The sequence below is a fragment of the Phodopus roborovskii genome, unplaced genomic scaffold, assembly GCF_943737965.1.
Source record: "Phodopus roborovskii unplaced genomic scaffold, PHOROB, whole genome shotgun sequence".
Lineage (NCBI taxonomy): Eukaryota > Metazoa > Chordata > Mammalia > Rodentia > Cricetidae > Phodopus > Phodopus roborovskii.
In genome coordinates, this window is record NW_026126480.1 from 11,080,746 (window position 1) to 11,210,913 (window position 130,168).

The window sequence follows — 130,168 nt, forward strand, 5'->3', positions numbered from 1 at the left end:
CTCTGGCCACATCTTCTCCATCAGCCATCCCTCTGCTTATTTAACACAGAAAGGCTGTGTTCAGGGCCTTTCCATCTCCCTCCCAGTGTAGATCATCTTCACACTTCACACATCAAAATTCCACAAAAATGCCTATCAGCAGCCTCGGTCTCCTTGGGTCATCTCACTTCGCTGAAGCCACTCTGGTTTTGCTGCCAGATTCCAAGCTACTGTTTCATGGACTCCTTTGTTTGCCTCCTCCTTCCTCCTCCTCCTCCTTCTCCTTCTCATCCTCTTCAGTTTGAGACATGATCTCTGGCTGGCCTGGAACTTGCTATCTAGACCAGGCTGGCCTCTAGTCTCTGCTTCCCCAGTGCTGGGATTAGAGGTGCAGGTACCACTATGCCTGGCCCGATTCTTCATGCCCCATGAAGACTGCCTTAGGGCTGGTGACTTGTTTTCTGTCTACACAGAAAGGACTTCCAGAACTGGAGCTTCCAGCTCTGAACTCTTCCCCAACCTCTAGACTTGAAGACCTAGATGATCACTTAATACCTTCATGGAAATGCTTGGTAGGGACCATCCATCATCTTACATATCATGGCAAAGAGTAATTTTACTTCCCCAATTGCTGAGGTTATAGTCAGAGTCACATGAGATTCTTTTTTTTTTTTTTTTTTTCCAACCACATCTATCCATTACCATGTCTGCTCGGCTGCTTGTTTTTCTAAATGTTTTTCTGTGGGGGAAGAGATGGCTCCCCGCTGTTAAGATTGCTTTTTGATTTTGCAGAGGACACCAGTTCTATTCCCAGTACCCATGTAGCCAAGTTCACAACCACCTGCAACTCCAGCTTCAGGGGATCTGACACCTCTGCCCTCTGCAGGCACCAGCATTCATGTGCATGTACATTCGTACACATGCGTGCACACACACACCCCAAGAAAAGAATCTCTGCCTCTGTAGAGGTAGAAGTTGATTTAAAATGTATCACACATGTGCTGTTTTATGTTCTGAGATGTGTCTGTGAGTAGGAGTGCTTGTAGTGCTTGCCTTTAACGCCTCACTCAGGGCTGTGAGTTTGAGACCACAGTCTGGTTTACATAGCAAGTTCCAGGCCAGCTGGGACTACATAGAAAGACTCTGTCTCAAAAACAAACAAAAACAACAACAAAACAAAAGCAAAAACTGAGACAAAAGGTTTAAAAAGAAAAGGCTTTTCTCTCCAATTATCTGTCTCCCACTAAGCTTACACCCCTCTAAGAGAACCACTCCATTACACAAGGAGCTTGGGGAGTAGTACATTAACCAACCACAACTCCATCAGTCAGAGAAAAAAAAAAAGTAGCATATTTTCATAAAATAAAATCAGTCCTGCTATTGTCACTAAGTGACCAATAAAACAAAGGCAGAAAGAGCATAGCCAATGTCCCTCCCATCCTTGGCCATCACATCTTCTTCCCTTCTCACAGCTTTCTGTCATCCTCATCTCTGCTTCTTTTTAATTCTAGATTGATTCTTTTTTATGTGTGGCCCAGGCTAGCCTTAAACTTACTATCTAGCCAAGGCTGACCTTGAGTTTCTAATCCTCGGGTTTCCCTCCTCAAGGCTGGGATACAGGCATACATAACCACATTTGGTCCATGCAGGTATCAGATGGAGCCCAGGGCTTCGTGCTCTATAGATGAGCAGAGCACTCTGCCAACTGAGGCACACCCCAGGACCATCACTTGTTTTGCTTGTTTGTTTGGTTGGTTTTTCAAGACAGGATTTCTTTGTGTATAGACCTGGCTGTCCTGGAACTCCCTCTATAGACCAGGCCTCTAACTCAGAGATCCACCTGCCTCTGCTTCCTGAGTGCCAGAATTAAAGGTGTGTGCCACCACAACCCAACCATGCTTAATTTTTAATTGAAAAAAAAAACATAATATATTCTGATCACAATTTTCCTTTTCCCCTACTCCTCCCAGATCATCCTCCCTACCCACTCAACTATACACCTTTTCTTTCTTGCTCTTGGAAAAACAAACAAACAAACAAACAAACAAGAAACATACACACCAAAAATCTGAAACCAAAGTAAACAAGCAAAAGGCCAATAAAAAAGTTCCCAAACAAAGCAACGTGAGACAAAAAGTCTACCAAAATACCATTTAGCTCATTTTGTGTTGGTCATCCATTCCTGGGCATGGAGACTGCCCTGAAGTGTGGTAAATATGTCCAATAAGACTCCATTGGGAAATACTAATATTTCCTTTGTAATTGGGAACCAATTGCAGATAGGCTCTTGGTTAGGAGTATGGCCTGCGTCCACACCCAATCTCATTGCTCCAATCCCAACATCAGTGTCATTAAATTTAATTTCTGACCTTTTTGTTGTTGTTGTTGTTTTTGTTTTGGGGGCTGGGTTTTTGTTGTTGTTTGGGTTTGGGGAGGGTTGTTTTTTGTTTTCCAAAACAAGGTTTCTCTGTGTGAAGAGCCCTGACTTGTAGACCAGGCTGGCCTGGAATTCATAGAGATACTCCTACCTCTGCCTCCTGAATGCTGGGATAAAAGTTGTGCGCCACAACCAATGGCTAACTTTTCTTTATTTTTTAAGGCTGTATCTCATGGGCCCAGAGATCTTAAACACATAGCTAATGATAACTCTGCTCTCCCTGCCTCTGCCTCCCAAGCACTAGGACCATGGCTCTCACCACCCCTCCCAGCCTTGTCTCAGTTTAAAACTTTGTAAAAAAGGAATCAAACAGTATTTACTCTTTGGAGACTGGATTGCTTGGCTCAAAAACTGTACATTTGAGTCATTGGCATTGTATGTTGGTAAGGTACTTCTTGCTGTGTAGTATTCTTCGTGTGACTATTTTGGTTTATTCCTGCTGATGGGTTTCTGCCTACTGTGGGTTGTGTTACTATGAACACTCTTGCACATATTGTAAATTTATTACATTATTTATTTTGCGTGGGTGCTGTTTTGGGACATATATGCTACAGCACATGTATGGAGGCCAGAGGACAACTCTATAGAGTCAATCTTCTCCTTCCACCTTTACGTGGGTTCTGGGGTTGAATTCAGGTCCAAGCTCAGCAACAAGCTCCTCTATCTGCTAAGTCATCTTGCTGGCCTCTTATACACCTTCTTGTTCACTTCTGTGTGGTGTATGCCTGGGAGTGAAGTTGGTGGATCACAGTACCAAGTTATGTGGTTTTCTGAAGTGGGGACACAGCTACTGGTCTGGTCTTTCTCAATGCTGTGACTCTTTTGTTTTTATGTTGCCAGGATGGAACCCAGGATCTTCCCCAATGCCCTGTAACCATGTTGATGAGTGTTATTCTCTGTGTTTATAGTTACATTTCCCTACCATCTAATAAGGTTTAGCTCATTGCAGTATGCTTCCTGGCCATTTGGGTATCATTTTTGGGGATTTCTTGTTAAAGCCATTTTCTGCACAGCTAGCTTCTCCTACAGAAGATGCCTACCACTCCCTGGTGGCTTCAGCCCTCTCTTTTCCATCCCCTTTCTGCGGTCTCAGAATGTCCAACTCTACTGCTGAATCTAAGAGGCTGTGAGTATTTGAGTTGAAGATTGGGGCCAAACTGTTTTCGACGGACACACACTTGAGAGTTCCTGTGCATGCGTAGCCCTGGCTGTTCCTGGCCAGGCCTTCTCTTTCGCCAAGTTGTAAAATGCTGTCATATTGCATTTCCACATCACTGAAGTTAAGTAATTCTATTTCTAGGTAGTCCTCTTCTCTGATAAGATTGTTCTTAATTTTCTGCATTTCTTTGCTATGTTTCAGAGCTTTCAAAGCTGTGTAGTTGATGACACTGTTGCTTGATTGATTGACAGGGTGTTGTTAGGTAGCCCTGGCTGGCCAAGAGCTCATTAAATAGTCCAGGCTGGCCTTGACTCATGGTTGTCTCTTACCTCAGTTTCCAGAGTACTAGGGTTACAAGTGTGCGCTTGTGTGTGCCTGTGAGTGTTTTCACATGCTCTCCTCTCTCTCTTCTCTCTCCTCTCTCTCCTCTCTCTCTTCTGTCTCTTCGCTCCCTTCTTTCCCCTCTCCCCTGCCTCTGTCTCTCTCTGTCTCTCTGTCTCTGTCTCTCTTCCCCCTCTCTCTTTCATATTAGGCATGTGCCACCACCGCAGCCTTTGAAACTGATTTTTATAAGAGAATGAAGGTTCCCTTTGACTTCTTATGACTCATTAAAATCCAGCATTTCCCTTGTCCTTTATCGCACTTTCCACGTCCCCAAGCACCCGAAAATTCCATAAAATCCCCAGGCTCAGAAACCAAATTTCAGAAGGAGAGGGCAGGTAGAGGGGAAATTGCAAGCCGGAAGTCAGCTTTTAACAGTGACAGCTACTCCCTCTGGTGGTCATCATGAGACTCTGCAGGCAGAAGGACTCCGAATGCAGGGCTGATGATGGATAGCTCAGAAGCAGAAGCGAGGGTTCGGGTTGGATGTGGGTTGACTGGTCCCACGTTACTAGCTTTGCCTGAAGAAGAGCGGTCTGTTCTTCTGTCAGGATGGAGGATTCTGCGCTTTGGTCCAGAGTGTCAGTACTATGAGGATGAGATGTTGCCTCATCTTCAGAGGGAGAAGCAAACTCAGAGGTGTAAATCACTTCAGCTCACCACAGTAATGGCACCTTTCTCTGCTTTTGTTCGTTATGAGATCATTGTGAACCCACTAAGTCCTGGCATTTTTTTTTCTGTTCCTCACACAGGTTACCTACCTCCTTGTGTGGATGACAACTCCAAGATCATAATTCCAGACCGGCAGTCCTGTCCTTTACTTGGACATTACACGGAATTTCAAACCAGCATGGCCAATGCGAACTCTGCCCTCTCTCCCGGATTGATACAAACTCCACCATCCTCTCTCCCGATTAATGTGAACTCCGCCCCCTCTCCCCATTGAACCAGGACTGTGTCACTTCTCACTTTTACCCTGTGAGGTGAACTTCTCTGAGGCAGCAAACAGGAATCTCTAACCCAGGGACCTCTATTCACCTCCCTCTGGAAGATGTGTTCACTAAATGAGGAAATGCGAAGCCAGCGCCCCCCCCCCCCCCCCCGTTTCAACCTTTCTGAGAGCTGAAGGAAGTAGCCACTCTTCTGAGGTTCAGTTTTTGCAGGCTGGCCTGCGCAGCAGTGTCTACACTGTAATATATGATGCTGTCAGTAAGCCACTGTGATGAATTGCGTTTAAAGCTGGCGAGCACGGCATGGTGGGGGCTTTAAGAAGTCTATCTGTGATTAGCCTTCAGCGCAGCTCAACCTTGCTGTTTCTAATCTTGCTTGACTGTTAGATCATAAACAGTGGGCCCAAGAGTCACAGCTATAGGGCTGGATCTCAGCAATGAACACAGTTCTTTCTGCCCTGATAATGATGTATTTGCTGGACATATATGGAAGGATAAACACCCCCCACCTCCACCCAAGACATCCATATCTTAACCTTCCAAACTGTGAACAAGGCTTTTCTATATAGCAAGATGAATGTGGCAGGTATGACTTAAGGAAAGAGTCTGAAATCACCTCACATGACCTATAGTTGGTTGTTGAATGTAATCACAGCGATCCTTTTAAGATGGCAACAGAGGACCAGAGTCACAGAAGGAACCTACACAGAGATGGACAAGAGACCCTTGGGAAGATGCTCTTTGAATACAAGAGAGGGACCACACCAAGTGATGGAACAAGGCAAGATGATAGGGCCTCTCACAGAGTATCCAGGGGAACCCACCTTGCTGACATACAGTTAAGCTTGGTGTGACGCTGTGATAGGGAATGTTCTTCTTAGTGTTTGATTAATAGGGAATGTTTCTATTACTGGTTGATTAATAAAACACTGGCCAATAGAGGCAGGAAGATAGGTGGGATTAGGAGACCAGGAGAATTCTGGGAAAGGTAGGCAGAGAGAGACCACAAAGAAACATCATGTAGCAGAGAAAGGAGTTAACAGGTCCGGACCCTTCTCTGGTAAGATAAGATCACATAGAAATATATAAATTTACACAAATGGGTTAATAATTAAGACAGCTAGCCAATAAGGACTCTAGCCATTGGCCAATAGTTATAATTAATATAATATCTGTGTGCTTATTTGGGGCAAGGAAGTGGCAGGACAAGAAACTCCAGCAACAACACTGTATTTTCTCAGTGCTATGACAGAATATCAAGCAAAAGCAACTTCAGTATGGAAGGGTTTGTGTTAATTCAGGGCTAGGGGTATATTCCGCCATGGAGGGGAAGATATGGTGTGGGAACACCAGGCAGTTGGCCACATTATGTCCACAGTCAGGAAGCAGAGACACACACCGGCTTCTGCTTAGCTGGTTTTCTCCTTTGTCCTTTCTGTGCAGCCTGTAATCTCAGTTCATGGAGGACAGTACCATCTATGCTCCAGGGGAGGTTTCCTTCTCAGTGAAACCCCTTTGGAAATGCTTCGCAGACACACCCAGAGGTGTCCATCCTAATTGATTCTAAATGCAGTCAGGTTCACAGTCATCACTACCCATCACAGACTTCCAGACTCTGTAAGTATCCTCTGTCTAGCATTCTGACCCCAAAGCCAAAGCACATGACCTTAACCCTCAATCTTCTGTTAGAGCAGCCAAGGATTGCCCACCAAACTCAGAGTCTGGACTATCCAGGGCAGCCTATGGTAAAATGCCCAACCACAAGTGTGTGTGCTGGCCTCCCTAGGCTCTCAGAAGTGGGGGAGGGGTTGGGGGTGGTAAGATGTGGGCACATGTCTTGGGCATGGGACAAGCAGGCCCTTTCTATATACCCAGTCTTCAAAGGCCTTGTATGACTTCAATTAATGTCCCAAACTTGGTTAAATACACTTCCTCTTGCCTTGACACAGAAGCCCATGACCATTACAGCCCCTCCCCAGGTCACACTATGGCTCAATTTCCTATCATTTTTCTCTTCCTTCCCTGCAACAAAATCTTCAGCTAGTGGTCAGCTCTTTGTACCAACCCACTTCTTTAGTTGGTTGGTTGGTTGGTTTTGTTTGTTTGTTTGAAACAATGTCTACTACGTAGCCCTGCTGTCCTGGAACTCACTATGTAGACCTGGCTGGCCTCAAACTCACACAGATGCACCTGTCTCTGCCTCCCAAGTGCTGGGATTAAAGGTGTGCAAGTGCACTACCATGCCCACCTGGCTGTCCTGGCTGCCTTTGAGAACCAAACATCACTTTCTTCTGAAGCCTGCTGCAACCATCCAGTGGGAGGGGAAAGGTGTCTTAAAGCGGGGAGCTCTCTGACCTCCGTGGAACTGCCTCACCACCAATAGGCCATGAGCATCCTCAGAAGAGTCGTGGGTGGGATAACTGAGTGGTGTATACATGAGGGTGTGCCCTGTAGGCCTCCAGGGAAAGAAATCTGTGCTGGTCCTGATTGATGATGCCCTTCTTGTGCCCTGAATCTTGTGCTCATCTTCTGACACAGAAAGGTCACTTTGAACCTTGGGCAGGTTTCTCCAGATACCCTATGAGCCCTCCTAAGCTTCAATGCCCCAAACTGACATTTTCTGTCTCTGTACTCCCTGGCTCTAAGTGGCCCCACCACCCACCTGCCCTTCTACCCAGGGCTCTGGGGCAGGGGACCCAAACTCTTCTTCCTTCCTTCCTTACCTCACATTCTGTTCTTTTTTAGGGGGTGCACATGTTCACACATATGCTCATGCGTGTGCCCGTGCAGAGGCTACAGGTTGCCTCTGCCTCGCCAACACTGGAATTGCACGGGTGCACTGCTGTGGCCGCTTTGTATCTGAGTGCAGGCGTCTGAACTCAGGTAAGCATGCTTGCACAGCAAGCATTTTACTCACTTAGGCATCTCCTCATCCCCCACCCCCACTTTTAGAAAGTCAACTTGTTTCTACCAGAAGTACAGCTCTCAAATCTACCTTCCCCCTTCAGTCTTCCCAATCCATACTGCCATCACCTGGCCGCTTCCTTCCTGGCCTCAGTCACATCCCACCCATCCCTTCCTCCACAGAGCAGAAATTAGTGGCGTTTCTGGGACCTATTCTAACAGGGGTCCTTGTTCAGGCAGGGGAGGGCACAGACAGGGTTTGTTCCTGTGTGCAGTCCACGGGGCCCCTTACCTTTGGACTTCACCAATGTTTCTTAAGAAACCACAGCTACTAATGGAAATGGCCCCAGTGTTACTGCCCCTGCTCAATTGTGACAGCCAGCTCCATTTCCCTCTATAGCCAACTGCCATGACCCTAAGGGACCTTGCTCTGCCAGGCTAATAGAGTTCTCTTAAGGCCTTCTTGGACCCAAGGTCCACCTTCATCTTAATGAGCATCATAAATTGTCCCTGCATTAAATCCTATTTACTGCAGTAAATGTTTTAAAAGGATTTTTATCATCTCCAGTTTGGAGAAGAGGGCATTACTCATTCTGTTTTTTGAAACTTGAACTTGCATGTATAACAATTGAGTTGAAATTGACCTGGGTTCCTCTTGATTAATTGGCAGAAAACTGCACTTATAGAGGCTGGGGAGATGACTCAGATGTTCACAGTACTTGCTGTTCCTGCATGGGACTTAGGTTCAGTTCCCAGCACTCACATGGTGGCTGACAGCTGTCTGTAACTGTAATTCCAGGGTCCAGTGCTCCCTTATGGCTGCTGAGGATATTAGACACTCATATAGTACACATACATGCATGCTGGCATTCACATGTACATAAAATAAGACTAAATGAGTCTTTTTAAGAATTTATTTTTATTTCATATGCATTGATGCTTTGTCTACATGTGTGTTTGTGTGAGGGTGTTGGGTCACCTGGAACTGGAGTTACAAACAGTTGTGAGCTGCCACGTGGGCGCTTGGAATTGAACTGGGATCCTCTGGAAGAGCATCCAGTGCTCTTAACTGCTAAGCCCCATAAACAAATCTTGTTTTTTAAAAAGCCCTGTACTTGTAGACATCTATTTAAACATTTAATTATTTTTGGGGGGTATGGGTATATATTATACGTGTTTACATGTTTGTATGTGTTCATGTGTGTGCACATGCATGTGGAGACCAGAAGTCATTGTTAAGTATCTTGTTTCTTGTGGATTTCACTTAGCCTGTGTCCTCATCTCTGGGATTACTGCTGTGCCTGGCTTTTATGTTTGTTTGTTTGTTTGTTTGAAGACAGGGTTTCTCTGTGTAACAAATCTGGCTGTCCTGGAACTCACTCTGTAGATCAGGCTGGCCTTGAACCCACAGACAACTGCCTGCTTCTGCCTCTGCAGTGCTAGGATTAAAGGTGTGTGACACCACAGGCTGGCTTGTTGATGCTATTTTCTGATTTAGAACCAATACAGTCTTCTCAGGGATTCAATAATTTAAGTAGAAGCTTTCTTTTGTTTTGTTTGTTTGTTGTTTTGTTTTGTTTTTGTTTTTTGTTTTTTCAAGACAGAGTTTCTCTGTGGCTTTGGAGGCTGTCCTGGAACTAGCTCTTGTAGACCAGAATGGTCTCAAACTCACAGAGATCCATCTTCCTCTGCCTGCCTCCCAAGCGCTGGCATTAAAGGCCTACTCCAGCACCACCCGGCTTATTTTTTTTTTTTTTTGTTTTTTTTAAAGACAAGGTCTCTATGTAGCTCTAGCTGCCCTGCAACGCTAGGTAGACCAGGCTGACCTCCAACACAGGGGTGTATCTGCCTGCCTCTGTCTCCTGGACCATTACTCTCTGTGTAAGTTATTGCAAACCTTCCAAGTTTGAAGCTTTAAAATAATTAAAGTGTCTTGAGTCTCTTTGATGAAGCCTGGCCCTCAAAGATGTTCAGGCTTCCTCATAGTAGGGCTGGTGGCTGGAGGGAGGAGGGGTCCTGGCTTCTTACTTCCTTGGTCATCAAGGTCACTCTTGCTGTGCCCCAACGGTCCTGGGGAGGAGAACAAAGGGGGCAGAGGTTTGATCCCTACTCTGGGGACATCTGGGAAATTTTCAGCTTCTCCAGCATGTTCCACCTGTTTCCTTTTCATGCCACTCTGAAGGTACCTCTCCATGACTGCATGATGCTGGCTCACTTCCAGCTTGTTTCACGTTTGTCTCCTTTAGGAACTCCAAGCTAAGTGGAGAGAGTCCAGAGGCACAGGCTCTTGCCATTTTCAGTGTCCCCAACTCACAGAACTGTGGGATGTGGTGAGTGACATCGGTGGAGTCTGAAGGCGTGGGCTCGTGTGATATGCAATGGTTTCCTCTCCTCCACCTATTTTTAGTCCACAGTCTGTTCCATCACCAAGACTGTTAGTCTGGCCAGCCTCCTTTCCCACTTCCCTGGTTCTTGGCATGAGGACACCCGGGTGTCTGATCCTGTGTGAGGAAGATGAGGAGGCCTGTTTTCTTCACTGCTGATGGATGCTGGGCCCCTGCACAGGTCCTGTTCTCACTTTGCCTCCTGGCAGAGGTGTTTCTCTATCCCAACAGCCCCTGCTCTCCCTTCACTATCTCAGTGTCTCTAGTCTAGTGTCTCCTGTCTTTCTGTAGAGGTACAAAGGCTAAATGTATATCCTCTGGGCTGGGTTCAAGGCCTCAATCTCTTATAGTCACCAAATGTAAATTGACAAATGAAAAACTCCTTTCCCAGGCCATTGTACTTGGCCTTACTATTTAAGCCCAAAGAGAAGGCTTATATTTTAAAAGATTAAAAAAAATACTTACTTTGTATATCCATCATGAAACAGTCTCTGTCAGCAAACCAGGTTGATGGATTGCCAAAGATATATTTTCCTTACAGGAAGTGGATGGCTGGTGTCCAGTTTCTGTTCAAACTGTAGTCATCCTGCAAAGACAGCAGCACAAATTTGATCTGGCTTCTGTCCATCAATTTTTATGTGCAGCTCACATAACAATGGACAGTGCTTCCCTGCTTGACAAGCAGGGAGCAGGATCTGTAAGGAACGATCCAGATACCACCGCCATAATCAGTGTCACCACCATCACTACCACCACTATCATTATCATCATCTGCATCGCCACCATCATCAGCATCAGCAGTACCCTCATCACCACCATCACCACTACCACCATCAACATCACTACCACCAAAACTATGACCATCACCAACATGGAAGCCCTGCCATATCATCTCCATCATCACTACCACCATCACCACCACTACTATCATCTTTACCACCACCATTACCACACGTGGTAGTTGAAATAGGTATGACTCCCATAGACTCATGTGTTTGATGCTTGGCCCATAGGGGGTGGCACTATTAGGAGGTGTGGCCTTTTTGGAGGAAGTGTGCCACTGTGGGAGCAGGCTTTGAAGTCTCATATGCTCAAGCTACACCCAGTGTGGTGCACAGTCTCCTTCTGCTGCCTGCAAATCAAGATGTAGAACTCTCGGTTCCTTCTCCAGCACCATGTCTGCTTGCATGCCACCATGCTTCTCACTATGATGATAAAGGATTAAACCTCTGTAACTGTATGCCAGCCCCAATTAAATGTTTTTCTTTGTAAGAGTTGCTGTGGTCATGGTGTCTCTTCACAGCAATAAAAGCCTAACTAAGACACCACCATCTCCATCACCATCACCACCATCATTATCACCACCACTACCAGAAAATTATTACCATCACTACCATTCCTATCCTTGCCATCATCAGCTCCATCATCTGCCACCACTACCCCATCTCTTTAATCACCATCATCACCATTCCGTCTCATCACCACCACTACCACTATTCCCACTATAGCAGGTGGGTGAAGACGTGCATCAAGCAAAGTGTAAGAGTAACTTTCACATCCACACAGCCAGACCTCATTCCCTTCATCCTGTCTCCAAAGTTCTACCTGGATGTGTCACTTGGCTTCTTTGCGGTTGTTCAACTTGTTATATCTGAACTCTGTCCTGGATATCACCTTCCTATCTTTCTCTGACAATGGTCCCAGTTTTCTTTCAGAGTGTCCCTTTTACTGAACCTCTGATTGATTCATTCAGTGAACTTCTTTTTCCCTATCTGTCTTGCAATAAATATATTTTTTAAGATGTGAATAGGATAAATAAAGCAAGAAAGATCCCAGGGAACTCAAAGAGCTTGACAGCTAATAGCAGGGTGGTTGAGAGGGCATTACACACAAATAGATTTTTGTTTTGTTTGTTTGTAGTTTTCATTTTTTTTAACAGATTCTTTTTGTAACATTAAGGCTGTCCTGGAATTCACTCTGTAGACCAGGCTGACCTGGAACTCAGATATCTGCCTGCCTCTGCTTCCCAAGTGCTGGGATTAAAGGCCTGTACCATGTACCACCAACATCTAACAACTAGGTTTTCTAAGTGAGCAGGGTGATTCCAGAATAAAAAGGCTATGTATTAAGGAAGCAGGGTAACATAAAAGGACTGAGGGACCTCATATTAGGCTCTTTCCAATGTGTGTTTCGGCCACAGACAGGCAGCAAGGTGCCTGGAGCACAGGCTGCAACAGGAGACTGGATGAGGGCAAGGTGCCCACAGACCTGAGCAAGCTCATGCATGGTCTTGAAAGCTATGGTTGGGGTTTTATTCCAGGGGCAGTGGGATGCTGAGAACGGGTGCTCAAGAGGAAATGACAGGTACGTGGAGGTCCCCAGAGTGCAGGGGAGCCACAGAGGAGTTATGGCAGGCCATCTGGAAAATTGCAGCTGGAATTCCATTTGCTCTTCGAAGAGCACGGGAGAGAAGGCATTGCCATACCTCAGAAAGCCCACCACCCTGCTGAAAAGCCCAGCTCACTCATGAGCATTAATTAATACAATAATCCCTAACAACTTAGTAGGGGTATCCTGAAGTACATTTAAAAGAACAACACATCACCATGAAATTGATGTTCTAGCAGAAAAGCAAGCAAGGCTGAATGGGAATGACTTATTATAATTAAATATGTTGACAAATCAAAGTGGAAAAGATATGGTTGTCTATAAAGAGACTGGAAAAACATTTTTATAAGTTCATCATATCTCCTTGAGTTTTTTGTTTTTGTTTTGTTTGTTTGTTTTTAACAAGGCATTCTGAGTCAAATAGAAGTTGATGGATAGTTTCTAAATATTTTATGTTAAAATTCACCATCATGCTTAATGGGGAGTTACTGGGAACATACTTATTTAAGTCCAGGAAAATAAGCTAGGTGGTAGTGGCACATGCCTTTGATCCCAGCACTTGGGAGGCAGACTGGGAGGCAGAGGCAGGAGGATCTCTGTGAGTTTGAGACCAGCCTGGTCTACTAAGTGAGTTCCAGGACAGTCAGAGCTACACAGAGAAACCCTGCCTTGAAAAACTGGGGGGGGGGATCCAGAAAATTCTAGAGATACATTAAGGATGATTGGCTAAGAGAAAGACGGGAGAGATATAAAAATGAGAAAGGAGGAAATTGTCATTTATGTAAATAATAAATCCAAGGCAATTTACAGATGGTGAATAGTGGGGAGCTTTGAATGGTTTCTGGGAAGAGAAGGGTATGAGACAAATATTTGACAACCATGTTGCTTATTATGTCAGTCACTCTTCTCACAACTGTGACAAAATCCCTGATAACAGCAAGTTAAGAAAGAAATTTGGGCTGGAGAGATGGCTCAGCAGGTAAGAGCCTGTGCTGAGTCTGGTTCCCAGCACCCATATCAGACAGCTCACAACTGCCTGTGACGCCAGGTCCTGCACTCACATGCATACACTCATACACACACACACACACACACACACATACACACATCATACCACATGCACATACAACATACACACACATCATACCACATGCACATACAACATACACACACATCATACCACATGCACATACAACATACACACACATCATACCACATGCACATACAACATACACACACACACACACACACACACGATTAAAAATAAAAATGAATCTATTTTTAAAAGAAGAAAGGGTTTATTTCAGCTCACTGTTTTAGTGCATAGTCATGGGTGGGAAGGCATGGTGGCTGTCACCTCACGGCCAGAGTTAGGGTGCAGAGAGAAATGAATGCTGGCACTCAATTTCTTTCTCCTTCTTTTCTTCCTTCCTTCTTTCCTTCCTTCGTTTCTCTTTTTCTTTTAACTTTAAAAAGTAAAATTTTATTTTGTTTTTATGTATGTGTATAACATGTGTGAGGTGCTTTTAGAGGTCAGGAGTGGGTGTTGGATTCCCTGGGGTTACAGAGGACTGTGAGCCACCTGATGTGAATGCTAGGAACAGAACTCAGGTCTTCTGGAAGAGCAGCCATCTCTCTAGCCTCCTCCTTTTCATTTTTTGAGGTAGGGTCTGGCCTGGAATTCACTATGTAGACCAAGCAGACCTTGAACTCACAGAGACCCACCTGCCTCTGCCTCTGCCTCTTGAGTGATGAGACAAAAGGTGAGTCAACAGTTTCCATCCTGTTCATCTTTTTTCAGTCCTGACCCCCACAGGGATGGTGTTGCCCATATTCACAGCATGTTTTCCTTCCCCAGTGTAACCTCTCTAGAAATAGCCTCACAGATACTCAGCACTGTTTCCTGAGCAGTCCTGACTCTGGTCCAGCTAACAATAATGGTTCACTTATAATCACAATTAAAACTGATGCTGCATGTTTAAAGTACATTCTTCCAAGGAAGCCATGGTAAAATGTTTCACATCACAGATATAGGGAAATGCGTAGAAAACCTGTAATGTGTTGTGGTTTAAATCTTGACTGGCTTTTAAAAAAAAATGTGTCTGAAGGTCTGATTCCCAGTTGTGGCTCTGTGGGGAGCTGGTGCGACCTTTGACATTGGGGCTCTCTGCAAAGAAGTTAGGATATTGGGGGCCTGCCTTGGAGATGCTGGAACCTTCTTGTTCCCTGTCTTTGTTTACCAGTGGCTCCCACGTGAGAGATCTTCTGCCATGGGGCTCCGTGTCACATTGGGCTGCCTCACAACTGCCTTAAAGGCAAGTGCCTTGCTTTAAATAAGAATGGCCCCTCAGACCAGGCATGTGAATACTTGGTCCCATTTGGTGGCTGTTTGGGGACTTGGAAGGTATGGTTTTGCTGAGGGATATGTCATTGGTGTGTGTGGGGGGGCTTTGGGACATCAAAAGACTGTGTTTATGAGTTAGTTCTCTTGGTTTCCTGTCTGTAGTTGGAGATGGGAGCTCAGCTATTCCTGCTGCCAATGCCTGGTGCTTGCTGCTGTGTTTCCCTGCTGTGATGGTGATGCACTCTTATTCCTCTAGAACTGTAAGCCACAAACAAACCTTTCTATACGTTTCCTTAATCATGGTATTTTGTCACAACAATAGAAAAAGAACTAAGATAACATGGGTGCCAAATGATCATAGACTGATGCCTGTAATACTGTGAACCAAAGCAGACCTTTCCTTTAGTCACAGTGACGGAAAGCTGACAAATATAATATTGTGTATCTATTGGAATGGCCAAAATAAAAATCACTGGTGTGCTGGGCATGATGGTGCACACCTTTCAGCCCAGCACTAGGGAGGCAAAGGCAGGCAAATCTTGGTGAGTTCAAGGTCAGCCTTGTCTACAAAGTGAGTTATAGCCAGGACTGTTACACAGAGAAAACCCTGTGTTGAAAAATCACACACACACACACACACACACACACACACACACACACACACAGAGAAAGAGAGAGAGAGAGAGAGAGAGAGAGAGAGAGAGAGATCACTGGTGCTTTTCAAGTGTATAGGGAAACTTGATCTGTCATTCATTGCTGATAGGAAGTGTAAAAGAGTAGAGTCACTGGAAGTCAGTCTGGCTATGTCTCTAAAACTTAAACATGCATACTGTAGAACCCAGCGTCTATGCTCACGAGAAGCAAATCGAGAAATAAATAGAATACTTGTACATGGAATTCATAAAAGTATAGTGCTTTAACGTTCCCAAATAGAAGCAGCTCAAATTTCTTTTACAAAAAAAGAAAATAGCATATCTAGACAATGGAATACTACTTGCCCACAAAAGGGAATGTGCAACAGCTTGGATACATTTTCAAGAATTAAGTGAATGAAAACAGACAACCTCCAAGGAACTCTATGCCATAATTGCATCTATGTAAAATTCTCAAATGCCAAGGCTCCAGAGATGATGACTAGATCAGTGGTTGCTGGAGAAACCAAGGTGATCTGGGTGTGATGGAGAGGGGGCAGCATGGGGATGGAACAGCTCCAAGACATCTGTGATGTCAATCTTAGATGGAACAAAGTGTCATAGGACAGTACCAAAGACACAGGAACAAAATGCATGGAAAGTCCAGTGACACCCAAATCAATCTGAATTGTAGTTAGCTGTGTGATGCCAAGGTCAATGTCTTTGTTTTGATAGTGTGCTGTAAGTAAGACCTTACCATTGGAAAGCCTGAGTGATCAGCACCAGGGACCTCCCTGTGCTGTTTTTGCAACTGCAAGTCTGTAACTATTTAAAAACAAAAAGTTACAAAGTCATCCCATCTCTCTCTGGGGTGGGGCCAGGGAGCATCACAGAAGAATCACATGCACAGAGTGCTGTCCTCAAGAGCAGAAAGCCTCAAAATTCAGAGTATAGAACATCTTAAAATATTCAACAAGTTGACTGCAATCCCATGAAACATTTCATAAAACCTTTTTTTCTATTAAAGTTTTCAAGAATTGGACAGATTCCAAAATTAATACGGAATGAGGAAGCTTGCAATGGACCAGAGCCACACAGGGGCATGCGGCTTTGCTTGTTTTGTTCAGTGTTGCATCATACAGTGTGGAATGGGACCTAGTAGTTAGTAAGAACTTAGAAACACAGAAAACGAGGAGGAGGAAGGAACAGAAAAAGAGAGGTTCATCCTGTTATTTATTAATATCCACAATAATTTCTATCATTTGGCCAGGAATAGTTAAATGAAGCAATAAAACAGAATGAGTTGTTTATACGCAGATCCTCATGAGTTTAACAAATTACTGTATGCTAGAGGAGGCATTGTCTGCCAGTGAGGAAAAGGCATACTGCTCCCCCCATCTGTTTCTCTCTGTCTCTCTTTGTCTCTGACTCCGTCTCTCTCTCTCTGAGACAGGGTCTCACCATGTAGCTCGCCTTGAACTCACAGTGATCTACCTGCCTCTGGTTCTCGAGTGCTGGGATTAAAGACCTGCATCACTCAAAGAACATTCTTGAAGAAACATGGAAAAATTAAAATCATTGCTGTTTCCAATAAGGTTTGTCTACAAGCCACAGGAGGCTGACCTGCCAAAAATGTGATTATTTTTCTCATTAAAAAATTCTAAAGATGAACAACAACAACAAAAGCCTAGACACTAAAGGCAAGCAGAATTCAAGAAGGCCAGTGTAGCCCCTCACGGGTCCAGGTTCCTTCTATCTGCGCCTCCACAATCCTTAGGTTGTAATTTGTGTTCTCAACCTTGTCTACTCATGCAGACAAACAGGGATCTGACTCTAGCTCTTGTCCAGTTTTCACAAATGAAGATGCCCAGAGAAGGAAAGCCAGTATTTTCTCAGAAATCCATAAGGGAAAACACATGGCACATGACTGCCTTTAGCTGTAAGGAAGTCTAGAAAGGAAAGAACACCTTAGCCCAAATTGAAATAACCAAGGGGCAGGACCTTAGGCAAGGAAAGTGTTCTGCTATATGACTTCATATCATAGACAAAACGGAGAGGATTCTGAAACAAGCCACTTTAACAGAGGGGCTGGAGAGATGACTCAGAGCACAGAGCACATACAGCCTTTGCAGAGGGCCCCAGCACTTCCCAGCACCATGTCAGGCAGCTCACAAGCACCTTTAGTTCCAGTTCCAGGAGATCGCACGCCCTCTTCTGGCTTCTATAAGCACCTGCATTCATGTGCACACACACACACACCAAAACATACTTTTTTTTTTATGGTTTTAATCTTAGCACTTGAGAAGCACAGATAGGAGGATCTCTGTGAGTTTGAGGCCAGCCTAGTCTATATAGTGAGTTCCAGATCACCCAGGACTATGTAGAGAAACCCTATCTATAAATAAATCAATCAATCATACGAGAATGTCAGTAGAGGGACAGTTCCTTAATGAGCCACTTGTTAGAGCTGAAGAAATGGTTCACTGTCTAATAGTACTTGCTGCCCTTGCAGAGAACCCAGGTTCAGTTCCAAGTACCTATATGTGGTTCACAACCATCTGTAACTCCAGTTCCAGGGAAACCAATAATACATGAACATACATGTAGGCAAAACACGCATACTCATAAACTAAAATAAGTAACTCAATTTTTTTCTCTAGTTCATCTGTGTCCACCCCCAGTGTTAGGGTAATAGACACAGACAGCCATACCCAACTTTGATGTGAGTTCTGGGGACCTGAATTCAGGTCTTCATACTGGTCCAGCAAGCACTTTACCCACTGAGCCATCTCCTTAGCCTTGAGAAAGCTTCTTAAGAAATGATATCATAAACCAGGTTGTGGTGGCACATGCCTTTAATCCCAGCACGCTGGAGGCAGAGGCAAGCAGCCTGGTCTACTTAAGTGGGTTCCAAGACAGCCAGGGCTACACAGAGAAACCCCAACTTGGGTAGGGAAGGGGAGAGAAAGAAAAAGGGGATATATCACTCAGAAAAAAATGGTAAATAAACATTTGTCAATTTTGTATATTGTATAAAAACACACAAAGCACACATTTATATTTTCTTTCACATAATGGCAACATCAGAGGAAGGCAGGCAAGGAATATGTTTAGTATGAAATTTAAAATGTATCTGGCCCATGTTTTTAAAGGTATCTCAGAGCCATCATCAAGGACTCCCAAAATCTGGACAATTTAAGCCTCAAAGTAAAAAGTAAAATGATGTATTAAACCCATGCGAAAAATATTCATGAATCCATAGTGTTGTAAGTGAAGACTCCAGCTAGTAAATGTAGAAGGAATAATGGGTTCAGGAAAAAAAAAAACATCATTTGACAAACATTTTTGTAATATATATTCTAGACATGAGACATCAAGAGTTATTAAAATTTAACAGATGAAAATTCCATGAGTAACAAAAGAGTCACAGAGTGTCAAGTGATCTCACTTAGTGTAATATTTGTACCTGATGATGAGTGACAGAATAGTTAGAAACCTGAGGACTTTATACTTTTCATAAAATATATCCTCAAAATGTGACCCAAAGGAACTTTTTCAGTATAAAGAAGATGTGTTTGCTGTATATATTAGCCTCTTTGGGTTTTATGTTGAACCATAGACCCAGAGCCAAAACAACTTGTGTTCATTTCCCACAGTTCCAGGGCCTGAGAAGTACAAGATCAAAGCATGTTAGAAGTGGTGTCTGGTGAGGGCCCATTTCCTGCTTTCCAGATGCTGTGAACACATAACTCTGGCCTCTTCCTTTTCTTATAAGGGCATTTATCTGACGGAATGGGGGTCGGTCCTCATGACTTCTCTATATTTCCCCTAATGTTAGCTCCTTAGTGTTAGGGTTTTAGCAACACATGTGTTTGGTGGACACATACATTCAGTCTATGATAGCCTATAGCAACACCCAGTGGAGAATTGTGTATGTATATTTATTATGTACATATGTGTATGAGTCTGTGAATTTTAGTGTCTCATATTTGACTTTCATTACTTTGAGATTCTAGAACTCCAAACAAATGTTTTACAACCCTATTATTTTTTAATTCTGATTTCAGAATCCACACATGACATTATCCTGCTATCTTTTCATTCCTATTTCTGATTTCAATGCAGCCTCAGCAGAAGTCCTGTGAGTCCTCCAAGGTGTACATAGCTTCATGACTGAAATCTTGTGACTGCACCCTGTGTTGGTAGTGTTAGAAGGAAAGAACCCAGTATTTCATGATAAAGCAGGGTAGGCCTCTTTGATGTATTAGGGAAAGTCTATTCTCCGGCATATTTTAAGACCTGATTATTGGGTGTCAAATATGATCATGCTTTTGAGATGATTTTTGCTCTTTCATTTTATTCTGTTGCGGGTGGAATTATATGTACACATTTCTGCTATTAAAGCTAGTGCTCAGTCCTAGGATAAACACTACTATTAGGGTGTGTGTGTGTGTGTGTGTGTGTGTGTGTGTGTGTACATGCCATAGCATACATGTGGAGGTTGGAAGACATTCCCTTGAACAGAACCCTCACCAAAGAAGTTGTTCGTGGGCAAACTGAAAAGTGCTCAATACAATATGTTGCTACAGTCTTGCAAATTAAAGCAACAATGAAACAAAAATTCAGAAAGCACCAGACACCAGCAAGGAGCGGAGAGACAGGGGCTCTCATTTTTTAATGCTTAGAACTCAAAACTGGTACAACCACAGTGGAAGATAGTTTGCTTTGTTACAAAACTAACCCTCCTTTGGCCATGTGCTCACAATTCTGCTACTTAATAATTACCCAAAGGAGTCCAAAGCTTATGTCAGTAGAAAAACATATACACTGTTTTAGCAACTTTATTTATAATTCCCCCAACACTGAAGCAACCAGTAAGCTATTCAGTAGGTGAGTGGATAAATAAACTATAGTATGCCCATATTAAAAATATTAGCACAGAAAAAAAGAAATGAGATACCAAGCTATGGAAATATAGGAAGTGTCCTTAGGGATTATTACTATGTCAGAGCTAACCTGAAACACTGCTTACTGTTTGACCTTACTTGTATCAAAAAGGATGGAATCTTGACAACATGATCTTGTCTCCTTAAGGGTTAATACAGTGGCACAGGTCAGAGGACTGACTAGGGGACCACCCCAAGATGGAGTGTTCACCTTATGACAATATGCTCTTTCCTCCTAGAATGCTGGTCTCCTGGTACAGTTTCCTAGCTGTGCAAGCAGGAGGACATGAGTTCAAATCCTGTGCAGTGAAGTAAAAATCAGAGTGTGTCCAGGTACCTGGGACCCTGGCACTGTGAGGGACAGAGCTAGGAGTATTGAAGGGGTTTGCTGGCCAGCCAGACTAGCTCCAGTTCAGTGGGAAACCTTTTCTCAAGAGAAAAAGGCAGCAATTGATAGCACAGAATGTCCAAATGTCCTCCCTTGGACATGTGCATACATACACAAATTAATTTAATTAGAAGTAAAGAAAGTTTTAAAAGATAACTTTTTTTTTTAAAGGAGGAAGCAAGGAGTGTCTTGAAGCAGGCTTCTGAGTGGCCCTTCCTCCAGGCTTTGCCTGTGGATCTTCTGGACTGGCCATTTGAGTATAAACATTAACGGCTGAAGGAGCCATTATCATATGCCAGGTGCTGCAGCTAAATATCTCCAGTGTATTGGGTCATTTTAGTTTTTAGAATAACTTTACAAGTTCAGAATTTGTACCTTCATTCAGAGATGACATTAAGGGTCAGAAGGTTGCCACGATTTGTCCATGCCTTGCAGTCAGAAGCCCAGAAGCCAGGTTCTGAATCCCTGAATATCTGATCGGACTGCTTACAGGCATATGCTGGGAGCACTTAACTATCCTTCCTCTCTAGGTGACTACAGCAGGAAATAACCCATGCCACAAAGAGAGTATCAGAGCCAAACCAGGCCCTTATATCCCCAATCTGTTCAGCTCCAAAGTAGAAAGTAAGGCTGGAACCCAACAGAGGATCCCTTTAGACAAGGTCTTGCCCTTTGCTAGGGAACTGTCTCCTGCTGAACCAATTCCCTCCCTTTTTAGGTCCCTTTCCAGAATCTTCCTTCCCCTCTCCCCCCATTCTTCTGGACTGAAGAAGAACGAGTTTTTCCCTGAGAGGACAGAGAGCACAGCTTCCCAAGGATTGCTTGGAGAAGGAACAGCCAGAGTACCACTAGGCCTGCATCTCCCAATCTATGTGCCCCGGGAAGCCCTGTATAGAGACAGGCGTGGTTTAGATCAAGAGCCAGCCACACTGAGTGTAAGTACAGCCTAGTGACTGACCACTAACAGCAGCTTCCTTTTTAAAAGTATCAGATCAGGGGCTGAAGAAATAGCTGAGTGGTTAAAAACTTTGATGTTTCAGAGGACCGGAGTTTGGGTCCCACTACTCACACGGGGTGGCATGGGAGCTCATAACCGTAACTCCATGAGGCTTCTGGCCTCAACAGGCACCCACGCCCATGAACATATACACATACACAGACACAGCACATAATTCAAAGTAAAATAAAGTTTTAAAAACGAACAAAGCATCTATTTGGACACAAGCATTTCAATGGGAGGGTCATTCGTATACTTTTTAATTTAATACCCGCACTCTTCCAGGGGTTGAACCTATTTTACCAAAGAGGAGCCTTGAATCCAGGATGTGAAGCCAGCAACCCAAGGACAGCAAGGCCTCCAGAGCTTGGGACTTGAACCTACCAAGGACCCAGTTCTGCTGTTGCCTGGGAACAGAGGGAGGAGCTGCCAGAGAGAAGGGAGGAGGGGACAGAGAGAGGGCAACCTCCCAGCAGCGCGCGCTGACGACAGCAGGTGATTTTTTTCTGCAGCGCGCACACTCTCAGCATCTTTTCTTGATCACCCGCCCTGCTGAGCTGCAAAAAAGGGTGGGGCCGCCTCTCTGCAGCAGAGACGGCGACGGCGGCTGCGGCATCACCAGGGGTATCCGTACGGTAGAAGCAGGGTGCTCTCTGCTCTGTCTGGGTTGGAGGTGACCGCTGCCAAGCCCTACTAGGCAGCCGACTAGAACCTGACGGAAAGGGGAACACGAGCCTGTTTGCCGATCCTGCCCAGTCCTCTTTCTGCGCCATGGCTTAAGCCCACAAGCCTTCTTGCCAAACATCTCGCTCGGCCGGGGTCTGCCGTAGCCGCAGGGAGGGCGCGCCCAGACGCCCTAGGCCTGGACTCTGGAACGCCGCCGAGCCTTGCTCCTATTCGTCACTGGCCACCGCAGGTTCCGCTGAAGGCGTTTGCAGCCGGTAATCGAGGGACTTCAAGGACTTTATCTCACCTGTACCTCGTCCCCGGGTGCTCTTCGAGGGAGGAGAACCAGGCAAACGGCTGCTAGGGGGAGAAAGCGGTAGGAACCACATTGGCGGGTCCGGGTTGGGGGTTAAAGGGAGATTGGAGGTTTGATTTAGGACCACCAAAAGAAAGAGTTTTGCACCTAGCATCATGGCGTGGCCATGCATCACAAGGGCCTGCTGCATCGCTCGCTTCTGGAACCAGCTGGACAAGGCGGACATTGCTGTGCCGCTGGTTTTCACCAAGTACTCAGAGGCCACCGAGCATCCAGGAGCCCCGCCGCAGCCGCCAGCGCCGCTGCAGTCAGCGATAGCGCCCCCCTCGCGCGCTGTCGCCATAGAGACGCAGCCGGCCCAGGGCGAGTCGGATGTAGTTGCCCGGGCAACAGGGCCAGCTCCCGGGCCTAGCGGCGACCGCGAGACTGCAACCGCCCCCGGCCGGAGCGGGCTGGGTCTGGGCGCGGCCTCGGGCTCCACTTCCGGCTCAGGTCCCGCGGACTCGGTGATGCGACAGGACTACCGAGCTTGGAAGGTGCAGCGGCCAGAGCCCAGCTGCCGGCCACGCAGCGAGTACCAGCCGTCCGACGCTCCCTTTGAGCGCGAGACCCAGTACCAGAAGGACTTCCGCGCCTGGCCACTCCCCCGCCGCGGGGACCACCCCTGGATCCCCAAGCCGGTGCAGATCCCTTCGACTTCGCAACCTTCCCCATCTGTTCTTGGGGTGCCCAAGAGACGGCCACAGAGCCAAGAGCGCGGGATCATGCAGACCTCTGCCGAAGCCCGGGACCCGGAAGGCGCCGGAGGAGCCGGGGTGCCTGCGGCGGGAAAGGCGTCCGGAGCAGACCTGCGCGACACACGCAGGAAGGCCGGGCCCGCGTGGATGGTCACACGCACCGAAGGGCACGAGGAGAAGCCTCTGCCCCCGGCCCAGTCCCTGACCCAGGAGGGCGGCCCTGCAGCTGGAAAGGCGTCCGGAGCAGACCTGCGCGACACACGCAGGAAGGCTGGGCCCGCGTGGATGGTGACTCGCACCGAAGGGCACGAGGAGAAGCCTCTGCCCCCGGCCCAGTCCCTGACCCAGGAGGGCGGCCCAGCAGCTGGCAAAGCCTCTGGTGCAGACCAGCGTGACACACGCAGGAAGGCGGGACCGGCATGGATGGTGACTCGCACCGAAGGGCACGAGGAGACGCCTCTGCCCCCGGCCCAGTCCCTGACCCAGGAGGGCGGCCCTGCAGCTGGCAAGGCTTCTGGTGCAGACCAACGTGACACACGCAGGAAGGCAGGACCGGCATGGATGGTGACTCGCACCGAAGGGCACGAGGAGAAGCCTCTGCCCCCGGCCCAGTCCCTGACCCAGGAGGGCGGTCCTGCAGCTGGCAAAGCCTCTGGTGCAGATGAGCGTGACACACGCAGGAAGGCAGGGCCGGCATGGATGGTGCGTCGCTCTGAGGGGCACGAGCAAACAACCACCGCCAATGCCCAAGCCGCAGGGCCCGAAGGTGGCAAAGGGCGCGCCGTGGCAGATGCCCTCAATAGGCAAATCCGAGAGGAGGTGACGAGTACAGTGAGCAGCTCCTACAGGTGAGACGGGGGCAGCAGGTGATGCTGGTCGCCCTCATCCCCTTGAGAGGACTACCTAGGGTTCGTTTCCCCTCTGAAAGCTTCCCCTTCAGCCTCCTCTCTGATGCCAGACCACGCCCTCTCCCTAGCCACATTCCAGAATCCCCACAGCCCAGACTTCTCTGCCCTGCCCTGCCCTGCCCTATGGGGAAGCCCTTAACATTTTCCACCCTGGTCTTCCCAGCTTGTTCTTTGTGCTGCCCCTAAACCACACTGTTCTCCTTGCTGCCTAGCTCAGCACCCTACCTGCCCCACAGAGACCTTGTTGGTTTGCTCCCAGCTAACGTGTGCTTTCCTCCTGCCCCACCCAATTCACCTGCTGCCTTAGCCTGGATATCCTGGATACCCCATCTCCAGTTGGCTCCACTGTCACCCAAGCAATCCTCCCTCCTCCCTAGTCCATTTCTTTCTCCTGGCCTCTTACTCGATTCTTCTCCCAGCCCCTGGCCGACACTCAAGCGCCACACCCATTTCTACATTCCCCACACATCCTTTAAAAAACGAAGTCATTTTCCTCCTGCTTCTTCGGAAGCTTTGGCACATTCGGCCAGCTTCTTAATCTTCCTGGACTTCAAGATCTTATCTGTAAGATGTAATCAATAGTAGTTACCTTAGGGCTGTCCACACAAGCATTGATGTAAAGTGACATTTTTCTGTAGTTTTGAGTGTTGACTATATGCCTGCTACTCATTGTGCTAGCCGTTGGGAGGATTGGGAGAGGTGACTCATGAGGACTGGCCATGTCTGGGACATAGTGGAAGCTTTTTGTTTCCATTATAATTTTCGACACGATGCTGCCTTATTCTAGCTTCTACTTCCTAGATCTCCCCAGCCCTCTTCCCTAGTAAGGCAGCTCTGTCTGTGTTCTTAGATGTGTTTCTTATCCTCTCAGGCACATCCCTCGTAAATGAGTGTGTTTAAGGGTGGAAACATCCCCCATTTTACACACACACACACACACACACCGCTCTTCTAGAATTCTGTGCTGCAGTTGCGGCCATCCAGCCGGCTCTCTCGCCCTTCATCCATCCAATGTGTATTTCTGAATGTTTAGCTTTCAGGCCTTCCTTTTTGTTTCAGCCAGCATCGATTGCCTGACAGATCCTGGTTGACTTGGACATATAGCACCAAACTTGGGGTTCTGAGGAAGCAGGTGTGAGGGATGAGTGAGTGAGCTAGAGTTACCCAGGTGTGGCCCTGGGACCCTTCATCCATGCCAGTCAGTTAGGTGCCTTTTCTCTGCAGGTGTGGTAGTAAGGGCTATGGAGTTAGTGTCTTCTGCCAACACTGTTATGTGGCCTCAGGTCAGAATGATGGCTTTCTTCAGTGGACATGACAAGCACTCCTTCACACACAGCAGAAGACTGGCAGAGACAGAAACTCTCTTGTTAAGGCAAAATTAGACCCCTGCCTCAGAATTCCATGTCTTCCTGAGTTCTGCCTCCCACTAGCTATCCCTCTCTGGGTTAACTGGTGTCACAACTATACTGGTCTCCCAGAAGTGGTATATCATACCCCTTCAAAGCTCTGGGTCAAGCAAGGATGAAGCTCCCACTCCTTGGAAAGCCCCAGGAAAGTGAGATTTTTCACAATTATGTTTATAGTAATGGAGGACCAAAGGAGAGAAGGGAATAAACAAGCAGGGACATTAAAACAAGCAAAAAAAAAAAAAAAAAAAAAAAAAAAAAAAACTACAAAGAAAGACATGCTTTTCCAGTTCTGCCATGGCTTTCTTGTTCACAAGTCCTGGCTCATTATCCAAAAAGCCTGTGGGTAGCTAGCCTGACATCGGATCCCTGCCCCTTTCATCTTCCTGTTTGAATTCTGCCCTCCCACGGCAGGTGGAACTTTACCAACCACCCGGTAGGATCTTCCTCACCTTCGTAGAGATCATGCCAGTCCAAGGTTCTCACACCTGCCTGGGGCGATCGTGTTCAGCTTAGATTTCTAAGCTGGCTGGAGTTGTTCTGTTTGTAGAAGCTGAGCCACACAATCAGAAAATGAGCTGTCAGATGCCCCTCACTTCAAATGATGGGCTGTGCCTTTGTTCCATATATATCAATCTTCCCTGCAACAACCTTACCTGAAATAGCCACACCCTGCTACATGATTCTGATGACATAGATACTGGATGGTTAGACTGAGTCGGAGACACAGTTCTCTTGATGCTGGTGAGAATGAGCACCTTTACCAGCTACCAGAAGTCTATCAACCTATCAGGGATAATCTTTGAACATTTCAATTTAAAACAAACAAACCACTTTTTCTGTGAAATGCATACATATGACTTTGTGGTCATCAATGCCATTTTGCTGTATTTTGAAACATTAAGAAAATGAGCCTTGCTAAAAGGCAGACATTTCTTTGATGAGCAATTTGAATTTATGACAAATTTGTTATGAAATTTATTTCGTTGCTGCTGCTGCTGTTGCAGAAGAAACATTAATCAATTCTAGAAAAATGGACTTGGAGTGAAAGTAGATGTGAGGAAGAAATATATTCTATAAATTAACATAAATATACTGTAGAGAAAAAAATGTTTGGGATGCACAGGCCCATCTGGAACTTGCTTTTTTTTTTTTTTTTAACCTGCCTATTGTCTGACATTCCTTTTCTTGCTATGATTCTGAATAGATCCTTAATGTAAGTATGCTCCATGTTACAGAATATCACTACAGAAGCCAAATTAGGCCCCATGTCAATGATGATTTGATTTCTAAAACCTTTTCTTCTGCCACTCTCCATAAATCATGATGTGTTTACTCCACGGCGGCTGGTTTCTCTCATGGGCTTTACAAGCGACACCCATCACGTGACAGCAATGTGAGCAGCTTGCATTAGTAGAGAAAAAAAGACAAGTGATCCATCATCATCATGTACTGGTCTGTAATGTGATGTACATTTGATGTGTAGAATCATATGAATGCTAAATAACAGTCAGTAAATAACAACCACTTTCCTGGCTGACTCTGGCTTTTGAGACATTGTCCTGTTTAAGCAGCTCATCTGATTCATAACCCATCACACTTGCCTGGGATTTCTGCACTCAAGTGGTATCCAAGGTATCTTAGTTTTTCATAACCATGAAGTTGATATAATTTTAATAATTTTTTTACACAGATGATACTATAAAATTGAAAGCCATGTCTTAAAGGTAGATTTTATTGGGAAGTCATTTTTGTGACATTCAACCCGGCATACTCAATTAGGAAATAGATGAGTCACAGGGAAGGGATTAAAATTCCCCTCCCAGTCAACCCCATTGCCCTGGCTGTCAGCTAATAGGGATGGATGTGGTAGCAGGTGCTCCCTGCAGAAAGGCTAATGACAAACTCTTCCTAGATGAAATCAGAGGCTGTGGGAGGTGGAATTAATAAACCAGAGGCAAAATACTTGAAAAATGAAAGCAATAACAGGAAGTCAGAAAGAAAAAGAGCCTTTGGTGTCTGCCTTCCAGCCTTGCATGAAGGTTGGAGAAGGTTCACCTGACTTGTCTCCCTATGCACCAACTACACAATTCCCTAATTTTCTACTTCCCAAGTCCTAGCAATATCTCAAGACAACCTGAGATACTGACACTTCAACACCTTCCTTGGTCCTGCCTTTCAGAAGGATCCCTTCCTTTCCAATCGCAGTGTACTACTATGTGGACTCTTTTGTCTTTGCTTACTTGTCAAATATGTTTGCCCACACCTCCCCAGCTCATGAGCACTCAAAGAGAAGGGCTTTGTTCCTTCCTGTTTGTGGTTTCACAGCCTAATTCTGTGCCCAGGTTTATTGATTGTATGGGATTTTTAGGGCTTAGTGAAAAGTTTATTCACATACCTATTGATAAGTTCCATTTAATTTCATATGGTTGAACTTACAGCATAAAATGATCACCAAGTGCTGCTATTTGCCAACCAGGAGTCTGGGGGTACCAATGAGTAAGATTTAATACTACCTAAGGAAGAAGATCATGTCTTCTTTAACTGGAATAAAGCCTGAATTCTACTGAGGTACACCAGAGGGAAACGCTCACCCGGGGATGGCCAGCAGGACCCATGGGCCTCTCTGCACAGGCTTCACCTAGGTCAAGTGTCTCATCCTCAATGCATGGTACAGTCTTTTAAAATGCTGATGCAGGGCCTGGAGAGATGGCTCAGTTAGTAAAGTGATGCTGTGTAAGCGTGAGATCCTGAGTCCATATAAAATGTCAGGTGGGCAGCATGCCCCTGTAACACCAGCTCTGGAGTGAACAGTGACAGATCCCTGGAGCCTAAGATCCAGCTAGACTAGCTGAATCAGTGAGCTCTAGGCTCAGTGAGAGACCGGTGTCAAAAAAATAAGGTGGAGCAAGACCAAGGAAACACCTGACTTTAACCTCTGGTTTCCACACGCACACAGGAACAGATGTGCCTGTGCGCACAAATGGGTACGTGTTTTCTTTTTTTAATGCTGATGTGTAGGCTTCCCACCCAGAAATTCTGATGCAGTTCATCTAGGGTACAGCCTGGACATCTGAATATTCTAAAATTCTCTGCCAGCCCAGGTCAGGGGTTCTCAAACTTCAGGATGTGGAAGAACCACCTAGAGAATTTTCCAAACTTCATATCACTGGGCCATGTCCTCAGACTCTACTGGGCAGGTTTAACCTATTTTTTGTTGCTAAATTAGACTTAAGGCTTTCTCTGGTAAAACACTACTGTCTGTTTTTAAGGGATAAATTGCCCTTATGCAGACATGCTAAACATGCTTTTTATTCAAGTCTGTTACATCCTTTACTTATATAATTTTCCTCCATAAGATCTTATATAGATATATAATCATATATATATGTATATATACATATATATGTATATATATAGTTTTTTTTAAAGTTTTATGTTATGTTTTTACAGTTTAGTCTGTAGTAACATCATTGGATTTTTGTTGTTGTTTTGAGACAGGGTTTCTCTGTATAGCCCTAGCTTTCCTAGAACTAGCTCTTGTAGATTAGGCTGGCTTCAAACTCACAGAGGTCTCCCTGCTTCTGCCTCCCAGTGCTGGGATTAAAGGAGTGCGTCACCAACACCCTCGCTGGATTTTTATATTCGTTTATAGAATGACTTAGGGTTAAAATCCTTTAGGGCTGGAGATAGGCTTAGCTGGAGAGATGGCTTAGCAATTAAGAGCAATTGCTGCTCTTGCTGTGAATCTGAGTTCTCAGCACTCATGTTAGGCAACATAAGCACCCGTAATCCAGATCCATGTGATCTCTCTCTCTCTCCCTCTCTCTCTCTCTCTCTCTCTCTCTCACACACACACACACACACACACACACACACACACACAAAAGCTCTCCCCTCCCCCATCACATGTCATTTGTCCCACAGCCTTTGCAAAGGGTTACCTTTCCCCCATTAATAGCTGATGTGTCTTCTAGAGTAGAAGCCTCACGTATACTTGGGTATTATTTCTGGGTCCCTTGTTCTGTTCCATTAGCCTGAGCTAATGCCACACTCTCATTTTCTCTTATTTTATGCTGTCCTTCAATTATTGTTCCTTTTATGCGGAGCAGATTGGTTACATTTACTATTATTATTGCTCTGATATATTTATTTTTCAAAGTTAACCTTGTGTTTTGTAACCGTATCACACTGTAATTACTTTTGTCTAGAGGATGATTATATATGTCTAGCAAGTAGTAATCTGTTGACATGCTTCCAATATGTCTATGCCTTGTTTGTGTTGTGCTTTGCATTCATTAGAATAACCAGTGTTCTTTTGAGGAATAATGGATGTCTGTCTGGAGACACAGGACTGCTTCTAACATTTTATAATTAAGGATAATAAAAGGTTAGGAGACTCCTCATTCTTCTACTTTAAAAAACTAGAAAATTTTTAAAGATATGTGTGGCTGTTGAATAATTTTTCTATATCAACTGATGTATGGTTTTACTTTTTAAATGTTAATAGATTTCTTCCTGATACTAAGACATATCTATTGTCCTGGGATAAAACTTGCTTAGATAAAAAAAGAAATGTTTTTTATTATGCTGAGCTTGGCTTGCTGCTTTTAACTTAAAATATTGGCATGCATATTTGTAAGTGAAATTAGTCTGCAATTTTCATTTTTTTACATTGGATTCATATGATATTGGGATGAGGTTATAAAGTTAGATGAGTAGGCTCCCCTCCTTTAAGTTGTGTGGAACACGTTGTGTAAGAGGGGGTGCTCCTTAATATTGGATCGGCTTCTCCTGTACACCCTCTGGGTCTGCTTTTTTTCATGAATATATTTTACTACAATTTAGACATTGTCAATGGGATTCATTTGTTCAGGTTTTCTGTTTCTCCTTGAACCAGTTCTAGAAGTTGATATTGATATTTTGTGGTTTCTAATTTTAAATTTTATTGGCATAAACTTAATAGCATTCTTTCAAATTTTTAACTATCTCTATTTACATAATACTCAATATTAATTTGGCCTTCTCCCTTTTTTCAAGGTTAGTATTGTTGAGATCAATTTTGCTTCTTTGTCTTCCCAAAGAATGAAATTTTGGTTCTGTTGAACACCACCCAGCAGGAATAGAACTGTCACTTCCGTGATGGCCCCTGACCGGTCAGACTTTTGTGTCCTTAGGTTTCCAGACCATTGAAAGCACAGACTTTGTATATGTTAGTCTTTCCCTCCATTTGTCGTTCCTCTTCGCAGGTCTCATTAGCATGTATGTTTTCGAGCCATTAAATGCTTGCATCTACTCTATGTCAGGCCCTGAACTAAATCCTGGAATGAAAGAGCTTGTGTTTAGTAGGCCCTTACTATGCAGGGTAGGGCAGGGCACAGAGAGAAGAGTTCATTACCCCCCTGTTGGAGTGTTACCCAGAAAGCCCTCGGGTAGAGAATGTGAGTAGTGTGCTGAGGCTTGCATGAGGTGAGTGGGCTCTAAGTAAGGAACGGGTAGAGGAGGAACCAAGACAGGCTCAGACCAGCTCTTCATCCTATAAACAAAGGGAAGGTCATAGTCAGGTAGGAACTCAGGAAAGGTGACTTTGCCAGCGCTGGGAAGAATGGACCCAAGGGATAAGTCTGAGACTGTCAGGGACCAGGAAAAAAGGGGGTTGTCCAGTCGAGAGACGATAAGGCCTTCAGCAAGGGAAGAGTGCAAACATATGTTGATGGCACAGGGTAAGATACCATTGGTAAAACCAGAAAGGGCAGGTAGCATCTAGGACATCCCCTCCTTGCCTGCCTGCTCCATATAGCCGGGAAACAGTGAATCGTCGCGGGAGCTGAACAGTGCCGTTTGGACAAGTTGAGTTGGCATTGTCTTCAGAAGATTTACAAAGATTCTCAGTAGAAAATGAAAAACGGAAATGCTGCTGGCACAATCACTTTATAGCATTCTTTTGTTGCCCCTGTGACTCAACAACTCCTTCCTTAGAACACACCTAACACAGGAGATGTCTGCAAGAATGCATTTAGCATCTTCCCTGGAGAAATGAGCACAATGCAAGTGTGTGAGAGTACACAGGTGATGGAGAATATTATAGCAGGGTCGAGTGGGAGGGATGCCCTGTTCTAATTGCTGGAGCATGTGGGTACATAGGCCAAAGGGGGCTAAGTAGATGACCTCTGATGGAAAGAATAGCCTGGATCACCCAGGGTGGAGTGGGCACATAAGAAAAATGGGAAGACAGCTGTCAGTGTTAGAGTGATGCAGGGCCATGGTCTTTCTGCCTGTTTTGGGGTTTAAAGATGGAAAAAAAAGTCTGTGTCAAAAAAGCAAGCAAGCCTGGAAGCTGGGGAAGGAGGAAATGTGTTCTGTTCCTCACAGTCCACAGGGAGACCCATTATAGATGACTGAACAGCAGAGTTTCTGTCTAAGTTTGTATAGGCTCTCTTCTCTCCTCCTCCATTTTCTTCTATCTCTTCCCCTGGGATTGTGCCTAGGGTCTCATGCATACAAGGCAAGCACTCTACCACTGAGCTACATCATCAGCCCTATTTTTTTTTTCAGACCAGGTCACAGTAAATTACCCTAGTTGGTCTTGAATCCACTGAAGAAGGTTTTGACTTGAGATCTTCCATCCTACCTCAGCTTATTAAGTAGCTGGGATTATAGGTCCATTTGGATGGAGGTTTTAGTCCTGCCTGGTCCTGTAGCCTTTCAGTCCCAAATAAACAAACAGATGCTTCTACTAATTATAAACTGTTTAACCAGTGGCTCAGGCTTCTTATTGGCTAGCTTTCTCTTAATTATCAACCCATTTCTATTAAACTATGTATTGCCACAAGGCTGTGGCTCTGGCTACATAGCATCTCTCTCTCTCTCTCTCTCTCTCTCTCTCTCTCTCTCTCTCTCTCTCTCTCTCTCTCTCTCTCTCTCTCAAAACTCACTCTCTGAGTTCCTCCTCCCAGCCTTCTCCTGGTCTGATAGCCCACCTATACATCCTGCCTGGCTACATCCTGCCAGTCCATTGGCCAAAACAGCTTTTTGCATTAACCAATAAGACAAACATATATTGTCAGCATACAGAAGGATATCCCCCATCAGGTCCATCCTCATGCTCCAGGCCCAGCTTTGTGTTCTTCCAACCATTCCATTCTGACAGTTGGTTGTAGCTGCTATGGAAGACTGATATACAGAGATTTTCCATCTCAGCACTGAGTCATTTTCAACTTTATTTTTACTAAGAGCTGCCTTTTGCACTGTAAGGTATTTGGCAACACCCCTGGCCTCTACCAACATCATGCCAGGTATTTCCTATCCTTCCCTGCCCTGAGTTGTAGCAATAAGAGTATCTCCATAAAACATCCCTGTGGTGGCAAGGATTTATTCCTGAGAACCACTGCTACATAGCAATGAAAAAGACTGTGACACACAATAATTTAGATAGATCACAGACATAATGGTGAGTGAAAGAAAATAAATATACCTGCACTTACTGCATGACTCCTTTTATATGGAGTTCAAAAGCAGGAATCAATGACGGTGGTTAGAAAAGTGGTGCTGTCGGTGAGTGGGTGGGGTAGCTGGCTGAGAAGGAGCCTGAGGAACTTTCCCAGGTGTTGGAAAAGTCATGTCTTCTGTATGTCCATCTGAGTGAGAATGGCCTTGGTCTCCATAAGGCAATGGTCAGGGCATGTACTTTGTTCTAGGTGTGTGTGTGTGTGTGTGTGTGTGTGTGTGTGTGTGTGTGTGTAACTAAATGAAGTTATGGTTTGGTGGACAGAGCATCAACCTTTTGGTGAGAACCAAGCCCAGAGATGCTACTCTGGGTGTGGGGAGAAAAGATAAGAGAGGGAGAAGGGAAGGGGGGGGTAGGAGATGGGAGGGGCTCTGAGATCAGAGTTCTATATGCATTGATCTCTGGGGACTGGGGGCAGGTGGCCGTCAGTAAATGACAGGCTGTTGGTTTCCATGCTTGCCTTCCCCACCCAAGAGGAGAGTAAGTCACTATCTCTGCCTCCTAGCTTCCCCCACACTGGCAAGACACATTGAATACTGTGTAGTAAATGACAGTTCTCCTCACTTACTCCACATCAATGCATACTTATTTGCACATGAATGGAAGGCTTTTGCAGTGTCAAACCTAATGTGGGGTGGGAAATTGTGCTTAGACCTCAAGCCACAAAACCCTTAAGAGCCAGGGAAACACTACTTCATTCACTCTGCTGTGCCCTGTGGTCACTGTCCGTTTCCTACAGTGACTTCAAAAACCTTGGTGACATTTCCTACAGTGCATTTTCTCATCTGTACACCTCCGCATGTGCACATGTGCATGTGCTTGTGCCAAAGGACAAGGCAGGACCTGGGGACTGCTAATCAAGTTGCTGTGTCTTTCCAGAAAACTCTAAGACTCCTCCTGCTGCTCGCTGCCTTTCCAGCATGTGCCACATGCCTGGCATGCTATATGCTTGCTGTGCATTGAACTCGAGGCCTCGTGCTGTGTACCTTACTGACCGAGTTGAAGTTGTCTTCCCAGCTTCTATCTAGGCTTTTCTATGATCTTTTAAAGTAAGTTCCTGGCTGGCCTGTAACTTGCTATGTAGACCAGAATCTCTCACTCACAGAAATCCACTTGTCTCTGTCTCTTGAGTTAGCCAGGCTACTACACCATGTAAGGATGTAGAGTAGAGTTAGGGAAGGATGGAGATGGAGTCCTCATAGCCAGTCAATAGCCAGACAGGCCCAGAAATTCACTTCTCATTTCAGAGCAGAGTCCTGTCTACCTTGTGCATGTCTCTTTTGTCCTCAGCTCTCTAGTTCAACACATTGTTCTAGAAAGGGCTGCCCCCCCTCTCCTAAAGCCACACAATCACCCTCTATCAACATTGTGTGTTGCAGTGGGATAGAGGGCCCCCCCCACTCATTGCCCTAAGCTCTCTGTGGACCCCTCTCCCTCCAGGGTGAGACCTAGCACTTTGACTTGAGGTCCGCGCTTTCCAGGTTCAGGCCTAGCTTGTGCATCCAGACTGCTCCCACACCTAATGCTTTTCCTGGTGGGTTCTCAGCCCTGGTTACACATTGAAATCACAGGGACCCCAGCAGGTGCTCTGGCCAGATCCCATCCTGAGCCGAGTCATGAGCCCCACACTTAGCTAGTGTGCAATTTCACTCGGTTTTTCCTCCCAGTTCTTCCATCTTTTTTGTAAAACCTTCCTCTCCAGTGGGGCTTTTAGTCTGTTGTGAAAGAGGCTTACACTGTGAAAGCAGGGAATTAGGTTGGATTTATGGGGTCTTAGTTCCATAATAATAACACAGGGAGATTAATAGTCTATTCCAAGTTCAATGCAGCCATCTTAAAAGCATGAAAAGCTGGGACACTGGGCCTCTCTGTTCCCCACGACAAGCACATGATCCTGTTTGTGGGGGACTGCTATCATGAGGGAGCAATGAATCCATTATCTGAGTTGCAGGCAGGCCACCAGAAGGTGAAAATCAGGGGTGAGAGCTGTGCAGGGGTCCTGCAGGGGCTGGGTGACTGTTGGGAGGCAGGAAGAGTTGCTTGTATCAGAGAGGTGTCCTGGAGTTTTGAGAAGGGGTTGGTGGCCATCACAACTAGTGTATGAATCCTGCACTTTACCTTAAAATCCGTGTGGCCCTGGGGAGGTCAGTTCAATGGGGACAGTAACAAGTAGTGCCCTCACGGAGTCACAAGGCCCTGGAGGAAGTTAATCCTTGTACAGTACGAAGCCACAGCTAGTGTCCGCTGCTTTTGTTGTTACTGTTTTGAGAGAGTGGAACCAGAGTAGGTTAGGAGGAAGTCTTCATTTATGCATTCGGGAGACACCATGGCCTTGAATTACAGCTACCTGCCAGCGAGGGTGCCTGGCCTGTGAGAGACGCTTGGGCATGCCTGGAAAATCACAGCAATGGGAGCCAGTCAGCAGCAGGAGTGTGTGGGAAGTGTCCTCCAGGAAGGCACGTCCTGGAGAAGGTGTGCCTGTGTGGGGTCAGGGCGCAGAATCTGGCTTCACGTGGAAGGAAGGAACCAGGAGAAAGCACCTGACAGGCAGGCGAGGGGGCAGGCAGCCATGTAAGGGCAAGGCACTATGTGCATCCAGTTCCTGTAAGGCGTCTAGCTTTGTCTGGGGCTTTGGATTCTTTGCTGTCTAACAGGTTAACTGTAAGATGCTGGACATATGATGTGACCCCTTTCCTCATTGGTGACACAGAACCAGTGACACCACCTTGTAAGTTGTTGAAAGGACCTAACAGTCCACGCCTCTCTCACCCTCCCCACTCAGCACTGCGCTCCAGCACCTAGCTTGGTACTTAGTAGATTTTGTTTTTTTGGTTGGTTGGCTTTGGTTTTTTAAGACAGGTTTCTCTGTGTAGCCATGGCTGTCCTAGGCCTCACTCTCTAGACCAGGCTGGCCTTGAACTCTCAGAGATCCACCTGTCTCTGCCTCCTGAATGCTGGGATTAAAGGGGTGCATCACTACCGCCCGATTTACTAGACTCATAATAGATTATTTTTGAGACAGGGTCTTGCTATGTAGTCAAGGTTGGCCCTTAACACTCAGTCCTTTCAAGTGCTGGAATTACAGGCATCTGTCACCATGTGATTGCTGCTGGGTTTTTTTTTTTTTTTTTTTTTTTTTTTTTTTTTTAGTTTTAATTTTTTATTCTTTAATTATGTGAATATGTGTGTGTGTGTGTGTGTGTGTGTAGAGGAGGGAGAAATATATGTGTGTGAGTTCTGAAGCCTGTGGAGGCCAAAAAGAGAGCATCAGATCCTCTGGCACTAGAGTTTTTAATTATTTATTTTATATGCACTGGTGTTTTGTCTGTATGAGGGCTCGGGTCCCTAAGAACTGAAGTTATAGACAGTTGTGAGCTGCCATGTGAGTTCTGGGAATTGAACCTAGGTTGTTTGGAAGAGTGGTGCTCTTAACCACTGAGCCATCTCTCCAGCCCCTCTGGCACTGGAGTTACATGTGGTTGTGAACCGCACATAGTGGGTGCTGGGAACTGAACTCAGGAGCTCTGGGAGAACATCTGAGCCACCTCACAGCACTCCAACTAGACTATTAATTGAACAAGTAATGTGTGCAGTACTTAACACAGTGTGTATGTGACAGTAAGCAATAAATGGGCCCCATCCTCAATCCTGTTACTCTGGGCTTGAGTGTTTGCTTTTCTGCTTGATCGAGTTCTTGGATTTCTAGGAAAGAACCATGAAATGCTTCAGTGAGATTCTCTGTGGGTGTGTATAGTTCACCAGTCACTGATCTATATATTGTCTTTGCAAATATAAATTAAACAGGGGAGTGAGGCTGTTGCTACTCTGTATTCATGAAAACATTGCATACCTAAAACAGAAAATATAAAATCTGAATCTTAATGACAGCAATTAGAAATGAATGATTGTTAACAAGCTTAAATTTTTCTGAAAATAGATTTACAGCTGTTTCTGTAATGCGTAAAGCTCTATGTTCTCATTTGTACTGAAATCTGATTCTTAATGTTTATCATTAGCATATATTAATTAGACATTAAATGGTTTTCTTCATAACACTTTCCTACACGAATCTGCTGCATCCTGACTCTATTCTCTTCCCATTACCACTCCTGTCCTTCCCACCCCACCCCTACTGCTCCCCTTCCTCTAGTCGAAGTTCAGGCTTTTAACTTCTTAGGTGCCACCAGAGGAGTGTGAGTCAGTTTCGTACAGGCTGGATCAGAGCTTCCTCTGGGACTGTAATGATACCCAGCTAAGCATCCATTTGTACTTTTCTGACAACTTTATCCCTGTATCTCCCCAAGAGTCTGGAGGAGCTTCCTAGGCATGTGGCATCTATCTCATGATTCTGAAGGGTTGTAAAAGAAAGTCTTTAGGTGACAGAGAGATGGCTCATGGTTATGAGCACTAGCTCTTTCAGAGGATCTGGGTTTGATTTCCAGCACCCACATGATGGTTTACAACCATCAATTACTCCAGTTACCTGGGGTCCCAGAGGTTTGTATGTGATGCACATACAGGTAAAACACTCTTACACATAAAGTAAAATAATAAATATATATTTCCAAAAATCCATTTAGCTTAAATTTCTTGTAGATAGAACCTGCGTCTTTTTGGAGGTCTCTGGTCCTGCACAGAAGACGGCTTGCTAGAGTTTGGAGAAAGTCTCTAGTGTGTGGTGTCTATTACCATTGTTCTCAGAGTTTCCTGGTGACCAGTCTCTGCCTGGTGGATTTCGTGGGCTCCCCTGGGTTGAAAGCTCAAGTCGATGCTGAGTGTCCATTCAGAGGGCACAGGGAGCGGGTAAATCAAGACTCATGGGTGTGATATAAGTGAGAGGAGCCTGGGGGAAGGCAGGGATTAGAGGTGGTGTTACCTATCAGCCCTGGGTCCCCACTGCCTGGGTGTGTGGGAGGGCGGTACTGGGCTTTGAGGATGGATTCAAAGGTCATTTCTAAATCATAACACTGTGGCGTGTGGTGTGGTCCATGCACAATTCTCCATCCTTGTCGCTTAAAAGCCTTGCTGGGCACAGTCTACTCTTTCCTGAGAGCAGGCAAAGACCCACGACACTGGCAGAAATAAAATCCAGACAGTTCCTGTAGAGACTAGGCTACTCTTCCAATAAGAGTCAGGTTAGCTTTTCATTCATCCCTTCATTCCACACAGAGCACCATACATTACACATCTGCTGGCAGACACGTATGTGTGGGACACTGCCTGAGAGCTTCCTGCCCAGGATTGTTGCACTTCAGGAGTGGAAACAGCTATAATGTACGCCCCATAACAAAGCAAGTTACATGCTCCAGGGTGTCGTGTGCTTTTTCAGCAGGTGAGTATTAACAGTTCTGACTTGACACATCAGGGAATGCGTTTGTGGGGGTAATGTCTGAGCTGGACCTTGACGTGTCAGGCTTAGCGAACAAAACAACATGACCAGTGGTAGGGAAGGGACACATTTTAGGAAGAAGGAACGCTGGGCCACAGAGAGGTAGCTATGTTTGTGGGGAACAACAAACATTCATATATGACAGATGCGGTGTCAATGGGAAAGTGGCTGCAGCTGAACTAAGAGTCAGCCAACGTTCTATAAAAGGAAAGCCTAAATATTTTAGGATTTGTGGGCCAGAGGGTCAAACTAATGATACTGTGTAGGAATTCACTTGCTTAGGATAGGGACTAGAAAAGATGGTTTGACAGTTAAAAGCCCTAGCTGCCCTTCCCAAGGACCAGGGTTCAGTTCCCAGCACCACATGGTGGCTCACATTTGCCTGTACCTCTAGCTACAGGGGATCCAGCATCTTCTGGCCTCCACAGGCCACACACAGATACAGTCACATAAATGAAAATGAAACATATCATTCCAAAATAGAGATAGAAAATAAATTTCCCCAAATATTTTGCCAAAATTTAAAACATTATGGTAACATTGATGATTAAATACAATCTTAAGTAATACAAGACTATTAACGAGAAGAGTGCATTTTTAGCTGGGTGTGGAGTACATGCCTTTAGATCCCAGTGCCCAGGAGGCAGAGGTAGTTGGAGCTCCGTGAGTTTGAAAGCCATCTCGCACATATAGCTTGTTCCAAGCCATTCAGAGTTGTATGGTGAGACCCCGCCTTTAAAAAAAAAAGTAAAGAAAGATAAGCCTGCCTCCCAACACTCAGGAGGCAGAGGCAGGCAGATCTCTGTGAATTCAAGGCTACAGAGCAAGTTCCAGGACAGCCAGATCTGTTACACAAAGAAACCCTGTATCAAAAAAAAAAAAAAAAAAAAAAAAAAAGGATGAAAAGGTATTTAGGGAGATAAATGGGAATGATGTTCTCTTTCATCAGATCAAATATCCATCTACAAAATCATCATTAGGACTGAGAGTGTATTTCAGTGGTAGAGCACTAACTTGTGGGAAGCCCTGAGTTCCAGCCACAGTACCACAAAATAAACCAACTACAAAAACATTCTTAGTTTGTGGATGAACAAGACTTGTATTAGGCCCCTGGGCTGTGCACAGCCTCCCAGTGTCTAACTTGTGCTATTGAGTTTATTACTGCTACCCATGCTCAGCCTGTGTGTGTAACCAACCAATCACGCCCTGAAGGGAGTGCCTGAGAATGCGGGGTTGACCTGCTTCACAAAGTGCGCTGTTTACTCTTCCCAAGTGACATGCACTGTCACTGTCTCCCACCAGCTGGAGGCTGGTGCACATGAGGACCTCTTTGTCTTTATATTCAACAGTAACCATGCCATCTCTCCTAGTGACTGAGGGAGAAAGGTACAGTCCTCACCATTGTAGAGTATTAGCCTTAAGCTGGTATGGCCATTCCATGTGCATTTCTTCCTGGAAATTGGAACACGTAATTGAAACAAGAAATAAGTGGCATTATACTACATTTGGGAAAGTAACTAGTAATTCTGCCTAGAATAGTGGGAGCACTCCAGCATGAGGAGGGACTGGGTTTCATATCCTCACAGAAGCTCTTCTATTATCCTGAAGCAGACTTGGAGTCAATCAGGATTTTAATCTGAGGGTGTAACTCAATAGTAAGAGTGCTTTTCTAGCATGTACACAATCCCGGGTTCAAACCCGTAATATATATTTTTTTTAATTCTTAAGCCAGGTATGCCCCAAACAGGCAGGTAAACTTCAATCAGGTACATCACCCCTGTAAGCTCCAGCCAGGTATGTTCCCACCCTAAGACACAGCCGGGTAGGTCCCAGCACTTGAGAGGCTAAGGCAGAAAGATTGATGCAAGTTCCAGACTAGCTGTGCTAGAGTGAGACCCTGTCTCAAGAAACCAAAAAGAGTGCCAGGCATAGTGATACATGTCAACAAACACAGCACTCACAAGGCTGAGACAGAAGGTTTGTGAGTTCAAGGCCAACTTGGTCTACATAGTGAGTTCCTGGACAGCCAGGGCTAATATAATGAAACCCGGTCTTAGAAAAACCAACCCTCCCCACCCTCTAAGAAAATCAAGAACAAAACCAGGATCCATCTGACATGACCCCTCGCTGGCAGCTTTTAGCACAGGGAGTTGTCCCGGTCCAGGTCTCATTTCTGAGGTGGTACTTTGCACGCTCCACCATAACCTCTTCTAGGTGGCAGAGACTGTTACTATAGTCTCTTGTTCAGTTCATCCTGGTTCAGCTCTTCTATGAATAAGGCACCACATTAGGCTTCAGTCATATGACTGAGATCTGTGTTTTCAGATGTCCCTGTTGACTTGGTGCGAGTTCCTGCTCCAGAAGTCAGGGGAGATGTAATGATGGTGATGGTGTTGTTGTTGTTGTTGTTGGTGGTGGTGGTGGTGGTGATAACGGTGGTATTGGTGGTCCTGATGATAATAGTGCTGTTGGTAATGGTGGTATTGGTGTTGATGATAGTGTTGGTGATGATACAGTGTTGTTGGTGATGGTGGTGGTGTTAGTAGTGATGGTCCTGAACCCAGAAAGGACAAAGCAGAAGAAGCATTAATATATTCCATTAACAAACATTTTTAATACTGGCACTATGGATAGAAGAGGGGAAAGTTCTGAAGAAAAAGTGGGGATCACAAGAAACTTAATAACAGCCTTCCTCTTTTCATGATTTCAGTTACTTACGGTTAGTGTTGGCCCAAAAGCATCAAACAGAAAATTCCAGAAATAAATAACATGCAATTAAAATTAGATGTCATTGTGAGTAGTATGATGAAGCCCATGCCACCCCTCTTTGTCTCAAGTGGGAAGTGAGTCTTCTCTTTGCCCAGTATAGCCAATCTGTATATGCTACCTTCCCATTAGTCTCTTGGAAGTAGCATAGTTACCAGACTGTCAATATCACAGAGCCTTATTTTACTTTTTGAAGACTCAGAGAACAGGAGTAGTGATGCTAGCAGTTTTATTACATTATACTATACTTGCTTGATTTTATTAGTAGTTATTGTTGTTACTCTCTTACCATGCCTACTTTATAAATGAAAATTTGTCACAGGTACACACACACACACACACACACACACCATTTAGATAGTAGATATCCACCCTCAGTTTTTGTCATACAGTAACTCCAAAAAGTCTTGGTTCAAACAGCCATTTGTGAAAGGGGTTAGGAAGAAAGTGAACTCCATACACTGTCATGGGAAGGTGTTATCTTCTTTTGTGTGCAGTACACAGTTCATGGTCAAGCAGATTTGTGGATGCTGTGCCAATGTTTGAAACAACAGCTCCTTGTAAAGGCCAGAATCAAGCATGGCTGTGTGTATGTATAAGTGTGTGCATGTGTGTATATATGTCCAAGTGTATGTGTGTGTATTCATGAGTATGTGGGTAAGTATATGTGTATACGTATGTATAGGAGTGTGAGTGTGTATATATTTATTTGTGTGTCTGTGTATTCATGAGTGGTGTGTGGTGTGTGTGTATGTGTGTGTAAGGGGATAAACAGAATAATCAGAGTGCTGGATAACTCAGAGTTCCTACAGTCTGGTCCTCACCCAATGTAGGCAGCCATCTGCTCTGAGCCCTGACTGTCTGAGAGTGGAGGGTATCCATGGAAACCAATGTGGAAGTTACCAAGAGGACACTGTGGCAGCTGGCCATGAGGAAAAAAGAAAATCGAGTGGAATTGAGAACGCCAGACTCATGCTGCTGAGTGAATGAGAAGTGGTCAGCTGTGAGGGCCAGGGCAGGGTCTCAGCAGAGCCGTGCCAGCTTTGGGGCATGCAGAAGAAGCCTGCAGTCAGGCGGAGGGGCTGTGCACAGCTGTGCCCAGGAGGGTCACCAGAAATCTCTTCAGATTTGCCACTGTTGTCTTTTCTCTCCCTCTCATCCCTTCTTGCTTATTCATCTGTTTGTTTGAGACAGTCTCTCTGTGTAGCCCTGGCTGTCCTGGAACTTGCTTGTAGACTAATTTGGCCATGAACTCTCAGAGAACCTCCTACCCCTCCCTCCTGAATGCTAGGATTTTTTGTGCCACTATGCTCAAACCCTCTTCCTTTAGTAGGAAGTGTAGTGTGTATAGTACAGAAAAGTTAAGGAAAAAACCTTATTGACTTTTCTTTTCAAAAATAGTTTTAGGGCCAGTGAGATGTCTCAGGGGTAAAGTGCTGGCTATGCAAACTTGATGACCTGAGTCTAACCCTTACAAGTGATGTAAGGATGGACCCAGGGCCACCAGCCAGGGGCAGCACCACTCATAGTGATCTGGAACTCCCACATCAATCAGTAATCAAGAAAATCCCACCACAGGCCAATATGGGGCTGCACTTTCTCAACTGATATTCCCTCTTCCAAAATGAGCCCAATTTGTGTCAAGTTGATGCAAAACTAGTCCACACATCCAAACATAGGGGGGTGTGTGCATGTACAGTCCACACACACTCATATACATGCACACATACACACACACCACTACACACACACACACCACTATACACATATATCACATTATACACACACACACACCATACTACACACACACCATTATACACACAAACCACTACACACATATACCATACTACACACACACACACACACACACACTATTTTAAAGATGGGAGCTGGGGGAGTAAGTTCTAAAACAAATACACTGGTGGGATCCACAGGTAGGAGGGTCCCAGCAAAGAAAGGACAATGTGCTCTAAGTTTCAGACACTCCCTAACAGCACTCTTAGTTTCTGGGTTGATGCAAGCCAAGGGTCAGCTGAGGATGCGTGTGTCCTCAGAAGCTGACACAAGTTTGGAGTGAGGTATACAAACCCATGGTATTGTCTTCAGAAGTTCCTCTCCCGGGAGGTGATAAGAAGTGCCTGATGGGATTCCAGCACCCAGCCCAAAGGAAGTCCTCAATGTACTGTCTTCTTTAATTGATAAAACCACCTGTTTGGGATTTTGCTTGTTTAGTTTCTCTTCTCCTAAGTCCCACTTTTAAGTTGGTATTTATCATTTTAAGTGTGTGGTTCTTTTTTAGTGTAGATGCCTCGTATAATCCTTTTCCCATTCTCATGGAGTGCCCCATAATTCTTTTATAAGGAGATAATTAATTTTTAAAAAAGAGTTTAGGTTTTAGATTTAGGAGAACCAGTAGTGGTGCCATTGGCTTGGAAAGCTGAAAGTTTTAGTCAAATTTGATTTAAGGAATTTAGACAAAGTTTATATATTTTAGGGAAGGGAAGGGCTTTATTGTGTAAATATATCCCAGAGCACATATCTAAAGGAAGCATACACAAACACTTCCACCAATAAACAAAGGTGATGTAATCTTTATGCTAGAACTTAGTCATAAGACAAAGCAATAATTATGGTGTAGGTAGTCAGTCAGAGATATGAGCAGCAAGACAAGAAAGGGTTAAAACTGGGAGCCCTGGGTTAGCTTTTAGTAGGCATGGCTGCCAGGATAAGGGTGTTAAGCTATCTGAGCAGGAGCTGCCCAACTGTCCTGCACTCAAGCCCCCAAGCTGCATCAAAACTAGAAAGTGTGTGACGTGAGAATTTTAAAAATCCACAGGTCTATACCTTAGCTGAGATGGATTTGAGATCCAAATCTGGAATAACCTGGTGCTTTGTTTTTTATTTTCATAACTTTTTCTAAAATTCTATTTATTTATTTATTTGTAAACACACAGTTCCATCTTTTTTTTTTCGTAGATGTTTTTAGATTTTAAAGTGCACTGCCCATTTATTTTGGGGAGGGGGGAATCCTAAGATTCCTATTTTAGCATGCAAAAAAAAGAAGTTTGGGAATATCAAATATTCTCCATAATTATCAACCTTAAAACCTGTTGGAGTACCACATTTTTTTTTTTTTTTTTTTTTTTACTCTTCATCTTTCCTTGAATTTTTATTCCTCATTTTAGTGTTTTGTTTCCTTCCTTGAAAAGCTGTATGTTGCCCTCTATGCTAGCAGGGGGGACCCATGTTGGACTCAGACTCAAGAAGGGCTTTTTGGAGTAGCCACCTCAGGTCTCGTGTCACATGTTTATGGAAACATGAGGGACCGAGACACTATCTGATCACCCCTAATATGCTGAGCCAGTGAGATCCCTTCTCCCAAGGCCTGTTGCCTTGGGCTTCCTTTGAGATTGCTGTCCACATAGGGGGAGTGTCTCCCTACCCCCCAACCCCCCCCCCCCGCCCTGTTGGGCCGAAGGAAACAAGAGCATCTTAGTTTTGGTGCCTTGACTGATGCCCATAGAATTTCCAGACTAAAAGAGGCAAGATTACAATGAGTAAGAGGAGACACAGAAAGAAGTCTGAATTCCATGTTAGAGGGACCGTGGCGGGAGGGGCAGATCTAGTGACAAGCTGCACCGACCAAATGCTCTAAAATCAAACAAATCTCCAAAAACAAACAAATGTACCCAGAAAACAAACAAATGCATCCAACAGACGGTCCAGAATAAACCAGCAGCTGTGGATTAAAACAAAGGGGAGGCCCAGGCTCAGAAAATCTCCCCAGTATCTGCCAAGGAGGCCACAAGGGTAGTTGGGAAATGAGAGTCTATGCTGGTACCTGGCTTCCTTCCAGATGACCCCTTCAGTGAAAGTGGATGGTCCTTGGGGCCCCACACTGGATTCCAAAGCTGTCAACACAAAACACAGCTGTCACCACAAAGGGAATAAAAGACGGTTTATTCCCAAGCCAAATATTAAGTGGCCATGGCCTGGGAACAAAGATTCGGTTTTCCTTGATTAGCGTGCTTCACCATGGAAGTGGTGATGTGGGCTTTAGTTAGTCACGAGACAGAAGGAGATGATAGATCAGTGTACTGATCAAACACACTGGTGGGGACCACAGGCGAGGGCTCCCAGCAAGCAGGTAAAACTAAACTGTAGGCTTCAGATGTTATTGACTGTGGAAGACTGCCTGGAATACATCCCAAAGGCCTTACCAGACAGTCGAAAGGATCCCAGGCCAGACAGAGGTAACAGTGACTGTCTGTTAAGGGGACTGAAGATGGCCCCAGATGATTTGATTATGGATTAGTAACATTCCAATTCCCTCCCTACAAAGGTTCTAGTCAGTCAATGAGCTCTGGAGTGTTGCTAACACAGGTGTGACTTTTTCTGGAAACTTCTATTTATAGAAAACAGCTTCAAAATGATGAAGGGCCTGGAATAGGGCAACAGCCCATGCCCCTATTATAGTTGTTACTGGCAGTACCTGGGGAAGAGTGGAAGCAGCCGGGGAAGCACCCTCGCCCCATGAGTACTAGCTCTGTCCCCACAGTGACCCCATGGCCCACCACTGTGGGGACAATGAGAATTGTCTGCAGGGAGACCAGGACACCATTTCAGTTGTACCTCGGCTGGAGTCCTGACTGCTTGCTTTGATCCTCCAATTCTGTGGGACTCAGTGGGGAGCACACTGGGTAGGGATGGCAGCCCTTCTGAGATAGGGTGGCCTAGTTCTGGGAGGGAGGGGAAGTAGCAAAGACAGTACAAATCAGGCTCAGACACGGCCTCCTTGAATTTTCCCCAGGGTGGTAAAACTATTCATTTAGGGTTGGCAACATGGTTTAACCAATAAAGGAACCTGAGTTCGGTCCCTGAGACCCACTCCCCCTAGTTGACTTCTGGCATCCCCCACCCCCTAAATAAATACGTTAAAACTTTTAAAACTTTTTTGTTTATATCAGTTAGCTTGTTAAAAATTACTAGTGTATATTATTGTATAAAACATTGGGTTTTGTCACAGTGTTGTCATACACGTGTAACACATTTACATCCTTTAGATTGTACACCATTCTGTCATATGGCTCTGAAATGTATTCAAACTTTCTTCTAGTTACTGGGTGCTTCACTTACATTTAGCTTTTTAATCACTGTTACTTCAAAACTAGCATCATTCTTCTCTCTCCTTCCCTCCCTCTTTCCTCTTTCCTTCTTCTCTCCTCCCTCCCTCCTCCCTTTCTTCTTTCTTTATGAATCAGCTCTGCTTTTAAAGCCACTGTTTAGGACCTCTGGCAGTCTGATGACCAGGGGAGTTTTATGTGACCTACCCTGCCCTCCAGTTTCATAATCGTGACATCTGAAGCTAGCAAGCTGCATTTGTGACTTGTCCAGTGGCACAGAGAGATGATTTCAGAGTAGGCCATGGATTTGTTGGAATTTCAACAAATCCTCTAAGCTCTTGGGTTCCTGTGCTTTTATCTGGCACTGTGCAACCTCCATAGAGTTTTACTTGTCACCCGAGAATGCTCCAAAGTTAGCTCATCCCAGACACTATGAATAGCTGGGATTACTCCATTGGATAGATTTCTATTATTTTAAATGTTTGTGTCTGGGTCTGTGTCATCATCACCAGGGCTGTTGGGCAGTAGAAGGAGTGAGTCAAAGAACAGGCCGGAGCTTCTGCTTTGCTTTCCCTAGGAAGGAAAGGGTGGGTGGAATTAGCAGGCCAGGGAGCTAAAGGACAGCTGGTGTAGATGGCTCAGGTGAACTCAGATTGGGACTGTCCTTTGTGCTTAATGCCTGGCCTCAGGGAGAAGGGAAGGAGATAGTGGCTCAACTGTGAAAGCCTAATAAAGAAAGTCCTTGGGGATGGATGGGCATGGATGTGTTATGTTGGTTTGCATACAAAACCCAAACTCACAGAAGTTATTTTCTTTCTCAGTGGTTGGCTATTGACCCAGGGTCAGTGTGTTAGTTAGGGTTACTATTGCTGCCATGAAACACCATGACCAAAAGCAACTTGGAGAGGAAAGGGTTTATTTGGCTTACATATCCTGGATCACAGTCCATTGAAGGAAGCCAAGGCAGGAACTCAAACAGGGCAGGAACCTGGATGCAGGAGCTGAAGCAGAGGCCTGGAGGAATGCTGCTTCCTGGCTTGCTCCTCATGGCTTGCTCACCCTGCTTTCTTATAGAACCCAGGACCACCAGCCCAGAGATAGAACCACCCACAACGAGCTGTGCCCTCTCCCATCAATCACTAGTTAAGGAAATGCCCTATAGGCATTTTCCCTCCTCCCACATGTTCATAGTGTCAAGTTGACAAAAAAAAAAAAAAAAAAAAAAAAAACCAGCCAGCACAGCAAGGCCCTAGATGCCAAAACATAAGACAGCCTGCCTAAATTCAGAGGTGAGGCAGGCACTGGACTCTAGTTGTGCATAGGGTAGACAGCTATACATGACAGAAGAGAAGCACACTCGTGTGGAGAGGGAGACCTTAGTTGTTCTGGCCTGGGCTCAGTGGAGGAAAGGCAGCTATTGAGCAGAGCAGATGAGGGGAAGGAGCCCCGCTGCCACCATTCACTGGCAAGCTGCCCACCTAGGGCAAGTTACAGAAACCCTCTGAACCAGATTCCTTCCGTGTCTGTCCTAAGCCCCGTGCAGATCAGCACCTCAGCTCTTCTCTCAGTATACACCATCGTTGGGCCTATACCAGAGGCACCTGAAATGCTGCTTAAACAGCCCCCTGGAACCAGAATCTGCCCGCTCTGAAGGTGGGAACCTGCACTTTAACAGCCCCTGCCCCACCCTGGGTAACTTAAGTAGCCTGGGAGCTTTTGACAAGTCCTGAGAGAGCAATGCTAGCAGCCTTCTGGGATGAATTTAAAGAGCAGAACTATACACATCCACACAGATTTTATGTACTTAATACCTTTAACGTGCTAGTGTCTTACACACAGGATATCATGTGTAGGCTGCCTCCCTCTGGCAAGTCTGCTGAGCCCAGCATTAGTCACACTGATGAGAATTAACACCCTCCCCAACGTCTTCCTCTCAGGGCTCAGCTGTCCCAGGCCAGCTGTGCAGGGAAGCTAATGTTACAGATGTTCTGATAGCGTGCAAAGGGCATGAAGCCAAGCAGCCAAGCCCTCAGACTCTGAGGACACTCCAGTCACAACTCAGCCATGGATGCAGCTGTGTGATTCAAACTCCTTATTTAGCCTTATAGGTTTCTATTTTTACCTCAGAGTTTTAAAAATATGAACTGACAGACTAAACAAAAGGCATCTGGGCCTTTTCGAGGGAAAATACATGGATAAAAATAACCGAACACATGCTACTACAGTAAGCCCTTTGGTGTTAGGGAATGGGGTCTTCTGCTATTTGGTGCCGTGAGCTTACTAAACACCCTGGTGCCAATTGTGGCTTGTGTTGTGCTTGTCAGTCCTCACAGCACAGCTAGGAGCATCCATTTTCTATTTCACTACAATACAGTGAAGCTCAGTCATGGTCTGTCCCTTGCCTGAGATACCATTTGGATACTTCTTGAATGATAATTTTTGTCTGGTTCTTGAGGACCCTTTACATCCATCCACATTGCCCCCAAGAGGCCACCAAGCATCAGGGAGACCTGAAAGCCTCTGCCTCCACTTACCCTCCCCCTCCCCCATCTGTCTACCTTTACAGGGCACTGAGAAACTCCCATTTTATGACCTGATAGCTATTCTTCTGGGACCTTCCCTTGATGAGTTCAGACCCTGACAGAAGAGCCCACATCCAGCTGCCTGTTTCACTCTGAATTTTCTTCCTGCCTTCCTAAAATTACACAGCAATTATTATGCTGGTAATTACCTCATTAGTAACTTGGTGTGAGAAAGCTCAAAGAAATAATACTGATAATAAGGCCTTTATAGTTCAAAATTATGAATGACAAAGCCAAACTTAATGCCCTGAACACTCATTGAGAGAAGGTTTCCTGCATAGTATTTTGAATAATATCAGCATCTTTCTGGATCAATACACATGCCCATGCTATTCTTATCTGGAGACTTCCAAGGGAGTTGGAAGTGCTGGTGATAAAAAGGGAACTCACAGCCCATCACCTACCTCCCAGGTCAAGGTGGAAGTCAGCAGGGGTGCAGCAGGCAGGGCTTCCCCAAACTAGAAAAGCAATCCACAGACAGAGCACTCAGGAGGCTACAGCAGGAGGATTGTGGGTGTGGGCCCACCCGGGTGATGATGCTGAGACACTGTCTCAAAACTTAAACAAACAAACGGTAAAAATGATCAGCCAAGACAGAACTGATATCCAGATCATGGCTCCCCAGAGCCAGCACCTCTAAGCCCTTTTTTATTAAAACCAGGTTGGAAGTCCCTGGAGGCTGGCTGTGTGCTGTTTAGCCTTCCCTGGTTCCAATGTGGGCAGAGGGGTGGAGGACCTGGGGCCCCTGAATACAACAGGCCTGGCTGCCCACACTCAGGCTCCATGGACAACCATCCCCATCCCCCACCCGAGACACACACACACACACACACACACACACACACACACACACACCATCCAGTGACTCTGTCCACAGCTATGTCTGGTCTGGTAGAACTTATTTTCTCTAGTCCCCATGGCTGTGACAAGCTCCACAATGCACAAATGGAAAATTTGTGTCAAGACTGAACTCGTGTTTTCTTTGGCTTTTTTTTTTTTTTTTTTTTTTTTTTTTTTTTTTTGCTACTGTTCCACTTCCCTAAGTAGAATAAGTCTCCCATGTGTCCTTAGCACAGCTGCACACTTCCTGTGCCCTTAGCAGTTACACACTCCTGAGTCCTTGGCACAGTTGCACACCTCCTACATCAGATTGTCCCTCCTTTGTCAGTATGTCTCCTATCAGGCTGAAGTGGGGTGAAGTGGGGATTAAGTCAGAGGCTCATAGAAGCAAATCAAGTGCTCCCTGGGCCTCAGGGCTGACACTGGTTCAAAGGCCATGGTAGAAAGTGGACATAGAAGAAATTGGATTCCTAGCTCCTACGGTATATGGCTCACAGTGTCCTGAAACTCTAGCTCCAGGGGATTAAATTTCCTCTTTTGGCCTCCTCAGCTACCTGCAGTCATGTGCACAAATCCCCCCTCAGAAAGACAGACAGACGGACCGACGGACGGACGGACGGACACACACACACACACACACACACACACACACACGTGCACGCATATAATTTCAAATCTTTTAAAAAGAAAATAAATTCACACATTTATATGCTTGGTATCCTTAACAGCAAATGAAAACAAAATTGCCTTTGTTGGTGGCATTGCTGGATGGAATTGGATCATCCCAACTAAGTGACACAACTAGATGCTCAGTGCTTATCTCCTGGGACACCAGAAATGATCTGATTTTCTGTAGAGCTGGCCTTCGTGCCCCTTCCTGTCTCCCCCTTCATATATCAAAGGAGATAAGTGCATTTTTTTTCCAATTGAATTTCCCTGGTCTCCTGCAGAGGCCTGTGGGGAGTAAGCGTGAGATCACAGAATCGCCAGCTTTTGAGTGTCTCCTTTTCCTTCCTTTGTCTTGTGTGAGTTTTTTTTTTTTTTTTTTTTTTTTTTTAGCTGAGACAATCACTGGAGGGCCATCCATCAATGTCATTTTGAGGCAGAGAATTCTTACTGTCTCCTGCTGGCCCTGTGTTAAATGATCCCAGCTGGAAAGAGAGCAGGAAAGGAGGCTGGGCAGAGGCTTCACTCTGAAGAAAATACTTGTAGAATCTGGGATGCGGTTCAATGGTACAATGTATGCCTAGCATGGGGCAGCCCTGCATTTTATCCCTAACATCCCTGAACAAAGAAACAACTTTACAGTACTTCAGAAAAAGGTAAATGACACCTCCATTTAACAGATGAGGGATGTGAGGTGCAGGGAAAACAGGGGTTGTTTTCTTCTTCAAAATTATTTTATTTTTAATAAAGTGTGTGTGTGTGTGTGTGTGTGTGTGTGTGTGTGTGTGTGTGTGTGTGTGTAAGAGCCTGAGGCCAGAGCCATCAGACATCAGACTCCCCCTGGAGCTGGAGTTATAGGCACTTGTGTGAGCTATGTGTGCAAGCAGCTAGACCTCAGATACTCCAGAAGAGCAGTGTGTGTTCTTAACTGTCAAGCTGTTGCTCCAGCACCTGAAAGGACAGTTCTTGATGCCATACAGCTGTAAACAGAGGACTGAGGTTACAAACTCAACCCCCTTCTGATGGCCACACTTGGAACTGCCCAGAATGAATGAGACTGAGTGAATGTGGTAATATATTATTTATGATTTGTTAAAGAGTGCCTGGTGATCCAGAGTGCAAATCTAACCACAAGCCATAGAGGTTAGGCAATGGTGATACACGCCTTTAATCCCAGCAGCCACAGTAGCAAGCCATATAATCAGGCAGTAGTGGCACACACCTTTAATCCCAGGACTAAGGAGGCAGCAGGCAGATGGATCTCTCTGGGTTTAAGGCCACCCTGGCCTACACAAGAGTGAAGAGTAACAGAGCTCACACCCTTGATCCCAGCACTAGGGAGGTGGAGACAGGAGTGACATGGCTGGGCAGAGAAAGGAATATAAGGAAGAGGAGACAGGAACTCAGAGGTTTTGCCTCTGAGGATTTGTGAAGACAGGTTTGCCATCTCAGCTGGATAGAGGTAAGATCTACTGGCTTGGCTGCTTTGCTTCTCTGGCTTTCAGCTTGAAGCTTGAACCCAATATCTGTCTCTGGGTTTTTATTTTTCATGTTACAGGTGAGTGCCCACATGCGCAGGTCTGCCTGCAGCCCCACCTACAGCTGAAGTTTGACCCCTCAGGGCCTTTTCACAGAAACTCCAGCTCCACTCCCCAAGCCAGTCACTTGGCTCCTGAGACATGTGCTGCCTTGAGCAGGGTCCGTCCCAGCCACTTTTCCCTGGTTCATCACAGTGCCTTGATAGCATAAAAGTGGGCTTTCTCAGAGTGTGTCCCTCAGCCTGGAAATGTTAAATTCTCCAAGGAGCCTGTTAAAGTATGGATTCTAGAGTTTCCTCTGCAAATTGGAGCCAGTGGAATTCCTTATGTTGAATTCTCCAACATGTTGGATGCACAAAATTTGGTAGCAGTTGTTGTTGAGATGATAAATAAATCCTTGTTATTAATGAAATGCTAGAGATCACTATCCTTTTCAAAGCTTAGTAAGTTAACCATTTTGTTCTCTCAACGCAGTCATTGATTCCTGCAATGAATTATGGTATTGGGAAGGACACAGACAGGAAGCTGGAATCCAGAGCAGGGTTCAGGTGAATGGATTTTATCTGGTACCCATAGGAATTTGAGGTGTTTTATTTTGAGGATTCACTACTGGGTCATGACTATAAAAATTCAAATCCTGATACTCATATCCTTACATCTGGCCTGCAGTCTAGGCTTCTGTAAAATTATGTGACTTGTCATGTAGAAGTCTCTTTCAAATATTTAAGTAAGGGGGCTGGAGAGATGACAGAGTGATAAAGAACACAGGCTGCTCTTCCAGAAGATCTGGTTCAATTCCCAGCACCCAATTAGCAGCTCACAACTGTCTGTAATTCCAGTTCCAGGAGTCTAGCACCATCTTCTGGCCTTTGAATGTAAGTGGTATTCATATGGTGTACATACGTACAAGCCGGCAAAACACCCATATACATAAAATAAAAACAAATATATAATTCTTTAAGTAAGTAAAATATTTGTAATAAGTTATAGTCACTAAGGTACAAAGTTATAGAAACAATTTTAATTCCAATTGAGATCCTTTCCAGGACATCAAATGTATTGAAGATACAATGGGTTCTGGGGACAAATTAGCAAGCGATTCTAACCAACACTCAGAGAACTACTGCTGACACATCATCCCACAAGGACTACATTACCCCAACACCCAACCAGGCAGAGATAGAAGTTCCAGGGCAGGCAGGAGTTCAGGCTGGGGTGGGGTGGCTTTCCAGCTCTCTGCCTCTATAGGTGGCATTCAAGGGAGGTTCCGGGAGGCAGTTAGAAGAACCCAGCCAGGACAGTGGAGGTATGTGTCGGTAGTAACAGCAGTACACAGCACACTCTGATCTACACAGATTTGAGGGCCAACATGTAATTCTGTCAAACACTCTTCCCTAAGGGAGGGCCTTCTAAATCTCTCATGGCCATGGATGTAATAGCTGAATGCCACTTGCGGCCAAGTGAGACTTTGCTCCCGTGTCAGTGAGGTTTGCCTTCACACTGCCTCACACCCACATCCCCAGTCCCTCTTGTCCTCTGATTTCCCTGACTTCATTCCTCTGAGTCCAGCTCCCTCCACATAATGTCCGTGCCAACATGCAGCTCTGTTTACAAGCTTAGACTCAGACCTTCAACAAGCTATTTGGCTGTGACTATTGCAGTTTATATTAATATTTTGACAAGCAGTCAAGTGGCAGCTGCTATAGAATTAGTTTTTTTCTTTCCAATCCTTTTTATCTCCAGACAGAGGACTGCATTTTGTATTGGTACTGAGAGCAAAGCCCTTTTCTCTGTGTAGTGAAATCTTTACTGAATGCATGAAAGAGTGAATTCAGGATAAATATACTGCAAATGTGTGATGCCAGCTCATAGCAGGAATCTTGAGTCCCAAGCTAGGACACAATAGGAATACCCAGGCTGGAGATGGGTGGCTCCATGGTTAAGAGAACCTGCTGTTCTTTCAGGAGACCTGGGTTTAGTTCTCAGCATCCCCTCGGTGGCTCACAACCATCTGTTACTCCAGATCTGATGCCCTCTGATACTCTCTGTAGAGAGTCTTTCTCTGTCTTGTCAGCCAGCTCTCAAATAATGACATGGAGGCTTATTATTAATTATGAAAGCTCTGCCTATAGCTTAGGCTTGTTCCTAACTAGCACTTATAACTTAACCAGTTTATTGTAATCTGCATTCTGTTGCCTGTTGTTACCTCATCTCCCCATACTGCCCATGCTGCTTCCTCCACATCTGGCTGGTGACAGCATCTTTAGGGGACCCTGAGAAAATTGAGATAATGGTCAAATCCTGGGAGACCTAGATTTTTTGCTTAATCTCTCTGTGATAGAAAAGTATGACTGGGTAGTCTGTGAGGCTGAACCATCTCAGCTAGCAGCTTTGAAGTTATTCTGGATGCAGAATTTTGAGGAAACTGCCACAGAGGCATTCTGAGAGGCTGGGTCACCTGGGCCTCTTGCCTTCACTGGTGTCTGGTTCTTTTGTTCTGAAAGCACACAAACTTTTAACGGTAACGTATATATCTGTATTACCACAAGTTTGGAATGTGTGGAGTACACAAGTCAGCTAAAGATTTTTTCTTTTATGTTTGAGCAGGTAAAAGGCATCTATTCAACTTTATAAGTTTGTTTGGATTGTATAACCAAACTGTAATATAAATATCCATGCTATATGAAAGGATGCCATGTTATGATAATAAGCCATAAGGACTCTGTAGCCAACAAAATTTATCATGTCTCATCTAGTCTCTGAGCTGTTCCCATGGAGAGGGATCAGCTTATACATCACCTGTCCTGTAGTCTTTCTTGGCTTTTCGTCTCATGTCTGTAACCAAGATTCTCAGGAGGTCTCCCTTGGTCACATCTGATCTCAATTAACTTTGAAGGAATACATAGCTTTTCATTTTCTGTGGAACACATTTCCTGACTTCCATTTTGAAGCCAAGACATCCCTACAATATATAGGCTGGTTCAATTCAGCAGTCCCTTCCACAATCCCAATGTCTCTCAACTGCTGTTGTTCTGTTTATTAGCATTCAAAAAATTCAAAATTAACAAAGCACCATATAAGGTCCAAACTCCCTGTGTTATAATATTTTCCATCCTAACATGGCTTTTAAAAAATATTACTTTAGGGCTGAAAAAATGGCTCAGAGGTTAAGAGCACAGTCTGCTCTTCCAGAGGCACTGAGTTCAATTCCCAGCAACCACATGAGAGCTTAACCATCTGTAATGAGATCTGGTGCCCTCTTCTGGCATGCATATACACATGTAGGCAGAAAACTGTAAACATAATAAATAAATTTTTAAAACTTAAAAATTAAAAAAATTACTTTATTCTCTTTTTAAAGACTTTATTATTTTTAAATTTTGTTAAATATTTATTTATTTATTTATTTATTATGTATACAGTGTCTTGGCATATAGATGGTTTGTGAGCCACCATGTGGTTGCTGGGAATTGAACTCGGGACCTCTGGAAGTGCTCTTAACCACCGAGCCAACTGTCCAGCCTATTATTTTGTTTTCTTTCTTTAGCATCTAAGCACATTTTTAAGCACACTGTAAACTGTTCAGAGGTTTTCTTGGTCTGGACCTGACTTTCTGCACATCTGCAGCGTTCTCTGACAGCCAAACAAAACTTAAACAGTCATACTAGCCTTCCCAGGGTTCTGGCAGCAGGCTAAGCTCCCCCTCCGTTCTCTGAGAGCCACCCCAGCTCTGGGAAGCTGCTGTGTCCTTGATATGGCAGGCATTTCTACCTGGCACACTGGCTGCTCAAGCTCCCTGCTGCACAACAGGGCCTCTTAAAGTGCCATGCCTCTGCCCGTGCCTGGAACCTACCCTAGAGACCTTTTTCTCAGGCCCTATCAGGATATTCCAGCCTCCACATTAGACACAGCCCTCTTCTCACATCTGCAGGCACTGTATGCATGGTGCATATACATACATGCAGGCAAACAGCTACACATAAATAAAATAAATGCTATTTTTAATGGAAGACCCAGTTTTAGAGTTTCTGGGGGTTTAAAAAGAGGTACTGCCACAGCCAGGATCTTGCTTACTCTGTTGCTTTAAGCAAGTCACTTGACCTCTGAGCCTCCATGTCCTAGTCTATTAGACAGAAATAACAACTTCGTCCTTGAAGATTAGTCCGGGATTACATTACATCAAGTGTGCAAGTCCACATTTAAAGATTCTAGCACATACTCTGGGCTTGCTTTAATGCATCAAGCAAAACAGCATCATGAAGTAACTTTTTAGCCCTTTAAATTTATTGTAGGGGCCTGAGGGATGGCTCATACTGCTCTTGCAGAGTTCAGTTCCCAGCGCCAGGTTAGGCATTTTCTGTAGCCCATGTCTGCATGTCCTTGATTTGAATTTGTTCATTCTTCTCCTATTGGGGAAACACTGTCTTCAAGATCTATTGCACATGTATCGCAGAGAGAAGTAGAAAGAGACTAAAACCGCAAGCCAGTAGGAATGATGGGCCCCACAGGAGAAGGGCCACGCTGTCACCTGCGCCCTGGTTCAGCCAGTGCCTGCTGGACACATGCTTTGCATTCAGCACTCAGTGCTCCAGCTCCAAGGGATTCAGTGCCCTCTTATACCTCTGTGGGTGTTTCACTATGTACCCACTGTCCCGCATACACACATGTAATTAAAAATAAAATAGTAGGGATTGGAGAGATGGCTTAGTGGTTGAGCTTGATTCCTGCTCTTCCAGGGGACCCAAGTTCTGTTTCCAGCACCCACATCAAGCAGCACACAAACACTTGTAACTCCAGATCCAGTGGATCTGATGCCCTCTCCTGGCCTTCATAGCCATCCCCACACATGTGACATACACACACACACACAATGCTACTACTAATAATTTATTCTATGGTGCAAGTTCTTTCTCTATTTTTGATGAAGTTTGGGGCAAGTCACATCACCTAACTTACAACATTTGAGAGAGTCTCATAACTTGGTGAACCAAGCTCTATTAGTAGTAATTAATAATAATTTTTCTCTTTTTCTTTTCTTTTCTTTTTTTTTTTTTTTTTTTTTTTTTTTTTTTTTCTGAAACAGTTACTTTGGGTGACCCTGGTTGTCCTGGAACTTGTTTTGTAGATCAGGCTAGCCTTAAACTCACAGAGATCCGTCTGCCTTTGCCTCCCAAGTGCTGGGATTAAAGGTGTGTGCCACCACCACCTGGCTCTATTAACAGTTTAAAAATCCCATCGGTGTAATAGATTAAAAAGTTAATGTACTTAAAGTTACTGCTTTTCTCCCCTAAAGAGAAGCCTGCTTCTACCTTGTCTTCCTCCCCAGCTTTAGTCCTTTTCACGGCTGGGTGGATGTCAGAGCCAAAGCAGAGGCCTGGCGGCAGAAGAACCCTTGCCTAGACTGGCACTGGTTAATGGACCAGCAGTTGTTGAAGGTGGATTTAGTGTCTTGGGTATTCTGGTAGGCCTGTCGGAGCCCCTCCCCCCATTGCGCTCACCCTGCAGATGTCATGAGGTACGTGAGTCTCTCTGGCTGGTCCATGTTCCTTCCTCAGCCCTGAACGTCCGTCCCACACTGGCTTCCTACTGCTGACAGCCAGTTGCTCATGGAGGTGACCCCCTTAACCCCCTCTAACCCAGAGACAGCACTGTGTAGTTTGCTCCAACAAACAATACAATCAGTGCACTCCATTGCCACTGTCCCTCTCTGCCCCTGGGCCCATGAGCCAGCTGTCTTCTATGGCCTTTAGGTTTCCCAGATGAGTCTGATCTCAGTCCATCACAGCCCTTAAGGTCGCTGCGCCCTTGGACTCTCTCCACAGCCCAGAGCCACGGTGTCCTCTGAATAGCCTGAATATGGAGCACAGGCCTTGCTCTGCAACATGGAATTGTGTTGGTGCCTGGGTGAATTTCCCCTTTCAAGGCTGGGATGTGGCCATTCAATGCACTGTCTTTATTAAATCCCAGCATCTCCGAGTGTCCTGTCCACGGTCAGGGCACCTGGCTTCCTCAGCGCCTGTCTCCCCCACTGTAACACGACCAGTGATGATGAGAACAGTACCTGCCTCCGAGGGCCTTTGTGGGTGTGAAAGAAGACGGTGTGCAAGGTGGTTGCCCTGCTTCTGTTTTTGAGAAGGTTGTGAGCTGGTGGCCCCCATTGTCATCCGCTATCCTGTTGTGGCACAGCAAATGAAGGAATCACATCCTGGGAAAACCTGACCTTTTTTTTTTTTTCAAGACAGGGTTTCTCTGTGGCTTTGGAGCTAGTCCTGGAACTCGCTCTGTAGACCAGGCTGGACTTGAACTCACTGAGATTCACCTGCCTCTGCCTCCAGAGAGCCGGGATTAAAGGTGTGCACCACCAACACCCAGCTTTTCTTGTCCTTTTGTTACCATCCCTTCTCTTATCACAATTCAAGAAAGTGTGTGTGCATGCACGTACACACCACACACACACACACACACACACACACACACACACACACACACACACACGAGTTTACTGTAATCCCAGCTGCTCATGGGGCAAAAGCAGAAGCCTGGTCAATTTAGGGAGATTCTGTCTCAAAATAGACAAATTTAAAGGCCTGCCTAAGACAGCTCAGTGACAGAATGCTAGCCTGGCACATGATGAGGTCCTAGGTTCAGTCCTCAGCACTGCAAAGTAATAACCACCTTATGAACAAGAATGCTGCTGGAGCCAGCCTTGGGCACAAGATAATGGCCATCTCAGAAAGGCTCCCGCAACTGTCATCCAGGTCCCTACTAATTGCTCTATCTCTTTCTACTGCCCCTGGCAGCAGCCTAATTAAGGTTTTTGCTTATGAGAGCCAGCTGCGCCTGATCCTCCAGCCATCTTTCTCAGAATCCCCAGGGCTCCCCTAATGCACAGCAGTTTCCGAAGGGGGGCAGAACCTGGGCTCTTCCTGGCCCTGTGTTGAGTGATGAGTGAGGAGCTGGACAGCTGCTTGTGGTGATGCTTTACAAGTTCCCCCTTCTGCTTCCTCTTTGGTTTTATTCAGTCTGACTGCTCTAAAAAGAGAAGAGACAAATAAGATGGTAGACCTATAGCTGTGGTGGAACATGCTTTAATCCCAGCACTCTGGAGGCTGAGGTGGGTGCAGGGGGTGGGGGTGGGGAATCTCTTGAGTTCAAGGCCAGCCTGGTCTACAAAGCTACTTCCAGACAGCCAGGAGCACAGAGAGAGAGAGAGAGAGAGAGAGAGAGAGAGAGAGAGAGAGAGAGAGAGAGCCACTCAGTGGGAACTGGATGCTGTGGGGCTCTGCACACCTGGACATGGGTCCCTTGTGGACAGCCAAGAGCAAACACACACACACACACACACACACACACACACACACACACAGACTCAAAGGGAACTAGATGCTGTGGGGCTCTGCACACCTGGACACGGGTCCCTTGTGGCTCTCATTTCTCTGGAGGGGGTGGGGTGTTCACCAGGAGACAGCACAAGATCCTTGAGCCCTACTGACTGACCTGTTACATAAGCTGACCCAAGGTCTCCATCACTTTGTCCTCAGGGAGCTGTTCCAGGCCGTTCTACCATGTCCTCCAGGCAAGAACAGTAGCTGAGACACAAACAGAAGGCAGAGAGAGAGAGAGAGAGAGAGAGAGAGAGAGAGAGAGAGAGAGAGAGACCCAGTCTCAAAACAAAAACAAACAAGAGTATGTCCTGCTTTCAGTTTGTGATATTTTCTTCCTGTCTCATGTGTAAGACTTTGCCCAGTGCCCCATACCTGGGGTTACACCCTGACCTGGGTCTTTTCAGCCTCTCCCATTTCTCTAGGTTATGGCAGAAGCCATATCACATGATTTAAATTGTTTGCCTTTCTGCCTTGCCCCTCACTAGACTTGGAGCTCTTTGTCTCTCATGCCAGGTACTGGCTTCTGAGTCACAGGACAGATAACTGCACCTCACCTAGCAGCCTGGAGTCTTTCCCTTTCCCTAGTCTCTTACTGTGCCTGAGTCACTCAATCCAAGCATCTCCCAGACCACACCCATCATCCCTCTACCTGAGGTCCCCCAGGCCCTTGAGTCAGATTCCCACTCTGATGATTTCATCCTACAAAAGCCACCTCACTGGTCTCCACTGCCCTTTGTTTAGGTCCCTGTGAATGAGATGAGGGTCTCTAAGTAGTGCTCAGCTTGTCACTCTGCACATCTAACAACAACACGTTCACCCAACAGCCTTCTCTGAGTTTTGCGCTGGCCCTGGGTGAGGTCTGGGAAATCAAGGCAGCTCCTATACTCAAGGGCCTCCCATCTAGAGAAGGACACCTGCTTGTCTAAAGCAGTTTGTGTGAGAGGTGAAGGGTGGCATCTGGAATGGACTCACAGGAGTCACATTTGAGGGGCAGCAAAATGGCTCACCCAGTAAGGGAGCTTGTCCCCAAGCCTGATGACCTGAGTTTGATCCCTAAGACTCATATGGCAGAAGGAGGAAACCGACTACTGCAAGTTTTCCTCTGACCCCCTCATGTTCCCTGTGATAGTCGTGTGTGTGTGTGTGTGTGTGTGTGTGTGTGTGTGTGTGTATGTGTGCACGCACACACACACACAAAAGATGTGATTTTTAAAAAAAAGGAGAAATCACATTGGAGTGGGTCAAGCAAAGAGAATGGGGGCTGGGTACTCAGTCTAGAGGGAGGAGGTAGTGTCATCAAAAACCAGAGATGTGAGAGGGTAGAGCCGCTATTAGGGAACAAGAGTGGAAGGTGGTGGGCCTACTAGTGAGTTAAGCTAGACTGCTAGCCGTCTGGCTGGGGAACCAGGCCTTGGTTCTTCAGGCCCATACCAGGGCTGGTTACTCAGGTAGAACATCTCTTCTGTGGTCCAAAATGGGCCTCTTTTATGTAGCATAATTTACAGGTATGGTTTTATTTATGTGTTTGTCTTATTTACTTAGCCACACTGAAGATTGAACCCAGGGCCTCGCCCACATTAGGCAAGCACTGAATCACTGAGCTACACTCCCACTTCTAAATGTTGCCAAGTTTTGTTGTTGTTTGATAAAATGCCTTGTTGCATAGCCCTGTTTATAATTGCCTGCCTCAGCCTCTGAAGTACTGAGATTGTAAGTGGTCCCACCAGTTATTTGTTATTTTTTTAAACAGATATAAACTATTTATTGAATATTTGCCACCAAATATTGTTAAACATTATCTTGCAGCATATTGCTTTCAAGTTAAAATGTCAGAAAAAAACACCAATATTTACAGTTCTTGTAAGGAATGTTATATAATGACACATGAAGGCGTAAATTCTTTTGGCTTATAATTCTTAAAAGAATGATAATAGCAAAAGTAATGCAAAATCTTCAGTGTGAGATTATGATTAAGCTACATTTTACAAAAATGTGGTGTAAAATGGCAATAATCCCATTCAACATCCTGGATTAGAACCTTTCAGGAGGGACTGATAATTTATACAGTCAAACTTTAAAATTTACAGATAAATGCAGTTTAATACTGCCACTGAGAAATACATCTCTTAACATATACAACTTTCAGGCCACAGTTTTGAAGGTCTGAAGTATCAAGTTGGTTTGATGAATTAGCCGGTTGGCACTTATGAACACATTTATTGCCTTGCCATCTTTAAAATATGTCTTCAGAGTGTCACTGAAACTTTTGGACTACTTTACAAATTCTTTCTTTTGGTGTTCGAGTGCCCTGTGATTCTGGTATTGATATTTCTTGAAGACATTGTTCACTGTATCAAGTATTCTTTTATTGCACTAGCTATATCCTTGATTGTCTGTAGAAACCTCACTCTGTCATTGATCTCATCTGGGATCTTACTGAGAATCTGTTTAAGTGCCCGTGCCTTTTCATTTAGGTCCTGGAATTCTGGCTCTGGTCGTTCAATCATGTACTCTTCTACGTCATCAGCTGCCATACGAAGAAGGGACTCAGTGAAGTTAACTTCTACACTTTTTTTCTCTAATATTTTCATAATGATGTCTTGTGTGAGGCTTGGGTTTTCCTTTTCAGCCTTAATGAAAGCAGCTCTCAGGGTCTGAGCTGCAGACAAATTTACTCATTCTAGCTCATTAAACACAGGATACATGACTGCATAGAGAGGCATAGAAACCATGGAAGTGGTCTCAGCTTCATTCTTCATCTCTTCCATTGTCATCCTCATTCAAAAACCAACTACAGTAGAAAAAGCAATGCTAAAATGCAGAGGAATCTTCATTCACTGCAGAATTTCTTCCCTTTTCTATGTATGTACGATAAAGAATGGTACACAAAAAATAACAGCAGTCGGCAACTGAGGCCCGGACTTCACTTCCCACCTTTGGAGCCCTCTTCAACTCCCGGATCAATTCATTCCCCAGTTATTTGTTTTTAAGAGAGACAAGATGTCGAATGTTTTGGTTTGCAATCCTAAGAGGACAGTTGTTAGTATATTTTGTCTGTGTTTGGATCTTTCCCTCTATATAGAAAGATTAATGTAGAATAACAAGAAAATATCAGCTCTGTAGTTATTCACTTTTGAATTTGATTTCTCTTCTTGTAGCTTCCTATCTGTGTGCCCTTGAGCGATCCTGTTGTCTGACTGCGGCTTGGTTCCTCAATTATTGATGAGATAAAGTCTGTCTTACAGCATTGTCATGAAGATCAAAGATAAATGCTTGCTTTTGTGAGGCATCTGGCTTGCTCTAGGCCCCAACATCTCCTTCTCCTTTCCCCTTCTCCGTCCCCTGTCATGGGTCACCAGTCCTTGCACAGCTGGTGACTAAGAATGCAGGGTACTGGAAAGAAAGCAGTTTTGTCAAATGTTCATTATTCCCTGAAAGATTAGGTATTCCGAGGCTTTGTTTGCCCAGCTGATGGCTTGGGACCAGACTGTCTCTGCCTCCGTGCTCTGCCAGCCTGGAAGAGCTGAGGTGGTGTTAGTAGGGCTGTGGGCATGACCTTCCCAGGAACAGCTACAGAAGAGGGAAAAGCTGCTTCCCTACCCCTTTGGGATCCTCTGTGAAGCCCTGTGGCTCCCACAGCCCTTGATCTCAGTGTCCTTATTGGACATCTTGGTCTTTGCATTTGGTGAGATTCACAGGCTGCTCGGGAACACGTTGTTAAAGGCCAGTTTGTGTCTTTGTGTGCTTCTGAGGCGTTTCCCTGGATTGCACTGAACATCAGCCAGCAGGGCTTGGAGTGCGCTTAAAATGGCCACTGAGTGCTGAATGCAAAGCATGTGTCCAGCAGGCACTGGCTGAACCAGGGCGCAGGTGACAGCGTGGCCCTTCTCCTTGGGGCCCATCATTCCTACTGGCTTGCGGTTTTAGTCTCTTGCACTGTGCACAGTCTATTGCACTGTGATACATGTGCAATAGATCTTGAAGACAGTGTTTCCCCAATAGGAGAAGAAAGAACAAATTCAAATCAAGGACAGGCTATGCAGACACAGGCTACAGAAAGTGCTTCAGGCTTCTGCAGGGCAGCTTTGGAGCAGAAAGTTGTTCAGTGGGACAGACCTGAGTTCCAGTGTCTGATTAGGGAAATCTTATTTTGTTTATTTATTTTGGTTTTTGAAGACAGGATTTCTCTGTGTAGCTTCGGAGCCTGTCCTGGAACTCACTCTGTAGACCAGTCTGGCCTCAAACTCACAGAGATCGGCCTGCCTCTGCCTCCCAAGTGCTGGGATTAAAGGCTCACGCTACCACTACTCTGCTGAAAATCTTATACTTCTGACTGGCTGCCCTGGGAGGTGAAAGAGTGGGTGTGTGAGCTGCCCATCCTCCTGATACTGAGAGGGAGCAAGGTAGCAAATGGGCTGTGACTCCTGCTGCCCCTGGGTGTCGGATGAGTTGAGTCACTGTCACTTGGGGTGTTAATTCAAACAAGTGACTCAGCCTTCTGCTATGGTTCTTTGAGGAGACCTAGAGCCCCTAGAACTGAAGTTACATATGGTTGTGGGTTCTAAGAACTGAACCCAGGTCCTCTGCATGAACAGCAAATGCCCTTAGCCACTTAGCCATCTCTTTAGCCCCAATAGGAAACATCTTTATATTTTGTGTCCTGAAAAATAGTTTCACATTTCTATTAGAGAACACAGCCCCCTCTGCCCACTCTACCCATCCCCTCTCCAGGTAACCAGATCCTAAAATAGATAGAACTGCAAACAAGGTAAGGATACACCCAGGCGCCTGCTACCTGTGGACGAGAGGCAGTCTGTCTATTGACTACCAAGCTCCACTCCCCTGCCCATGGAAAGAGTGACCCCTGTTACAAAAGCCAAATCATAAATATCCTGTCCCCCTGCCTTAGTCATGTAGTATAGGAAAGATATTAACAGAGCCTGCTTCTTCATGATACAAGACTTCTTCCCTCAAAAACCCTTAACAGTAGGCTTTGTCTGGTGGGGCTGAATCACTACAGGTACTCCAACATACTGTCTACTGTACTTTAATAGATGCCTAAAGGCCGTCTTTCTGCCATTTCAACCTCATCTATGTCAAGAATGAGACTTCCTAGCACTGAGGGACAGTATTTGACCTCTTCATACACAAAATGTGATGCTCGGCCAGCAGGGCGAACCATGAACTAGAAGTCCTGGGAAAAAAGCCACTCCTGTGTTAAACATGCAGCACCGTTTAAAACTGCAATGGCTGTAGACCTTACACTGTTGCAAGTCCAAAGCCAAATTATTGTGGGCTATCTTAGCCCCTTAAACAGCCATTTATTGCCTACTTTTGTGTGTAACCTAACATCCTTGTGACAGGAACTCCAGTGCCTGAAGAGTCGAGCTGCTTGCCTCAGATAATGCACTCCTGTGAACCAGTAAAAGATGTAAAACCCCTCTTCAGAAGACACCCCAACCAAACAGATAAGTGATGACTGATGGGGAGGCTCTGAGACACCCCCTTCTGGGTGGCAGTTTTTCTTCCATCCTTCTTATACCCGATGTCTGCATGAGAGACCCTTACTTCCTTTAGGGTGGAGTCGTTCCTTTGAATGACAAGGATCACTTTAGCTGAGCCTTCCAGTGTTATGAATTTCCTAACAATCTTCCTTCTGACTCTTCGATTCCCTTCCACATTAAAATTGCTTAAAGAACCTACTGCATTTAGGCTAGCTAACCAAATTGCTTGTCCACTGAATTGCACCCATTCTTGCTACTTGCTTACTCCTTGATGCTAGAGCTACCAGCACCAGCCCAAAGCTGAACTTTGAAGAGTATCTTCCAAGGAAATGTGTGAGGCCAATCTTCTGGTCCCTTGTCAGTTGGGAGCTACTGGTCCAAGAAACAGACTTAAGAAAAGAACCAAAATGTGATGCAATCCTAAAGCAGCCACAGAGAGTGATGTATGCTTCCCTAGTGGATGGTTACTCACATATCTAACCTGGGACACAACTCTCAAGTTCTCTCTATATATATGCAACAAAAAGGGCTCTCACCCACAGGCAGAAAACTTTATTAATCTCTACTAACCCATGTAATAACTGAAATATTCTTAGAAACCCCATGACAACCCATTAAAAACACATCTTTACTGCAGGTGTAGTGATGCACTCCTTTATTCCCAGCACTTGGGAGGCAGAGGCAGGCAGATCTCCTCTGAGTTCAGAGCCAACATAGCCAAGGCTACATAGAGAGACCCTGGTGGTTTCCCCTACAACCTCCTCCAACCTATCTTAGCTAGCTATCAAAATATCCTTCAGGGAGCTGATAGGCCAAAAGCTTGGTCTTGTATGTCCTTCCTCTCCTTCCTGTCATGGCGCATGCCCTTCCCTTCACTCTTCTACTTCCTTTGGCTCCCCCTTTTCTCGATAAACTTATACAGTTCATTTCTTCCAGAAGTCAACAAATCCCAACTCCAAATGGTTTTACAAGTGGACAGTGTCCTCCTGATGCATGAACACAGAAAGCAGCCTCTGACCCCAAGGCCACCGCCTGACTACCCATCATGAGATGGGGATCTCCAAACCCAACGGCGCCCCAATTCAGCAGGAAGTAGCTGGACTGATTCCAACGCCCACTAATCCCTTAGGCACCCCATCTCCTTTCTCTCAAATCACCCTTCTGATTCTTTTGGATTTAAACAAATAGACTAGAAAACCTGAGCCTTCAAGTTACACAGACCCTAATGGATAGGACTTCAAATAAGGCAAAAACACACTCAGCATGCAAGCATACATGCACATACCCATACCTGCCACCCAGAAGTCTGAGGCTGATTACTGTCATGTTGAGTGAATCATACATTAATCAGTAAAGCATCAATCCCCTACTCTGAGAAAGAGTAGCCCCTGTCATGTAACCTAAGTCATGAATATCCAGCTTCCCAACCTTGGTCATGTAGTAGAATAGGCGACATGTTAACTAATCCTGCTTCCTCATGGTATAAGACATCTTCTTTCCCCTGGAAACCTAAAAATAGGCATTCTGTTTTCAGTACTGCCCGCTGTGGTGTTAATAAATCTCTCGCCTGGAGGATGATTCAACTCAATGTCTTTCTTGAAATCCCTGGCTTCTCCCTTCTCAAAAGGTGTCCCCTTAGCTGTGGACACCTCTGAGTTATGTCTGTTACTTCTCACAGAGTGAACAGGAAGCTGAAAACTTCGTGGAAGTAGAATTGCTTTATGGGGGGTGGGGAAGATGAAGAGGAAGAGAAAGACATTCCTAACAAAGGTGTGCGATTCACTCACCAGAGTCCAGGCTCCATCAGCTCCAGGCTCACTTTCTGTGAAGTGCTCTAGGGCTCCCATCACCTCAGACAAGAGAGGGGACAGCCAGATGCAGAATTTAATACCAACTGCCTTCAGTGATTACAAGCAAAAAAAAAAAAAAAAAAACAAAAAACAAAAACAAAACAAAAAAGGCATGGGTGGGGGAGTCACCATTTTAATGTGTTTAGTATGTTCCCACTCAAAACTAGGGGATGAGTTCTGAGACTGAGTCCTTTCCCCAATGTCAGGCTTAGAAGACAGTCGGTTCTAGACAGTCACATGACATGGGACCTTCACCAAGAGCTTGGGATACATGAAAACGTGCTGTCTTGTCCAGGTACTCCTTTATGATGAATTCCTGAAGTAGACTTGCCAGCCTGGAGGATACCAATGCGAAAAGCCCCTTTCGTTGAACAAGTAGTCAATAATCACCTTGCTGTGCCCCCATGGTGCCTCTGAGAGGGGGCGTGGCCTTTCCCTCCTTGCCAGTGGCAGGGACTAAGAAGCTTTTTCCTCCTTGTCCATCTCCAAGAGAGAAGTGATAATTCCCAGTAGCTTAAAGTCTTGACTGTAAATGAAATGCATATATATGTGCGAAGAAAGATCATAAGTAAATACTGATGCCATTTCGGGGTCCAGAAGAACTTTGTTGTTGTTTTTGAGACAGGGTTTCTTTGTGTAGCTCTGGCTGTCCTGAAACTCATTCTGTAGACCAGGCTGGCCTCAAACTCACAGAGATCCACCTGCCTCTGCCTCCCAAGTGCTGGGATTAAAGGTGTGCACCACCACCAGGCTAGGGAAGGACTTTTAAGGCATAACTCAAGCAAACATACAAAAGGAAAAAGATAGATTAGGCTATGAGTTAGTTTCTTTTCTTATTTCTGTGATCAAATACCTGACAACAAGCAAATTACGGAAGAGTTTATTTTCCATTACACTGCAAGGAGCTGCTGTCCATCAGGGCAGGGAAAACATGGGCATGGCGGTGGGAATGGGGGCAGCTGGTCCAACTATGTTGGTAGTCAGCGAGGGATGAATGCTGGTATTCAGTCCATTTCCTCCCTGTTTATTCAATCTACAACCTCAGACCATGGAATAGCACAGCCTATGTTCCAGGTGGGTCATACCACAATTAACCAAGTCTGGAAACTTCCTTACAGACATATCCAGTGCTCCAACTCTTAAGTGACTCTACATCCTACCATGCTGATAATATTGACCATTACAGGCTACATCCAAGTGTGAAACTTCTATACATAGCAGGCAAACTGGGAAACATAGTCATAAAAGATGCAAATATTTTATTTTAATCCAGAGTAGAGAATGCATAAAATTAGTAAGTGGTTATATGTCACTTTTAGAATTAAGAGGGAGAGGAGAGTGCTGTGCAGCCACCCTGAGCATGTGCAGAAGTGTGCTAACTTCCAGACAGGGATGCAGAGATGCACCACACAGGCCTCCACCATGGATGTGCTTGGAAATCAACCCACATAGCACAGAGATCAGCCTGAGAGGCTGGTGCAGAGAAGGACCAGGACACCCATGGAGACAGATCACCTCCCCACAAAAGGACAGATGCTGCAGGAGGGGACATTTCAACTGACTTTTTGTTTTATTTTGGTTTTTGGAGAGGGTTTCTCTATGTAACAGCTCTGGCTGTCTTGAATTTGCTTTGTAAATCAGGCTGGCCTCGAATTCCCAGAGATCTGCCTGCCTCACCTCCTCAGTGCTGGGATTAAAGGCTTGTGCCACCACTGCCCCGCATATTTTTTTAATTTATATGTATGTGTGTGTGCATGCTTGTCTGAATATATACCACATGCATTCAGAGGTCTGTGGAAGCCCCAGGAACTAGAGTCACAGACAGTTGTGAATGAACCACCTGATGTCCTGATGTGGGTTCTGGGACCCAAACCCAGGTCCTCTGTAAGAGTAACAGGGATTCTGAACACAGAACCATCTCCCGAATGAGCCCCTGGTATATATTTTGATAAAATTTGGTGTGAACATATGCAGCTATGTCCAAAACACAGCTCCTTCTCACTCCACATCTAGAGAGCTAGTGCTCTTTCTGTCTCTACAGTTTTGTCTTTCTAGAAAGTTAATACAAATGGGGTCATATAACATGTACCACTTTCTGTAGGTCTTATTTCACTTAGCATATTTGTGTGTATATGAGTGCATGCATGGTGTGTGTATATGTGTGCTGTGTACAAGCACAAGTGTGCATGCTGCTTGTATGTGTGTGGTGTGTATGCGTGGTGTATATGTGTGTTCATGTAGATGCTAGCTGCTCAGTCTTTCTCTGCCATTATTTTTGAGACAGGGTCTCCCTGTGAACATGGCTAGGCTGGTAGGCTTGCAAGCCCTGCCCCAGGGATCCTTTTGCCTCCACTTCCCCAGTGCTAGGACAGACACGGGCTGCTGTGCCCAAACTTACCTTAGGTTCTTATGCTTGTGCAGGCTCTGCTGACGGAGCCATCTCCTTAGCCCTTCATTTGGCCTGGCATCTTTCAGAGACACTTCTAATTGCCGAGTAGTGTTGTATACATAAACCCATCTTGTTTTCTCATGTGTTAGCTGATGGACATTTGAACTACTTCTGGCTTTGGAGCTGCTGTGAATAACGTTATTAACGCTCATGTACAAGGTGTTTGCATATGTACATTTTTGCTTATTTTTGCAGCTTAGGAGTAGAATTGCTAAGTCACATGCTGCATGTATGGTGAAGCTAAAAAAATCATTTCCTGAAGTGGCTGCACCATTGTACCTTCTCAGAAATGTATGTGAGGTCCAGTTGTCCTACATCCTCCATGACACTTAGCATCATCTGTGTTCTTCATTGTAGCCATGTGAGTGAATGTGAGCTAGTGTCACTCTGTGGCTTTAATTTGTGTTTTCTTGATTATTCATAGTATTGAACATCTCTTACATGCTCATGTGCTCTTCATATCCCTTCTTTAATAAAATGTCCCTAGTTTTCCTATTTTGAAATTGGGTTACTTATAAATTCATCAGATATTGTTTAGCCAACATTTTCTCTCAGACCATGGCTTGTCTTTTCATGGTATCTTTGAAAAACCAAGATGCTTTTTTTTTTTTTTTTTTGGTTTTTCAAGACAGGGTTTCTCTCTGTAGCTTTGGAGCCTGTCCTGGAACTCACTCTGTATATCAGGCTAGCCTCAAACTCAGAGGTCTGCCTGTCTGTGCCTCCTGAGCACTGGGATTAAAGGCATGTGCCACCACCACCTGGCTAAGATGCTTAATTTTCATCTATGAATTTCATCATTTACTAACTTGAAGTCTTTGTTCTGTTTTTGAGACAGAGTCTTACTACGATGCTGTAGCTGGCCTGGAACCACCCATGTCTCTGCCTCTGAGTAATAGATTATGTGGCTGTGTGATTATCACAACTTGCCTGTTAAAAAAGATTTGCTTTTATTTTATTTGCATGAATGTTTTGCCTGCATTCAAGTATGTTCACCATGCCTGTGCCTGTTGGACCCTCTGAAACTGGGGTTATGGATGGTTGTGAACAACCATGTGGGTGCTAAGAATTTCAACAAGGTGCACTTAACAAACAGCCCAACTCCAGACCCTACAACTGTTTGTTTTTTTTTTTTTTTTAATTTATTTTTTGTTTGTTTGGTTTTTGGGTTTGTTTTGGTTTGGTTTGGTTTGGTTTTTTTGTTTGTTTGTTTGTTTGTTTGAAACAGGGTTTTGTTTTCTCTGTGTAACAGCTCTGGTAGCCCTGGAACTAGCTCTGTAGACCAGGCTGGCCTTGAACTCACAGAGATCCTCCTGCCTCTGCCTCCTAGGTGCTGAGATTAAAGGTGTGCACCAGCTCTGCTGGCCACCTGGCTTCTTTTTTTTTTTTTTTTTTTTTTTTTTTTTTTTTTGTATTTGTTCTTTTTTTAAAAAATTTATTTTATATAACAAAGTCCATTTAAATGAAAACAAACATTTATAGACAATATTTGGGAATTGGCCACCTGGCTTCTTACAGTGCTTAATTGTGATGAACTTGAATTTAGCTTTCTCCCCAACTCTTTTTTATTTTTGTGTCCTATCAAAGAAATATTTGCCTACTCTGAGGTTACAAAGATTTTCTTTTCGTGGATAAATAAAAATCTGGGAAAATGAATAGGCTGATGGATGTTTATTCAGGGTGAAATCACTTAAATCAGAAACAGATGACCACCAGCAGGTTCCCATCCCAAGGATGCCTCCAGATGCTCTCTGTCTCCGACCAGGAAGCTCAAGAGCAAGCTAGGATCCGGGACCCTAGACCTAGTCCCTCCAGGTCATGCCCACACCCCAATGGGTGTGGTCAGTGCAACAGGTGTGGGCAAGGGTGGATATCTCATTACAATTCCCCTTTTAGTCTAAAGAAAAGATTTAGGCTTGACACAAAACTATATACAAAGACAGTAAATATCAAGTATGCTCTAAGAAAAGGAAAACTAAGCAGGGAGGTAGAAAGGCTGTCTTACCCTGACTTGGCAAGGTTCAGCACTCTTCTATGTTTGTCTCCTGCAAGCACAGTAGGACAGCATGTCCAAAGTCAGTGGTGGAGGTGGGGGCAGTTCTTTGCCCAAGAGGCCATTAGCAGAGGAGAGGATGGACTCCAGAAGGAGTAACATCAGTGCCCAACATATTCTCGGGAAATGCTCGGGCTGTTAGGAGCAATAGTGTCTCATGTCAACAGAGTACTAATATTAAAACATTTAAATGTCATATTCTATAGGTCTATGAAGAGCTTTTGCTTCTCTCCATAAAACCCTCCATTCTAATTGAGACAAATTTGCAAGGACAGCTGATGTTAATTGATCTCAATCCTTAGGGGTTACCTTGTTATTCCTTGCCGGTGATTCTATTAATTGCTTCACATATGGTGAGTGAATGCGATAAGAAACTATTGTTTCCTTTATACCTTTTCAATCTTTCATACTTATCAGTTCCCACTGATATGCAACGAAACTTTTCGGGTGTTTTCTCGTTGCTGGCTTTTCAGTAAGAGATACAGGGAAAGCCATTGAAGATGGCATAACTTAGGCAAGTCTCCCCTGACCCTGAACAGTGTAGGAAATTTTAAATCTCTTTCTTGCCCTATTACCTGTACCACTTCTTCTGGTGTATCAGATTGAAGGTCTTCTCAGGCCTGCAATCTATTCACCATTGTTTCTCTGAGTGTTTGAATTTCTTGAATTATATAACTTTCTAGAGACTTCATTGAATCAGTCAGTTTCTTGTTTTCTCCAACTACAAATGATTCTATGCTTTTATTATTCTCGTCCTTAGATATTATCTGAATGACATGTAAACTACTTTCCAGAAACAATGTTCTGTCTGCTGGCTTGCCATTATCCTCAGACATGGAACAAATTCTATCTGCCAGTCTTTCCATCTGATGTCCCAGTTTTTTAATCTTATTATTCGATTCGTCAGACAAGGAATGAGCTGTTTCTGTCGCATGTTAATTCATTTCATTGTTTCTGTTTTGGTCATTCCAGTGGACATGGAACAAATTCTGTCTTCTAGTTGGTCATTTTTATGTTCCATGTTTTGTATTCTACCTGTCAGATCTCCATTGCTATCTTCAATATTCTGAATCCTTGTTACTGGGTGTCCTATGGTTTGTACAAGTTCCTTATTCTTCACTCTAATCTCAAACCCTCCCTTTAAAAATATTATATTGATTATGAAACTAATCATCATTATTAGGAAAATGTATATTTTGGTTAAGTCATGGTCCTCTTCTAAGATCCCCTCCATATATGAAACAAAAAGATTCCTAATGTCCCACATACTAAGGTTATCCGCCATAGGAATGAATAAATTGATCTCAGTTATTATATCAGTTTAAATCGTGAAGGACGTTGTAATTACCTTAAATATAATCCTGCTGTCCTGGGACTTTGAGGCTTTTGGTAATTACACCTGGCCATTAGATGTGCAGGTGTACCACCAGACAGTGTCTGGCAGCAGGAGATCCTTCCCATCCTGGTCCCTGTAGAATAGTTCTAAACAAGACTAAAGCCAGCAAAATGTGGTAAATGGAGGAGTGAAACAATCCTTGTGTAAATCGCTGGGTCCAACAGGTCTCGCCTCTGCTAGCAGAACGACTGGAGATGGGAGCACACAAGCAGGGCGGGGCTCAGGGTTTGGCAAGTGGTCTCAGCGCAACGTGGGGGGGGGTGTGCAGCAGAGGCTGTGAGTGCAGTCTCAGATCTACTTCAGGGAGAAGGGAGTAGCAGTGGGACACAAATGTCCCACTAGCTACGGTGTGTCAAGGGACCCTGCCCGTGTCTGGGTTTGGGTCGGTGGTGGTGGTAGCAGCTGCGCACTCACTGGCACAAAGAAACTGCAGCTCATAGAGCAGATCTGGGGGCAGCCGAATAGCTGAGGTTGGGGGAGGAAGCGGGGCAGCGCAGAAGCTGCCTCCTGGGTGAAACCTAACTCCCCAGATCCCGTGAATGACACTAAATATTGTGGATAAATATGACTCTGGGAAAATGAATAGGCTGATGGATGTTTATTGGGGTGAAATCACTTACACCAGATGACCAACAACAGGTTCCCGTCCCAAAGATGCCTCTGGAAGCTCCAGGGCGAGCTGGTGTCGGGGACCCCAGACCTAGCCCCCCAGGTCAAGACTGCACCTGTCCCCACACCCCAATGAGCGTGGTCAGTGCAACAGGTGCGGGCGGGGTGGATCTCTCACTACATTTTCTTCTGTTTTGTTTGTTACTTAGAGATTTATGATTTTGAGGGTTTTTTGTTTTTGGGTTTATAGTCCATTTCTAACACACAGCTGCCACAGCATGAGTGAGCAGCAGAGATTTGTTTTCCTTTCATTTGGATATCCAGTTTTCCTGACATCATTTGTGGAGATCTTTTCTCTATGAATTGCCTTAGCACACCCATCCAGAACTAACCTGTAAGCCATGCCTGTATACCACACCTGCAAACCACATCTGTAAAGCATACCTGTAAGCCACATCTGTAGACCACACCTGTAAGTTTCATGGGAAATGCTTACCACTTGGAACAAAGGAGGGGACCCATGGTGGTGTTGGTCACTTTCCTGATGTGAATAGTTTCTGGTGGCTGAGTGTTACCAATCATTTAGAATCAGTCTACCCAATCCCTGAGAATCTGTCAGCTCTGTAAGCCAATGTGAGTCTGCTTCAGCACACAAAAGTGTGCAAAGATGCACATCTGCTCTCTCCTTCCCCTTCCCCATTCATGTGTCCATGAGGCTGTCCGCATGCAGGCAACACATTCGGTTGCCATAACATTCTAAGTTTTGAAATCAGGTATCATAAATCCTCAAAATTATTTTGTCAGTTTCTTGTGTGTGTGTGTGTGTGTGTGTGTGTGTGTGTGTGTGTGTGTGTGTCGGCTTGACATTTCTATAAGGAACTCTGCTAGGATATTGATAATGGTGGCTCTAATTTATCAATCAATTCTGTAATTGCCATCTTAACAATATTGAGTCTGTTCATAACAGCTCTTCTGTTTTCTCTGTAGTTATTTCTGTTGCCTATTACTAGTGCAACATGTGAAAATACCACATTTTGCACATCAGTGTGATCTCTAGCACATCAGTGTGGTCTCTAACAACCTCGCTAAATTTCATTCTTCTAGCAGCTTCTTTTTAGCTCCCCGAGGAATTGAACTGATTCCTAGTTTCCATCTTCAGCTACCTATCCGCCTGGCTCTATACATGCTGTGAGCATGTGCTTTCTTTGTTTGAGACCGTTTACCAGGTGCACAGGGACCTGTGAGCTGCATGCAGCCTATGCATGACACTGATGGCAGCCATGTGCAGAATGCCACTTCCTTAATGAGAGCTCTGGTGCCTTGATACCTGTCATTCCCAGCAGTTACGCATGCCAGATCCTTCCATGTATGACATATAACTTTAGGAGAGACAAAGAGAGAGAATTTTTTTCCTTGTTTGGAATACTATTAAGGCATTCCATTCACGTGGTGTAATGAGTTTGTTAGCTCTTAACAGACAAGAGAAATCCCTAGTGATTGGAGCGCTAGCATTCTCTGTGTGCACCTCCCTTCTGCCATTCACACAAAATTCTGGGAGATGCATGCAAGCATGTTCCCAGGGTCAGGTCTGAAAGTTGCTCTCTGACCTAGCTGCTTCTGCAGGAATCAATCTTCCTTTCCCTCTAAAGAACAAAGGCTCTCCAAGCTGCTCTAACCCTGAGCCCAGAGTCGCTCTGTTCCTTTTAATCTACAAACCTTACTTCCCTGACCACCTCCTGCGATAGCTTGGCAGCTGACAGTGCCTTACCGTGGTCTGTGCCAGGGTTCATGACCAAGCCTGCTTCCTTTCAAGGAGGGCATGCTAATTTAGCAAATGCAGACAAGACTTTTGAATAGAGACTTGGTATGTTTCCATGGCAACATAAATTGCTTATCAAAATCTGTAGGAAGATTTGGAGCCATTACTAGTTAAGTGCGGTCTTCTTTCTGCATAAAGCAACTGGGAAATGTTGAAAACTTTATTGTGCAGAGGCTTGGGGACAAAGTTTAATTTCCCAAAGATTTAGAGACATAATAAATAAATCTGAGGCCTATGGGAAGAGAAATGAGAATTTTACATGATGTAATTGGCAGCGATCCATTATTCCAAGTCCCCACCACCATGAGGAACATGTCCCTTTTCTTCACAGCAGTGAAACTTGATTCTTATACAATCCTATTTTATTGTTACAATTCAGTCCTTTTTATACTGGAAATGAAACCATGGCTTCTTTCCTATTCCACCAGAAGTCTTCCTTCCCAAGGACACGCCCTCTCGCTGTCCCCCCCCCTCCTTCGCACCTTTGGGACCCCGCTCATCAGTAACAGGGTTCTCACAGCTGTCTGTGGTCTGTCCCTATGCCTCTGATTCAGTACAGCAGAATGTGCTTAAGTGGGACATGTGTTTACAGTGGGTTCAGTGTGGGAGGCTTGCTCGGTTCATCAGCTGTTTACTGGAGGCTGCTTTGTGCAACCTGACTTGAAACTCACTCAGCAGTAAGCTGGGCCCTGGGAGCTGCTGTCCTCACTCTGCCCACCCTGGGCACCAGCCTATTGACTTGTGGAGGTCAGAAGTATAATAATGGCTGGATAAATGTCTAATTGCAACTGTTTTAATTTCCCCATCAGACAGTAAAGGTTGGGGAGGCAGAAGCTGCATCCATGTCTGCAGTACAAGGCATCTGAAATAGTCTTTCTTAAATAAGCAACTCTAATGAAAACCAAATATACGTATTATCTATTTGTCCACCACAGGCTTTCTGATTCTGATAGGAACCCATATTCTGCCTTTTAGCCCTTACATAGAGCCTACAATGAGCCAGCCTTCACATGGTCAGGGGACTAGAGTTGAGACTACTTCTCCTCTTCCTCCTTCTTTCTTCCTGAGACAGGTTCTCACTATGTAGCCTTGGCTGTCCTTGAACTCACTATATAGACTGGCTGGCCTAGAACTCACAGATATCTGCTCACCTCTGGCTCCAGAGTGCTGATTAAAGGTATGTGCCGCTACACCAAGACTAAGAATTTCTTTCTAAAGACTCACTTCTCTGTTCTGGCTCAGGCTCAGTAGTAGTCTCTATGTGTTTACTTGGGCTTGCAGGCGATGTGCTTTCCCATGATAGCCTGTGTGGCTTTGCTTCTCCTACGAGTTGAACCTACATAGTGCATCTTTATCAGCTTGTCTGGGCAGGAAGCTTTGCTGTCTTGTTTTCATTTCTATTTTTTTTGGCATGGATGTATGGACAGATGTCCATGTGCATGCATGTGCCTATGGAGGCCACAGGACCACCTCAAGCATTGTTCCTCAGGTGCCATCTTTCACTGGCCTGGAACTCACCAAGCAGACTGGGCTAGCTGGCTACCAGGCCCCATGATCCACCCTTCTCTGCCTCCCCAGCACAGGGTGACAAGCACATACTGCCATGCCCGATCTGTTTAGATGGATTCTGGGGATCAAACAGAAGTGCTGGTGCTTGCAAGACACCGTCTTGGGTTATCTCCTCAGCCTGCTTTTGTTTCTCAAGACCAGTGTGTAACCTCTCTCCAGAGAAACTTGATGTGGCTCTGCTGGGAATTTCAGTTTCTGTGCTCAGCTTCCACCATTGCTTTCTCTGCTGAGGTGCAGCGTGAAAGCTTAGTTTTAGGTTGGGGTCTGTATTAGGATCTGTTGCTTTGCAACAAATTACTCCAGTCTTTCAGCTTAAGGATTAGAGACCAGAAAGAGCTAGCCAGATTCTTCTAGTTCTGGAGCTATGTGAAGGCTGGCATGGGCCTTGTAGCTTGCTCAAGCCCCTGACTTTAGCCGAGAGCCTCCAGTCCCTTGCTATCTTCCCACATGTGTATAGTGTATTTTGGCCATATTTACTTTCCCTTTCTTGTCCCCTCCCTCTCCCTATGGTCCCCTTCCACTTGTCAACTAGATCCTCAGGGAAGGGCGGGGCCTCATAGTCCCTCCCACTAGCAACCTTTAACTGCATATATATGCTTAGGGATTTATAACTGCTTATAAATCCTTACGAGCCATGCTCCCTCTGTGATGGAATGTTGATGAGCTATAGGGCTCTTTGACTCTCACAGCAGCTTACTGTCCCCAGAGAGAGCAAAGAAGAGCCTGCCACACCTTTATTGAGCCACCCTTAGAAGTTACCTACCTCACTTAGGCCATATTCCATTTCTTCCCCAGCCACATTAAAGAAGAGGGCCATTGAGTTCCATCTAAGATAGAGGGCAGAAGGATTTGGAGACATACTGTGGAATGAGACACAGATGCCCATGATGCTTCTTGTTGGCCCCTCGGGAAAGACCAAAGTCTTCTTGCCCAGCAGTTTCCAAGGAGGTGGAGGCTGCATCTCTGTCTTAGCAGAAGAGGACCACACTGAGAGAGGAAGAGATGTGAAAGAACAGGGCAAAGGCCATTCTTGACATTTGTAACAATACAGTTATACAGTTACTCCGGAGATGGCTTAATGGTTATCAGTTCAGGCATAAAGCTACAGCTGGGCCTGTTACGGGATGCTCTCTGAAAGTGTCACTGATGTACCAAGAGTGTTCAGGATTGGGGTAACCGAGCTTCTCCGACAGGGTCTCATCCCAAGCTTGATACAAGAGACCCACCAGCCACACAATCTGTGAGGAAACACAGGATGCTTCCAGGACACTCTTGGAGGAAGAGAAACAGTGCTTAGGGGCTGTGCTTATGCCCCTGAGACCTGGTTCTGGAAGCTTCATGGCTGGGAATTTACCACTTTGTTAGCGGGCAATCCAGGCCTGTATCTCGGATCTGTTTAGCAGGCAGGGTTCTGTCTGAGGGGTATGAGCATCTAGAATCTTCAATAGGCAATGGCAGCTAGAGCACCACATGACCCTGTACCAATCGCCCTGACCTGCATGGAGAGAGACACGTTGACTTGGGGGTCATGGAGAGCACACTGACTTGGAAGTCAGGTCATGAGAACTTGGATGAAGCTAAGGCAGGTGAAGAAGGGAGACGACAAAGAAAGGTCCCAAAGGACCCTTGAAGCCTGTGGCTGGGGTGCCACTGAAGGAACAGGAAGCTCCCAACCCTCATTCTTTATCTTCCTCCCCTCCTAACTTCCTGTCTACATGAGGGCACAACCACCCACTCCTGGCATCTCCCGGTCTCCTCCCACCACCCATGCTCATTTGTGTCCTTGGTCCAGAGTCCCTCCTCTGTCCCCTGTGCCTGTCACTCCCCATCTCAGCCTTGGCATTCCTTTCTGGTTTGCCACTGTCTCCTGCTGGGCCTCCGGTAGCCATTCTCTCCACTGTTGCTCACTCACACCACTGCTCAAGTTCTTTTTCCAAAATAAACCCCACTACATTGTTAGCTAGAAACCCCTGGGCAGTGTCATGTTACAGAGAAGAACAAGGCCAGCAGGCCCTCCATGATTGTTCTAGTCTTGTGTACCCTTCCCCAGAAAATGTCAGCCCGGCGGTCCACACTGCCCCCAGGTCCTACAGGGCTATGCTGCTCAGGAGTACCTAGGTGCATGTACAGTCTTCCTGGAGCTGCTCCCTGCTCTCCCTCCCATCCTTCTGATGGAGTTGATGGCCAACTCCATCAACCTGTCTGACTCCGGTCCAGAAACCTTCCATGCTTCCAGGCTGGAGCGGGAGCTCCTCGATGCTCCTACACTCTTTCAGGTCTCCGTCTTGCCCTATAGTAACCTCAAATTCCTCTGGCTACTGCTCTTGAGCACAGCATCTGTTTTCACTTGTTTGAGTTCCACAATGTTCAGTGTCTTCCCAGGGACTGGGAAAAACTATGACTGAATGAATGAGCGTGAAAGGAAGTCCAAGGAAAGGCAAATGGGCGGGAAGACCAGAGAACCTGGATGTGATTGATGATGCTGAGGCAGTGGTTCTGTCCACATAGGAGCCAATTGTCTAGAGAAATTCAGAGAGCAGATGAAAAGATCAGCCAGTGGCTCCTGTCACTGAACGGAAGAATTTTGGAGCTTATCAGGACCTTGTCTAGCCCAAAGCTTTTAATCTTACGAACAGGAGGCAAAGGCTCAAAGCAAGAGGGCTGCTCAGCAGGTGATGGCAAAGCTAAGGGCACTCACTGGGCCTCGCAATACAGCACTGGGCATGGTCCCCGTGGCATCCATGTTTGCAACTCTCATCTCTGAGCCCTAAGGAAAGGAACCACAGAGGGTGAGAGGGGGACCTTGTACCAACATAGCTCCACAGCTGCCCACACTAAACCCTTCTTCAGACACAGCCGTCTGTGACCCCCCCCCTACAACAGATTGACTAAGGCCTCTTGAACCCCAGAGCTGCTGCCCAGACACTCCTGGGGGGTGGGGTTGTTTGGGCCTTCAGCACCTACAGTTTTCAACTTCATGGGCCACCTACTTTCCATCCCTATGATAAATCAGAAACAGCCAAGTAGCCAGGCCTAATGGGGCAGGCCTGTCATGCCAGCTACTGAGAAGGCAGAGGCAGGATGCAAGTTCACAGCCAGCTTGAGCAATAGTAAATTCAAATCTTGGGCAACAGAATGAGATAGACAGAAGTGGCTGGGGATATAGTTGGGGTATAGAGAGCACCTGCCTAGCACACGAGAGGCCTTAGGTTCAGTACCCAGATCCACAAACAACAAATCAGATGAGTGGAAACCACAAGGTTGTTGAGAGTAGAAACACTGATGGGAGGGGGGGGACAGATGCATCACACAAGGGACAGAATAATAGCCATTTACATCCATACAACGGCCACCCTACACACACAGCCAATGCAAGTGCTGGCTATTGTCCGCATGATGCGGGGGACCTGCTGTGTACTAAGACAAGTCACAGGGATTTCCATCCAGAGTGACCTGGGTGTCTGAGCTCTGGCACCATAAGAAGAAAGCATGGGAGGGATCACCTAAAGACTCTGACGGCAAAGGTTCCTCACTGTGAGAAGTGAGGAAAGGGCTTGAGGCTCCTGCCCCTGGTACTCAGGGCCCTGAGTCCACCTCTCCACCACCACCACACTAAAAGTGGCAAGGGGGACTCGGTGTTTGTTGTAAGGCTGCAGTGTGCTTGTCTCAACCAAGTCCGAAGCTCCAGCCTCGCACATACAGGCACCCCATGTTCATTGAGCTCCCAAAGCACTGACCGGGCCAGCTGCCAAGACTTGAAGGTGAGGATGGCTGTCCTGGATCCCCTGAGTCTATGCCTGTGAAGGACCCTGAGCTCTCTCTCTCTCTCTCTCTCTCTCTCTCTCTCTCTCTCTCTCTCTCTCTCTCTCTCTCTCTCTGAGATCTCTACTGCCGCTCCCACACCTGGGTCAGCTCCAAGAGAAGGGTAACTGTTGGCACCCAGCTTCGTGTGTGGCAGGGGTGGGGGACATTTCTCTGCTGTGTGATGTTTCTCATCACTGATGTTTTCTTTGACTCGCAGAAATGAATTCAGAGCTTGGACAGACATCAAGCCTGTGAAACCGATTAAAGCCAAGCCCCAGTACAAGCCCCCAGATGACAAGATGGTTCATGAGACCAGCTACAGCGCCCAGTTCAAAGGGGAGGTCAACAAGCCCACCGCAGCTGACAACAAGGCCATGGATCGCAGAAGAATACGAAGCCTCTACAGTGAGCCTTTCAAGGAATCCCCCAAGGTGAGACCGCTCTTACTGCACAGCCTGGAGGAGGCAGAATGGGGGGCTCCAGCTGCCCCCCCCCCCCGCCAGAGCTCCTGATGAGTCTTACCTTTCTTCCTCAGCATACAGGCCCAGGGCTGCCTTCAACAGGTACCTCTGTTAAGTTCAAAGGGCACATCAGAAAGGAGCATTACATAAAAGTAGTTTAACATTTTGAACACCAGATTCTGTATTTGAGAAATGCAGAAGAGAAGGGACAGAAAAAATCTCACCTGGTTCTAAAGGAGCTGTGGTCCAGCCTCTGAGCAGCTGGCCCAGGGTTGCAGCCCCTTACCTGGCCTTTTTTGCAGCTGCCATTGGCCCTGCAGCTCCTCCTCCACCCTGCTCCAATCCCTAGAAGGGTCCTTCCCTCCCAGTCTCTGAAACACACCCACCTTCACTCATCCTTCCCTGTCCAGCCCTATCCAACAGAGGGCCCAGTGTGTCACATTACCCCCACACTGAGCAGGGGAGATGTTCCTGGCTATTTATCACTGAAGTAGCAGTGTCTGGATGAGGATTTGGGGTTTGTTTGTTTGTTTGTTTGTTTGTTTTTATGCTAACACAGTTCTACCTAATTGCATCTGGGTATGAGTTTATTAACAGGAGAAGCATGTTGGGCAGAGCTAGCAAAGTGGGCCCACAAGCCTGCTCACTGTGTATCAGGCCAGATGGGGCTGGGGTCATAACCACCTTTCCCATGTATAATAGCCAAACATGCGTGGGGACCAAAGTAACTCCAGAACCTAACTGGCCTTTCTCCACTTTTGCCCTCAAGCCTAGCACTCAGTTGGCATTTCCATTAGGCCAAGACCAGTTTGAGGCCAAGGTAACAGATTGACCCAGTTTGTCTGGGATGCATTTAGTCCTGGAAATCCCCCAACCCCACCCCAATCCAAGCAAATCAGGATGAGATCACTGGACCTCAGTTAGTGAATGGCCCAGCCTGGGAGACCCAGTGGTAGCTCTGTGCATCCACAGATGAAATAGGCTCCAGGATATAGGTTGGCATTGAAGGAGAGAAGATTCTGAGTGAGGAAGGGGGGAAGCTCAGGGAACTTAGGGATGGACATCAGAGTTTGTCATATTGGCTCAGCAAGCCCAGTTACTCCAGAGTTCTCTGACAAAGGGAAAACAGGACTATATCTTCAGAATGAGAGGAAAGATCTAGAGAGGCCTGGAGACTGAAGTGACTACACTGGGGAAGCAGGCGAGATCCAGCCAGAGACAAACACTGTACGCCTGACACTTGAGTTGTTCTGAAGCTCTGCACTCCCCACCCCAGGAATCAACCACACTTCATCCCCATGAATGCCCGCCTGCTCTTTTCAGTCTAAGCCCCAGGTGACTGAGCATCTATCTCCTCACGGAGATGCCCTTGCACTCACTGACTACAGCAAACCACATGCCTGGGCCTGAGGCAATCAAGGCATAGGCTTTCAGCAAGCAGGGACAGTAGGTTTGGTAACTATTATCTAGCCCACCACCTGGATGGCCTGCTCCATGGAAGAAATGACAGGGCAGGGAGCATAAGACAGGCGAGGGTGTTGCTACAGACTGCCTGTGGATTCAGACAACAGAAACCAGACGAGCAGATATGGTTGAAATTCTGCCCTCACTCTGCCTGTCCACTATTATTCTTTTGTTAATGCTTTGATGTCTTTCTCTAAATCCCCTCCCCCACTCCCTCCCTTTTGTGTTTCTATGTTTGTGCTCTGTCTGTCTGTCTCCTCATGCAGGTAGAGAAACCTAGTGTTCAGAGTTCCAAACCAAAAAAGACCTCAACGAGCCATAAGCCCCCGAGGAAGGCCAAAGACAAGCAGGTGGTATCAGGCCAGGCGGCCAAGAAAAAGACCACAGAGGGTCCCAGTGCCACCAAACCCGACGACAAGGAGCAAAGTAAAGAGATGAACAATAAACTGGCTGAGGCGAAAGAGTAAATGTCACTGCACTTTCCTTTTCTCCCCCATCCCCAACCCCCTCTATTTAAACCAACAAACAAAAAAAGGCCACAAAATTAATTAGAGACTTCCCATCTGCCTTGGTTCCGGTGTCACGGGAGACCTGAGGTTGGTTTTTTTCTGGGAGGAATCATGTTTCACAGACTGAGGCCTTTGTGTCTGTCTATGGGTGGCCAAGGGCTCCTGGGACACCAGGAAGCATTGTACAGCCCTGGCTGTGCATTCCCTGTGCAGCTGGGTTGGGACAGGTCTCAACTGCTGGCAAGTGCATGCAGCTCCTGGTGTAGCTGGGAGTGTCTGCTGCAAGGCACCCTCCCGTGTGCCTCCCACAGTTTGCATCACCTGATTTAGGCAAATGTTTTTTCTCAAGTTCATCAGATGCTTGCATGTTACCCAAGTTCAGCTTGGGCTTCAACTGTTAGAATTTGTGAAAATGTTAAAGACAAAACAACAACAAACCAACCTTGGCCTTACTGTGAAATGGAATTCTGTCTGTTAACTAGTAGTAACCCTCTCCTGGAACCCTCAGTTAGGAGTGTGTGCCTGTGTTTCGTGCCTGTCAGTGGGCTTTGAATAGTGTATCAAGTAATAGGTCACTGGCTGTAGCCGGCCTGAAGTGGCAAAGAGTATTTGGGATGCTGAAGATGTTGTAGCAGGAGCTCCCAGCAGTGGGAGCCCACTGTCCTCTGTTTGCTCTCAGCACACGGCTGATGTTGCAGAAGACCCAGTTAACAGAGAATAGTCAGGTGTACAGATGGTACATAGCATACTAGTTGTGACTTTCTGTTCCTGGGATGTGTAGGTGAGGAGTGTAGACATGCCACAAGTACGGTGATGCAACCTCCAGCCCCCAGCTCTTGCTCTCCTTCACAGCGAGGCCAGTGTGCTGAGTATCTGGCCAGAGTCTGTGTGGTGAGCCCTGCTAAGGGCTGAGCAAGCACCTATGACTTTTGATGCTTAGAATCAGCTCTCAGTGTGCTCCATATTGCAGTGTTGCCTGTGTGTGGCCAAAGCCCCCTAGAGTTGTGTTGTAGGAATTAGGGAGTGGTTATGAAAGGAACTCACACTCCTCACTCATGAGGGAACCCACAATGTCCACCAGAAAGGTTCTGGTGGCTTATAGGTTGCTCATGTCCTGGAAGGTCCTAATTTGCTCAGCGTTCTGAGTAGCTGGGATGGTGCATCCCAGTTTGCTTTCTCTTGTGATAAAAGTGGTTCAGAGGGAAGATCTCATGGCATGTTCCCTCAGAAGTCCCTTCAGGTGCTTGCAGTTTGGGAAGGCGGAGCTCCTAAGCTCTGGCTCAGTTTCACTGTACCGACAGTGAAGGAAGGTTTCATTTACCCCTTTTGGGGCTGGTTGAGACACGTTTGTAAATTAACTCACCAGTGCTGTGCAAGCCTTCAGTTTTTTGTTTGTTTGTTTTGTTTTGTTTTTTTAACAGAGCAGACTAGAAATGAAGTCTATGGCATCACCTGATGCCATCTTTTCAGTCTCAGGGCATGGACTCTGAGGGAGGCATGCTAGAGAAGGAAGGAGATGCTGACAAGTCTCGTTGCTACGATTCACAGGTTCCACATGCCTGTCCAGAAATGCCTAGAGCTCCACACTGTTTCTGGCTACCCGTCAGCCAGTCTTACTGTTTACCAAGAACTCTATTAAAAAGTGCTCCAACTGTAGCTGCCAGCGCATGCTCCTCTCAAACCCCGGCATCAGCCTGATTTGCTGTTAGCCACACTTTGATTTCCCTGTAGAATAGCTGTGTATTTTGTAGGTAGAATAAGTCAGAGTTTACAATGCACAGGGGATCCTTCATTCACCGTTGATGTTGTATCTGTGTGCCAGGCACTGTGCCAGGCTGGGGGCAGACAGGTCTCTATAGTAACGCATCCAGGTGCATGACTGTCCCATATATGCTGTGACTGAATTGAGTTGATATTGTGCACACTGTAGTTTGCCATAGCTCACCACAAGGACCCCAGAGCCTTAGGGGCTGGATTTCTTACCCTGCCCTGCCTGAGCAGGCTTTAGATGAACTGGATAATGTCCCTTTCAAGCTGCCAGTGCCCCCTTCTTTTTCACACACCCACCTACGAAAACTGTTTGCAGTTCACTTTGACTCTTGAATGTTTCACTCTACTGACAAGAAACTTCCTTTGATTTCTACTGTTTACAAATAAAACTCAGCCAGTCTTGTTCTGTCCCCCAAACATACTGGACGAAAGAGACTATGGTTCCTCAAGCAGTGTTTGGCGTTGCCTTTCTGCAGATGGCCAAGCCTGTCCCTCATTCTATACACTCCCCTACTGTTCCCTGTTCACCTCCCAGCAAGAGGGCTGGAATAGAAACCTTTTTTTTTTTTTTTTTCTTGGCCTGCCTGCAAAACTCACTCCAAACTGTGGCCAACTTTCTCTTCTCTGCCCAGCTCTTAGACAGCACATGTAGCCCTGTCACTCTGAGGCAGAGAGGAAGTGTCTATGATTTTGTGGCCCGGGTTTTGTTGCATACCACAGATTGTCTATGTATCATGTAGTGCACACCTCTCTTGGTGCTATCTCATTCCTGCTGTTAGTGAAAGAGTAACAAAAGAATATTCATGTATAGCCGATTGATTGTGAAGTCTCGTGGTCTGTGCTTGCTCAGAAAGCAAACCAACAGGTGTTTTTCCAGTTATAAATAAATGCTAAAGACGAACACCACTTTCTTGATCGCCTTTCCTTGGTGAGGCCCCGCTGAGGAGGTAAAGAAAACCACCTTTGGCAGCTGAGCCTCTCTGTACAAGATGAGCTGTGCCCTGCAGTTTTCCCGGGGACCCCATAATGCAGTTTGCCTCTTTTAGATTGCCTCTCAGATACTAATTGCAAGCAGTCAGAGCTAAAGGTTGGGAAAGGCGAAGATGGACCTGGAGATGCCCTGGCCAACAAGGTAGTGTAATGTTCTCATGCCATGTCCCTGGAGCAGTGACCACCCGCGCCACTCACTGCCTCACAGGGATGAGAAGCTGCCGTCTAACTCTTCCCTTCCTGTAGCCAGCAGCAGTGTTGCTCCTAGCCTTTTCTCCTTGCAGGGGTCGCAGAAACACCTTCGCTTGCTCCTTTAACCCACAGTCATGTTACAGGTTGCACCCAGGAGGTGGCTCACTGTGTCGGGCATGTGCCTGACATGGGGATGAGGGAAAAAAAAAAAAAAAAAAAAAAAAAAAACAGCCTCGAGAGTGGCTCAGACAAGGATCCAGTGAGTCAGGGAACTCAGAAGCTCACGTGGAGAGCAGGTTTTCCTGTGGGGGGTGGGAAATAATGGAGAGTTTCCTGTCGGAGGGCTCTAAGGAGGGTGGCAGGATACAGGTACTCTGGGCATCTGGGGCAGGTCTCAAGGCAAAGGAGTAGATTCAGGGATGGGAAGGGGCGAGGGGTGGTGGAGAATCACATTAGCTCACTTTGTTGTCCTTCTAGTAAAGCAGGAGACAAAGACTTTTGCTCTCATGATTTCTCCAACATGTGTCGATTGGATACTATTGTGTGCCAGGCTCTGTGCTGGTCACTAGGGGAGCCAGGAGACTGAGACCATACCTCTGATCACAGTGGGCATGAAGGAGGACTCTGTTCTAGCTGGTTCCATGGATGAGAAAGGACTCAGCAGATGGGTAGGTGTTGATCAGGTGAACGGAATGGGACATCCCCAAGGCATGCCAAACAGAGGAATGTGCCCAAGCAAAGGTGTGGAGGGGTCATGAACCAGATGGGGTTCTGGGGATAGTCCACTTGGGGGCAGAGGTGGCAAAGGTGAGCTAGTGCAGAGTTCTGTGGTGGAAAGGCCTAGTGTTACATTGTGGGTGGCTACTAACTGGGGGCTTCATTTCACATGCCCGGGTTGCACCCATGCCCTGCATGTTTCTGCCATCATGCTTTTTGCCTCACCATGCCACAGCCACAGCCACAGCCACGGCCACAGGTCCTTTCTGATTCTATCCTAGGAGCCCTATGGTGGCACTTCTGTTCTATTCCTGGCCACACTTCTGAGCTTGGGAATGCAATGTCAACAATCAATCTAGGGTATTAATATTTTTAAAAATCACCATGTATTTGTTCTCAGGATGGGTGGAAAACATTCTACCCATCGTTGCTTTTGTATGAAGCAGGATACATAAAACCTGCTCAGTAAATAAAGATATAGATATATATTGGTCAGTTATCCCTGCCCTCAGTTAAGGGAGACTTAACAGTGATGGGAAATAGAACGGGAGGGAATGGAGGTGCAAAGGAGAGAGAAGAAAAATTAAAAATACACATCAGGACACCAAGAGTAAGCCCAGACAGCGACAGAGATACATTTAGAACCAGACTGGGTCAGGAACTGTGCCAGGGAGGAGGTGGGAGAGTAGGACCACCTGGCCTCCTTGGTCTGTACCACCAAGTGAGCCGGTTCAACTCCATACCTGTGGCTCCTGCCACTGTCCTGAGGCCAAGCACATCGTGGATCTACATGTCACTACATATCTATATGTACCTAATTCATAGCACTTTCCAAGCAACAGCTAAGCCAGACATGTAGTTTTAGAACAGGCCACTGTTGCAAAATGGATTAGAAATGTGTTTCAATTCTTGCTTCAAAATATATGTGTGTATATATTTGGTGTAATTCCACCCAATGCCAGTCCCACCTCACAAAGGCTGAGGATCCCTGAAGTAGTTCTTGATGGTTTCAAGGGCCATTTACAGTTCAAATAGATTAGCAGCTCCCATTTCAGATATGCATTTCAGGATGCAACCTGTGGCCCACCTACAGTTAAAGCAGGCCTTTGCTCCCTAAAACCCTTGTCACCGGCACAGCCTGGGCAATGGCCGAAACAGCTGAAGCCATGGAGACAGCAGAAGTGCCCCTCTCCTGGACCACACTTCACAGTCAGGCAGGTAGCCCCAGGTCCTTGCCCTACCACCGACAGGGCTCACAGTGCCCTCTGACATATAGGCCATCCTACAGTACACATAGCAGCAGGAGAACTGAGACTAAATGGCTTGGGCATTTTCTCAGGGAGTTTGGCTGAGATGGAAAGTGCCCAGTGACATTGTGGAGTTGTCAGCTGGAAGCTGGGTCTTCACCAGCCTCTTTGAGTCTTTGTACCTTTCTCTAGAAGGAGAGACACTATTACTCAACTCTGGAGAACAGGGTATAAGGGACATGGACTAGACAGATTGTTTTGGTACTGTGTAATAGTGGGACAGTGTGTGATGACCTTCTCATTGATAGACAGAAAATCAGCTGAGAGCTAGGTACACAAAGCCCAAATGAGGCAAACACTCCAAAAACAACTGCTTTGAAAAATTCCAGCTATTGGATTCTTTGGAGTCCACGGACTGAATAATGTCCAAACCATTTATACTTTAATTGTTTACAAAGCATTCTTTCTGTAAGTGCCACGAGGCAGGTAACAGATAAGGCAGGGAGCTTGGAGGGGAAGGCCCTGGCCAGCTTGGCCCAGCCTGAAAAGCAGGAAGCTTGGGGATGCTTGGGATGAATGAGGTTCCCAATGAGTGGGAACCGTGAGGAAAATTACACCTAAAGCACACAAAGTTACACTGTGGCTGGGCCATCGCAAGCCCTCCAGCGAGCTTGCCCATCACTGTCTTTACTGGGATCTGATGCAAATTGGGGAAAATCAGAATTGGACCAGGTCTTCACACTCCTGTCACCAACTGTGTGATGAATCCAGAGGATGTTCTGTTCCTAAGCAACACATTTGGTATCGGAGAAGCCAAGGTGAAACAGGCATCCCACACCCTGCCATTGCAGACTGGAGGCCACTCCTTGGTGCTTTTTAACTTCCGACACTGGAGTTGAGCTGAAATGTCCTCATGCAAGTGGCATTGGCCACCTGCCCACTAGGCATCATACTTTGTTGTGTCAACAGATGGCCTCTGGCATCTTTGCTGGGGCCAAGGAAATTTCCAGTATGTAGAAAAGTAAATGTTGCCACTGCTGTGGGCTGACGCTGCTGGAGGGCTCTTTAGTCTTGCAAGTCTGACCATGTCATGCCCTGCTTGAACCATCGGCTCCGGCTCCCACCGCCTGCAGAAGCTCGTTCTCAGTCACCATGCTGCTTCTCGCCTCCATGCCTCCCCCACGCTGTGCCTCCTACCCAGAATGCCCTTCTCCTGCTTCCTACCTGGCTAACTCATCCTTCAAGACTCAGGGGACCGCTCAGGGGACCGCTCCAGGAAGCCTTGCCTGCACCTTCCAGGCTGGGTAAGACGCTCCCTGTGTGTATCTTCACAATGGAAATCATCACATGTCCTGTGTCATCAGCTCATATGTCCCCAGCCCTGGTTCACGCTCCTCCAGGGGAAAGGTCAGCTCCTTATGTCATCTATGTCCTTGCCAAATGTCTACCACAAAGAATGCCTTCTGAGGTATTTTCTGAGTGAATGCTGAGTGAGTGGGTGGGCGAGTGACCATAAACACCGTGTGCCCACATTCACCATGGTGCCTCCACAAGGCTTTGTTACGAGTACTTTCCCGCCAGCCTAGTCCCAGAGTCATGTCAGTCCCAAAATAACACACAGAGATTCTATTATAAAGCAGTTGGCCTGTTACTGGTGTTTCTTGCTGGCTAGTTCTGTCTTAAATGTTAACCCATTTCTATCAACCTAAGTGTTTCCACGTGGTCTTATCATACCAGAGAAAGGGTCCGGACCTCTTCTCTCCCGTCTTACATCTTGACTTCTCTTTATTCTGGCCAGTAACTTCCCCTACACGTAAGAAGGGAGTAATTTCAGCACACATGTCATGGCAACAACAAAGCAGAGATCACAACAAAAAAGCAGAGATGAGCTGTTTTTGTGATGGGCAGCCTCTTTTTGGGTCAGCATCTTTTTACATTTGATGTAGCCACCTTCTTTACCAAGTCTTCATTCCAGAAAATCCTGAGCTCTCAGATACAGAGTGATCTTAAGAGATGGCCTGATCCCATTCCCAGCTCAGGGCATTACCCTTCTCACTAGCATAACAGAAGGCTGTTCTCCCTCCACTACACAGGTGGCTCAGGGTTTGAACCAGCAGCCCTGGTTTCAAATCAAAGCTCTGCTGTGTGACTCGGCTGAGTCTCAGAATTTCGTAAAGCCCAAAGAGACTGCAATACTAGTCTTCCTCACCCTCCGAATTGATGCGGCATCCAAATTCAGGAAGTGGCAGCTAGGAAGAGTGCTGATAGCTAGGATGCCTGTCGCCTGTCTCTGATTTACCTCTCTGCCCTTTAATTAGGAGTGGCTGAGGGGCTGAATGGAAGATGGAATGCCTTTGGCAATAGTTTAATCCCTGGTGCTTTCCTGTGTACCACGTTCCTCTCATCCCCTTGAGTTACAACAGTGTGATAGCTGCAGCCACTTGAGGGAAAGCCACCCTCTCTACAGCAGGACTGAGGTCCAGACAATCTAGGATGACTCTCATGGTGCCAGCCCTTCATGGACACCCTCCTCTCTGAGTGTCTATATAAATCACCAGTGCAGTTTCCAGTCTTGCAATTATAAGTTCTTTTATATTGATCCTCTCTAAATACCCGGAACCGACCTTGATTAATTGCTGAAGATCCTATCCTTTGCTTTACACTGGGGCAGGGAGCCCCAAAGCATTGATTTGTAAATTCCCAGGAGCCCAGAGTTAGACAAGAGCTGAGCCATTTTTATCTGGCAGTCTCGGTCCTGTGCATTATATTTTTAAAACATAATTAGCAGGGTTATCAGGCTCTTAGCAACCCATTCAGAGGATCAATCCTGCCCTTGACTTTGCCCTCTTAGAGTTAACACAATCAAAGATGCTTTTTTACAATACTTCTTTTTATACAACCGGCAATTTATTTCATTCTTAGAAGGTCAAATCTAGAAAAGATGTTTAGTGATTTTGAGTAAATTAATAAATTTATAGAGCCACTTAACCACTTAACCTAACTTGACTTCAGAAACTCATGCCCGCATGGAGAGGAGGCCCAAAGCTCTAGAGGGTCCTGGGAGCCAGGAATCTGGCCCCAGACTCTACCTGGCTTTTGTACGTTGCAGAGCTGGCCCAACCCACAGGAAAGGAACAGGAACAAACACCAATTTGGCTTTTACACCACTCGTTCCCACAATAAGGTTCTTTGTAGATAAAGAAATCAAATCCCAGTGATTAAGGGACAAAGTCACACAACTTGTGAGTGTGAGCCTGGGTTTGAAGCCAGTGGTTGATGCTACAGCTCATTCTTGGTCCAGCCTTGGGATGCAGCTAATATTCCTGCTATCACAGAACACCTGCACCCTCCTGTAAACAACCTTCCCATGTCCCCTTCTCAGCGACTACAATGACCTTCCACGTGGAGGCCACGGATTCTCAGCCAAATTGAGGGGGGCATACTCACCTGGGAGTAAGCCTTGTGGATGCAACATTTCCCTTCCTACCTGTGCTGCTCTTCCATGTGTTGAGCCACCATGGGTGGACTCTGCCCGGCTGGTGTCCCCGCTGCTACTGTGCTCAGGTAGGGCTTATATGGTGCTCAACAGGGACCAGGAAGCTACTGCTTCCTGGAGTTATTTTCTCTGTAAGAGAGTGTTGCAAACTGGAGGTAAACTTGAGGATGGCACTATCTGGCATGGTAGGTTCAGGAAGGGCTGGGGAAAGTGGACACTGAGCCAGCACTCCCTAGGATCTGTTTCAGAGGATGCATTCTCAGGAGATGCAGTTGGGAGCTCAGAGCTGAGACACGCAGAGGTCATCAGCTCTAGCCAGGCCTAGTCAGTGTCAGTGCAAACAAACTTTGTTCTGAGGCTGTAGATGTATTTGTATGCAAAGAGAGGAGTGAGCTCCATGGAATCCTGGCATTGCTTGTACTGTCTGTGCAACACTAGGCAACTTATACTTCCCTTCTGAGCCCCCTTGCCTTTGCTGGAAAATGCAAGCTAGAGCAATCCCAAGCTGAGGGTCTCTGCATTTGAAAACCAAAGGCTGTATCATAGGGAAGATTCTCTTAAACTGAGATATCAGGGTCGAAGAGGACCAGAGACCCTGAGCCAAGCAAAGCTAGGAAAATGTGTGTATACTGCACACGTGGCCGTTAGAGCCTGGTTTGTACAAGTTAGATTTTAGCTCCTCATTTAGGATGCCAGCTCTGCTAAGTGCCGCCTGTGCCACAGCTCCCTGGTTCCCAGCTATATTCGGTAGCCACATACTCAGTAGGCATGTGTGAAATGTTGAGGAAGGGAGGAAAGGAGCGAAAGCGGGGAAGGAGGGGAGCAGCTACATCGTCCATGCCCTCAGAGGACCCACTCTAGAGGCAGCTGCAGCCTAGTTAACGCCAGATGAGAGGACTGAGGGCATGGAGTGGGAATGGGAGATAGGTTCACTGGATAGGCGTCCCAAGAACTGAATCATCTTCATCCCTGAGGAGGATGTGCTGGCCAGGCAGGCAAGGAGAGCAGGAAGGCCGGTTGATAGGGGTGACATCAGAGCTAAAGAATTGTGTTCTGTTTGGAGGTCATGCCTGCAGCCTACCTTTCATTTCTGAGCTCTGGCGCTGAGTGATGGGAGCTGACTGAGTCCCATAAAAGATAGTAGTCTGAAGGGTGAAGGCAACTGAGCTCTTGACTGTGGGGGATATACTACCCAGAGAATCTGGGACAAGGACACAACTGCCATCTCTTCTGGGGTAGGCAGTAAGGTGGTTCAGGAAGGATGGCCCCAAGTATCAATCAAACACAAGTTGCTGTCCAGGTCTAACCACTGAGATGCCAAGGCATGTCTTGTGTCACCAGGGAATGTGGACCCATGACAGAGCACTAAAGGCAGCTAGGGCCAGGAAGATGCCAGCAGAGAGCCAGGAGGCCTGATGGCCCCAGATACCTTTAGTCTGGCTGTGTAGGGTGATGCTTTCATGGAACAGAGAAGGAAGGCTTCTCAGCAAAGCTGTGTTTTTGATCCTAGAGAGAATGGTGAATCTGTTTGAAGAGTTGCAGGCCAGTCAGGGTGAGGGCCAGGCAGGGGTGGTATGGCTATTCACTGGTGGTGATGTTGTGTCCCAAACATGTGTCTGGGGCTGCTTCTAGGCACAACTCTGTGCTCCTCACACAGGGTCTGTTAGAGTGGATGATCCATAGAGTTTGTCCAGTGAGTGGATTAAAAGAAAAACAAATCAGAGAACAAAGAGAAAAGGTCACAGCCCAGCTATTGCTGTCCTATCATGTCTGCAGACACTCTGCTAGATATGCTGAGATGAAGATAAACAAAACATAGCCCACAGTCTAGAGGAGGAGGCAGACAATTACCAAACAACGTGGTGATTACCAAAGTAGAGGCTCCCACCGTGTCCTGGCAGAGTAGGAGAGCCCTCCTCATCTCCATGGATCCTTCCTGAGAATAATGAGCCTTCCAAAGATGGTTTCCTTGGCAATGCCCTCCGGGGCTGCATTCCCATCTCTGAATTTGTAACTATTATATCCAGGAAACGTGAGGGGCATGTGTGGGGAGCCCTGGAAGTAGGCAGTGAAAGGACAAAGCTATGGTGTCAGCCTGTCTGCTGCCCACCAGCTACCTGGATATAGATAACACAATTGTGAGCAAAATAGACCTGGTCCCCGCCCTCTGGACACATCCAGATAGCATCAACCTAAGAGAGTAAACAGTAATTCACTAAGAAAGGGGATGGGGAGAGCTGCCAGGCCCATGTGGCCATGACTAGGGTCAGGGCAGGTTCCCTAGGGCTGCAGTGAGCTGAGAAATGGGTGCAGGATGAGTGGGCTTTATTCATGTGAAGAGGGAAGGAGCACTGTGGGAAGACTTAGGCAGTGCAGAAGCTGGAAAATGGTAAGGTTTGGGGCACATGGGCAGGAGAGGTTTGCACAGCTGTTTCCTGGCAGATCTTGCTTTCTATTCCCAGGGCAAGGAGAAGTCCCTAGAGCAGTGAAAGCAGGAAAGGGGTGGGACTGGGCCTGTCTTCCTGGGGCTTCTCATCTCATCTCAATATGGGGCATACACTGGAGGACAAGAAAAGACAGGGGGACCATGCTAGGGCTTGGGACAGTGCTCTCCTGGCAGGTGGGAGGGGCTGGGACGGATGGGACCTGACTCTGGCTGAGACCATGAGCACCGAGCGTGCCAGGTATTGGGACCAGTATCTATAAACCTCCCCACTCGGCCCTCTCCATCCAGGAGCTATGCTGGGCTCTGGGTCTTCTTCAGGCACATGCCCACCCTCAAGGCAACAAGTTCTAATGAGAGCTCTCTGTGAGTGAGAACAAGTGCTGTGCTTGAGAAATGTGAGCAAAGATCATGTGAGAAAACTCAGCCCACCCAGCCAGCCCTCAGGGACAGACAGAGGAGAGAATGTGGAGGAGGTTGACTCAGGAAGCAGAAACCACAGGCAGGCAGCATCCAGGAGGCTCTAGTCAGCATGAGAGGACAAAGGTCACAGGAATGCCCACCTTTCCCCAGGGATTTGTGGGAGTTGATTCTTACAATTACCCTGGAGGATGAGTGTGTCTGTGTCATTTACCCAAGTACTTCACCTTTGTCCTTTGCAAACAGCACTGTAAGGATAATGCCAGCTGTCCTAGAGGTGTCAGGCACATGCCACAGAGGAAGAATGGCAGAGATGCTGGAACCTCTTGGTGACTGCCTAGACATGGTAAGGGCTCACAGTACCAGTGAGGAAGGTTCTGCTCATGGGAAGCCCTGTCAAAATCAACCTGATTTTTAAAAGCAATGCCTACGCTATAAAAGTAAGAAAACCAAATACCTAGCAAAAAGTAACAGCCTCTTTTTAAAGAAGATTTATGTTTCAATTCTTCTAAATAACTCATACCAAATCATAAATAATTTAAGCACAAGAATCCAGCAGCTAGATAGGTTATAAATGTTCCTTCACTGGTTACAAACTTTGTAAAACTATCTCCAGTTCTTTAGCTTTAAATGACGTGTCTCATTTAGCAAACAAAAGGCTGGCTTAGAAACCATGTGCCGCCAGTGGGGCTAGGCCCAAGTCAGAAAGTTCTCCAGTATAGACCAGCAGACACCCTGGGACACCCTTATCTCTGCTTCATCTTGAAGGACACCAGACACCGGGAGTGGCAGCCAATCGACAAAGTTTAAACACATATATCCACTTGTTTTTACTTTTACTTATTTATTTGAAGCAGGGTCTCACTATATAGCTCTGAATGTCCTAGAACTCAACAAAATTGGCCTCAAACTCACAAAGATCCACTTGCCTCAGCCTCCCAAGTGCTGGGATTAAAAGTGTGTGCCACCACCACCTGGCATACTCACCGGAAGTGTTGAGGGTACAACACAGAAGTTTACTTTTGGCTTTTGCCAATGAGAAGAAAACTTAGCATCCTGCTGTTAGGGCTGTATATCCAGAAGACCCAGTGTTGCTCACCTTCCTACAGGGTGACAGGATGACTCATCCCCCAGAGCTACTTTCCATACCAGATTTTATGTCTGATAAAATATCAGACACACATGTTTGGATTTTCCTTACAAGCTAAGCCACAAGGTGGTTTGTGTTTTGAGATAAGGTTTCATGTAGTCCAGGCTAGCCTCCAACTTTTAATGTAGTCAAGGATAACCTTGAACTCATGATCCTTCTGCCACCTCCTCCTTCTCCTCCCAAGTGCTGAGGTTATAGGACTGAGCCTCCATGTCTAGCTTATACAGTGCTTGGCTAGAAGCCAAGCTTTGTGCATGCCATGCACTCTACCAACTGAATGACAACCCCAACTTCCCAAAAAACAATTTTTTAAATTGTTTGTTAGTGTCTTGATTATATTTGCAAAAATTGCTTAAGAAAAATTAAATAATTATAAATTTATAAATATAACTTAGTTATTCCATTACATGCTTTATATTGGAATAATAAGCTAATTCAGATGGTCTAATTCACCAAAGTGCCTTGAATTAAATCTACACAGATTTTCCCTAAAGCTTAAAAAAAAATTAAGGAAGAAAGGAAGAAAGAAAGAGAGTCATATTTTGGGTTTATTTAACTCATTTCTAATCTTTTTTAATGTGGTGTGTGTTGAAATGTATGTCTGTATCACGTGCATGCAGGAATCTACTGAAATCATAAGAGGTTTCAGACCCCTGGAACTAGAGTTACACTTAGTTGTGAGCCACCAAGTGGGTGCTGGGAATTGAACTCAGATCCTCTGGAAGAGCAGCAAGTGCTCCTAACCAGTAAGCCACCTTTCCAGCCCTTTTTTCTAATCTTAAAAAAAAAAAAAAAAAGTTACATTTATTTATGTGGGTGTGCACATGTACGTATATGGACAAATGCATGCATGTGTGTCATAGCACACGTGTGTAAGTCAGAGGACAACTTGTGAAATTGGTTCTTCCCTTACCATATGTGGATTCTGGGGAAGGAAGGGAAGGTCAGCTATCTTGCTGGCTACCACCTCTAATCTTAATCCTAAAGCTCATGATTAAAGAGATTTAACTACTAAAGTAAAAAGTTTACTGACAGGTCAGTATGAGGTTAGATCTGTATTGATGAAACATGGCTGAGAATGTTCAGTAAGCTTAGAGCAGAGGCTGCAAGCTCCCAGGACACCATGGGTTTTAACCCATGCTCAGGGGTTGCCCTTGTTTGTGAACTTTGTGTCAGCAGGGGGCGCCAATGCCCTGTGGATGGGATAGGGCCTCCTGCTGAGGCCCTGAGATGAAGTCTGGCCTGGATTCCCTTCTAATTTACTGTTCCTCTTTGACACTGGAGGGGCATTAGTACCACGTTTGGATTCTGCACACTTCTTACAGCCTTATACCCAGCTCTGCTCACACTCTTGCTTCTATAATGACTGTCTGGCCAGGGCAGTTAGGCTCCATGTGGCACTGAGCCAGAAGGCTGTGCTGGCCTTATCTTGCCACTGTATTGTTCAGTGACAGCAGTGGGGACAAAATAGACAGGCTACTTACATCATCACTGTGCAATCTGCTGAGAGACAGCAATTCCCAGGTAGCTTGAGATGCTCAACACAGTAAAGAGCTTTTAGATAAGTGGGCACTGAGGAATAAAAATAAGCTGAATATATGAAGGTTTTATTCTAATTAGATAGATAATCATGCTACTGCCTAATGCTGACCATGGTGCAAAATGCTGTGTCCCTGACTGCCAATCATCACACATTTGTGAGTTAGTTTATTACAAACAATGACTGATGACAAGCCTGAGTGAGGCCCATAGAGTTAAATCATAACGAGCCAAGAAAATATCCTGAAGTAGGGAAGGGCTAGGAATATATCAGGGAGTAGATAGAGTACTTGTGTAGTTCAGATCTCAAACTGCATGAAAACAAAACAAAATAAAAAAAAATGGTATGGTGGCAACACACCAATGACCCTAACGTTTGAGTGGAAGAGGCAGGAAGCAGAAGTTCAAAGTCATTCTCAGCTATGTAACCAGTCCAGGGCCCATCTAGATTACATGAAACCTTTTCTCAAAGAAAAAAGGAGGAGAGAGAGAAAGAGAGAGAGAGAGAGAGAGAGAGAGAGAGAGAGAGAGAGAGAGAGGATGATGATGCTCAGTAGATCATCTTTAACAAGCAGTTAAGGTCTAGGGATGTGGCTCACTGGTACACCAACCATACCTCATATGACTAAAAACCCTGAGTTCCAGCCCTGGTAGCACAAAAAGAAAAGGGTCAACACAAAATAAAAGAAGCAGGCAAAACATTCCTCTAAAAACCTGACTAGGGAGCCTGGAGAGCTGGCTCAACAATTAAAACATTTCTTGCTCTTTCTGGGAGAGTCAGGTGAAATTCCCAGCACCCACAAGATGGCTAACAACCATCTGCAACTCCAGTTCCAGAGGATCTGACACCCTTTCTGGCATCCTTGAGAATGACACACATGTGATACACAGACGTGTACACAGGCAAAGCATAAACACACACACACACACACACACATCTATACATACATATGTGTGTATGTGTATATATATATATATACACACATATATATTTGTCAGGATCTATTAAGTACTAACTTCTTGTTATGAAGGATAACTGAATAATACTGAGAAGTGTCTTGTACTGAAGACTTCTGTGAGCCCGACCCTCTGAGAGAAAGCACACAGGCCCCAGAAGCAGAAAGATCTAGGATCTAGTTCCTGCAGGTGCCCCATCTCCTCATCACTTGTTGTCTCCAGACCCCAGCTTCTGGATTGAACAGCCAGGATAGTCAAAACCTTGCTGTGTGTCTCACACCCATGTGTTTCACAGAGCTTCTGTGTTTCCAGCACGAGATGTAGAAAGAGGTGATTTAGAAGGTGGAATGTGCCTAGGTATGCAAGGGTTTGTGACAGTGGCTGAGCATTGCCACTCTTAGGTGGCATCTTCCAGCCTGGCTTACCAGGAAGGTAGACCAGAAGGCTCCAGAATGGCCAGGTTTGAGTTGGTGATGTTTGCTCTCAGGTGGCAGTGCTTGTGCATGCTCTCTGCAGTGAGGGTGGACCAAGGGATGGGATGTGTGGCTGCAGTCAGCCACACAGAGCAAGCATCCCATGAAGGCTCTAGGGATTTGGAAAAATAAACCCAGGTGCCTTGGAACAAGTGAGCGCAAGAGTCTGAGGAGGGAATGGAAGTGTGACAGAGAAAGGGTACCAGGGCCTGGAAGCAGGGAGCCTCAGCTAGTTGTCTACCAAAGGCTAGTATGGGGAGCAGTGCAGGCAATATGGGGTACACTGTATGCAGAGAACCGAAGAGCAGTCATATTTAAAATAATTCACTTTTTATTATTTCCATGTGTGGATCATTCTAAATGTGAATAATGAAATATTCTTCCTCTTGTGTGTGAGGGGGGAGGGAGTAAAAAGGGCATTCCTACCATCCCTTTCCTGATATGCCATAGACTCCTTGTCCTTGCCAGTAGCTATCCCTTGATAGAGTCAGGGGAGAAAAAGAACCTTGGAAGGGACAAGAAAAATGACAGAGCAGTTAGGTCTCCGTGAGCATTGAGTAGATAGTTAAGATGGGCTCCAAGGACAGGCCTGGCAATATAGGAAGAAGTAGGGATGAATGGAGTGTGGGCTGGGTGGGCTGCTCACTGGATGATTCCAATCCAGGGACATTACTGCTGCTGTCTCCCATGCACTGTGCCCTTTGCCACTTGCAGGTATAACCAATTGGCAAAGACATTGAATTACTGATTCCCCGGGCTATCCTGCTCCCACCCTGCCCTCCCTACTGATGCAGAAATCCAATTTCCATCTTGGCTCCTCCACTAAGAGCTACCCTGCCCAGGCTCTAAGAGGCCAAGTCTCATCAGGCAATCTGTGTTCTGCCCTCTCCCTGGCCAATACTTGGCCCTCAGTGACCACCTCTCTCTCCTTTGCAGGAGCCGGGTCCAACCCACCGGTGATGCACAAAAGAGTCAAGGTCCTGTAGCCAAAGAACCACACAAGGATCAAGGCCCTGTGGTCCCAGGGCTTCTGAAAGGCCAAGGTCCTGTGGTCCAAGAGCCTGTGAAGGACCCAGGCCCCATGGTGCCAGAACTGCCAAAGGATAAAGTCCCTGTGGTCCCAGGGTCCTTAAAGGACAAAAGCCCTATACCCCTGGGCCCTCCAAAAGACCAAGGTGCTGTATTCCCAGGGCCAGTGAAGGATCTAGGCCCAGTGGCCCCAGTGCCAGCCAAGAATCAAGATCACATGGCATCTGAGCCTTTAAAGAATAAAGAGTCTGTCATCTTAGCACCAGCCAAAGCCCACAGCCCTTTGCTGCCAGAGCCTCTGAAGAGCCAGAGTCCTGTGGTCCCAGCAAGAGCTGGAGGTCGAAGTCCCTCAGCACCAGAACACTTGAAGGATACAGGTCCTGTGGGCCCTGAACCTGGGAAAAATGGAGCTCCCATGGTCCCTGAGCATAGGAAGGACCAGAATGCCACAGTCACAGCACCTTTGAAGAGTGAAGCTCATGTGGCCCCCGAGTCCATGAAGAATCAAGGCTTAGCTGACCCAGAGCCAGTCAAAGATACAGGTACAGATACAGTGGTCCCCAGGCAGGTGAAGGGATATGATTCTGTGTTTGTAGCACCCATAAAGAACCAAGGTCCAGTGGTCCCTGAGCCGGTGAAGAGCCAAGACCCCATCATTCCAGCACTAGCCAAGGATAAGGGTCCCATGGTCCCAGAGCCTCCAAAGAATCAAAGCCCAGTGGTCCTTGGGCCTGTAAAAAATCAAGACCCTATAATCCCAGTACCTCTGAAGGGTCAGGATCCCCTGGTGCCAGCCCCAACAAAGGACCAAGGTCCTACAGCCCCTGACCCTCTGAAGACTCAAGGTCCCAGAGGCCCTCAGCTGTCCACGGCCTCACCTTCACCCCCAGTTATGATCCCAACAGTCCACCATGCAGAATATTTTGAGGGATCCCCTTGATTTCCCTGAAATGCCATGAAGGAGCTGGCAGTGGAAGTGCCCCCTCCTGGGGAGGCAAAGACATATTTAAGATGCATGAAAATGCTGTATAGTCTTGCTGGAATCTAATAAAACCGGTCCCTCTGGCTCAGCAGTGTCTTTCTCTGGCTCTGGAGTGAGTGCGGTGCACACTGGAGAATGAGTCAGTCTGTGGAGTCAGGAACATACAGTGCTTAGGACTTGTCAGTATGGCCTAGGGGTAGATGGGTGCTGGGTGGTTTTCCCTGGACAGATGGACATGAACAGATATCCACTTGCCCCTAATAGGACAGAACAAGGAGATGATCCCACACATCTGGTTTAGTGACCAGTGATTTTATTGGGTTTACTAACAGAACTGTGGGTGAGGGGTTACCTACAGGAGAAGCATGTCTGGCTCAAAGGCCATTGCTTCACTGATAAACCCAAGACTCATTAAAACTGTATCCCTGGAGACCTTTGTATGACTTGCTGGAGACTTTCAGCTCCAAAAATTCTTACTTATCTAGCCTTGAGGCAAGGCCTTGTGAATCTTTTTATGTGTTATGAGTAGTATCCCCCCCAGCCTGGTCCCAGAGCCATATCAGCCCCAAATAACATGAAGAGATGCTCTATTAGTTATAAAGCTGTTGGCCTATTACTAGCATTTCTTATTAGCTAGCTCTGTCTTAAATATTATCCTATTTCTATTAATCAAAGTGTTTCCACATGGTCTTATCTTACCGGAGAGAGGGTCCAGCCCTCTTATCTCATGTCCCTACATCTTGACCCCTCTCTACTACATTTCCCAGAATCCTTCTTGTCTCCTAGTCCTGCCTATCTTGCCTTCCTATTTGCCAACAGTGCTTTATTCATTAACCAATAAGAGAAACATATTTACAGAATGACATCTCCCATCATCTTCTCTTTTCTGTCTAAAATAAAGAGAAGGGTTTTAACTTTAACATAGTAAAATATATAACAAAACAGTTATCAAATAAGAACTATTGTTAACAATATTTAGTCAATTATCATTTAGCAAGATTGAAAGAAAATATTCCACCATCTATCCTATCTTTGTGAGTCTAATGTCTTATATGTAACTTATCTTTAATCCCAGCTAAGGAAAACTATAACCACAACTATCTGTCTTCAACTCTATCAAAGACCACAGAAGGATAAAATATAAACTCTAGAAATGACAGAGACTCACTGCCTGGTCAGTCATCCGAAGTTCTTCTGTAATGTTTCATCTTCAGCCTATAGGCCATAGTGTGTCTGGCAGACTCCTCAGGAAAGCAGGAAACTGTAAACTCTCCAACTGTATTGGCAGTTTGTCAGTCACTTTCTCTGTGTTCTGCAGAATGTCTGGCAGATCTTCCACAAAGCATGAACCCTTCAGGACTGTCCATCTTGTTTCAGCAGTCACTTTCCTGTGGGTCCTCCTGCATGTCTACTTTATACAGCAACAGTCAAGCAGTCTAGGCAAGTTTTGCAGTCACCCTTTAGCAGTTTCTTTCCCAAATGGCTAGTCTTGCTATATCAAAGACAAACTCCATAACAAGTTTCTTTGATACCCATCTTCCTCTCAGATGTAATTTGTTTTGCCAGGAGCAGTTGTGTCTCATAGTCATGAAAAACCCTAAACCATTTTAAATGCCATATCCTGTAGGTCTTTGAAAGGTTTGAAGAATATTTATCCATCTCAAATATATCTCTGAATATCTAGAAATCCTAACATAACTATAAATTTTGACTATTATATAGGTAACTATCTATAATCTGTACTAAATTATACATTACTTTTTAAATGAGCTATATAAACTCAATACCTAAACAAGAGGAGAAATACACATATCACAAAATTAATCTTAAATTTGTATCAATAAGTAAAAATCCATTCCAAAACAAAGGATTAATTTCCATACCAAAATTCCCTTTTTACCTTTAAAAAGAGATTGACTGTGATCATTACCATTTATAACCAACCCCATATAAATGAAAACAAATATTTATAAACAGTATTTGGAAATGTGGACATTCTTATCTCCAACCTACTTCCTGCTGTCAAGGGCCACTGCCTTGGGATCCTAAGAAAACCCAGAAATCCAGGCTGTAGTGGTCTGCAAGGCTGTCTTGTCCCAGCTGTTTTGAATGTTGGATCACCTGGGACACTGCTTCAGGGAGTCTTGCTTGATCAAACCTTGTTAGTCTGGAAGGAATCCATAGCTTTCCATTTTCAGTAGAAACAAAAATAGAAATTCTTTTCCCCAGTAATCTGTCCTTAGACTTAAATTTTGAAGTCAAAGAATTTTTAAAATATATGAAGTGGGTTAATTTAGCAGCATTGATAATCAAGTGTATTTTAGTAGTTGTCGTTCCTTCCTTAGCACTTGAGCAATTCAAAGACAACACAATAGCATACAGTATCCAGACTCTCTGTGTATTTTTCATTTTTACATGGCTTTTTTATTACTCTATTTTTCTTCTGTCTTTTTTTTTTTTTTTTTTTTTTTTTTTTTCATTTATTAAGACAGGGTTTCTCTGTATAACTTTGGCTGTCCTGGAATTCACTCTGTACACCAGGTTCACTTTGAAATCACAGAGATTTGCTTGCCTCTGCCTTTGGAGTACTGAAATTAAAGGCCTGTGCCACCACACCTAGCTACTCTCTTTCTATTTTTTTTTTTTTTTAAACCACTTTATCGTGTTTCTTTTTCTCTCCCAAGCCTACTATATTTTGAAACACATTGTAAACCTTTAGAGGTTTTTTTCTTTATCTTAATCTGTCTTTACTGTAAATCTGTATCTTTTTCTGGCCACAAGTCTTTTATCTGCTAAACAACATTACTAAAACGAAAGCCACAGTTGTTTTAGCTGCCTATCCAAGATGGGGGAGAGGGGTGTATGTTTACCACCAGCACTGAGAGCTGTGATTACTGCCTTGGTCTAGGCTGCCATCAAGCAGCATGCTGCAGCTTGAAGCTCTTGAAGCTGGGGCTTCTTAAAAGAGCCATGTGGTTTTTTGTTATGCCGAGTCAGGAAACCTCCCTTAAAGGAGCTGCAAGTCTTTGCTTGTCTCTAGGAAAACAGAGCCCACCGGAAAAAAATGCTGCTACCAAGATTCCTTGCTTGTTTCTGTTCTTTTGTCTCTAAAATCCTTTCTTCAGCTTTTATCAAGTTTTAAGTGGAAGCTATTAATACCCATGGTGTAGGAAACATTTTGTTACCACCATTTTGTTTCCCGCCAGCCTGGTCTCAGAGCCACCTGGTCTTATCTTACCCAAGAGGGGATCCAGACCTCTTCTCTCAAGTCCCTGTATCTTGACTCCTCTCTACGTTTATGTTTCAAGAGTTTCCTGATCCTTACTTATATAGACTTGAGGCAGGACCTTGTGAATCTTGTATGCTTCAGGAGTTTCCTGAGACTTTTAAATTCCATTCTTTTTCTGAGTCCCACAGCCTCCCTCCAGGAGGAGATGTTTCAATTCCCAAAACACAGCTACACAACAGTGAGTGATGCTGGGAGACTGAGCGTGGAGCCCACCACCAAAGTGGCAAGACAATACAAGGATCTGAGCCTTGAAAGCCCACAAGAGGCAAATCCCAGCAGGCTGAGCTCTGGATGGGTCAGAGCTGAAGCCCACATATGAAAGTGAAACTTTCGACTAATTTGGAGAGATTAGGGGTGATTGTTGTTGGTCATGGGGTCAGTAGTAATGCTCATCTAATCCAGGCCCCAAGTTTCTTGATCAGGAATCTCAGGACTCTCTAATGAGGCTCAAAGCCAATAGCTGCTAATTCTTATTCTGTACCCATAACAGTTGAATATGGGGTCTATAAATTTGCCTTAGCTGTATAGTGATACAGACCTATGGTTTCAGCTACTCAAGAGGCTGAAGTATGACCATGGCTTGAGCCAGGGCCTAAAGTTCAGCCTAGGGCTACATAGAGGGGTCATTTCTGTGTAACTTGGGCTGGCCTTGAACTCAGGATGCTTCTGCCCATCTTCCAAGTACTTGAATTATAGAAATGTGTGTGCTACTGTGCCCAGACAAAATAGGTGTTTTTGTTTTTTTTTTATTTTTATTTTTTTGAGGAGGTGTTTCTCTATGTAGACCTGGTTGTCCAAGAACTCACTCTGCAGGCCAGGCTGGCCTCAAACTCAGAGAGCCCCCTACCTCTGCCTCCCAAGTTGCCTCCCAACTGCCCCCACAGTTGCCTTCCTGTGTACCACCACCACCTGGCTTTTTTTTTTATTGTTGTTGTTGATAAATTTAAAAATTTTAAATGCTCCTAGTTCCCTGCCCATTCACACAAGCAGCAGACATCTCCTCAAGCACGTACTCTGTAAAGAAGTGGGGTCTCTGCTGTAAAGGTTATCAACCAACTTTTGTTGTCACTATATAGGTCTGGGGGTTTGTTTGTTGTTTGTCTGTTTTGAAACAGGGTCTCTGATGGGAGATGTCATTCTGTAAATATGTTAGCTAATAGGAAAGCAAGATAGGCAGGACTAGGAGACAAGGAGGAGAGAAGAAGTAGGGAGGAGATTCAACATGGAGGACAGAGAGAACAGAACTCCAGTCCCTGTCTCTGGTAAGCCAAGACCATGTGGGAACATTTAGATTTATAGAAATGGGTTAATTTTTAAGACAGAGATAGCCAATAAGAAATGCTAGTAACAGGCCAACAGCATTATATCTAATACAGTGTCTCTGTGTGTTATTTGGGGCTGGCGAGGCTGTAGGACCAGGCTGGCAGGAAAACCTACATGTAACAGGTCTCTGTAGCTTTGAGGATACCTTCTGCCTCCACCCCTGAAGTTCTGGGATTCAAGGTGTCTTTCATCATGCCTGGTAAAATGACTCTAGACTTGTAAAGTGGGATGAGGCTTAAGCTAACTCCTGGCTTCAAAAGCTCAATGCGGAAGGACCCCTGGTAGACAGAGCCAGGAAGATCCCTGGAGAAAATGGCCACAGCATTTTGAAAGGGTGTTGGATGGTCCAGGAGGCCCAGGAAAGGGCAATATACAAGAGGCTGGTGGGCCAGGACAGCCCCTCTGACTATCCTTGGATGAAAAGAACCCAGTTTGCATACAGACTTGACCAAGGGCCTGTAGGTCTTGGCAGATACCTGCAACCATCAAGGATGTTTTATGCTCAGTCCTGTGGCTGGGAGAGTATTACTACAGGACAGAGAACCACAGCCAGACTGTGAGGAAGAAATGGAAAGGGGGAGAAGGGAGGGTGAGAGCCACGAGCTCTGAAGCTCAGCCTTGGTCAGCTACAAGACTTGCCATACCTTCACTGGCCTCAAGGCCTTCATGGATATAGCCAGGGTTGGAGGGACAGAGGGGTGAGGAGTGGGGTGGCAAGGACGATGATGGTGATAGTGATGGTTTATTTATTTATTTTGTTTTTCTTCCATAAAATGCTGTATATTTAATAAACATACTTAAAATCATTAAATATAATAGCATATCTAAGTATGGCTGAGGAGATAGGTCAGTGGGTAAATACTTGCTCCACAGACCTAATGACCAGAGTTTGGATCCCCAGCACCAATGTAAAAGCCAAAGCCGGCCATGGTAATGCATGTATCTGTAATCCCAGCACACCCTTGCTGGGAGATGGAGATGGGCAGGAGAACTGCTCTCAGGCTGGGCTAGTTGGGCACATGCAGCAATAAACAACAACAAACATATCCTTTCTCAAACCAGGTGAAAGGTGAGGGGACCAATGCCTGAGGTGTCCTCTAACACACTTGGTGTCCCTGGCACAAACACACCCTCATTCACATACACAATAAGCAAGCACAAAGAAGAAGAGAAGGCCCACAGCCTCCGGGCGCAGGGGTGGACACTGGGGCAGAAAAATGGGGTACTCCACTGTTGCCCCACTAAAGCTGGCCTCACAAACCCACACCTACCCCAGCAAAGTCGTAAGTCACCTCTTAAGGCAACTCAGCTGGTTTCTAGCAGAGAGACCATCACAGACCGTGCGAATGGCCTGGTTTCCTTCCCTAGCAAGCCTCCCCCAGGAAGCTGGCGGCAGCTGGCTCCTCCACCAGACACACAGTACTGGGGTTTCCTGTTCCAGAGCTTGTGATTATGAGAGTTTGCAGTTAGGGAGGACTCTGAAGACAGGAAAAGGCCCCTTGTCTGGACATGGCCCTCTTCTGTTCAGGTCTTCCTCATGCACAGTGCCCTCTCTGGCGGCATTCCCGAGGGCCTTTGGTTAGCCAGGGGCAGGTGTCCAGGAAGCCACTGGCTACCAGAAGGGCTGACTGGAGGCAAGTCTTGGTGTTATTGCTTTGTGTTTGGAAAGGGTAGTTCCTGCAGGGTGATCTTGAGAGGAAATAGGGCTTCCTCAGAGTGTCAGCATGGAAGGAGAAGTAGCCTAGGGTAATGCCGGGGCAATTTAAGGGACTATTAGAGAAGTGTAGTTGAAGGTGAGAAGGGCGGGCGCAGATCCGTGAGGAACCATGGCCTAAGGTAAAGAGAACAACTCCACAAGGAGACACTGAGCGTCACAAGAGAGCTGAGAGACTACAGGTGTGCTCTGAGGGCTGGCAGATCTGGAAGCCCAGGGAAGTCCACTGTAACATGAATTCTCAGACTGCAGCTGCAGCTGATCTCCTTCCTGACTACTCTTGCCTTATGTTCCTCTCTCAGCCCAGCCATATCACTCCTGTCTCCACCTCCCTAGTGCTGGGAGTAAAGGCGTGTGCCACCACTGCCTGGCCTCTAGGGCTAACTAGTGTGGCTATCTTTGCACTCTGATCTTCTGGCAAGTTGTATTTGTTAGATCATAAGCAAAACACCACCACAGTCCACCTCAGTCTCCTACTTTGTAAGTCTTATTGAGTAGAGATCAGAAAACCGACTCCAGCGCGGGGATGCAGAGAGGCTCAGCCTCGGAGCAGCAGACTATCCATGCATGTATGCATGCACACTTGTACAGGTGTGTGCACCAGCACACACACACACACACACACACACACACACTGTCCTCGTTTCATCAGAAGGCAGAGTGACCCTCAGTCTCTTGTCCCTTAGATGCAGACTTCATTCATGGCCCCACTCTTTCCTAGCTGTTCTGAAGCCTTCCAACGTGGCTGCAGGAGGTGGAAGTTTGGAGAAAGGAAGATTCCCTACTGCTGACCCAGGGGCAATCAGACCCACAGACATGGTGGACAATTGATTGAGTGGGACAAAGCAATTCTATTCCAAAGATGCCCAGGTTCCAGAGGATGAATTGGCCCATACAACTGGTCCTCACTCATATCCTGGCTCACCACTAGGAAATGTACCCCCTCCCTCACCCCAGGCCTGAGACTGGCTCACTGGGCTGCCCTGTCCGTGAGGTGGCATGCACATGTACACATCCTCCAGCTCAAGAGGCTTCCCCCACTGCCCATGAAGCCTTGGGATGTGGGAACAAGGTGATGGGCAGGACAAGGCTAGAAAAACAGGCAAAGAAGTATTGAGGCTTGCAAGGTACAGATCTGTTGTTCCCAGACACAGCCCTGGTGAAGTATACCCCACCTGCAGCCCAAGCTAGGAGACTCTCTCTGCAAGTTTAGCTTGCTAGAGCTTGTATGCTCTCACAGATATCCACTGGCATGCTGGTGTCATGCCAGCAAAGAGGGTGCTGGACGACAAAGGGTAAGGACAAGGACAGGAAGTAGGGCACTGTTGAAGAAATAACCCTCTGTGTTTGTTTAGGCACAAATCACTAGAGGACAGCTTAGACCAAGCAGGAAGCCTATGAACTGTGCCCTCTCTGGTCCCTGGGTTGAGATCAACTTGCAATGAGACCAGGGACCTGCCAAGCAGGATCCCTCAATGTAGGACCAGGCTACCTGAGCTCTGTTGTTCAGGCCCTGGAACGCCAACTTCTCCAAGGCTTCAGATCAGAACATAGTCCCCAGTCAACACAAAGGGCCCATATGCCATTGATTGTTCAGTTGTCTGCCAGCATTCCAGAGCTAGACATGGTCTGCTTAAACCACAGACTTTGTCTCTTGGAGAGAATGAAATGGGAGCCCTCTTTAATCTACTTCCACGCTCCTGTAACATTTTATTGGAAAAGTTTTATTCAAAAAAAGTTGTACAAATTAAGTCCTCATTTTGAAAGCAACAAAGGCTCATGTTCCCCCCCTTCCCTCCCCATCTTTGAAAAACTAAAAGAGGAGAAAAACAGAAGTTCACCCCTGCAATGCCCAGGGTAGTGGCTCCAAAGCGGGGTTTGCCAGGGAGTCCCTCCTGTGCTATCTCCCAGCTCCTATCACCGGGCAAGGGTCATTTTAAGGGTGGCCTGGCCAGTCCTGGGGCTGCAGCACCTAGTTTTGTGGTTAAAGGGAGTTGGGGGATGAGCAGATCTGGGGACTGAGGGTATGGTGACAAAGAGGGCTGCCCTACCCACAACTCGATTGTCTCACAGATAAGGACTTGGCCATAAATATCAACACTGATTGACTGAGGCAGATTAGATCTAGAACTTGGAGGGCAGGGCAGGATGACTGAGACACCCCTGAATTTGGCATCAGAGTATCTGGGCCCCACATTCTCTTGGGGGTGGATTTTAGCTAGAAATGTCCACTTAGACATATGGGAATTCAAATCTGCATTACCAACTCCCCCACCCCATGGAATATTCAAGGCTGGTATCCCCCCACCCACAATAGCACCCAAGTGTCTCAGGAACTTTGGCCACTTCCTGCCATGCCATGCCCACTCAGGGGCTCTACAATTCATCACGCATCTTGTCTCCTTTGGGCCGGACCAGGCGCCCTATGAATAGCAAGGAGCCGCTCTGATTATCTCGCACCAGGAAGATGAAGGGGTGGTCAGCATAGAACAACTTGGGGCTGCGCAGCTCCTCACGCCCGTAGATGTCTTGGTCAAAGGGGTTGCCCTCTGTGTCCCACTCGAAGGCAGTGGCATGGAACACACTGGCCAGGTACAGGTCCTTTTTGCCAGACATGCGTGATAAGTCCGCCTTGTTCTTGTCAATGGCCTCCGTCAGGCCCAGTCCAGCCAGATGTTTCTGTGGGAGCAGGCGCTAAGTGAGGTCACGTGTTCCAGGCTCTCACATCCTTATCCTGCATCTACACCACCTGGAGGCTTCTCCAAAAGGAGACAGCCACATCCTGACCACCTTGCCTCAGGCATGGTGCTAGACACTTCAAACCACTGTTCCCTTCCTGCCCCTGTGTACTACTAGGATCTGTATATCCTTCTCATTAGCTTTGTTAACTTGACACAGTCTAGATAGAGTTATCTGAAAGGAAAGCCATCAAAGGGGAATTGTTTAGCCTGTGGGGATTTTCCTAAGTGGGTGTAGTCCATTATGAGCAGCAGCTGCATAGAGACAACACCTAGTTGCTGTTCAGTTGTTTTCAGCTGTTACCCACATCATCCTCCCAAGGACCGAGTCCACTTATCCCCAGCATTAGCAGAGCCCAGTACTACCTGGATGCTCTATGGATGCAGGATAGCCCTTACCCGCCAGCCCTCACCTGCAGGTCATGGGTAACCTCCACCACTCCCTTGGGCAGAGAGATGGCGACAGCCTTCTTCTGCATCTTCCCCATCCAGGCCTTCAGCTGCTCTTTGGTCAGCAACTTCTCCAGGCGGTCGAGGGGTTCCACGTGGTGGGGCATGAGGATGATGAGGCTGGAGAGTTTGTGGGCCAGGGGCATCTCCAAGATCTGCAGCTTCTCCTTCTCATCATCATAGTAGTTGTAGAGGCCTGTGTCAAAAGCGCAGGATGCTCAGCACACTGGGGGGGGGGGGGGAGGATAAGAGACAAACCAGATTCTAGGTACCCTGGAACCCCACACCTTGACTGTCTGTCCGACCAGATGCCTACCTGTCCGGTGCATCATTGTAACACCCACAGTATAGGAGCGAGTCACCATGAAACCACGGCTGTCCACCATCTTGTGATGAAATTTCTCATCCCAGTGTGCTACAGCAAAGAAACAGAACACCGTGTCAGTGGGCTGTGTCCCCCGGCGTACAGCCATCCCAACTGTGACTCTAGACTCTATCCATGCCTCATGTCCTTTGCTCCCTCAAGAGTGACAAGTCCTTAGTTCACAGAATACAGGTTCCCTGTCTGAACACACAGTTCTCTCTGATCTCATTACAAGAAGCTCGTGTTCCTCTGTTTGGGTGGCATCTGCCAGTGTCTGGGAAACTTGTTGAGGCAGGCTTTCTTCCCCACTGGGTAACTGAGGTGGGGTCTGTCCCTTAGGCAGGAGTAAGCAAAAGCCATCCTTAATTCTCCACAAGTTCAAGGATGGATAGGTAGATGACCCAGTGGTTAGGAGTGCTTACTGTGCTTGCAGAGGACCTTGATTTGGTTCCCAGCACCCACAAGGTGGCTCACATACACTCGTAGCTCCACTATGTACATGACACACATAAACCTATGCAGGTGCACACATAAACATAGTAAGTAGCCAGTTAATCCCACCCAGACCTACAGCCCAATCCAGACAGACTAATAACAATTAGACTTCTCACCTACACATGCCAGCAGCTCTTAGCTCACCTCTGGATACTCACACAAAACCACGAACCCCAGATCTGACCATCAGTCAATTCAGATGCCCTTGGTCCTGATCTTTTTCTTCCTAGCTGGACATCAGTCTCCTTAACTGTGAGATGAGCCTGACCCTGCATCTATGGCTCCTTAATTCATTCTGCTGAAGCAGAACTGATTCCTGAGTCTTATAGGTTCCAACCTTCACGAGCTGGCAGAAACTACTGTGGCTAAGTACAGTCCTATCCCAGAGATTCCTGTCTGGCTCCTGCACTGGATCTAGTTTCACCTGGCCTCTGCCAGCTGTCGTCATCATGTTCAGATGAAAATCAATTTAGCATAAGGAAAGCAAGCTCCCAGGAAACTGGGAAAGAGTCCCAATCTCCCTCACTCCAATCCCGAGACTCACGCTTAAAGAACATGGCGTTCACGAGCAGTGCCCCATCTGTGCGCTCCACATCCTTGGTGACCTCTGGCAGCTTGCCGTCGGTGGTCTGCGAGGCCCACTCGTTGATGGACTGCAGGGCGCTGCGCTTGTCTCGGAAGTTGATTTTGGAGTGTTCGCAGTTGTAGTGCTGCTTACTGCTGTGCACGAAGTCATCGGCGAAGTTCACGGAGCTGGGCCCGTACAGGCGGCTGCCCAGCTTCCAGGTCACATTGCGAGCGGTGGAGTTACTGAGGGAGCGCAGCAGCTCACCCAGCCCCGTGTGCACCTCCTCGTCACGCAGCTTCTCGGCGCTTAGCACCGCCTTCGCCTGAGATGCTGTGGTGGCTTTACCACCCAGTGACACAAGACCCAGGGATGAGGCCACCACCAAGGGTGACAGGAGGATGTTCTCCACAGCCTGGTCTTTGGCCATTGCCTGATACAGGCTGAAGGCCAGGCCTGTGCTGCGCTCTGCCAGGGTGGCCGCCTTGGAACTCAGCTTCTCTGCAGTACCAGGGGCTGCGGCCTCTACAGGTTTCTTCACCTCGGCTGCCAGGGCCACAGCCAAGAGGCAGGAGGCCAGAAGGAGAGAACGCATGGCTGAGAGGTGGGCTGTGTGCACCACAGAGGACCTGTGAGGGTACAGAGAGAGAGCCACCCTGAAGTTTATACCTTTCCCCCTAGGCCATTCCACCAAGCCACCAAGGGGACATGGGAGAGAGAACTCAACTCTATAGCCCAGAGCTGACTCTGGGCCACCCTACCTCTCAGAGGACTTCTTTGACCTCCTTACTAAGACAAAGTTCCTGGCACATTACCAGGCCACCTGTTGATGTCCCCCACGGGACATACTCATACTCATTTATAAGTTTATTATAAATCTATAGCTGCTCTGAAGTAGGCTATAGCCACTAGAGCTGGAAACCCAGCCTATCTAGTTCCCTACAACATCCCAATGCCTAGCATTTGGCATAGCTGTTTCTAAGGGTCAGGACCACTTGGGCAGAATGGCATCCTCATTGGCGTTTGTGAAGTCTGGCTCTAGTCACATACTGCCTCAGGGCCTAAGGGAAAAAAAACTCAGCAGCTGGGCTGGGGCCCTGCGGGAAGCCCACATGTCCTAGTAAAGGATGCCACGTGAGATGGAGTTGAGGGCCTGGCCCTCTCTCTGTGCCTTGCATTCTGCCCTGGGACATTAATAAGTCACTGCCCGGTTCACTCATTAAATGGGGGAACCCAGATGCTCCACTCTGCTGCCCTTAGGGTGACCTTGAGTGTGTATATGCATGAGCTACCACCCAGCCTCGACTCTTTCCTCAGCAATAAGGGTCTAGGTCTCCCCATACCCAAGACCTCTCTCTTAGCAGGGACTTGTCCATCTGCCCACACAGCTCTTGAACCAGTTGGGAAATCCCACGACAAATGCTCTTGGGACCAGGCCTTTAGAAACTGGAAAGAATCACAGCAAGGGCAAGATCCTGCGGAAGGGGGTGAGTCACTGCTCAGTGCAGCACCGACCCTTTCCCTGCATCCTTCAGGAAGCCAGAGCCACAAATTCCATTCTGCCCTCCCGTGGGACAGCCATGGCCACATCTCCATCTATTCTAGAACCTCCCCAAACTCCAGCCATAGCAAGGGTCCCCAAGACAAGCCCCAGATCACGAAGGTCTCCGCCCCCACACCCTCTTCATCTCATTGCGCCCCCTCTACTTCATGCAGCAGTTCAGGCAAGTAGACCACAAGATCACAAAGAACCCTGGTGGAGGGTGGGCTGCCCCTGCTGTAGAAGACCCCGTCATAGTCTTCTAGGAAGAACAAGGGAAGACCCTCGAGAGCTTGGCCTGCCCGAAAGAGTATGGGATTTCTGAGATGACACTAAGCCAGCCAGGCCAGTAACCCATCTCCTCAGCTGCTTCCCTTCTAGGGATCTTGAAGGAACAATGCATAGGAACTGGAGGGGGAGAGGGAATGGAGAACCACAGCTTGGGGGATGATGTGAGACCTCATTCTTAAAAGAGGAGGGGTCCTCATGCCCAGACTAGGCTCCTCCTTCATTAGACCTGGATGACTGGGCGACCGCGTAATTCATTATACACTCAAAGATACTTATGAGAGTAAAATGAAGCATTATGGTTCATATCACAGCAGCAGACACCCTACTCCAAGGACCACTAATCCAGCAGAGGCCACCAGCCTGCCTAAGGAAGGGGAAGAGAAGCCTAGCCCTGCCACGTGGCAGCCACCATCTCGACAGCCCCCACACCAGCCAACCACAGGGCCTGGGAGGGGCTTCTCCAGAAAGCTCCAAATAACTAGTTTGAGATTCCTCAGGCAGCCACAAGGCTCCTGGTGATGACGTGGCAGGCAGAAGTTGCTTTCTCTCCATAGGCCTGCAAAGGGGAAGAAAACTGGAAGCCTGACTTGGGAAATAGGGATGCTGAGGAATTGCCTGAAGAATCAGGAGCCTCCTGGGCTTTAGTATCACATCTGCCCTTGAGAAGTCTGAAGGGAGAGGAGAGACAGGTCTGGGGAAAAGAGCCACCCTGGTAAACCCAGCATTAGGAATGAAAGTAGGCAAGTCTCTGCAAGCAAGCCAGCTCCCACAACCTAGCCCATCTGCCACAGCTAAATGCCAGCCCTCGGGCCAGGGTTAGACTATTTACAGTCCCATAAGAAAAAAACAAGATACCAGAGAGCCAAAGGCTATGCCCACCACTGGCCCTGGGAGCAGGGGATTACTCAGATACTTGAAGGGTCTAAAGTACCTTGAAACTGCCTCAGAGGGAGATCACTGCCTGCCTTTTTCATTCTGAAAGAAAACAGAAGAATAAAGAGATGGGACCCCGTAGAGATGTGGGGAACAGAGGCCTGTCAGGCCCAGCCCCCAAAGTGGGTACTGCTGAGGTGGATTCTGCACAGGGAGAAAGCAGGGCCCAGCTCGGGCCTCCTCGGCTCAAGTAGGTCAGGATTCCTAGTGAGGGGCTCTGCCCTCAGCAAAGCTCTCCATCCTCCGTCGACCACTGTTACTCAGCACTCTGCACAACCCACCACAAAAAAAAAAAAAAAAAAAAAAAAAATCTCTGCGGGGAATCCTGAGAGGAGACAAAGGACCTGACAGGAATGGGGGATGGGTACAGGAACTATCTGAGAGCAGAAGGGTGTGGCCTAGTCCGACTTCCAGGCAATCAAAGCCCCCAGTTTTTCCACGGGCCTCCATCCGGGCCCTGGAGCCCAGAGGGCCCTGCAGGAAATACGGGAAGTGGAGAGCTAGGCCTTCAGATCAAACCGGGAATGCCTTCTTCCTTTCGTCTGAAGGCTCGGAAATGTCCCCAAGCTGGAGGCTGGGTACCCCGGGCCTCAGAGGAAGTCCTCAGCCTGCAGGAGCTAGATGGCTGGACAGAACGCCCAGGGTGACTCAAATCACCCGGGTGAAAGTAGTGCTGGTCAAGTCCAGCCATCAGCCAACTTCTAGGATGCTCCCCAAAGCACAGGGGTCCCTAACAGCTGGGGACTCCCACACCCGGTCAAGGGAACCAAGGCTACGGCATCTCTTGTGCTAGGTGCAGAGGCCTGGAGGAAGCGGGGAGAGTGGGAAACGCTGGACTGGGATCAACAGCGGGCCCCTGGGGCTTCACCCCAGAGTAAGGGACAGCAGGGCTGGCTCTTCTCCATGGGAGAAGCAGGCCTACTCCTTTCTCTGTTGTGCAGAAGATCATCTCTGCACTTGGTCCCAGCTCCACTCAGTCCCTGCCACACCTTTACCCTTCCCTGAGCTGCTGGGATTCCTCCCGTCCGTCCGCGTATCGGACTACAGTTCCAGGGACCTTGATGTTTAACCTGGCCCCAAAGGTGACTGCTCCATGTCCGATCTTTCCCCGTCCTCCAGTGCCAGGACCCCAGGCTTTTGGACTGGGCCCCAGCCCCTTCGGGCCAAATCGCCCGGCCGCCCCCGTCCCTCACCTGGGCCGGGCTGAGCTGCTCCGGAACCGACGGGACACTCGCTCTCAGACAGGCTCTACTCAACTCACTGCCCGGGGCCGGGATCTATATATGGCTGTCCCCACCCCCTCCTGCTTGTCCTAAGAAACTTCTGGAAAGTTGGAACCGTTTCCGGAGAGCGCCGTGGCTCCTAGAGTGGGGAAAAAAAAAAAAAGCCAAAGACCTCCCCCAAACCGCCCTGGCTCCCGCCCCTGTGCCTGCGGGTGCTCTCCCAGCCCCTGGGTCCTACTGCCCCCTCGTTAGGCTGGGTTGGGGCCATTGCTCCTTAAAACCTGGACATCTTTTGGACTCCGCGATCCTACAAGTGGGAGGGCAGGGTATAAACTACAGGGTGAACTAAAAAGCAGACCAGCTCCAAAGTTCTACTCCTAGAGACTGGAGTCCACTTTTTAGGACGTCCACGTAGCCTGCTCTGTGCATACATCCCTTCTGCCACACATTTCTCTGATCTGTCCCAGGAGATTCATTTCCCACAGTTGTCAAGCTTTAATCAGGGACCCCCTTCCTTAGTTGGAGCCCCTCTCTTTTGCCTTAGGAGACAGAGTCCGACGCACGGGTCAGTGCCCTTCTGTAGTCTGGTGTTCATCCTTGAAACCTCCCCGGGGAGGAAAAGCCCTAAGAGTTCCAGCTGGACCCACACCCTGGAAGCCAAGTCTTGAAGTGGTTTCAGAGACAGGCACCTAGGCGGTCCCCCTGGAAACGAAGATGTGTGCGGGAACAACCTGGATATGTTAAGTTCTAGGTTGTACGATCTTCTTTTACTGGGCTAGCACCCAGTTGTCATAACAGCCCTGTTCTTGTCTCAAATTGATCATCCCTGCCCACCCCTCTCCATTCCCTCTTAGGGCTTAGGGATTCAGTTAGCTCTCCCACCCTGCCCCACCCCACCCTCCTCCACTGATAGCCTCTTGAGCTCTGAGTTAACCCATGGTATTCTTTACTGTTCTAGGTATTGTGAACAAAACTGCACACTGGGCAAAGTCCCTACCCTCGGGGATGTCCTTTCTGAGGGGTGTGTGCAGTTAGTAGAGAATTCAGTAGGTGAGGCTGGTTGTTTGGAGATTGCCCTAATCTTCTGATAGTGACATAATAGACAACAGATGATGGGCCTGGAAAGGAGGGGATGAGGTGGAGAGGCCTCTTTCCTCCCAACATGTTGGGGATCAAACTCAGGGCCTCAAGAAAGCTAGGAAAGCATTCTGCCACTGAGTCACACCCTGTATTTACTTACTCTCTCTTACTCTCTCATTCATTCAATCAATAGACTCCTAATTATCTTCTTTCTCCCAGAATCTTAACTAGAGCCTGGGGACCAGGTAAATCCTTGCACCCAGTGCCCCAAAAGATGACTTCCCTGGAGTGTTGGCATCAAACAATTACAGGGAACAATAGGTTTAGACCCAAATCAAAGAATCAGAGGGTATATGAATGCTCAAGTGAACACAGACGGTAATCTTATATTGAAGTCCCACAAAGTCTGTAAACCTAGAGAAAGAATCTTAGCCTGTTAGAACCTCAGTGAGAGGACCATAGAAGGAAAATATCAAAAACAATCATGGTGCCAGTTCTGGTGTCACATGCCTGAAGTCCCAGAACTCTGGAGGCAGAAAGCAGGAAAGTAGCGAGTTTGAGGTGAGCTTGTGTTAAAAGCTTAGGACTTACCTCTACAAACCTAGTCTTCTCCAAATGTACCCCAAAGGCAGCTACCTGCCTCCCTCTAAGCACAGTGACAAGGTTGTCTTCAGGCAGCCCACTATTGTTTTGCAGAACAGATCTGATCTTGAGCAAACTTTCCAGGCATAGGGTGGTCTCCCTCTCTTCATGGTGTCTGTCCAGGGCCTTTGCTTCCTCCTGCATCCACTGTGTACTGCTTGTAAGGATAAATCTTTGCAAAGTAAGGATCCCACCTAAGTCCCAGCCCAAACCTCCTCTCTATTATCATTCTCATTTTGGCTCTTGGGGGTCTTTTGAAACTCAACTGGTAGGATGTGAACTGAAGCAGCAAAAGAAAGCTCATCAAAGCTGGTGGGGTGTGGTGGAAGCTTGCTGGGTTTCCAACAGGTCCATCATGAGAATCCCATACATCCCAGTCCTCCTTTTCTCTGTCCTTCCATCTGTCAGTACCCAGGCCTCACTAGCATTGGAACAGAAGCTGAGAGGGCTATGACTTTCCCAATTGGCAAAGGGTAAACTGAGGCTAATCCTGTTAGACAAATCCAGAACCCTAGTAGGAGTAGGAGAAAAAAGGAAGCCCCCCACTTATAGGCAATGAAGCTGAACCCTAGAGTAGGGTGTGGGGTTGGGAACTCCTGCAGCTTCACACACCCTTTGTGTAACTCCTCCCTTATGCCTGTCTGAATGCAATGCCTGCCTGAGCAGCCACGTTATCACACCCTGATTCACATTCCCAGTGAATGTCACTGGGGACTTTGAGAGGGTGAGGGAGCCCTCATCCTTCTCCTGCTGTGTTCTTAGGGTCTGGCATTAAAAAAAAGTGCTGGGTGAAAACCATAACCATGCCATCGAGGGGCTCGTGGGAGGTGGAAAGAAAGGCCATGGCTCCTTTAAATTTTCCAACATCAGCAAAACGTTAAGAGTCTTTGCCACATTACTCTTAGCTCTGAGCCCAGCCCAGACGCTGGAGGCCCTTCCCCCACACTCCAGGCAGCCTGCTTGAAAAAGGCCTCTTTTTGAAGGGGGTGGGAGGAGACTCAAACGGGTCCAGAAACTCTCAAGTCTGGATTCCTCCATTGCCTGCAACTCTGCTCCTACCACCCTGCCCTGCCCTGTGTGTAGCAGCCCAGCTTGACCCTTTCAAGGTCCAGGAGCAAGGTAACTGGAAACAGAACACCTTCCAGTCCAGCTACATCCATACTTGCCAGAAAAGAAAGCAGTCCCAGGGAGGGTTAGGGTCCCAGAATATTTGCTTAGGGTCACACAGCACATCTGAACTGTAGATCATGCCCTGAGCCCTTTTCCTCTATACCACCCACCACCCCTTTTCCTGACCATCTCTTAAACTGGGCACAGTTTGGCTAGAGATTATAGAAATAGCTTCCTTTGGCCTCTGAGACTAGATTCAGTCTTCATGCCCATGGTCCTTGCACTCCTAGGACAGAAGCTAGCCTGTCATTTAAGTGTCCACGCTGTCCGCAGCTTCCATCCTATCTGATCCTTCCAGAAAGTGAAAATGTTCCCATTTTAAGCACAGCCCAGGCAAAGCAGGTGGGGGAGTGACCAGCATGGTCAAGGCTCACAGCAAGTGGGAAGGAAAGAACAGAGCAGGACAAATGATCAGTAACTGTGCCTTAGTTCCAGACCCTGGGACAGTCTCCTGGGGCTGTTCCAGTTTAGAAGAGGAAGTGCAATCCCTTCTTTCACTTGGAGAAAGGTTTGACAGCCAACCCAAGCTGCCCTCTTTAGAGCCAGGGGCCCACAGGCAGCCACTCTGTGGCAGTTGTCCAAAAGCCAAATGAGCTCTCATCCCAGGCATGAGTCAGGATTTCTGTAATCTCTACCTCTCCCAAGAATGCCTTCCATCTAAGGGGGCTGTGCTGCTGGCTACCACGAGGGAGAGAGAAAGTGCAGGGCCAATGACTACCAGGGAGCACCTTTCCCTTCCTCCACGAGCAGGTCCCACCCCCAGCCATCTATAACTACTCTGGAACTCTAGTGCCCTCACCCACACCTTTGGCACAATACCCAAAGACCCAAGCCCACTGAGTGCCACAGACATATGTGTGTCCACGTGGCTAGAATGCATTCACTCCATGAGATATACATGTGTGCACGGCCTTGGCAGGCACACTGACTGCACCCTGCCTCTTCCCCAGCTTTGCTCTGGCCCCTTATGGTTTTTTCATGCAGGGAAAGGCCAGTCCTTTGGGGCTCATAAGATTGGACATAGTGATTAACACTGTCCTGTCATTTCTCCTCCCTCTCCTTTCTACTAGGTGACGTACATGATGACTAGGTGGGCAACAGAACTGTCCTCCTTATCATAGCATCTAATACTCAGAAACGAGCTATGACCTGTGCTCCCCACTCCCCAGCTCTTGTGTGATTCAACTTGGTACAGCACCCTAGTGTTACCAAATACAGGGCCCTGGAACCTCATCCTGGCTCTGCCACTGTTTGGCAAGGTGCCCATGACCTTGTTTCCTTCACTAAAAAGCCCAGATCAGAATCTCCAGTTCACACCCTGCTCACCCCTCACAGCTCACAGGTTGTCACCCCGTATCTTCCTGAGGAAATGTTGCTGACCTTTCCTTCTCTGTCTTCTGAATGTTCCCAAAAGTTTCGAATGCTTTGCAAGTGTGTGTTTGCAGGGATGTAGGTACACACTACACACACACACATACAGAGGCATGCCTGTGCACACAACACACACATGCACAGCTAGCCAAGGTTGTACCTAGGACGGGGACTCCCCTTGGAGGCAGAGACAGAGAGTGACTGCCTAGCCAAGGAGACAAGATGTCTGTGTCAGGATCTCCCCTCTTTCCCCCCCCCACAGATCACCTATTCACCTTAGAGAGCCTCCCACCTAGAAGTTCTCAACTTGTGGGTCTTGACACCTTTAGGAGATCAAAAGGCCCTTCCATGGGGGTCAGATATCTTGCATATCAGACATTTACATCAAGATTCATAACAGTAGCAGAATTATAATTATGAAGTAGCAATGAAAATAATTTTATGGTCGGGTTCACCACAACATGAGGAACCGATGGTGTTAAAGGTTGCAGCATTAGGAAGTTGAGTGACTGCTCTAACCTCTGCAGCTCAATGCCAGCTCCTCTGGATGGGTCACATTTTTAGAAAGAAGGCAGTTCCTACACACTCCTGGCAGGAGGAGAATCCAGCACGTTTGCAGCTGGGAGATTGTAGCTCAGTGGCATAGCTATCACCTAACAAGGCCCTTGGTTTAGTTCTCAACAAAGGAAGAAAGGGAGGGGCAGAAACAAAGAAAAGATCAGAAAAAAACAAGATTTTGCAGGAGATAGGGACAGCATTTACAACCCACACTTTAGTGGTGCATGCCTTTAATCCCAGCACCTAGAAGGCAGAGGCAATTGGATCTCTGTGAGTTCAAGGCCAGCCTGGTCTACAAAGTGAGTTCTAGGTCAGGCTCCAAAGCTACACGGAGAAACCCTGTCTCGAAAAAACAAAACAAAAGAGTGGAACAAGAACTTAGAGCACAGGGCACTCTCCCTTGATCCTGCATGGGGGTCATCCCCTGGTAGGTCACTGGGAAGCACTGACCTATCAACAACCATCTCTGCAGAGAGCTGGGTGACGGGCAGAGTGGAAGGCTTGTCTCTCACTGGTTTTGATTTGGGGACTTGTGTGGATGTTTTATCTGTCCATACACTTTGAATGTTTGAAATGACGTGTTCCTTGGGGAAATCCACTATTAGGAACTGATCACATGGAAATGAATTTTAAACATACGCAAATGTGCTTGGGACTTTTTTTTTTTTTTTTTTAATGTCTACCCAAAGCCTTTTTGTAGTGACTAAAAATTGGAAACAAAGTTGAGCATGGTGTGCACAATTTAAAATCCAGAAGTCAGGAGAAAGAGGCAGGCAGAGCTCTGCAAGTTCAAGGCCAGACCAATCTACAGAGTGTATTCTAGAAGGACTAAAGCAATACAGTGAAAACCTGTCTCCAACAAACAGATTGGAGACAAAGTCAGTGAGGAGTAGAGTATTGGCAACTTTAGAACCAGCCAGAGCTCTTCTAACTCCAGCTTGGTGGATTAAAAAAAATAAAGCCGTTTATATAGCAGCATGCTTATGGACATTCTTTGTCCAGAGCTAGATATCTGGAAAGATGTGTTCATATGTCACACACACACACACACACACACACACACAAACTTTTGCTATGGTGTGATTTCCAGTTGATTTTGAAAGCATTTCTGCTTCTGAGTTCATTCATTTTTGCTTGTTAGTTTTGAGACAGGGTCTCTCTTATACCTCTGGCTGGTCTGGAACTCATTATGTAGACCAGGCTGCCCTTAAATTTAGTTTTCTGCTTGCCCCTGTCTCCTGAGTGCTAGGATTAAAGGTATGTGTCACCACACACAACCTTGTGGGTTTGTTTTCTCTTTAATGAGTGTACATTATAAGCAATTAATGATGCTTACATACATGCAGACACACATACATACATAGACATGGATGTGTATAGTATTCACAAAGAAAGGCTCAGAAGAAACATTCTTAAGTGGGTTATTACTGTCTCTGGGGACAAATACACATCACCTCCTTTTCTTTTCTCTGCTTCGGATTTTTTCCAACAGCATGAATTTTATAATCACCTCAAAACACCAACAAAATAAATAGAAAAAAGCCAGCCAATGGGAGGCCATGGTTTAGCTTAAAGCGGTCCTGGTGTGTGGGGTGGGGGTGGAGGGGGTGGCGGATAGTGCTTGGGAAAGCCTCTGGACTTTGGAGACTCAAAACAAGAGCCTGGAGCCTTGACCCTGGCAGGAACACAGAGCTAGGGAGTGGGTGTTGGTGGATTAGGCCTGGAGGCCATGAAGGAGGAAGGAGAAAAGCCTCCCCAGAATGTGGCCTGAATGAGGAGGCCACAGCAAATGGTCCTTCCCCTGAGAGGGAGATTGGGTAGGGAGCTTGTGGGAGACAGTGGCCTTCCATAGTCCCCAGGAGGGGAAACTATAGCTTCTGGTGGAGGGAGAAGAGGAGGCTGAGCAGGATGCTATGGAGCCACACCTTCCCCTGTTCCTCTGCTCTGACTGAGAATGCCATGGATGGACCAGGCTGCCTGAGTGATCCTCGGTGGGTGGAGTGGGCCGGCGCTGGGGTCTGTACACTCGGCTGAGCCTCATTGGCTTGTCAGGATTGGAGCTGCACAGAGACAGGCCAAGCTGATGCAACGTGGGCCTATCATTGCCAGTCATGTGGAGTGGGGGGGAGATGCAGCTGTGCTGGCTGCTGCCCAGCGGTTCCTGCAGGGAGGTGGGGAATGGCTCTCAAGGCAGCCTGGGGCCTGGGACTGCAGCCCAGTCAGGCCCAAAGGCCATCTGTTGTCAGCCTGCTCTGACTCAGGAGGGAAACATGCCTTTCATGGAAGCACCCAGATCTGGTGTGTGTGTGTGTGTGAGTGTGTGTGTGTGTGTGTGTGTGTGTGTGTGTGTGTGTGTGTGTGTGCTGGGAAGGAGACTCAGCTGATGCTGTGCTACAGCCATTCCTCATGGCTCAGAGCTCTCAGGGCCAGATGGGGAGGAAGGGTAAGGGCAGAGCCTAAGGACAGGGCCAGGGCCATCTGCCCACCTCTTCTGTGGGGGACTTTAGGCAGGTCCCTGATCCCTCTGAGATTTAGGCTCCTCATCTCCTTAGCTGGAAGAATTGTGACTGAGAACTTAGAAGGCAGGGGTGGAGGGGAAGGAGATGCCCCAGAGGGCACAGTGGACCAGTTTGAACCTTGACACAAAGGAAAGGGGAAGGGCCTCCTCTTCCTCCTCCTCCTTTTGTGCATTGTTCCTCTACTGCACCCTGTCCCCCATTTTTTCTTTATTGTTGTTGTTGTTTGTTTTTTTTTTTTTTTTGAAAGGGTTTCATGTAATACAAGCTGGCCTCAAACTCTCTATATAGCTGAGAATGAACTGCCCTTGAATTCCTGTTATAGCTGAGGATGACCTTTGAACTCTTAATTCCTCCCACCTTCACCTTCCAGGTGCTGGGATTATAAGGTGCCCTGCCAGTTTTAAAGGAGTGTCATTTGACACCAATCTTCCTGTGCCCCCAGACCTTGTGTCTTCCCTGCTGGAAACGACATATATGGCTTTGAAATCAGGGCTTGGCTTGACTCCCTGGGTTACACCAGAAGGCACCAGGAGGCTCATGTTGGCACAGTGTCACTATGGCTTCTTGGCTTTGTCTACAAGTTGATTACTTTGTTCATTCTGCCCAGGCCCAAAGCAGAGCATTTGAGGTGCCGGGACAATGGGAAGGGAGACTTGGTTGGATACATAGTAGCCAGGGTGAGGGAGGCTTGCCCAGAATTTGAGGGTCCAGGGTCTAAGCACTCGTGTTGGACTCAGGAACCCTTGTGCAATAGTTTTGAAGAGCCTTTGGGTGCCTCAGGACCCACACTTTCCAAAAGGATGTCCCCCAGTTCTACCTCTCAAATCATGGTCATAAGCCTCAGGGTCATCATGAAGTGGGAAGAATAATGGTTTGTTGTTGTTTTTGGTTTTCCGAGACAGGGTTTCCCTGGTTGCTTTGGAGCCTGTCCTGGAACTCGCTCTGTAGACCAGGCTGGCCTTGAATTCACAGAGATCTGCCTGCCTCTGCCTCCCAAGTGCTGAGAATAATAGTTCTTAAAAAAAAAACACACACACACACCTTTGTGTGTGTGTGCACTCACTCATGTTTGCATACCAGGACACATGTGTGGAGGAGAGAACGACTTGAAAGAGACAGTTCTCTTCTCCCAGCATGCAGGTCCCAGCAATCAAACTCAGGTTGTCAGGCTTGGAAGCAGGCATCTTTGTCCACTAATCCATCTCCCCAATCCAAAAGATTTTTGTTTTGTTTTTGAGACTCTATGTAGTCCTAACTGTCCTGAATCCTGCTATGTAGACCAGGCTAGCCAGAACTCACAGAGATCTGTCTGCCTCTGCCTCCTGTGTGCTGTCAGTAAAGACATAAGCCATCACCACCCAGCTCAACCCCAGAGTTTCTCAAAGTCTGTCTTCAGTTTGATCTGAGGGGAAAAGTAAAGCAAAACAAATCAGATTACTGGTTTGAGATGGCCTGTAAGCTGGACAGCTCGTTATTGCAAAGCTGTCACCTGAGGACACACCCCTCTCTGTCCTCTTGCTTCTCTCCCCATTCTATCAGCTCAGAGACCCTTTCTGACCCCCCCAAGAGACTGTGGGAGGCAGGAATCCTCCCAGACAACCAAAGGGATTCCCACCCCTGAGCTCTGAGAACACAAGTGTTCATTCATTTCTTCTCTCTCCCATGTAGGAAGGATGCTCTGAGGACATACCATGGACCAGGCACCGCTCTAGAACCTGGGAGAAGAAAGCTGAGCTGACCTTTGCTTCCAGGGCCTCCATGTTGGCCTAGAACCAAGAAACAAACCTGATATGATAACACTAGGAAGAAACAAAGGCAAGTGGAAGAGGGGGAAAGAACTCAAATTACACAAACCACTGAGACTTGAATAATGAGATGCCATCTTCCTATCCTGTGGCTATTCATCACCACCTAAGTGGCTTGAAGCCACACAACTTTATTCTTACAGTTCTAGAGGTCGGAATACTGAATATAGCACTCTGGGGGTGAGTATGTCTTCATTTGTTACTTTTCTTGATACTGTGACAAAATAACCCAGGGAAGGCAACTTAAGGAAGGAAGGATTTCTTTGGCTGTGGTGTGAGGGGATATAGTCCGCCATGCCAGGGTGGGGATGTCCTCACACAGGTGTGTGGGACAGCTGGTCCATTGTTCACAGACAGGAAGTGGGGGTGCTCTGCTAGCTTTCTCCTTCTGTCTTTTATTAAGTCCAGGTTCCCAGCCCGTGGCACTCCAAGACTCACAGAGATGTGTATTTCCCAGACACACAGAGATGTGTATCCTAGGTGATTCCAAATCTAGTCAAACTGACAAGGAAAATCAGCCATCACACTGTCCTTGCCAGCCCTGAGGTCCCTATAGCTCTGTGACTCTCTCAGCCTCTCTTTCAGCCTTTCAAACCATTGTAGCAGCAACACTGGGTCCCCTCCCTAGGACTTCTCAGTCCACCCTCTCATCCAACTCTGACTTCTCTTGTAAAGACCCCCCTGATTGTGTTGGTCTTTCTTCACAAAAATTATAGCTTAGTTACACAGATGTAGTCTTTTGACTATGCAATGGGAATGTTTCTGGATCCCAAGGATTAGGACACAGTCATTCAAGAAGCCAAGAAGCCATTCTTCTTCTTTTATATTTTTTAATTGATTTTTTTTGGAATCTCATATCATGCTCGCCAATCACACTGACATTTTTTGTCTTCTCATATCCCCCTTTTGTGACTGCCCCCAAAAGAAACAAGTCTGTTTTGTGTTGTCTATATATTCACTGGAGTATGATCAAATTCCTGGTGGCCAGCCCCAAAGGGATGATGAGTCTTTCTCTGCTGCATCTGCACCACAAGCCATCAGCTAAGGAGAAACATGCAGTGGCTGGAGTGTGGTGGGGCCAGCTCTCCTGTGCTCAGGGATATTAACATGGCTAAGCAGCACATCTGAATCGGTGGTGACATGGACTGCAGACATCAACATGGACCTTAGCCATGACAGGACCACTGGCCCATTCATGGCCCTCAGCCACTACATGGACCATGAGCCTGGACATAGCCTCAGGTGTTTACACATGCCATTCACATCAGCATGGCTTTCTGAGGCAGCAAAGCCTGAAGACATCACCAAGGAGCAGCACAGAACACATGTCCACATGCATCTCAGGCTTCACTGGGGTCTGGGGCAGCAGCATGGGCCACCGACACTAACATGGCATCTGATGGCATCACAGACCATGGTAGTCATTCAAGGAGGTCCAGTCCAGAAAGGGAACCTTTCCTCAACTTAGGTTTCCATCATTGCCCAGAGCCAGGGGGCTCCTGCAGCCAGGCAGCAGGTTAGGTGCTGAGTCTGTGCCTGCTTAAGTTCCATAATCATCCTCCAATCCTACTGGGCAACAGCAGAATGTAAACCTTAGCCCTCTCTCTCACCTGTCACTGCCATCAAGTCTCCAGTTCTGCCTCTCTCCCTAGTGCATGCACCACTCTGTTTTTCTACCTTTCCCACCTTTCCATCAGATACCTGTTTGTGTAGCGATACCCACCCATCCCGGGCAACAGGCCCAGGGGGTGCTTCAGAAACCCTTCTTCCTCTACTTCCTCCTCCTCCTTCTTTTTTCCGGAGATAGGTTTCTTTGTGTAACAGTCCTGGCAGTCCTGGAATTCACTGTGTAGACCAGGCTGGCCTTGAACTCACAGAAATCCACCTACCTCTGCCTCCCAAATGCTGAGATTAAAGTTCCCACCCCAGGAAACTTTTGTTGGGGGAAGCCAGCATCCTCCGAAGGGAGGTGCAAGTCCGGAGGAGCCAAGGCCAGAACAACTGGGGCATGGTCTAGAGGTAGCAAGAAGGCTAGCTTTCTAGAAACCAGAGCTCTAGTGAGCTTTATTTTATCAGTCCACTCATGATCATGCCCCTGCATACAATCATGGTGTACTCCAAAGAGCCAGAACATCAGGTCACTGAGGAGATAAGTCATCTCCTCAACCCCCTTTCTCCTGGCTATCACACTTGTATGGGCTTACAGTAAGAGCCCTGGATGCTTGAAGGAGTCCGTGGATGGGCACTCCTCTGCCCAGACTGACCTATTGGGAACATGACAGCTCCTGATACCTGGGTATAATCATGGTATGTCTTACTGAGTAAAGGCCAGGATTGTGTGGCTGAGGGAGGATGGGCCAAGAAAGCTGCTCTGGAGATGTGGTGGGAACCTTCAATAGCCGAATTGTTAGCTCCAAGCTGTGGTAGGAGAGGCTCCAGGGTCTGCTGAATGAATCATCTGTGCTTGCTGAGTTGGAGTGCCCAGGTCAGCAACTCTCTTGGAATCCGGTAGATGCCTTCACTTCCCAACCTACCCCCAACTCAACACAGGTTCTGCAGTTTGATTTGCTCTTAGGGACCATGGCTTTAACAAGTCACTCTCTGTGCTGCTGGCTATTGAACTGTGGTCCTCCTTGTTGGAAGGTAAACTCTGTAGATAAACTGGGAACTGCCTCCTTCATCAGTACCAGCACTAAGCCAGAGCTGGGCTCAGAGGCACTCCATGTATGTCTGTGATGGATCATTCATGGATACATAAATACAGGGTACATGAGAGCACAGGTTGATGGCACTGTCATCCTTGCTTTGCCTGGTCACCTCATTCTTGACTTTTGCCCGGAATACTTGCTTACTAACTTCCAGCCTCCTCCACACTCTTGTCAGGGGATCATTCTAACACACCACCTAGTGAGCTTTCTGGGACTCTGGGTAACTCTCAAGAAGTAACCACTCCCTACCTAGTGCCAAAGCTTCCTCTGCCCCTGCCAGCTTCAACAATCCTGTCTCCCCCACCTCAAGCACTCTGGTATTTCCAGAATGCTCTCCTTCCTAGCTCCTCTCATGAATGGCTGCTCCGTCCAAGGCCTCCTGTGCCCAACCTGCTCCCTGGGCTTTCTCTTACCTCAGTACCTGCTGTAATTTCCCGTTAGAATACCTGCCTTCCTTTCTATAAACTGAGACTCCAGTGGCAGGAGCTTGTCATACCCAGGGCCCCAGGTGTGTCGCGCATGTGCGCACGCACACGTGCACACACACACACACACACACACACGCACACACACACACACACACACACACTGAGAGAGAGAGAGAGCAAAATGCTAAGCAAACGCTGAAGACCTGCCCCAAGACAGTGGGTGGGACAAGGCCTGACCAGTGGACACTTCTGCCCTCTGGTGTCCATTTTGAACCACTGCACTTTTAGGACCAGTAATATTAGTTATGATCAAATGTGTTAGAAGGGTTATTTACCTACGATTCCACTATAAGTCAGAAAATTTAAGAGGTGTGGCCTAGTGATCTCTGTGTTAACTCGACCTCCAGGTGGTGTGGGTACAAGTTTGTATACTATTCTCCTGAGAGGCTGAGAAGATGGAAGAGGCAGGAGGTGCCTGAAAGCAAGGCTTAATTAAGGCTGAATTTCAAATTCAATGTTTTGTTGCAAATGTTTCTTTAGACATCCAAACTTTTGAAAAAATCCATTGTTTCTCTAAATTCGTCTTTAGCTAGCTAGGTGTGCTGTCTTTCTGAGATGTTATGTACAATACAGGCATAATTCTGTGTTATCACCATCTTGAATCCTTTCTATTTTAAAATTTTGTTGTTTGGTCCGGTGATGGTGGCACACACCGCCTTTAATCCCAGCACTCAGTAGGCAGAGACAGGAGGATCTCTGTGAGTCCCAGACCAGTTTGGTCTATAAGACTAGTTCCAGGACAGCCAGGGCTACACACACACACACACACACACACACACACACACACACACACACACTACATAGACATGTATATAATTTAGTGTGTATATGTGTGTGTGCTCCTAGCAGGTGTAAGCATGCCATGGTGTGTGTACAAAGGTCAGAGGGCAGCTTCCAGGAGTTTGTTTTCTTCCTCCACTATGGATTTTGAGTTTGGAACTCAAAGTATCAAGCTTGCACAGCAAGTATTTTTGCCTGCTAAGCCATTTCACCAACAGCTATTTTGAATTTTAATAGTCTTTGTTTGTGTGTTTTTGTTGGTTTTACTTTTGTTGTTGTTTTAGACAGAGTCTCGCTGCGTAGCCCTGGTTGTCCTGGAACTGGCTATGTGAACCACACTGGCTTCAGGCTAGCCTCAAACTCACAGGTATCTGTCTGCCATTGCCTCCTAAGAGGTGGGATTAAAGGAATGAACCCCCCCACACACACACACACCTGACTTTAATATTTTTAAGGCATGCTCGTATAACCTCAGCATTTGGGGTTTGAGAAGGGGTGTGGGTGAGATCTGCCCATGACTTGTGGGAGAGCTGAATATGGACTCCAGTTAATGTCCAACTGGGTAAGAGCCATTGTCAGGGCAGACAACCCGGGGAGCTGACAATACAGTTGCAGATTGACTTACTGAGCACCTGCTGTGTGCCCGATGTGGTCCTAGAGAGTGGGAACTCATAGATGAAGGAAGCAAGTATTGGCCCCAGCTTCCGTAGAATGTCCGTTCCATTCTGCCTGCCTCTGTCTCAGAAGTGTGCCTTGACCTTAGAGCCCTGGTCAGAGGGCACAGACTCTTGGTAATCTTTCAGAGACATGCAGAAGTCTCTGCACCCTTTGGCAGAGCCTTCCCTTAGAGGCTAAGGAGACAGCTGAGTGTGATGATGATACGCTGGTCCTTCCATCCGTCCCCCACCCCGACCCCATGACCATTTTTGCTGCTACTTGTGGCCTGGGACAGGTGAGGTTGAGAAGGCAGAAAACACACTGTGGAGACCTGGCCTGGGGTTGCTCTCTGTGACGTGGTGGGTGTTCACAGTTACTAACTGACAGGTTCCCTTTCCCCAATCGTTTTACCTGTCAGCTTGTGCCATCTCCTCCTAGATTTGATTGAGTGTTAGTTCCCTCTCTCCTTGTGTCCCCCAACTCCCAGCCACAGGCCCTCACAGGGTCCACTGGTGAGCAGGCCTTCCTGTCACATCCATTCTGGCAGTTAGAGCCCCTTCTGGTATGTGCTGACTCTCCTCAGTGTACCCCAACTTGGTCCTCAGCCTCAGCATGTATGGGAACTAGCCTGGCCCTGTGCAGCCCCTGAGTGGAGAACACAGGGCAGACAGACCCTCTGACAGCGCTCTTGACTCTCCCTCATTTGGCGCAAAGGTGGCAGAGAGACCAGAGCAGAAAGAGGGCTTCCTCTCAAAAACCCTCCTTAGGCAGGGTAGGTGTCAGGCGGGGGCTGGTGGGCCGGGTCTGGCTGGGGGCACCGTGCAGTACTCAGCAGAGGGTGTGGGAGGCTCTGGTCTC

General features: G+C 46.6%; 2 protein-coding genes and 1 pseudogene across 5 annotated transcripts; 1 reads left to right on the forward strand and 2 right to left on the reverse strand.

Moving 5' to 3' along the window:
* The first annotated feature begins 22,753 nt into the window (after positions 1–22,753).
* Positions 22,754–100,695, forward strand: Map6 (microtubule associated protein 6). Of its 3 annotated transcripts, XM_051192318.1 has the most exons (5): positions 22,755–23,719; positions 23,858–24,456; positions 80,986–81,199; positions 82,960–83,156; positions 99,533–100,695. In XM_051192318.1, exons 1-5 carry the CDS (start codon positions 23,027–23,029, stop codon positions 100,563–100,565), a joined length of 2,736 nt encoding a protein of 911 aa, XP_051048275.1. In that variant the 5' UTR covers positions 22,755–23,026; the 3' UTR covers positions 100,566–100,695. The 3 variants fall into 3 exon arrangements, with proteins under 3 accessions (XP_051048276.1, XP_051048275.1, XP_051048274.1); XM_051192317.1 differs by having other exon boundaries at positions 22,755–24,456; XM_051192319.1 differs by lacking the exon at positions 82,960–83,156 and having other exon boundaries at positions 22,754–24,456; positions 99,533–99,701.
* LOC127227946 (programmed cell death protein 10-like) lies at positions 61,799–62,684 on the reverse strand (annotated as a pseudogene).
* Positions 100,696–108,636: 7,941 nt separating the features above from the next.
* On the reverse strand, positions 108,637–115,655 carry Serpinh1 (serpin family H member 1). Of its 2 annotated transcripts, none has more exons than XM_051192322.1 (5): positions 115,503–115,655; positions 111,525–112,174; positions 110,438–110,536; positions 110,085–110,317; positions 108,637–109,612 (listed from the first exon to the last, which is right to left on the reverse strand). In XM_051192322.1, the coding sequence occupies exons 2-5, from the start codon at positions 112,138–112,140 to the stop codon at positions 109,310–109,312; spliced, it is 1,251 nt and encodes a 416-aa protein (XP_051048279.1). In that variant the 5' UTR covers positions 112,141–112,174; positions 115,503–115,655; the 3' UTR covers positions 108,637–109,309. The 2 variants fall into 2 exon arrangements, with proteins under 2 accessions (XP_051048279.1, XP_051048278.1); XM_051192321.1 differs by lacking the exon at positions 115,503–115,655 and adding an exon at positions 114,308–114,357.
* Between the last annotated feature and the right edge of the window lie 14,513 nt (positions 115,656–130,168).

Excerpts from the sequence above, each read along its gene's own strand:
- Map6 (XM_051192317.1), top strand. The coding sequence starts at position 23,027 with ATGGCGTGGCCATGCATCACAAGGGCCTGCTGCATCGCTCGCTTCTGG. Across the intron at positions 24,457-80,985 it reads ACAGTGAGCAGCTCCTACAG|AAATGAATTCAGAGCTTGGA; the intron begins GTGAGACGGGGG and ends TTTGACTCGCAG. Across the intron at positions 81,200-82,959 it reads CTTTCAAGGAATCCCCCAAG|GTAGAGAAACCTAGTGTTCA; the intron begins GTGAGACCGCTC and ends CTCCTCATGCAG.
- Serpinh1 (XM_051192322.1), bottom strand. The coding sequence starts at position 112,140 with ATGCGTTCTCTCCTTCTGGCCTCCTGCCTCTTGGCTGTGGCCCTGGCA. Across the intron at positions 110,537-111,524 it reads GAACGCCATGTTCTTTAAGC|CACACTGGGATGAGAAATTT; the intron begins GTGAGTCTCGGG and ends TCTTTGCTGTAG. Across the intron at positions 110,318-110,437 it reads TACAATGATGCACCGGACAG|GCCTCTACAACTACTATGAT; the intron begins GTAGGCATCTGG and ends CTTTTGACACAG.